The sequence below is a fragment of the Enhydra lutris genome, unplaced genomic scaffold (genome assembly GCF_002288905.1).
Source record: "Enhydra lutris kenyoni isolate GAN:26980312 unplaced genomic scaffold, ASM228890v2 scaffoldscaffold76, whole genome shotgun sequence".
NCBI lineage: Eukaryota > Metazoa > Chordata > Mammalia > Carnivora > Mustelidae > Enhydra > Enhydra lutris.
In genome coordinates, this window is record NW_019154160.1 from 4,989,915 (window position 1) to 5,131,911 (window position 141,997).

Sequence of the window (141,997 nt, forward strand, 5' to 3'; positions counted from 1 at the left end):
CAAAGGCAAGGGGGGGTTGCTGTAGGGACATTCCTGGGCATCTCTTCCTGTCATGACTTCTAGTTCCTAACAGGCTTGTGGTTTATACTGACATCTGCTTCCTAACACACAAGTCTCCTGCTCCTGCCAAAATGCTCCATGACCAAAGCAGGCCCCTGGGCCAGGGAGGGACGGCGTGGGCAGGCCGGATTCCAGAGCCCAGGGACCAGCTCACGGGACACACATAGTTCGCCCCATGACAGCCCAGGACAGCTTCCTACTGTCGCCTACTGGGAGCTGGGAGCCTGGGTTTGGTTTTGTTTTTTTGTTTTTTCCTAAGAGAAAAAAAAAATTTAATTTAAAAAGACCCAAAGTAATGTTTGTCAAAAAAAAATAACCCATCCTGGTTTCCAGATACCAAGGGCACAGAAAGTAGGTTCCAACACCAAGCAGTGGCTTACAAGCTGAAGCCAACGGAGGGGCCCCCTGGCACCCCAGCCTCCTGGGGCCCAGTGGCAGGGAAGCCCCCAGTGGCCCCCGTAGCACCTGCTCACTGGTGGGGCTCCGGGGTGGGGGAGGCGCTGGAGGCCACCTTCTCCCCGCCCCAAAGGGCCCCGTCCCTCTTCCTTATGGCCGTGAACTAACTGCTTTGTGGGGAATTTACAAGATGAGGACGACCTACAGAAACCATAGGGAACTGACCGTACATTCTTTCTTTTATATATATTTATACTTACTGTCCCACCGTAGAAAGTTCCTATTCAAATAGAGCAAGTACATCGTGTGGAAGAGGGGGGTCTGTGCTGGGAAGACAGCGGGAACAGAGGAGCGGGGACAGGGATGTACGACGTAATCCTGCAAAATGACTCGGGTCACCATTGCAGAAACCAGACATGATTTCGATGGGATCAAAAATGGAGATTTCCAGAGTGTTCCTCACGGTGACACAGCAGCGATGCCCCTTCTGCTCTCCCTGCCCCGCGCTGGGGCCCACGCCTCGGCCGTCCCTGGGGGGTGGCTGTGGGCGGGGGGAGGGGGTGGCCTCGGAAAGGGGGCCCAGCCGCCTCCCGTGGGACGAGGAGAGCGGGTCTCTTTCCCAGCCTCTTCGGCATCCACCCAGGCCCCGTGCCTCGCACACGTTCTCTGACGTTCCGACCATGATGGAATACTGAGGTATATAGTTTCGCAGAAAGTTCAAGAAACATAATCGAAAACGGGATCTCCAAACTCAGCCGGCCGGTGTGGGGGCCCGGTGGGGGCCGCCTGGCGGGCTCTCCTACTGCTGCAGGTTGAGCGTGAACTTCCACTGCTGAGACAGGGCGGGGCCGCACACCTCCACGCTCAGGCCCCCGCTCTTGGCCGCGCGGCTGTCCAGGCACAGGTTGCTGCCCACGTGCCGCAGCTTGGAGTTGGCCTCGATCTGCTCCCATTTCTGCAGGAGACAGGAGAGGGCCTTACGGTCACAGCGCACACAAGACGGTAGGGGACAGACCCACGGGCAGGGTCTCCTAGCTATACGAAAAGCAAAAACGCCAAGCCTTTTTTTCTTTTTTGGTGGTGGTGGGGGGATCTCGAATCATAATGGAGGAGTTAGTCGCTGCGCCAGGACCAAGCAGCCTCAGGGCCAGCTGAGCATCCAGGAAAGAAACCTATGCTCTCTGCCGGGCTTGCAACTCCAAACCTCCGTTCTGGGCCTGCTAGGGCCCGCGTGTCCTGCCCCACCCCTCATCCAAGCTCCAGCACTCTGGGCACCTGCCCATCCTCGGTCATTAACCCGAGAACGCGAGCTAGAGTGCCTCCTGGGGGGAATGTGCATTCATCCACAAGAAGGCCTCATCTGATGCTATTTTGCCTTCAGAGGAGCCCTAGGAAGCTCAAGGAGGACCCTGATCCCGCCCCTGGCTCCTGGAAGGCAGCTCTAGCCCTGCCTGGAGGCCGTTGCCTGGGACTTCCACGCTCCCACTTAGGGCTTCGGGCTCAATTAAACCAGGGGAATGGTGTCAGGCCAGCCGAGAGGGAAAGAGATGCCTGAGTGGACAGAAATACCGTGTTGAGGAACCCGTTTCTATACTGTCTGTTCTCTCTGTGAGTCTGTGAGCTCCTTGGTGGGTCTGAGAAACCTGTTCAGCCACTCGGGGGCCCCGGCACTCTGCACGGCAGGGACCAAGCAATATTTGCTGAGTTCCAAATGCGACTCCTGTGAGCACAGGGCCTGACGTCTCCTTATTCGAATATGTACACCTTCCCCGCAACCAAGACCAAACCCAACAACCAACCCACCCTCAACCGACCAGCTAACCACACTCAATCAGTCAACGAGTAAATCGACCAACTCACCAATTCACCGACTGATCCGCCAACCAAACAAGAAAGAAAAGCCCACAGCCTTGCCTAAGGGAAGTCTGAGGCCCCCCACCCTGCTGTTTACCCCATGTAAAAGTCTGTTTGTTCTTTAAAAGAAAAAAAAATGATCACAGTTTTTTCTCTCCAAAGCTCTCCCTTCATTAATAGAGTCTGTGATTCTAATTAATTTTTTACACTGTGCGCACTCAAGCTCCTTTCCGTAAGTATTTCTGCAAATCCTTTTGACACCACGGAATTGAATTCGCCTCCTCCTGCCTCCCCTTCCCCTGATTCGGCAAAGGCACACACAACACAAACACACAGACGTGCCTGGAAACCAAACAGTCCAGCTGGCAAGAAGGTGCGGCTTCGAGATAAAATTAGCTGAGGGGCCTCCTCTCAGAGGGCAAGTGGGTGGGGGGAAGGAGGCAGGGCAGGCAGAGAGGAACCTGGCACCCCGAGAACCGGCCTTCTGCGCGAGGAGAACAGGACGCTGGGATGTTCTCACGAGGGCCCCGTGATACTCACTCAGGCTGCCGTGAACCCAGAGCTTCTGCCAACAGTGAAATTCAGTGCCATCAGCTGAGCACGGGGAGGCCACGGCTGCCTGCCCATCATCCCTCCTTTCTGGCTCCCTGGCTGTCAGTCAGTCCTCACCGGGCTTCCGCGTTGTCAGGTAAAGTGTGTCTGCGGCGGAGACAGCCCTGTGCTGCTCTGAGTGGCCAGGAATCAGGCTTGACAAAGAATGTGGAATGAATGGAATCTGATTCCCTTCTCTGGAGGGGCTCTGCCTGTCAGGTGCCAAAGCCTCAGCTAAATGGAAGGTCTTTAAAAAAAAAATAATCAAACTCCAGCTCTGTCTCTAATCAGGGGTCGGATTTTTGGGCCCTCCAGGCCCTGCTGGAACAGGGCCACAGGGCTCCGCACCCGGTGAGGTCTCGGGGTCAGAAGAGCTGCCTGCAGGACATTCCCTTCTCCTGGTGTGAGCCTCTCCGCGGCGCCCTATGCTTCCCAAGAACCAGGATCGCACCAGGAACATCTGTCTGCTCTGGAAATAAGGTGAGCTCCTACTGAACTCCTGTAGGGGTTCAAGCATCCATCAGAAGCCAGGCTGGGGTTCCACAGAGCCGGGGACAGACCCCGGATGGACAGATGCAAGTATTTCCCTGACAGCTGGGATCGAAGCCAGGGACCTGGTCCCGGCCTTCGTCCTCCCAGGTGACACGGGAGAGGAGATGCTGACTCCGTGGGTCTCCACCTCTCCTTCAGTAAAATGTCTCGGACAAGAAGCCCACTCAGGCTCCGAGCTGTGGTTGGCTCTGTGCCTCCATTTCTCTACATCCATCTATTTCATTAAAAGGGACCATACGGAGACAAGCCAGTGCTCCCCACGATGGCATAAATACGCAGACACTCAGGAAAGAGAGTGTGTGTATGTGTATGAGGTCTCACCCACTTGAACTTCCTCGTTTAGCATTTTTGCAAATTTAAAAAGCAGAAATATTTAATGAATAAGAACAGGCAATTTTTCTTTGAAATACCCGGTAGAGTGGAAAGAACGAGAATGTCATCAGAAGCAAGCAACATCCGACTGGTGGCTTACGAGAGAGAGGTGTGATGCTAGGTCTTTCCTTTGGGGCCGTGGGTTCATTAGCACACGGAGTGAAACAGAATGAAAACACCTCCCTTTGGTGACATGGTGATGAACCTTGCTTTCTTTTCTAGTACTTACTTGTAGGTCAGTGCTGTGCTAACTTCTCGGCGGTTCTGCGTCTGGGCTGAGGTCCCCACCTGCCGTAGTCCCTCCCACCCCCCCAAAGCCCACGCACTTGCGTGGCTCCTTGTGCTTCTGCTTCTGTGGAGAAGCCACGAGCCGGCGGAGCCTCCCTGCTCCCGGGCCTGAAGTCTGCGCCTCCGCTCCCCAGGGGTGTGAGGAGGCAGAACTTGGTGGGCTTCCCGTGGTCATGGCCAGCGCTCAGACCATCACACGCACTGCCACCCGCCTCTCTCCCGTGTTCGCCAGCACCACCAGACACACACTCTCAGGACACGCACGTACGAGGGGCTGCTACAAAGAAGGACTGGAAAAGGGACCAGCGGCTCCGCTTACCTGCACGGCGCAGGGAGGAGGAACTGACCTGGAGGCGCTGGGGCCCCTACCTAGTGAAGGTGCTTCCAGACCCTCGTAGGAGCCGAACATACAAATGTGGCCCCTTCCCCTCCAGTTTTGCTGGAGGGTGAGGCACAGACAGAGGCAGATCAATCAAGAAGCTGTGGAAGGGGGTGGCCAGCTGGACCTCCGACTCCTTGATTTCGGCTTGGGTCATGATCTTGGGGTCATGGGATTGAGCCCCGTGTCGGGCTGCACGCTGGGCAGGGAGTCTGTTTGCCAGTCTCCGTCTGCCTCTGCCCCTCCCCCTGCTCTCTTTCTCTCTCTAACAAAAGTGAATGAATGTTTGAAGAAAATAAGTTATGGGAAGACATACCCCGGGATGTGGGCACTCACGGTGGAGCCGCCCACGGGGCGCCGAGGACAGAGGACAGGAGGCACGCTGCCCCGGCCGGTGCGCACGGGAGGCCAGGCGGCCTTCCGAGCATGCACAGCCCGCACGCAGCACGAGCATCCCGACCCCACGTTTGCCAGGCACGGGGTTCACGGACACCTGCCGCCAGCCAGGAGCTCCCCAGCTTGGTGGGAGACGGCGGCCGGCCGGAGCCGAGGTCCGACAGGGCAGCCCGACGGGACAAAGGAGCGGGGTGGTCGAGGCCACAGGGGGCGCGGGAAGGCTGGGCTGAGGGGCAGGGGCGCCCTACCTGTCTGGTGTCGTTCTCTCGACAGCCCTGCAGCTTGACGACAGAGCCCGGCGCCCGGTCCACCACCGTCAGGCACAAGTCCATGTGTTTCACCGACTTCTCCTTCGTCAAGGCCCATTCCTGGAACACAGAGCCGGGGGTCAGGGCCGTGGCGTGACGGGGCTCGAGAGGGACAGGGTTGTGTCGCCGAGCAGAGACCCCGAGCCCCCCAGCCGACTCCGGGCTGACACGTGACTTCTTGCCGAAGGGCAGATCTCCACCTGGAGGTGCCAGGGCGGCGGAGGGGGGGCGCGGGAAGGGGGCCGCCCAGGGCTGCGCCAAGTTCACCGACTGACGTGGCAAAAGCGCTCTGAGAACACGAGTCACTGAGATACGGTATGAACGGTTTCAGCCTGGGGCGCGCATCTGAGCGCCACACCCAGGGCTCTACCACGAACCAGGAGCTGGGGACACAGTGGCCCGCGCGTGGATCCCCCAAGGCGGACGGGTCAGGGTCGACGTTTCCGCCTGCGTCATTTTGGACTCTGCCCCCGTGCAGTGCAGCTTGGAAACAGCCTTTATGAATGTGGATTGTAATGTGTGATGATGGAAATTACACATGGAGCGTGTAGCGAAATATGCAGCGTGCGGCCTCGCTGCGCAGTGAGCTGGTTTGCTGACACCCCCCAAGGCCTGAGCTCCCTAGGGACGGATCTGGGTATTTACACACACACCCCTCGTGCTAACACCAGGCATCTACTGTGTGCTGGGCACCGTTATGCCCCACGAGAAGCTGATATTACCCCGTCTTAGAGATGGAAAACTGAGCCAGAGAGTGCTAAAATAACTTGCTTATGATTTTTACAACACACACACACACACACACACACACACACACACATACTAGGGGCTGAGAGCACAACCATTTATAAGACACTCTAAAAGGACAGGACAGGGGAAAATGGAGAAGATGGGTGAGGGAGCACGAGGCCCCAGGCAGAAGGTTCTCGGAGGGGCCACGGGTGGGACGGGAGGAGACAGCTTCCAACCTTCACTCTAGGACCTGACCCTTTCAAAGGGGTCAATTCCCAAGTGAGCCTTCAGGATCCAGAAGCAGCCAGGCAACTTCCAACCCAGAATTCCACCGGGACACACTCCCTACCAGCGTATGCCTTTCTGCTCTCCGCCCAGGAAAGCTGCCATGACTCAGCCATCCTTCCCGTGACGGTCCATGGCGCCCCAAGATGCCTCAGGTGCCCTCCCAGGGCCTGGCCCATGGCCGTGAACAGACAGGCAAGGCCCCGACCTTCCGGGGCTGGCTCTCCAGCGGGGAGAATGGCTCACCCAAGGATAAATGTACTGTGTAACTTGAGACGCTATTAAATGCGATGAAGAAATTATTTTTCTTTCTTTTTTCTATTCCCAGGGGACAGAGGTAAGGGAGGGAATAAATTACCTTTTAAAGAAGCCTCACCGTTCAGTACCTCGGTCACCTTGGAACAGATGGTCTGCCCGAGACAGGCTGCCCGTCTGGGCTCCTGAGAAGCCCCCTGGGCTGCTGGCAGCTTCCTCCTCTCCTAGCAGGGAGGCAGACGGGGACTGGGCCCCCTCCTTTTCTTTGGCTTCAGTGTTCTCACCTTTTAATGAGTGTTTCCCAAAGTGTGCTCTGGGAGGGATTCTGTGAGAAGTCTGTTTCAGGTCAAGTAAGTTTGGGGAACGGTGAGTTTGGGCCACGTGTCTTTCTGCAAAGTCACACACGGGCTCTCTGAGGCCCTGGAAGGCTGAGCACGGAAGAACCTGCTTGCACCGTTTTCCTCAGCATCTCCCAGACTCGAGAGCATGAAGCCCTGTCCCCACCTGTCCCCGTCGGCCCCTGGCAGTGAGCTCCGCAGAGCATTCTCTGGGAAGGGCCCCACGCCGCCCTTGAGGGTCGATTCCAACCTACCGTAAGGCCGTCCCCCCCACGGCCAGTGCCTCCGAGGTACCAACGGGCACTCAAGTGTCACCTGTATCCCAGGGTGGCATTCGAAGCCCCCCCAGGAAGGAGCGCGCGAGCCCCGCCTTTCATTCACTAAGATACGCATCGTGCCTCCAGCAGGGCTCGCGTGAAGTACCGGTACCGGCACCAACCCGCCCCCACTCGTGGGTAAGCTTCTAGATGCTTCTTGGAAGCAGGTGTCGAAAAGACACTGGAAGGGTTGCAGATACTCAGGGAAAGCTCACGTACAAATGTTTCTACAACCTTCTTGCTATTGTGCGTTTAATTATTTTACAGCAGACTACACTGAATTCCAGGAAAACTAATTCAGCTGTGCAAACAACAGAGCTGGCTGCCACTTTGTTCTTCTGTTGCATTTCAATGATCTGAATTTGTAAAATAAAGTTCATAAATATTTAAGAATTGCTTTTTTGAGCTGCCACTCTTAAAAAAGCACGGCCATTAATTTCCCCATTTCCTGGGTGTCTGCTGAGGATCCGCCAGAAACCAGATAAGAAGGACGGTGTCTACAGTTAGGAAACGCCACTTAGCCTCTCATTTCTCACCCAGGTGGCACAGCACTCAAAAAAGCATCGCTTTCCATCGGTACAGACGGGAATTACTCACGGGAGGGTTACGCGTCGGCACACCTGTGAGCAGCAAGCCTGAGCCCAGGCTTCCTGCCGCCTGTGACCCATGCTGTCCGATGTGGTGGCCACTGCCCACCTTGGCTGAGCCAAATGGCTGAACACCTGACCTCCTCAGTCACACCGGCTACATTCTGAGTGCTCTGCGGCCACACGGGGTCCATGAGAACCGCACTGGGTGGTGCAGACGGAGGACATTCTCAGCAGACAGAGCAAGGCTGGTGGAGCTGGCCTAGGCCACTCTCTGGGCCTCAGGCCGGTCTGCGGAGGAAGGTGGGCCCCAGGTGTGGGTGAAGCCTGTCGCCCACCGGTGTGCCCCCCCTGCCCCGCTAGAAAACCCTCATGGTGTAGTGGCTCGTTCAGAATCACCCGCCTTGAGATTTCACAAACCCCAATGCTCTGGGACTCCAGGCCAATGAAATCAGGCTCTCTGGACAGGGGACCTCACATCAGAATTTCCAGAAAGCTCTTGGGGTGATTCCAGCAAAAAACCACGGGAGGCGGGCTCAGAGATGGTAGAAACCTGCTCCCTGGACAGGCAAGACCAGGTGCTCCTGTCCTGGACCCCTGAGCGCCCCGCAGCTGGCCCAGGAGGGACTCCGCAGACATCCCTGGCAGGGAGGGAAAGCTCCGGCCCAGTGTGGGAGCAGCAACCGTCTCACAAGAGTGAAAGGGAAAAAAGAGGGAACCGAGTGCTCTGCACAGGCCATGCTGTCTGCCCTTCCCGACAGCCCCAGGCACAGCACTGTGACAACCCAAGTCTGGGTGTGGCCATGGCCCAGCACAGTCGCCTGCGCACACAGGCGGGAGCAGCAGCCTCTAGGTGGCCTCCTGCATCGTCCCAATCTCCTCCTCCCCCACAAATGGCTTCCTGAGGGCAGCGCATCATCCATGAGCTCCCGTGCCTATGAACAAGGGGGCTCTAACCAGGACAGCTGTGAGAGGAAAAGGGGGAGCTATGCAAAACTGCGCGGGGGACGGGCATGAGGGAGCAATGCGCCCGGCAGGTCGGTCAGCCTCCCCATGGGCTTGCAGAGAGGGGCTCGTGGGCTCAGAGACCAGCTGGCAGACAGGATCTGGGGATCCAGAGGCACGGCCACCAGCCATCATAGGTGGGGGTGACCACGCTGACCATGGCAGTTTTTGTTACCAGCCGCGGGGTAAAAGGTACCATCCATCCCCGAGGCCATGCCACGTGGGCAAGAGCCACGCACGGCACCCAGGACCGAAGCTGGCGCCTGAGCCCGGGGAGGGCAGGGAGGGGGCAGCAGGAAATCCCTCACTATCGGCCGCCGTACATACCTTCCAAATGCACGGAGTTGGCACTGGTCAGAGCTGCTATAATATAAGGGCGGACCCCGTAACGGTCACTGAATCATCAGAATGTTGCACACGTGACCGAGGGGAAACCCCGGTGACTAAACGGGGGAAGGGTGAGGCCAGCCTGGGATGGGACCAAGTGTAACAATTCAGACGGCAGGTAACGCGGGGCCGCGCCGCCTCTGAATCCTAACACGCAGACCGGTGCATTAGCCAAATTCTGAATTTCGGCCACGAGGACCAGAAGCACCCCGGGGCTTAGCAGGCCCAGGAGCACGGCCCTGCTTCCGGAGACTCATTGGATCCACTGTGTTTCCGGCCGCCCAAAGCTTCCCTTTTTGGAAGGCAGCACTTCAGTATTTTCATTCCGGCTTGGCCAGAGACAGATAAAACCCCGCGTCTCCCGGCGCCCTCAGCCTCCCCCCTCATACCGAAGCCCCAGACCTCCTCGCGCTGCGTCCCTGCACGGCTTCCGGCAGGCAGACCTGCGCCATGTGCCACCGCCGTGTCCATCAGTGGGACCCGGAGCCACGTGGTCCCCAGCAGAAAGCGGAACCACGGTGAGTTTCAGACCAAAGGCCTGACAAGGACATGCAGAGACACTCTTGGCAGGCACGGCATCCTCTGTCCCTCCTGTCCCCACCCAACAAACTTGGCCTGACTTGGGTCTTCCCTCCTACTCTCCGTCTTCCTCCCTCCTTAGACCTTTTCCTTCTAGCCGACTCCTAACACCTCCTAACGTTTTGAAATACTCAAAATCCACAAACCAGGCTGCACCCCGAGGCTGGCTGGGGGCTTACTCCAAGCTCACAGCCTGTCCCCGGGGAGCACTTGCAGGACCGAGAGGCCGGGCTCTGAGGACAGAGGTGAGACCCTGGGAGCCCGGGAGCAGCACGTCTGCGCTGGGCCAGCCCTGGCCGCTGCCTGAAGCCGCCTCTCCCTCCCTTGTCTAACTGAGGATGTCCAGACTGGTCCAAACAACTGTTAAAGATGACATCACCAAGTGAAGAGAGGGGACGAAACATCTAGGGGTCGCAGTCCACCCAGATACTCCCTGGGGGGATTCGGAACAACCAACTTTATGTAAAAGCAGGTGCCCTCTCTTAAAGAGAGTTCTATTTAAAGGAGGTTCTGTGGGCGCCTGGGTGGCTCAGTCGGTTAAGCCTCTGCTTTCGGCTCAGGTCATGATCTCAGGGTCCTGGGATCGAGCTCCACGTTGGGCTCTCTGCTCAGCAGGGAGCCTGCTTCCCCCTCTGTCTCTGCCTGCCTCTCTGCCTACTTGTGATCTCTGTCAAAAAAAATAAATAAAATCTTTAAAAAAAAAATAAAGGAGGTTCTGTGATCAGTAAATCTGGGATACATTTAGTTAACCCCCCCACCCCGCAATGGCCCCATTTAAACTGTAGGTCCTCGGAGAGCTTGGCACGTTTTCAAGGAGATAAGAATACCTAGCATGACCCAGACTCTTCTGGGCACAAAGCCCACATTTTACCAAATACCTATCATTTTTTTATGGGAAAATTGCTATTCTAGAACATTGTCTTCTGGCACATATAGGCCATGGTTAGGCCCAACAGGCCTTCACTTCTCTGTCTTGTTTTCAGTGAGGACAGAAGGTGTGGGGCTTTATGCATCCAGGACAAGTTGTGTGTGTGCGTCAGACTGAAGCTAGTAATTGTTAATATTCTCTATCTAAGCCCGTGTTATCTAACAGGCAGGGGCCGATAATGACTTTGGCAGCAGCCGCAGGGTCCGAGCCTATTAAAACTGGGACCCGAGCAGGTGTTTATGAGCTGGTCGGAGACCAGACACAGATGGAGACACAGAACAGGTGCTTTGGGGACAAGCACATGCCACAGGGATGACAGAGGTGGTGGGAAGATGAGGAGGAGAAGGAAGGCCACCAGCCTTGCAGGCCTGCCTTGATGAGAGATGCTGGATATCGGTGGTAACCACAGTGTCCCTTGCTGTGGTGGCAGAGGCTGGCCCGAGGCTGATGGCAGGCTCCACGCATCTGTCAAGATCTGGGGCATCCCACCTCGAGCCTATGGCTGCCTGCCTGCGGGTGACCAGCAGGGCCACATGCTACCTCAGACACCTTGGGTCACAGGAGAAAGGCAGCAGCAAGGACTTGCAAGCTCAGGGCCCCTTCCCTGCAGGGACTCCAGCCCACCCCCCACACATACCTGGTTCCCCCCTGCATTGTGACACTCATAGACTCCAACGACACCATCAGCAAAATGTCCCAAAGTGTCTAGGCAGTTGGTTCCCTGCTGCAAGGCCCCAAAAGCTATATCCTGGTGGTCAGGGACCCTGGAAAGCAAGAGGAGAACCATCTGCTTAATTCCACAGGCCCCCCGGCTCCCACCGTCCACCCCCTTACTCAGTGAGTCCATCTCCGGCAGCAGGAACCCTGAGAGGAGAGGAACCCCTCCCATAGGCGGGCTGTGTCAGCCGGGCAGCATTTCTCGAATGCCCTGGATTTCTAACCGGAGTGAAGACTTCAAGCTGGAGAAGCATTCTTTCCGTACCAGGAAAACGTTTCTGGAAAGGAAAAGCTCTACTCCTCACTGTTAGCCTGTTGGAATTTCTTCAGAAAAGTAATTCACGAGGTGAGACCCCACGGCCTTGGGCTTTCCGGCAGACTTGGGAACTGACCTTTACCTGGCGGAGGGGAGAAGCCGCGTGGCTGTGTCCGGCAGCCTGCCACCAACAGAAACGGCACGTGTGGGCAGGGGCCACATGCCTCAGGATTCCACCCGGGTCTGTGCTCAGCCTGGGCCCCACACCCGCTGTGCCATCTCTCGCTGTCCCCCCAAACCTCGGACCCTACTGCACAGCACCTGTGAAGCAGATCTGTTCCAAGTATCATGTAACACATTTCACTGCAAGCGCATGGAGCCCAGGGCCTGGGACACAGGGTTGGGGGGCGCCCAGCGAGCGGCAGTGCGCACTACAGACGCACACGAATGTCAGGTCAGTGTCTCCGCTGCCGGGCGTGGGTTGGGGGGTCAGCTTCCCCCGCCAGTGTGGGACTCAGCGTTCTGGACAAGTGGCACAGGCCCCCTGGCACCCCATAGCAGGGGTGTCCATAAGGCGAAGCTGCACCTACTGTCACTCTGGCTGGCAGCACTACCCACCACATCACAGACGACCGTGATGGCAAAAGCACAGTGGTCCCCACGACGGGGCTGCAGGCCACTGTGGGAAGTGCTGCGCGGGCTGGGCGAGAGACAACGAGCAGCGGCTGCCCGCGGGTGACCAAGCCTGCTCTCGGGCCCCAGAGCAAGCCCCCTGTCACAGACGGGGCCCAAGGGAGGAGGAGGCCTGCTGTCCCCTCTGCTGGGGGACAGCTGGATGGCTGTGAAGAGAGGCCGGGAGGCACAGCCGCGTTAGGGAACGCTCAAACAAACCTCGGGGACAAGGGCTCTGAGGGAGCTGTTAGCCTGAAGGATAACGGTGGTGACTCCGGCTGCCGCTGCGTGGGAGCCACGCCCTTGCTGGGAAAGGAGGAATGTGCCACGTTAAAGCAAAACCCGTCTGGCAATCCCTTTACGAGGATGACATTCTGATGGGTCCTGAAACCTGCAGACCTACAGGCCTCTGAGGAGGGTCTCAAGGGCTCCCCGAGGGATCAGAGTGGCCATTAGCACAAGAGGAGGCCGTGGGTGTAGACAGAAGCCGCAGAAGAGCACTTCTGCCACCAGGAAGCCTCCTGGAGGGAAGTGGGGCCCGGCGTTAGTGCCCGACGCAGCCTGGAGGCGGGGGTCTGGGCTCCGGGCTCTGCTGGGTGCCGCCCTCTGTTCACGGGCCCACAGGATGGGCCCTGGCATCTGGGCAGCAGGAGCGAAGCGGGGAGGGCGGGGAGCGGATTCATTCTCTGTTCTCTGTGCGTGTCAGCACTGCCCTCGGCTCCAGCGCAGGGAGGCCGGGCAGAGGCACCTGCTGCGCAGGGAGGGCCCGGAGCCGGGGGAGGCTGGGCACTGCCCTTTGGGCCACTTACAGAGAGGGTGAGACAACAGCCCTTGTCCTCTCGCCAATAGGGCGTGAGCTAAACGAGGTGCCACCTGGGACTGTTTCCGCCTCTGTGGAGAACGGGAAGGTCACCCAGCAGGAGGCCGCCATTCGGGGAGCACTTCTCAGGGGTGCTTAGGGACAGCTGCGGGGTGAGGACACACAGCTCTTGCTGGAAGCCCCAGCTCCCGGCCTCTCTCCTGCCTCTCCGACATCCATGGCTCCTAAGCCCTTGTGGAGCAAGGCCCTGATCCCTAACAGCTTACCTTAGCTCTGGGTAGACGTTTTCCAGGTACCACTTGAAAGGCTTGCAGCTAAGTTTCTTTCTGAGCTCCAGTCGGCTCTGAATACTGGAAAAGAGGGAAACAAGATTCCTTCACCAATTTCGAGAATGGACAAGCTCCTTACATCATATCTGGAAAGCTGCTGATGGGAAGAGGACGGAGGCAGGCAGTGGAGCTTGGACTGTCCACGCTCCTGTCCCCGCGGCACTGGCCCACCTCCCACATGCCTCCTGCCTTGGGCCCTCGCCTGGCCTTGAGCAGAGGCTCCTGCTCTGATGCCTGGGCGACGGTTCTCGCCTCTGGCAGCAGAACGGTTCGTGGGGTGCGGGCTGAGAATAGGCTCCCCCACCCCCCGCCAGGATCCTGAGCAAAGTGGCATGAGAGGGCTCAAGTGACACTTACTTTCCATAAGGAACATTTCTGGCGGAAGGCACTGCTGCGTAATAGAAATTTTTGTATTCATCCATCCAGACCTCTGCTGCCCGGCGGGTGTTACTAGAAACAAAATAAGGATTCTTGAGCTGGGATTTGCCTTCTTTCTGTCAGCGTCACTCTGTGTGCACCTGTCTGCTTCGAGGGCTACTTGGGAAGGGCCCCCGAGGCGGGCGGGCAGTGGTGGCAGGGACGCAGAGAGCAGGCTGTCCCCGCTCGGCACCCAGGCCCAGACTGGTGGGTAGCGGGCACGCAGCGGGTGCTTACTGAGCAAACGGAACTCGCCTTCTCGTCTTTCACAGAAACAGATTGTCAAAGAGCAAAAGGCAGAGTGAGACCTGCAGCACAGGCAGGTCCTGGGAGGAAAAGACTCGGGCTGGACCAGCAAGAAGGACACAGGGCGTCACCATGGGAACCTGCATCATGTACGCATGGGCGGCTGGCATGGGGGAGGACAGCCAAGGAATTCTTGGCCTCTGGGGCCCTCCTCATCATGGCTGCAACGTGACTAGACAGCTCTGGGGAAAAGGTAAAAATAGGTAAGTACTATTAAAAAGACTCTTCCCCCTGCAGACTTGAGTTGAAACAGTGTTCGGTTTGGACAAGGACTGGTGATGGGAAGGGGAAAAAAGCTTGAAGCCCCACATCCGAGGCTCCTGCCAACTACACCGTGCTGGAGGGACCGAGATGGAACAGGCTTTTCTGCCAGGCAAGAGAACCATGTGCTTAAATCTCAGAACCGTACCTACTTATAGCTCAAAACCATGACGATCAATTAAGGCCACTGGAACAAGCTATGTTTGCATATAGGGCCGGTGTGCAAGGCTCCCACGAGTGTGGGCGTCAGATCTGACCGGCCCGCACTCCCCTCAGGGCACGTATGAAGCAGCGTCATACAGTGAGCCTCTCTGCTCCCAGGTCCCGGACTCGGTTCCCAAGCAGACTCACGCTTCCTTAAGGTCCCATATAGAAGACATTATGTTCTTCCAAAAGAAATATATTAGGGAGGCAATGTTTACCTTTGAAAAGAATTCCTTTCCTCTACCAGAAAGGTCTCTTAAACGGCGAGCCTTTCAAAATGATCTGAGCTACAGTCACTAAAATAACTTCCACTCGGGGCATCGACTCTCACACAGCGTGAGGTATAGCCCTTTCTCCTCTTCGCGCGGGAGATGAACTGTTGAGAACGCCACTTACGAGACAGGCAGGACAACACAAAGGAACGCACCCCCTCCTCTGATCCGGCACTTCCCACTTCTAGAAACGCACCTCCAGGAGAGTATACAGCTGAAGATAGGCTCACTTCAGCATTGTTTATAAAGGCAAGAAAAGAAAATTTAGAGACCCAAGACCATCGCCAGGAACATGATCAAAGGAATGGATGACCGGAGCCGCTGGAAACCGGCGGACATTCTACGGGTGGCTGTGGAACGAGGTCCCTGACCCGCTGTGGGGTGACAGCCCAGGGCACTGGAGGTCTGTGAGGGCAGGGGGAGAAGAGAAGAGAGGGGAGGGGAGAGGAGGGGAGGGGAGAGGAGGGGAGAGGAGAGAGGGGTCCACCATGATAAGACGGCTCCCTTTGGTAATGAGATGGGAGATCTTTTCCACTCTTGCTCTGTAAGAAATACACACGTACAGCACGTGTGTTTAAAGAGTCGATGTGCCTGGGATGCTGGGGCATACGTGTTATTTCTCAGCCGAGCCAATCAATACTCTTACCGGGATTCTGGGGGCTTACGGAGTGGCCCATGCCTCACCTCACGCCCCATCCCTAACCCGCGGTGTGACTTCATTGCTCTGGGACCTGGACTGCTCATGGGTAAGATGAAAGAACTGCATCCACGCATCTCCGAGGTCCCTTTTAGCCCTGATGGCTTCAGTGGCTTTTGTGAATTCTGCTTACACAGTGGTTCTTAATCTCCTAAGTCATTGAGTAATTAAGTCATTTCTTAATTCCTAAATGTGAAGCACCATCTTTCTGTCCAGTTACTAGAGAAAGACCCGTACGTAGCCTCAATGAGTCAGCTCCGTGCCCTGCTCGGTGCTGGGTTCAGTTCATTCATTCAAACGTTTCTTCGGTACCTACGAGATGCCCGACAGTCCTCTTGGTGTGTGGCGACAGGGGCCCCCAGAAGGGTCCACTTTGATGTGTCCTGGTTCCCCTCACTTGTGCTTTCCTCCGCCCACCCCCATACTCAGTGCAAAGCAGCTCCTCCAGGAAGCGGGCAGCAGAGAGAAGGTGTGGCTCGCACGGGCCAGCTCTACGGCTTGGTGGTGGTAGCCAAAGAAAGTCTGGTAAGAAACTAACTCGAAACACTGGTCTCCTCTGTTTAATATCAATCATATTAATAGAGTGTGGCCATTAACTCTAACCCTAAAACCAAACGTATTTGGTTAACCCTAAAACCAACCGCACCGCCGTGTTACCCTTCTGACGGGGACCTTCCCTCGCCCCGCGGGGCTCTACTGAGCACATGCGTTCAAGCTCGCACACAGCGCCCTCCAGTCTCTTAAGGGGCTTGTGGGACGCTAACTGGAAATGCGGCGAGAAACACGCCAGTGGGATCACTCTCATCCGGTCTTACGGGATGTGACCACTATCACCGGGGACTGGAAGTAGGAATCTGCAGGTGTGTCATATCACCTTACCCCGCTGAGTGTGGGTGCCCACATGCGCAGCTGGGATGGTAAAACAGCGCCTGTAAGACCCCACTGGGGCTACCTGCTCCATTCATTCATTCATCACTTATTCACTGACTAACCCACACAAACGAGATCAGCCTCCATGCCCTGTTCTGGTGCCCATTTCTATCTGTACCTAACGGACAAGTTCCAGTGACCTTGGCACTCGCTGCTCCTGCAGGTCTGGACTAGAGAGTTCAACGTGTGGGGATGACTTGGAATCTGGAGCCCGACTGCCCACGTGACCACGCGGCTCTGGCACTTTACGCCTGTGTGAACTTGGACTGCGGGACTGAATCTCCCTGTGCCTCAGTTTCCTTTATGGCACTTAGTTCACAAGGTTTTATGAGAATGATGTGAGCTAATATCTGCTCGGTACTCAGAACAGCCAGACGCACACAACATACTATATGAATATTAGCTATTTCTGAAGCCCAATTTTTAAATGGTGAAATACTTCAACCTTAATGCCACAGATCAGAGGACATCAGAGAGAACTTGGAACTGGAGGGAGACCTCAGAAATAATATGATTCTACCTCCTTATCTTTTAGCAGAGTCCTTGGAGGCAGAGAGCCGTGGAGCCTCATGGAAGGCCAGCAGATCTCTGCTGCCCCAAATACAGAAAGGCTGGGTCTGTCTTCTCTCCAGGCCTCTAGTGTACGGACAGGCTCCTGGGCCACAAAACACAGTGAGGACACTTCCTATCTAAGGAAGAGTGCTTTTTAAAAAAGAAGTGAATAAAGCAACGTTCTGTGCGCGTTAACACATTCTTTTCTAAAAGCCCGCCATGTGTTAGTAGTGACCAATGGGATTTGGGTATTTGATGTGTCTACACAGGAGGTTTTGCAGGAATCTTGCATTGTCCTTGGGAAAAAAAAACTAATCATAGTTTGATTTTGTAGAGCTCACTGGATAAGAACATACTTTTGTTTCTAATAAGGAACAGTAACGAAGTCAGACAATATTTGAGAAAGGACAGAATTTGCAAGAAGATGATTTGGTCAGAGGTAACTTCTGTTCGGCATCATTAAAGTCTCGAGAACGCGGAACCTCCGCGCTGAAACTACCTGCGCTGTGGTACGTGTGTACTGTGCGATCTGTACCTGGAATCTAAGTTTTAAAATATGACACAACAGATAAGCTCGTCGTTCTCCCCAACTCACTTCCACCCTCTCTCAAGTGCTCCTAGTTTGTGGGAGCAGCAGGTCAGCAAAGTCCTAGGACCGAAGGTCATGGACTCGCTCTTAATTCCTGGCTCTTGGTCTCCGGCCACTGCCAGGCCACGGTCATTGCTGCCTGCTGGAAGGTGGCTGGGACCTGGCTCCCCCTTTACCCCCACCCTGGGTCCAGGCCACCTCTCCTTGGCCTGGGCCACCGCAACAGCTCTTAGAAGAGCAGGGGAGGGGAGGGACACTCACACCAGCATTTCCTCCTGGTGTCACCTCGCTCGTTAAAGCTTAAAACAGAGAACTCAGGTACCTGCTCAAAGGTCAGGTGCCTCCAGTAGCTTCCCCTGGCCTCAGAACAACATCCGGTTTCCCACGACCCACACGGCAGCTTGACTGCTTTTCCCTCCTTCTCTCGGCTCTAGTCCCGCTGGGGTCCTCCCGCTCTGAAGTCCCGTTGACCTCAGTGCCATGGGACCTGCTCATCCTGCAGGGGCTGAACGGAGTGCCACCTCCTCAGAGGGTCCCCTGGCTGCGGGCCCCCCTGCAAACCTGTCCCTGTCCCTCTCATGCTCAGTCACAGGACATCTTACCTGGTTCACGGCATGTATCAGAGGTTACAATCATCTTATTCAGCTACTCATACCCCGGGCTGACCGCTCCCACCTCCAGAGGCCAGGTGGGCTGGCTTATACGCTGTTCTATCTTGAGCATGAAGAGAATTCCCTAGAAAAAGCCGTGGGCCCACGACTGGTAATTCGCGTTTTCTTCAGAAAGCTCTTTGCTTGGCAGCTTCGTGCTTGCCGAGACGTATCTAGAATCTATCGTAAATCCGATCTCCATGCTGTGTAGATTTTCTGGCTTGAATTCAGTACGGCTTAACCTACACACTGTTCACATGTTATTCCTTGGACGGCAATACATACAAAAAAAATAAGCTCGTCTTCTCCACGATCATGTTTCCTCATACGCTCTTGGGGGTGCACTGCTGTGTGAGCTTTCCCATGTGTACAGATCGGAGCGGTGACTGCCCATCGGGACACGGCCCGGCACCCGCAGCCCGGACAGCCCCCCTGCAGTCACGCCCCAGCCCAGCCCCGATCACCCTAAGTCACTGCGGCTGTGTCTCTCTGAGACTGTCCTAGGGTGCGACTTCTCAGCACACTGCCCTCGGGAGACATGCACGTTGCTGTGCGTACCGGTGACCCTGGTCAGTGGCGTGTGGCATCCCGGTGGAGGACACCTGTCTCTGTGCAGCCCAAGGTTAAGTGTCTGGGAGGTGGTCACCGATGGCCTGGTCACGACACTTACCGGGCGAAGACTGTGCCGCTGCCACCTGGGAAAGTGTAGGGGTGCTGCTTTCGGAACACGTGTCCCACGCGACTACAGGGGACGATCTCCAGGCTGCCACCGCACTGCCACACACGGAACGAAATCTCTGAGAGGAGGAATGAGACAGGGTGACTGACAGAACCCCGGGCTGCTGTCACCCCAGATGGGGCACCGACGCCCACCCGCCCGCCACCGTCCCATCGAAGGGCTCTCATGCCCTCAATGGCTGAAGGAGATGGGAATAAGGGAGCTGACTCCCTCCAGAACACACTCTGGAACTTTCTATGGTGCAGACATCTGACACACCCCAGGCTCCCGGCTCTGTGTCATACTCCGGAAAGTAGGTGCAGCGGATCTGGGAATCAGCTTGGCTCTAGGGAGCATCTCACAAAGTACATGTCTGTCAGGTCATTAAGTCGTGGACCTTAAACGTACACAACTTCAAACGGTCAACTCAACGGAGTTGGAGAGACAAAAAAGAGCGAATGAACGCTCACACTCGGTTCACCAGGAGGGGGGTCTCCACAACGGTGTTGTTTGACAGAAATGTGAAATGATGTAGACAAAAAGGAGAGAAATATACAAATTACCTATGCTGGGGCACGCGCAATCGTAGATTTTAGGACAGATCTGAATTATGGAAGTCAATGAGATCGATGTTACCAAATCCCATGTTTCCACTAAACGATTCTATTCCAAGTTCAAAAGAGAGTGAGCACGTGGAAACGGTTTTTCAGATTCACATGAGTCACCTTGAGAAAAATGTGAATCTTTGGTCTATTCTGATTATAAAGGACCCTGGCCACAGACCACACATGTCCGTATAGAATCGCAGTATCGAACAACAAAATGCTCGCACTGAATCCTTCACTAGCTGGTTTGTGGCCACGGAGTTTGACATCGGCACTTGCTTCGCATCAACGCTGTTAGAAAAGCCATTGCTGAAGGTGTATAAACATCGAAAGGCATGAAATGGCCACACCGTAAAGCTTTGATTGTAACTGCAGTGGGCCACCGTACACGCCATCTTCCTCTAAACTTCCTCTCCGTGCACTGAGAGCCACCACACACCTGGGCTTTCTCTACCTGGGAGAAAAAAACGCTTCCCTTAAGCGTCACAATTTATGCTTATCCATAACTGTGCATTATTAGCAGGCTTCCAGTCACCTGTGGAGTTCACAGGTGCCTCCTGGACTACAGCAGTGACCAAAGACGCTTGAGTTAGTCACAGATCCCTCAAAGCTGGCCACGGAGTTCCCCAGCCAGTCAGTAGTGGTTCGCCTGCCTGGACACAAAAGCCACCCGCAGGAGTACGGAGACGCCCAGGGCTGGCGATGCTCAGGCCGACACCAACACACTCACCGCCCTGAGCATCTGTCCTCAGGCAAAGCTCGGCACGCAGCTGGCGTCTGGAACAGCCCAGCATCTGCTGACCAGGCACCTGTTCTAATCACCAGCCATCCGACTGGCCGTAGCCGACGTCGTGGTTGGTATAAACGGGCACTTCCTTGACATCAAGAACACAGTGAGGAGGCCAGACGGAATCCACAGAACCAGCAGTCACTACTGCAAGTATGGAGGGGTCAGGGGTCAGGGGACTACAGCAGACCCCGAGTGAGGCGCTTGGGAAATCCTCTAGGCCAGACCTCGTCTGCGGCAGCAGGTGCCCAGACTGTGCAGCTGAAGTTGAGGAAACACCCTGGTGGCTGGAAACGAGTGACCCAGGCCGCTGTTCCGGGCCTTCTGGAACCAATCCCCTTGCAGCCTTAGGAACCGCAGGGGCATGGCCACCCCAGCATCTGCAATGAAGGGCTTCTGACTTTTCTTTCTTCGTGTCCAACAACAGTTTGAATAAGAAGTTCTCTGTATTTCAGGACATGAAATTAAACATACGTTTGTCTAATCGGAACATTCAAAATCGGGGTGGGGGGAGGAAGGTCCCGTGGCTGCTGTAGGGGGAAGCCCTGAAAGGAGGGGGGTCCACTCAGGGATCCGGGGGGGATGGATTTTGAAGACCACGCATGATGACTACGTTCAGCTCTGATTTCACTTGAACTTGGGGTCACTACAACGTAGGGAATGGCTCCTCAAGAGAACTTGGTAGATTCTGAATTAGGTATCTTGGCCTTTGCTAATGACCAGCTCTGGGATCTTAGGCAAGACCTCGGTCCTTCAAGAAAGCATGAAAGGAAGTGTACGGGTTCTCAGAAATCTCTATGCTGTGCACCCGACACTGCTGAAACTGTAATACTGTGTGTTAGCCATCCTCTAATCAAAAAAAAAAAAAAAAAAGAAAGAAAGAAAAAAAGAACCAAGAAAGCATTAGATGAGCGGGTATACCAGAAGCCGAAAGCAGCCTCTATCCCAAAGCTGTGGGGACACGCACAGAGGACAATCATGCCCAAGGAGCCTGAGCCCTGCGTCTCCCAGGGGCTCGGGATCCGATTTTTCATCTTTTTAACTGTTTACATGAGGCTGTCTGACCAGCTGGAAAAGCGGAAGCTGCAGTGCTTCCTTTTGGTGGGGCAGAGGGTGTGCTTGGAGGAGAAGGTTTTGGATGTCACTCCCGCATCCCTGCACTCCATCTCTCCTGACTCACGCCCGCGCAGGCCACGCAGGCTGGACACCGCCGGTGTATACCCGGAGCTCAGAGAATGAAGCCGGAGCGGTTTCAGAAAGAAAGACTCAGACGGGGACTCCTGTTGCCGAAACCCATGCGCCTGCTTGACCTCTGAAGACAGTGGGGAGCGGAGCGGCTTTATCGAGCCAAGCAAGGGGAGGGAAGGTACGAGATGGGGCCCAGGCAGGGGTGCTTCAGCCCCTCCCACCCCGCCCCACCCCACCCTGACCCCAGTCCCCTCAAGTCCTTCTGGGGAGCCTCTCTTATGGCACAGCTGCATGAATATAAAACCAAACCACCACCACCACCACCACCACCACCACCAAACAAACCAGGTCATTTAAGATGATTAAGATTAAGATGTCCCCTTTGATGCTTCAATCAACACTAATCACCGTGACACAAAGCTGGCCGTCACCTCATGTGCTGAATCCATGCTTTCGGCTAACAGCACACATTTTGGAAAACCACACAGCAGCTCACGAGATGGTCACCCAAGTGACGTGCTGTCCTACTGGGTGGTCCTGGCTGGCCGGGCCTCCGCAGGGGATGGGGAGATGTGTGTGGAGCAAGGGTGACTCAGAATTCTCCTCAGAAGGTTAATAATTCTTCCGAAGCCTTTCATGCTCAAACGACTTTAATACAAGTCCTCCCTGCCTGTCAACGTGTCGTTAAATAAAACAAAAGGAGTTTGACGCACGGTTCTTTGTCCCAGGGTGCTTACTGAGCCTAGAGAAGGTTTCGACATCAAACCACGGCAGACAAATTTTCCACAGCGGAGATGTTATCACCAACTTTAACATCATAAAACAGAGAAAAATAAGAGGCTAGTCTAGATTTTTCTTTTAAACAAAAAAAATCCAAGTTTCTGATACAGGTAGAATTACTAAAAATGACAGTGACATAATGTTTCCCTCCTTGTCCCTGCCCCACTCTCTCCCAGGGCACGCCCACCCAGCCACTGATGCTGGCGAGACTCAGCTCAGAACCCCGGCAGAAAACCCTAAACAAACAATAGAACAAAATAAGAAGAGTCTTTTTATCTTAACGCGATAAATAGGACGTGGCTAGTAATGTAGACCGAAGTCTACAAAATTTCATCGTCCCTAAACCTAAGGAAAACTGATGGGCATGGGTTATTAAAAATGAAAAAGAAAAAAAAATCAACCTATTTAGAACCACTCACAAAACAGTCAAGAAGGGCTTAAATGCCATGTCCTCTCGGTGCCACAGGCCTCCCAGCGTCACCGTGCAGTCTACCCCACGAGGCCGGCCCGGGCTGGCTTCCCACCCCGCGTGGCTCAACACAGAGCCCACGGCCTGCAATGCTTCCCCGTGTTTGGAAGCTCGCTGTCCGAACCTTCGGATCCAGAGGATGTTAACGAGTCTGCCCTTCCCTTCAAGGACAGTGCCCATCTTCTAGCATCCTGTGCTCTAATTGAGGGCGACAGCTTTAACGCCCAGCCCCAGACACCATAGTGGAAGGGATACTATTTATACTTGTTTGGGGGGCTGATACCGAGCAGGGAAAGGTGACTAAGGCCTTTACAGTTCTGTGTTTTTTTTTTTCCCAACTGGCTCCCTGCACACCGCCAGCTCTGGCCTAACAGCCTCTTCAAAGCTTCCACTTTTCATTTCGACGCTCTTGGTGGGCAGGAAAAGGCCCTGGTTTCCTCAGAACGGGAAAGCACTGACCCAGGCTCTCACGTACCCAGGTTCTCTCCTCCCCACACGTCCATCATCATGTCGTACTTCCCGAGCTCCTCAAAGTAGAGCTTGTCCATCACGAAGAGCCCGCCGGCAATCATAGGGGTTCTGAAAAGGCAGAGAGGGCGGAAGGGAAGAGGGGGACAGCCCAGAGGTCAAGGTTAGAGCTCCTGCATTTTAATGCCAAGGTCAGTTCTATAAGCTAATTTTTTAAAAACCACGGTGCAGCCCTGGCTCCCCGTTCAGAGCTCAGGATGCCCTCACTCTGCTTTTCCACTGCTGACTTCTAATGCCTCCCCGCTGCCCTGTTTGGACACTCCCACAGTGCAAGGGGCTGGACAGTGTCCCCTCCGGGAGAGTGACTGTTGGAGCTGGGGGCACCCCCTGACGAGTGGCCATAAGCAGGTACTTGGCTTTTCTGTGCCTCAGTTTCCTTAGAGGATTACCAAAAACAATACACATGAGCTCTCAGCACACTTGGGAAATGCTCGATGTCAGCCATCCTCCTCCTTATCCTGGAGCCCATTCCTCCTGTCAACTGGGACCCACCACCTTTGTGTCTCCTCAGCCTGGGAGGGAGTCACCTGAGCCCCTACTTCCATCCCCGTAAATGCCCTGAGATCTCAATGTCGAGTGCTGGTGGTCTAGAGCACACTGTGATGCTGGTGCTCGTGGCCAGTGTGCGTGGTCACTGCCGGAAGTCAGTGCCTGAGTCAGTGTTGGAAGTCAGTGGCAGAAGTCTGTGGCACTGCTGCCACTTAACTGTGTGTCTAGCCTGAAGAGACACCCCACATTCACGCCTAGCCACAGAGGGTTGACTCCTGACTCCCAGCCTGAATTCCTCAGCAGGACATGGCCTGAGGACCTGAAAGCCGGCTGTTAATGGCTCTAAGCTCTCTCCTCGATGGGCCAGCAGGCGAGCAGAGGTAGCCCAGGGAGGCAATGGACCAGTTAGGGCAAGAGGGGCGACTCACGCTCTCCTGGCCCTGCCCTTTTCCCTGGTCCCCAACTTCAACTTGAAGAGCCCATCCTGCTGGAAACCGCTCTACCGTACAAACATGAGGAAATGCCCAGAACTTGTAGATCCGCCTTGTATAGTTCATCTATGGGCTCCGTCTGAGGAAAACTCAAAGTACGTTAGTCTATGACCCAGTGGCAGAAACTCTTCCTGGAGCCAGGACAGGGGAAACGGTGTCGCCGGCGGGCAGGAAGATGAAGAGCCTAACCACGTCTCTAGGAAACCCGGGGCCAGAGCCAGGGCCTACCTGCAAGGGGCACCCCGAGGGATGCCTGGCACTTACTTTATGGGGGCGACAGGGTTCCCCTGCCGGGATCTCCTCTGCTCTGGGGTCATGTAATCCCATTTGAAGACCAAGTTCCAGTCAAAACCTGCCGGAAAAGAAACAAAACGTTAGGGTGCTGATGAGAACGGAGTGTGCTCCTGGCAGCTCTGTCCCTGACAGCTCAGATGTATTTGATACTTGGACTGGACTCACTGCAAACCACACACAGCAAAACAATCAAATAAAAGCACCAACGCTAAAGCAGCAGCAGAGGGGGGAACCAGCGGTGGGGGGGCGCACACCGACTCCTTCCCCGAAAAGCTCACCCCCAACGGAAAATGTGGGTCAGTCTTTTCTACAATAAAAGGCCTGAGAATCTCTCTGACAGGGAACAGAGAGCTGCTGAGGAGGGAGCAAACGGGCAGGACAGAGTTGAGTCTGCCGCCATGCCTCCCACCCTGTCCCGCGTGAAAGTACCCAGGGGAGGGACGAGAGCACAGGTTCCCTGGGCAGCCAACTCGGCCCCCTCAGGACCCTTGACTGCCACTTTGCCACAGGGGGCGAGGTGGCAGAGGGGACCCTTTTAGGTGAAAACGAGCCAAAGGAAGTGGCAAAGTGGGAAGCAGGCTGTGATCTCTAAGACGGCAGCTGCCCTCATTCACCCTTTGAATCCACAGGCCCCTCGGGGCGGCAGAGCCTAGGCCGGGTTCCTGGACGTGGTTCCCGACATCCGCGGGCCCCTGGCCCAGGCTGTCAGGTACGCCTTTATGCAGAAGGCACCCGCATCGAGCCAGTGCACCCCACCTGTTGATGCTCTCGGGACGCACGAGGAGACCACTCTTGGTAACAGATGGCTCACTGCATTTCCAAAGGTCTGACGGCCAAACCTAACTACTCCAGGGCTGTCTGACCTTGAGCTCTGTGCTGCCAGGCTTTCCGCTGGTCGGCAGGACTTGAGCAGTGCCTAAGTCTGGACTCCCGTTTGCTCCGAGGTCGACGCTCCTCTGCCCTGCCAGCCCCCGAACAGGGCAGGCTGGGAGGCGTGGGCTGGAAGGTCTCCTGGGCCCACACAGGATCCTTTACGGCCACCCAAGGGCATGGGACTAAAAAGGTCTCCCAGCTGTCACTGCCAGGCGCAGCAGGCTAACGAGGAGGCAGCGAGCCGCCGGGGGCCCGGGCGGCAGGGACAGCAGCACAGAGGGGAAACTGAGGCAGGCCCCACACAGGCTTTTCCTGAAGAGCTCGGCTCTCCCTGAGGCAGAAGGCCCGCTTCAACCAGGGAACAACAAGCGTCCTGCCTGTGTTATGAACGGACAATGCAAAGGCCTCAGTGGGCCTGCTGACATAATGTTATCTGCACTTTTGGAATGATCATTGTTATTCTATTAATTTGGTCCAAAGAGACAAACTTTATTAGGTTTTGAGGATCTGCTAAAAATATCATCCTTGATTCTTTTTCCTAAAGAGATTTGAGAAAATGCTCCTGGAGTAAATTTGTACCTCCTCTTCTTCACCCAGCAGGAGGACTGCACTGCCCCCCTCCTCCCCCTCCCCCCCCCCACCCCAGGGCATCTATGTCCCTGCACCGGCTCTCAAATAAGCAGCTGCTATGGGAAAAGAGAGCTGTCAAATCTCAGCTCTTGTAAATCCTCAGGGGAAGAAAACATTCTGAAACTGCTTTCTTGATAACTAGGGATCAGTCCTCTTTAAAACCCCAAAGCTTCTCACATTTGCGAGAATCTTTTCTGAATGTTATGGGTCCTGATGTAAGGCATGTCCCCCAACCACGACCACCCTGTTCTGCTGCCTCGGGATGGGGGAGCTGCTCACGTACGCTGACCTCACGCTGGCCACTCTCATCCCTCCACTACTCTCTGTGGCCGGCGCTCCTATCCCCCTACTGCTTGGATGGGCATGCTGAGGCCCGGAAGTGACCTGGCCAGCCCTCGGTGACATGGCAGGTGGGGTCAAAACCCCGGGTCTCCCTGTCTCAGCACTCTGTTTTCTGAGGTCATGCCTAGTTTTATAGTCTTATGGTCTTCTATTTTTGATGCTAGACTATCAATGGATCTTGTGTCTGTGTGTCTGTGCGACTACTGTCTGTCCTTCTGTGATCAGCTCAAAGTGTTAGAAGGTGGGAGAAGAAGCCCCTTGTTTCACATAAAGAAACCGGGGTGCTGGATGGCTAGGAAAGAAACCACGGATCTCAGGTATAAGGAATCAACAGTGAACAGAGTACACCAACAGAAGGCGAAGGCTTTGATATCTCTTTCAGCTGTCCTGAGCCATCTTTGCCGCCCTCTTGGCTCTCGGCCACGTTCTGAGAGGCATGGCTGCCCACCAGTGGGGTTTCAGAGCACAGAGCCTTCACCGCTGGGCCCCCGTCAGCCCCCCAGCCCCAAGGACACAAGGACAACTCGTAAGAGCCAGACACCACGGGACCAGTTCCTTCGAGGGGGCCGGTGTGGTCCCCGCGTGCCTCTCAGCACCACAAAGCGCGGCATGAGCTCAGGGCTTCTCCAGGCTGCTCCCTTCGCGGGTCTGTCCCACCAAAGCTGCTTTGATATTTACACTAAGACCTCACATGCCTTGTTCATGCCCTGCCTTCAAAAGCACATGATGGGGTTTTCCAGAAGCTGCAGAACGTGTGGTGTCGGTTCTCTGCTGGACATGAGGACATGCACTTGCAGCGTCTTGTGTTTTAACAATTTCTTGGCTTTACTACCTAATACAGCAAGTGCTGACATGTACTGCCCACGTGAGCAGACATTCTTTGGGGCCTCTGGTGGTTTTTGAGAAGGTGGAGCGTGTGAGACAAGCTACTCACGGGGCCTGGGTTGGGGGGCGTAAAGGAGCACATCGGGAGGCTGTGGGGACCGACAGGAAGCCGATGTGGCCCTCGAAGCAGGATGTGGGGGGTCGGCAGGGTGGGGAGGAGGCGTCCACAGCCAGCCAGGCGCAGCGGTGACGAACTGGTGGGGGCGGTCGGCGGGAGCCGGTGATGACCCGGCTGACCCGGCTTTGCCACTAGGGAGACGCAGGCTGTCAGGGGCGCCGGGGTCAGAGAGGAGGCAAAGGCGAGCCCAGCCCTTCCCCTCTGCAAACCCTGAGCGCTGTGACGCTCAGCACAGACCACCTGTCAGCTCGGGCGACCTCGTCCCAGCGTCCGACTTGGGAAGACTGAATCTTCTCGGATTAAAAATGACACCCACACTGTGTACTAAGCCACACATGTCATCACAGCCACAGAAGGTCAAAGAGTTGAGAGGAGAACAGGAAGCGCAGGAAGTTCTTTAAGGGAAAGAAGGCCATTTTTCTCTCTTTATGAAAGTCTACTTGTCGGGCATGGAGACTGCCTGTGCTCGCGGCACGCGCGCTGGAGGTGAGCACGCAGACATCCCTGTCACCTGTGACCCTGAGCGGGAGCAGTCATCAGCCGTCGCGCGGATAGCCAGCGCAAGGCAGGCTGGACCGGGAGTGGCACCTACCGCCTTTCAAGTCAGCAGACGCCCCCACGTACTGAAAGTTGTCCATATTAATGACATCGATGATAGGGGACACTACCCGCGTCCTGTCCTGAAAAGCAAATCAACAAAAGAGGGGGAGTCAGTATCACACACTAAACAAAGCATCCCGCCCCAGCAGGGGCAGGCATCGGCGTCCGGCAGTATCAGGGACACCTGCCACCCCTCCCGCCACCTGCCACTCCAGGCCGGCGGAGGCGCTGGGGCTCCCCATCCCACGTGCCCCACCCTCCGCCATCACAGACGGGGTCTGTTCTGGGCCAAGCGAGGTCAACAGGGAGCAGCAGAGAGAATCGCTCCCTGCTGGCAGACAGCTGTGGCCACGGGACACCTCTGGCCTTTGCTGCCTGAGCTGATGGCCAGGACTGGCCCCGTGTGTCCCCCGCATTCTCCTCTGCTTCCCCAAGCACCCAAACTTCCAAGCACGGGGCTACTCTCCTTCCGACAGAATCTAAGCTCAGCTGTCCTTAAGCATCCTATTCTGTGAGCTGCGGTCAACGCTGGGAAAGGACTCACGGCGGAGGAAGCCACGCAACGATGCTGGGAACCTGTCTGTATGCGTGTGGTGGGAAGCGCATGGATGTGGCTACGGCCGAAGGTAACCCAAGGAACTCAAGAATCCCAGATTCGAAGCACATCTCACCTGTGAGTCCACCCAACAAAACATATTCCCCCCTTAGATGGAGGCATTTCTTTCTGCCACAGTCATTACTCTGGTGGTCTGGGAACATACAGCCTTTCAACTCTCCTGCCCTGTTTAAAATCAGATGCTTGGGGCGCCTGGGTGGCTCAGTGGGTTCAAGCCTCTGCCTTCGGCTCAGGTCATGATCCCAGGATCCGGAGATCGAGCCCCGCGTCGGGCTCTCTGCTCGGCAGGGAGCCTGCTTCCCCCTCTCTCTCTGCCTGCCTCTCTGCCTGCTTGTGATCTCTGTTTAACTTGTGATCTCTGTTTGTGAAATAAATAAATAAAATCTTAAAAAAAAATCAGATAATTAGATGCTTGATGCTGGTGAGAGGCACTGCCCCACGTGGCTGGTTAACAAAAGAGCAAATGCTTTCCTCGGGCCACTTACAGAACCCGTGTTCACCATAAAAAAGACTGCGAGAAACAAACAAGTAACAGAATCCGCAGAGCTAGCAACAGAACACGTCAGAGGAAGATGTAAGACGAGTGTCAGGTTTCAGCAACCCCAGGTGCAAGTTTACGGGGTAGAAACCCCCGTGCGGGCCCTGAGCTCGGACAGTCCGATCTTTCTCGCTCGGCTCCGCCTGGGCCTAGGGACGGGAGTCGAAGAACACACTGTGCTTGGCTTTTACATCCATTTCTTTTGTTTTGACTTCTTTTAATAGGACGGGACTTAGTGAGCTTTATAATTTTCCACTCTTTCCATCCTTACTTGGGGAGAGGGTACTGGAAAGGCTTGCGGCGGCCCCCACCGTGGAGGCATGGGGTCTCCGCACACGCTAGCATCTTGGCTGTGGCTTCCCAGTGTCCTCTGCCACCTGGGGGAACAGCCTGGTGCTGTGAAGACTGACCTGGGAGAGGGTGGGTGGGGGGCTACAGGAGAGTGGGGTTTCCAGGGGGTTCCTCCTACAGCTAGGTGGGTGTGACGTGCCAGAGGGCTCAGTGAGGGATGGGCTAGGACCGGCTCTGCCTTCTTGGCTCTGCCTCCTGTAAGAATTTTGGATGTGTTATTCAAGTTCCCTGGACCCTCAGTCCCTCTTGTGTCAAATGGGGGTAACGGCCGGATCCCAGGTAAGAGGTAACGTGTCTAACGTGTGGTTAGTAAAGAGGTCTGAATATCACACTGTCACTATGAGTGTACAGAGCCACACTACTGCCACATCGTAATTACTAGTAGCTGGTGGCTAGTTAGTATCTCATGACTTACCATCCGTCGGCTATGTCCTCGTCACGCTTGACTTGCAAAAGGCATGACTTGTGCATTTCCTATTTCTCTAGTACTTTCATTAAGTTTGCTTCATCACCCCAAAGAAACACTTTCTCAGTCGGGAGGAAAGGAAGTTAACAGAACAAGTAAAAGGCAAGAGACATGGCAATGGGCCAAAAGGAATGCCACTGGCGATGTTTCTGGAGACAGAGGTTCACAGAGCAAGCCACGGGTCACCCTGACAGCCTCAAAGGGTCAACGGGGTGGTCGTGGGCCCCCGTCCCGCCACAAGCCCGCAGGCTGGGTTTCTCAGCAAGCAGCAGGCGGGAGACGCGTACCCTGGCCCTCAGCTCTCAGGCAGCCAACGCCCGGCTTGCACTTGCTGGAGGCCCGGCGCTGGTCTGAGCTCCGAGGGTTGGCTACAAAGCAGCAGGCCGGGGAGGAAGGTCCTCCGAAGGGAAAGAAAAGGCCTGCGTCAGACGAATCAGACTCTGCTGATCCTTGCCTCCCGTCTGCCAGTTGCTGTCCTCCCCAGCCACAGATTTGCATGGTGAGTAAAACGCTCTTTGAGCAGATGCCCAAGCGCGGACATTCCCCCTCTCTGGCAACAAGGCAAACCGCAGCGCAAGCCCCGCGCCTCACCTCGGCCACCCTCTCCAGGAGGGGCTCCAGCCAGTGCTCGTTGCACTCGCAGTGGCTGTCCAGGAACGTCAGCACCTTGGCCTGGGCCGCGTCGGCCCCCCGGACCCGCGAGCGCATCAGGCCTGCGGAAGGGATTTCAAAAGCGCGTCAGGGTATCTGAGAAAAAGGCCGCGGCGTCCTCCAGCCCCCGGCCAGGAAACCCAACGTGGGATTTGCGGGCCCCTGTGAACCGGGGTGGGAGGATCAATACCAGGACAGAACTGCCAGCACTTCCCCCTCCGAAGTGAACTGGGTGGCCGGGAAGAAGACCTTCTCAGAACGCCTGCCCTCGGAGACAGGCCTTTACGCAACTGAGCTGTCTTCCATCGAGCCACTTGGGTGTGGGACTTTTACAACTACTTTCCTGTGACACAGCCACAGAGTTTTATAATTCACTGGGCCATGGACGGTGTTACTCAGACACTTCCAGGGGCTGAAGGGGCCGATGTTGGTGGCAGTAACGCAGTGAGAACAGCGCTGCAAATATCTTTGTCTTCCTAAGACTTCGCGCAGCCCAGCAACACCCGGGACGAACCCTGGTGACTGGCTTTTACACAAAATTGGTTCCGTATCAGTCAAATTAATACCACTTACATACTTGTGACCTGTGCCTAACGCAGGGTTTTTACGATCATGCGAAGTCTTAGCCCAAGTGCTGTCTGCGTCACCGGGAGGGGCGGTCATCATCAGTGGCTTTTGCCATGGATGCCGGGCCCCAGATGGCCCCCCTGCCTTGCCTGTGGTTCCGCGTGGATAACACAGTGTCAGTTATCCATGGTCAACCGTAGTCCGGAAGCAGATGACCCTCCTTCTGAAGTCTTCTTAGAAGGCCAGCTGTAGCCCAACACTATGTCACTAGGTCTCTGTCACTCACGTCACTTCACCTCATCACATGGGCATTTTATCATCCCGTCAGCACGAGAAGGGTGAGTGCTGTAGGATCAGGTATTTTGAGAAGGACCACATTCACCTAACTTTTCTGTAGTATACCGCTATGACTGTCTTATTTTACCATTATTGTTGTTCGTCTCTTACGGTGCCTGATGTAGAACTTAAACCTCATTGGGGGTAGGTACGCATAGGAAGAAACAGTCTAAAGAGGGTCCCATAGGATCTGTGGTTTCTGGCATCCCCTGGGGGTGGGCCAGTGTTTTCAGTTGCTTCATACATTGTAGTCAAAATGGGTTTTCCATGGTTCTTACAGAGCTGCGAGCCACGGGAGGGAAAAGAGACGAAGGCTTCTCGCACTGGAAAGGGCCAGAGAGCAGGCAGAAGCAGTCAGACTGGACGGGGCTCAACCCTTAGAAGGAGAGAATCACGCGGAGTGGAGGGCCCGTGCCGGTGGCGTTTCCCGCAAGGTTACTCCATGACCCACCGCAACACCACCTTTTCGGGTTGTGGTGTCAGAGGACAGAGTCCGGGGTCTCCAGAGTGGCCGGAAACGGAAGGAGGAGACCCCGGAAAGAAGTGCAGCCCCCGGGCTGGTGAGCACCTCCCCACAAATCCTCGGTTGACCGCCCGATCCTCAGGCACAGGGGAGACCCCAAGCAGTGGCTGAAAGGGAACCGTTGGAGGGCAGGGAGGAGATTTCAGTGGTGACTACCCCAGGGACGCAGACTTTGGCACAGGAGTCCTGCCAAGGTCGTCTCTGAAGTTCCTCAGCTGATTCTAATAAACAGCGAGACGAAGAGTCACTACAACCCTCGGCACTGAATAAAGCTAAGCCGTTCCTTCGCTGCCATAGTATTTTATGCGACCAATTTTCTCTCTCATCCAGCAGCAGTACCGTAGGCACCTGTCTGTACGTTCAAATATATGGGATACACACGCACGCACACACGAGCAGCCAAGCACACGTAGACATTAGTGTGTGTGCGTGTTCTCGCTCACCGTCGCACACTCACTTGTTTCGAACAGTGTCCCACCCTCTGCTTCCCCGGTGGCCCCTCCTCACCCTGTTCTGAAACAAAGTGTCAATGCGGGCTCTCACCCACGTGAAGATGCTGAGTTAAAGCACCGAGAAGGACCCATTTCGGAGGCTAACAGCTCGCCCTGACGAGGCCAGCGGTGTCGGTCAGGGATAAAATGCCCACACGAGAAATACTTTCTCTCTTTTCCACCTCTTCTTCTTCTTTTCTCCCCGTGCTACCAGACACTTCAGGCTTAAATTCAAAAAAGTTACGACGCGGTTTGTCTGAAAGCACACGTAAGGCAAGACTTTCAGTCTGATCTCAAGGTTTTGGCTTATTCTAAGCTTTGGGAGACGGATGGGGAGTCCGGCAAACGGAGCCGGCTTCAGAGCAAGCTGGTCCCTTGTTTACGTAACCTGAACATCTGGACTGATGACCTTAGTTGGTTAAAATATGGTGCTGATGGCGTGGTCCTAACAGGCTCAGTCGCTTTAACGTGGATGAAATTCGGGCTAAGACGTACTGACTGCTGGACTATCCAGGGGACCAGAAGAAAGACTGCATATCGATCAGGGATCGCAAGCACCACCACTGCAGAATCAACAGAGTCCTTCTCAAATAACCAGAATGGCACGTTTTGAAGCATCTGTCTCCGGACTACGGTGGAGTCTAGAATCCAGCCGCCGTGCCCTCCGACAGCACGGATGTACGGGATGGTCATTACACTGCGATTTTAGTCTCCTTTCCAGACACTTCCAAGTAATACTTCCCCTTTGGAGTCTCTCTTATAACTGCCAATAAAGTCGACTGATGAGCCCGACTCTGGCAGATAAGACTGACAGCAGGCTTTGAAGCTGGCATTTGCAAAATCCAGTAAGCATGTAATTGCAGCGCTATCTTCCTCCTTAGGATGCCTCACCTTCAGCGGGCTGTCAAACTCCAATCCCTTATTTTATTAGATGCCTGGAGCATGGAGTCCTTAAACTTCTCATTGTTAAATCTTTGTTTTTCTTCTCAACTCTACTACTCCAGGAACTGATAAGCCTTCCTCGATGGTAAAAGGAAGAGAGGAGCCAATTTCCCAAATACATAAATAAAAATGTAATTTGAACTCCTGCCCTAGTAAACAAACAATTTCAATTAAGCTTTGAACATCCTCCCTAGGCTTTGCCGGGAGAGGCTCCCAAGAGGCGCTGGTTGAGAGAGACAGACAACAAGACTGGAAAGTTAATTGTTCTTCGAGCTGAAATATTTCTTTAAGTCATTGCCGGGTTCGGGAAAAGTCAGAATTCAACAGTCTTGGTATGGAATTAAGAAAAGAGTCTTACCTTCTCGCCGATCATTTCTGAGAACCCGTACCTTCTCAATTTTCCCCAAGAGGGCCCCGTCTTCAGCTAGGGAAAGAAAGAAGTGGAACATTTGGTACCCCATTTACAAGGGCTTTGCACTCAAGTATCGTGAATCTCGGTCATCTGTGGGCAGAGAATCTCCTGGGGCATCAAAGAGGCACCCCTTCTTTTGCGGGCCCTGATCTCTGGCCGTCTCGGGAAACGCGTCACTAGCAGCCACGCTAAGGGAAGCTGGCGTCCGGGAAACCGGCCGGGCGTGGGGGAGGAAGCCGACTTGGTACTTACGGTCATTGCTGTAGTCATCCACCAAGATGATCTCTTTTATGAGGTGGGGTGGGCTTTTCTTAAGCACACTGAGGAAACAAAGATAAAGATTGGAGGCCTTTAAGGGGTATCATTTGGGCTGGGGAATTCTCACATGCTGGTCCCAGACCTTGGCTGGAGAAGCCACTGGCCACTGCTTGTGCTGCGGTCAGGTGACCTGCCTGTCTCCCCCCATCCCCCAACCCCAGACAGCTCTGGCCCGGACGTGGGGCCGTGTCCAGCACCTCTCCCGGGGAACGCCTCCCATACGGAGCAGCAGGCAGGCAATGGTGGGGGTGGGGGGGGGTCTCCTGCCCTCACCTGACCACGGTCCTCAGCAAGGCCGACCTGGCTTCATTGTGGAAGGTGATCACCACGCTGGTGGCTGGCAGGTCCACCCGCCACTGCTTCCGCTGACACCTGAGGGAAGAGCAAAGACCATTCTCTGAACGAAGAACAGGGCCCGGCCTTGGGAAGGTTCTGGGGAGCACAGGCAGCCCAACTGGCCACGGCGGACATATTTGGATGAACTGGTGATCCGTAGGAGGGACCGGCCTGTTCTGAGAGGAAGTGACAATGGACATAAGGAAACAGGAAAACACAACCGGAGTTACATTTTAAAAGATGATTTTGGCAGAAAGTAACATATTGAGAACATCTTTTAACGCTGAAAAAAAAAAAAAAAGCGTGTTTTAAAACAGTGAAGTCCCATTTATTCTCACATACAGATACACCTCAGAGATGTGCTTTTCACAACCCACAGTGGGTATTTCTGAGGGCTGGAACCAACTGCGGGTCGATGTTCTTTTCTCGTCTCTTCAGCAGCACGCAGGGCTTCTGGGGTTCTTGGCAAAGCTGTGTGTGGAACCTGCCTCTGTCCCGCTGACCGTTCTCCTCCCACCCCTCTACCAAGGCAGCAGGGACACACGTCTGTCACCCTGCCAGGCTGGGGCAGGGTGAGGGCGCGGGGGCTCCTGAGCCCGCCCGCTCTCACCCTTCATTTAGGGAGCTGAAGGAACCCCGGGACTGCCTCTGTACAAAGCTGATCTGGGGGGGCTGGGGAGAAACTACGGGCAGACCAACGCAAGGCACCTGTCCAGTCTGTTCTCCACAAACAGACACAGGACTGAGAGGGCATGGAATGGCACTTTTGAAAAACAGGACTCTGCTAGCCGGAGGCTGAAGACGCTAGAGTATCCCACACCAGAGGCAGAATGACCCAGGAAGGGGGCTCCATCTCAGCAGAGACCTTCCTAGGGGACCCTCTGAAGCGGGATCCATGGACCATGAGAACATGCCAGCGGGGAGGGGATGGTGCCGGACACGGAGTGGTAACTCTGCAGCGGGCTCACTGCCTGTCAGGACCACTGGGCAGCCATCAACTTGGGGTTTCAGTGCATTTGGAGAGTTTCCAAAATGGTGGCACCAAGGATACCCGCTTGGAAAAAAGGCTGGGGAGACCGTCAAGCATCTTTGCCCCGAGGGAAACCGTTCTCAGTGTTTTCATAGTCAGGGTGGGAAGAGTGAGAGATTTTTGCTGTGAGCCTGCAGCAGGGCGGGAACTGTCTGTGGCGCCCACAAGGAGGTCCGGCCATGCTGGCCTCTGGCACCTCCAGGCGGTCCTGCCCTCACGCAGGGAAGCTCGCTGCCACCGGCACCGAGGCCGCTGGAAGCCTTCCATGGTGCCAAGACACTTTGAAAACCTTGTTTTACCTGTTAGCTCTTAACGCAGCTTACCACTGCTGTGAGGGATCCGCTTCCAGAATTAAAGGCATCTATCTTCAATGGCAAATCGGTGGGAAAAGTGCAAAGATTTCTTTAAAAAGTCACCTTTGGGGCTCAGCCACAGCTAAAAGCATTTACGCAGTTAGGGACTAAAGTGGCCGCGCGAGCAGCTCACGGACAATGGCCAGCAGTTCCACACAAATGAGGACATCTGAGAGGAAAATGAGACACTCGTTTTCCCTCCTGACTGGGAAAATGACTTCAGAGGAGCACATTCTCAAAAGAAGCAAGAAAAGCCGGGCAATTAAGAAGCAATTAGGTCAGAATCACAAGATGGACCTCTTTTGTTTATTCTGGTTATCTGGATAGCCCGACTGTCATTAATCATGAAAAAACCGCATCATCTACCTGTCACTGCTGTCAGGGGGACAAAAACGCATTCTGGAATTGATATGGTACCTCATTATGGCTCCCGGCAGCCGCGTCTTTAATGACAAGGAGACAGATAGGCTAGTTTTGCTGTCACTCCTTTTCTTTCCATTTTCAGAATTAGCCAATTGTTGGATTAAGGGAGGGTGTGCAAGGTTCAGCTGTGAACACATTCCTGACAGCGGTCCTTCCCCCAACGCAATCTGTCATGCATGAGAAGAGTGATGCCCTCCGCGGCGAGGGGCCACGCAGTCCAGTGGGCAGCGCTGAGCGGCGCAGGCCAGGTGCACCCCGGCTCCCGAGCTCCCGGAGCACAGGCCTCCGGGGCCATGGGGGGACTAAACCAGGGAAGCACCTTTCCTCCTCGAGGCATCGTCCACTCCATGATCCAATCATGCCCTACCCTCTCGGCTTCCTCTTCTCCATGGGAAGCCTCGTGCTCTGCGAGCGCTGGGAAGTCTCAGGGGGGCCCTGGGAACGTTTTTTCCAGATCACAAAGGGCTGCTGCTTCCACATCGTTTGATGAAAACTCCCCTGCATATTCATGAGGCACCAAGTTCCGCCAGGACTTGGCAGCCAGGAGGCATCCGTTTTTTAAGGCAAAAGGGATAACGAGCAGTGACTGAGAAGTATCTTACACCCCATGAGCTGCGAGGGTATGCGTGTACGGACGCGTATGGATTCAGATCCGAACTCCTCACGCGGAGCCAAGAGAAGGGGGAGGGGGGAGCGCAGAATTTCTTTAAAAAGAAACGGAATAAATCTTGCCTTTAAAGACTCCCACCCGTGCCAAGCCGTCTTCACGACTGCAGAGCGAGTGAAACAAGGCCCCATACAGCAGCTCCTCAGGGGACTCGGCTGCCGGGGACGTTCACGCTGGAGCTCTCCCAGGGAGCGGGGGACGGACCGCAGCTCCCTGCAAGCCCGGGGTGGGACGGGTTTGCCGCCGACGGGAGCTGGAAGCTTCGGGTGCCCGGGGACACACGACAGGGCCCTGGGTCACATGCTGGGGATGCAAGGTCGCCTGAGTGTCCACGGGTCTGGTACTAGAGTGGTCATTTGGGTGACTTCCTAGCCGGTAAAATGCAGACTTTAAAAACTGGACACAGAGGTTTTCTTTTTTAGGTCTTTAGCTTTAAAATTTCTCTGTGACCACACAGCTCTCAATATCCGAACTCTTTCTTGAGGGGCTGGAGATTGAGAAAATGTCCGATCTCCATGCCCACGTGCTCCTGAGCCCTTCTGAAGAATGAATTTGTCTCCGGGGCAGACTTGTTCTGACGTGGGGGTTATATCTGGGATTGAACACAAAGGAGATCAAAGAACCCCGGGCATTGCTTCAAATGCACCCCCAAATGCACCGGGAAGCTAGGGGCTCTGTTTAGGAATGCAGGAGTTGAATCATGTGTGTTTTCTACTCTCCTGCCCCCCAGCATGCCACCGCTCACCACCATCTCGGCCGGCCCGGTATTTCCGCAAAGGGCCTGTGGTAGCCTTGGTTACCGACTGTGTCACCTGTGGAGATGACTCTCATAATCTTGCACGGTTATCGGAAAAATAAAATAAAACATATGAAAAAGAAGGCCACTGTAATTCTAACTCAGGGGTGTAAGACACATCTGGTGGTTGTGCACAGTCGGTGCTTGCCATCAGCACGTGCCAGCTGGCACGGAGTCTTCTCTGGGGACTTGCCGCTGAGGCCGGTGTGACAGGCATGAGACAGACTAACGCACGGGGCGATCTGGGGGAGGACAGCATGGTCACTCAGGGGAAGAAGGGTTCCTAGGGCTGCAGGAAAAGCTCAGCGGATGGAAGGGAAGGGGCAGAGAAGGAGGCTTCAATAAACGAAAGAGAGTTCCAGGACATCTACAAGGTACAGAGCAAGGCCGCACTTAGTGAGACGGGCATGGCGGCCAAACAGAGGGTGACAGGAGAGAAGAAACGCCGAGTTAACATGCTCTGTCTCCCTGATATGTCTGTCCAACTCAGATTTTGTAAGGAAAATACCGAGCAAGTTGGCTGAATAGCAATTAATTTAGTAATTAAATTAGTAATTAAGCATGACTCTATGTTAGCCTAAAGACTGGTTTCTAGGATGGAAGAGACACACCTTAAAAGATAAAAAAGCAACGTTTCCAACCATGTCAAGCCCATGTAGGCATTGTCTGGTCTCCTGGTGCTCAGAGTTGCCCAGCCCCTCTGCAAAGCCCGCGGGGCACTTCCGGCCAGTCCCAAAAAGGGGATTTATAGACCCCACGACCCTGAACATAACACGTAGCCTGGATTCTGATTACAAGCTGGAGTCCGGAGCCGGAGGAAACCTGCTGGCCACGGAAAACTTGGATGTTTGTTTCTGCAGCGGACACTTCTCACCGTGCACCCACAACCCACCCCCAGCTGCGTCTCTGCTTCCCGTGGACCGGCTCAGGGAGGAAACACCACCACCAGGCTCAGGCAAGGCCGTGGGATTTCAGAGTTCTGGGTGCTGTCCTACGTGTTTCTCTTTATAAATTATTAAGTTGGTGTTCTGGGTTCACTCAGTCTACGAATTCAGTTGGAGTCTGCCCCTGAGAGACAAATCTAGCTTTGGTTTGCCGACAATAAAACAAAGGAAAGCGAATAAACAAGCAAAAAGCGAAAGTTTCTGGGTTTACAAAGCTAAGGGTCAAGTCTTGGACCACGATACATTCACCACGGTGACGAGGCCCCCACGGCTTCCTGGGAAGCGAGGCAGCTGGCCTGCTTCGGCCCAGACAACCTCTGCACCATCACCACCGGTGTGCGTATGCGTGAGGACGATTTCAGACACGCAGCCTAGAGAGCATCACACGAGCAGCCGCGCACCTTCCGCTCACCGTTCTCTGATCTTAATATTGTACGGGGCGCCGGGGTGGCTCAGTCTGAGCATCCGACTCCTGATTTCAGCTTAGGTCATGATCTCAGGGTCATGAGGTCGAGCCTGCATCAGGCTCCACACTCAGCACGGAGTCTGCTTGAGATTTCTCCCACTGTTCCCCCTCCCCGCCACAATGAATCAATAAGTCTTAAAAAAAAAAAAAACAACAAACCTATTCCTCAACACTGGCACATGACAGGTAGCAGTTCAGTCCTTTGTGTCCTCCCTGCTTCAAACCCCCTTTTCGCCAGGGGTAACCACCATCCTGAATTTGGTACTGCCATTATCCCTACGTTATGTTTTCAATTGTCTACGCACGCCCATATTCATAAATAATACATAGTCTTATTTTGTGTATATTTGAAGTTTATACGGGTGACACTGCCCGGTGTCTTCCTTTTTGCACCTTTTGGGAACACACCTGTTTCGATCTGCGTCACTCCATTGACCGCACGGTCCCCGCTGGCGAGATTCCCACAGCAGGCACGCAGCATGGCCCGGCCCTGCTCAGTGGCTTGCCAGCGTCTCTCCATTGGGGATGTTGCGGCAGCGGACATTGTCTCTTCCCGTGCGTGAGAAAGCTTCTCCGCACTGTCTACCACAGGAGGGACTGCTGTCATAGATGGTGTCCTTCGTCAGCTGAGCATGAGAGAGCCAGACCACGCTCTCACATGACTCTTAGCGGCTTCACTCCTTCCCTCAAGGACCAGTTCATCTTGCTCCACGGTCTCACCGCCCCCTGGTATGGACGGCGTTCTTTAATCTTGTCAGGTCAATTGGTATGAAATGAGCTGCTCAGGACTCCGATTCTCATTTCTCCATCACTAGAGGCCTCCCATCCTTCCATATGCGTAGAGGCCAGCGGGAGGGTTTCTTCTGTTAACTGCCTGCTCGTAGTTTTGGTCTAACTTCTGGATTTAGGGTTTCACCTCGCTATTACTTGATGACAGCTATTTGTACATTCTGGACATCATCCTTGTCTACCGGATGCACTGTAACAGTCTTTTCCGAGCCCGTGGCAGATCCTTTGGTTTTGTTCGTGACGTCTTCTGTCAAACATATGTTTTAAGTTGGCTTTTCAAACTGCGGCCCTGGGGAAATGTTCTCAGGGCCCGAGGTCGCCGATGTACGTGCGTTGATGTTCTTCCAGATGTTTTAACTCTTACAAATACTTTCCACATTTACATTCTCCGCCTACTCACATGTGCTCCCTTGAGCGGTAGGACGAAGGCATCTCATCTTTCCTACACGGGTGATCTGTTGTCTCGGCACTACTTAATAGCTCATTACTTCCTCCCGGAATCATAATGTCACTGCTTGTCACACGGCATTTTTTACGTGCAGGCTTCTATTTCTGGTTCTACTTCTGCTCTGCTCCTACTCAAGCAACCCTGCATTCACACCACGCTGCCTTATCGGGAAGTAAGTCTTCACGTCTGACAAGGGAGGCTGCCCACAACGACGTGTCGTTCTTCAAGACTTTTATTGGCTCTTTGGGGCCGTGGTCCTTTCCTTTTGAATTTAAAGGTCAGTTCTTGAGGTTTCCTGAGAAAAGCACCATATGACATTGTACTCAATTCCCACGTTAATTTGAAGAGAATTCATGTCTTTGTAATAGCAAGTGGAAGTTTTTTGGGGACCTTCAATTACGTTGTTTTGGCTTGCTTTTGTTTTGTTTTGTTTTAAGCAATGTCTACCAGTGTAGACATTGTAGCCCCAGGGCAGGGCTCGAACTCAGGATCCCGAGATTAGGAGTCAGCCAGGCACCCCCTTCTTCAGCAGTGTTTTGTACTTTTCTAATTTTCTCCAGCAAAGTTTGCATTGCCTTTATTCCTAACTCCATTCTAAAGGCTGGGGTCTGCCATCCTGTTTCCTACCGGCCAGCGCTGCTGCTCGTCTCTGCAGGCGGACGCCGGGCTCAGCGACCTCACTGCGCTCCCTTCTTCGTTCTGACAGTTTGTAGGTTCTCTCGGGTTTTCCACAGATCAATTCATCCGTATTTTGTCCTTTTCTTTCCATTTCTTACCTGCATCACATTTCCTGTCTTAATAAGGCACAGATGATGGCCTGTGGCATGATATGCGACTTCAAAAAAAAGGAGTAGGGAACATGCCTGCCTCCATCCCATCTTCAATGTCCATGTGAGTAACGTTCGTCATTAAGCATAATGTTACTGAGGCTGTTTTATCGATACTTTTAATCAGGTTAAGGAAATTCCCTCGTAAGTGCTAAATTTTACTGATTTTTTTTCTCCTTCCATCTATTAAGGTGGACATATAGCTTTTCTTCTTTATTTTTATAAAATATTTTATTTATTTGAGACAGAGAGAGAGAACGTATGCATGTGTGCAAGTAGGGGGAGGGGCAGAGGGAGAGAGAGACAGAGAATCCCAAGCAGGCTCCATGCTGAGCAGGGAGTCCAGGGGGCGGCTGGATCTCTTGACACTGAGATCATGACCTGACCTGAAACCGAGAGTCAGACACTCAGCCAATGGAGTCACCCAGGCGCCCCTAGCTTTTCTTCTTTAATCCACTGAGAAGGGAAATTGTATTAAAACAGTTTCCAGGGGCGCCTGGGTGGCTCAGTGGGTTAAGCCTCTGCCTTCGGCTCAGGTCATGGTCTCAGGGTCCTCAGCCCCTGCATCGGGCTCTCTGCTCAGCAGAGAGCAGCCTGCTTCCCTTCCTCTCTCTCTCTGCCTGCCTCTCTGCCTACTTGTGATCTCTGTCAAATAAATAAATAAAATTTAAAAAACAAAGAAAAAAAAACAGTTTCCACTGCTCGTACTTGTAGTCCTAAAATAAACTCTATGATTTTTTTTTTTTTTTTTTAAGTAGAGCTGTATTAGATTTGTGAGTATTTGGTTGATATCTTTTGAATCTACAACCATAACCATGATTGGTCTCCGAGTTTCTGTTCTTATGCTTTCCTTTTCCAATTGCACAGCAAGGTACTCCCGACCTCGTGAAACAAATGGGGTAGATTTCCCTCTTTTCCTGTTCTTTAAACCAGCCTGTGTTTTACACAGGGGAGGCAAACTTTTTATTGCTGAAACGTTCTTTCGTGGCTTGTATTTATTCCTACTTTTTATTTCTTGAGTGATTCTGGTAATTTTCAATTTCCACGTTCCTAAAAAAAAATATCCATTCCACATAATTCTGTCGCATCTATTTGCATAAAAGTGTACTTACAATTTTCTTATGGTCTTTCCGAGCTCTACTGGATCTGGAGTAATGTCTGTGGTTTTTTCCCTAATACTATTTAATCATGGTTTTTATTTCGGTTAATCAGTATTCTTGGAGATCTCTATTTTTTGAAGATCAAGCTTTATATAATCCTCTCTACTTTGTGTTTTTCTAGCTCATTAGATGTTTCTTTTCCCTGCATTATGTCCTTCCTTCTGCTGTTGAGGTTTTTCCCGGTTGTGTTTTCCCTCCTTTTTTGAGTCGCAGAGTGGGCCTAGGTTCCCCTATGGAGCAAACGTGCGGCTTCGAATCCAATCAGCTTCTCCAGACGCAGAAACAGAGGCAGTTCTGTCCTCAACCAAGAGGAGGGCGGGGTGAGGTGGGGAGAAGTGGCCTGAGGTACTACGGCTTGCTTTTTAACTCTAGGAAAGAGGGACGTGGTGTGTCTCCATCCTCTGTCAAAGCACACACCACGGGCCCCGGGGAGACTGAACCGCGGGGGGAGGAGCCCCAGGGTGGCGCAGACCACCGTGTCCCACACAGCGAGCCCCTGACGGTGTACCAGCCTCAACGCACACCTGCCGGCTGGGTGAGACCAACCGGGAGACCAAGGCCGGATGTTTCAAAAACCTTGAAATAGATTCAAGTGGTTTTTTCACTTCCCAGCCCCTTTGCTCGCTGCCTGTGTTTGGAGATGTGTGAGCAGGAGATGGTAACACATGGGACACTGGGACGAAGGCGCTGACCAGCAGGTGACCCCAGAGAGGCCCCGGATGCACGCTGGCCCCCTTGCGCTCACCCACAGATGTGCTTGCGTGGTTTCCATTTCAATGGGGATAAAAACGGCGTGTCTGTTGTTTGCTTGTGTTCCGGAGGCCTGACACAGCGGTCCTCCCAGGAGCTGCCATTTCCCACCAAGCGGTCTAGCCGGGGCACCGCCAGGCCGCAGGCAGACCGGGCGCGGCACATACACACCCGCCGGGCACGTACGCTTCACTCGACATGCCAGTGTCCTCGGGCTCCTGATCCCCACGGAGTCTGGAGAGTCAGTGTCAGACTCTCCGAAGAGCAGGTGAACGTGCCTTGGCCCCGGCCCCTGGAGTAGGTCCGGGTGATGCCTGAGGACCTGATTTCAGAAGCTCCCCTTTCCCCCAGGTGAAGCTGATGTGAGGTGGTTCTTAGGCCTCATTTTAAGAAGCTTTGCAGAAGACTGAGAGACGTCAGTCCTCTACTAGGGAGGTGTATCAGACTCATCCCAGGAGCTCTGGAATTAAACACTGGATTCTGATAAGCACAGAGCATAGAGGTTAAAAAACTACTTCTCTAGAAGGTCCTGGTTTCCCGTTCCCTGTCACATCTCAAGCTGAGTTGAGTCCCAGTGTCTATCATGTAAGGACCCAGTCTGGGCTGTGTTGCTCATTCTCTCCCATGGCCGTGAAGCCCGACATGTCTAGTCAAGTCTAAGGCCTTTAGAATAAGGCCCCAACACAGCTAGGGTCCTGTGGAAGAAGACCCAGCCTGCCTGTGAGGCCTAGACTCAAGAGGTGGGACGTGTCTGAAACAGGCTGGCCCCTACCTTCAGGGCGTGAGAAGCCTGTCCAGGCCAGCCTGGGTGGGATCCCTCCCACACCCTGGGCACTTCCTCTCCTGGCACCCGCTGATAATCAGCCTCCCACGGCCAAGTTTTGCTGCAGAGTGCTAGGAAGCTGGACAGACCCTGGCGTAGAAGGGGTGTTGGAAATGGAAGTAAAAATTGAAAGGGAAGAAGAAAAAGAAGAAGAAAGCTAACTCACTGTCATATAGCATTTATTTAATTAAAACATGCTCTGACTAATCCTCCAAACTGTGATCATGGCACCATATTCCACCTAATCAACTAATTTCTGATCAGTCCTAATAGCTAGACAGCTTCAGGTACAGGGGTCTCTTAAGACGGAAGAGAACCAAATCCTAAGACATTTAAAAACCTCTACAGGACCCATCTGAAATTGAGCTTCTTAAAAATCTAGTTGGCAGGCGATGGGAATAAGCCCCATTAATCACCGCGGGTTTGTCTCACTTTGAACTTATTAGTCCAGGTCCTTGTACCCCGAACTGCATACGAAACAGGAGCCCGTCCTCAAACAACATATTTGTCCTCGCTGTGGCATGAGACACTCAAGCCGGGCTTATTTACCAGGCTCGCTGGGAAGTCCTCTGACGGCCCTGGAAAGCCAGCAGTTCCAGAGGCGAAAGCAGACAGACACACAGGCCCCAGGCAGCAGGCAATGCATGAACACACATTCTTCGCTCACTGAACACCCCCCACTCGGCGCTAGCCAGAGAGGGCCACCTGGGACCCATGATGTCCTCCCCCCAGGGAGCGAAAGCGTGAGGTTTCCACGCGCTGCCAGCAGCAAGCACCATGTGATGGGCGTAAAAATGTTCTTTCATTCAAAACCCATCATCTGCCCTTTATTGCCTCCAGCTTTATAGGCATGAAATTTCAACCAAGAACTCTCTCAGGAGTCAAGAGCTATTGCGAGTCGTGAAAATTACAGCCTGGATGAAGCCGTCTGAGCCTCCTGAAGTGGCTAAGGACACTTCTGCCATCTGCCCCAGCTCGCCATTCGCCTGGAGGCTATGCGGAGACGGAGAGCGCAGGACTTCACACTTTGTTCCTCTGGAGGCCAGGGAAGAAGCTGTCCTCTCTGGAGGGAAGCCCACGCTGCGTATCAGACAAGAAGAACCACGTGTTCCATTTCTCGCTCCTTGCCTGTTCCCCCTGAGAACCAGCCACCAACTGTCCCACCCAGCCATACCAACTCTGCTTCCAAGTTGCCGAGGACTGAGTTTTGGTTCTCACGTCTCTGTGCAGAGACGGGCTTTTCTTTTATCTGCTCCCTGCTGTCTTGAAGTGACTAAACTTGAAGAGCGTCTCTTTTAGGGATTATTCAGGCAGTGGGCTTTGTTCCCTGCCCGGGATCTTTGTCTTGCAGCGGTAGCCTCAAAATAATGGAGCCTGGGTCGCCACTGAGCAGCAGGTCGGATTTTCTGAACTTGGTAGAAGAAAGCTATGTGCCGTCAAGGATGACGCTTGAAGGACCACTCTTTTGAAAGATACAGTTAATGGCTCTGTGTTGTTGACTGTTGGACACAGATCAACTTTTCCTGTAATGATACAATGACTGATAACTGCAGATTGTGGCAGATCCATTCCCTTACATGGCTGATGGCACACAGTCCGTGATGTCCCTGGGCAAGAGTAATAGGGACGCCTTTGCCTCAGGTCATGATCCCGGGGTCCTGGGTTCGAGCCTCACGTCATCAGGCTCCCTGCTCAGTGGGGAGCCTGCTTCTCCCTCTGTGCCTCCCCCCTGCTCATGTGCATGCATGCTCTCTCTCAAATAAATAAAATCTTAAAAAAAAAAAAGATGTTAAGTATGTAACCTCGAAGTAGAAGATTCACTAATTTAATTTGCCCCTGTGGCCTCAGCCTATCAGTATTCCAAATAGAGAACCAAACACCCCGTGTTTGTGTCGGTATGGTGTGTACACATTTTTCCAACCAATGTCAGGGTAATTTGTTTGGTTCCCGAATCCCTACTCATGTCAAATATAACAGCAATTTCTGCAATTTTTAGAAAACACATCAACTTCTAGTTAGCAACAGAATGGCATGTTATGGTAAAGAGTGATAAGGTTGTCTGATGTTTCTGGACACTGACAGCTACTATGTTTTACGCTCAGTCCTCTGGACTCTACAATTCTGTGGGATGCCACTAGGCACACCTGAAGGAGGCACACTCTTCTCGGTATTGCAAAAAATCACCCTCTCTTGCTCCTTTCTGACAGATCTCATTTTGGGTGCAGTGCCTGGTGTCTGAGGTGAGTCCTCACCGCCCTAAGACAAACTCATTTTCCCACCCTTGGTCATCATGGTCACAGAGAGCCACGACTTTGTTCTGGCCCAGGGATTATCAGAGAAAGTCTGCTGGGCAGAGGTCCAGAAAAGCAATAAGCCACTGAAGAAAAGAGCACTTCTGACCCCTTTAAAGTCTTCAAGGTCATTGTGATGCATGGAGTTATGGCAGCCTTTTTACCACCAGAAGGTTAAAAAAAAAAAAAAGTGCTTGCTGACTACAGTGGCAAAGACATCAGTTCCCAGCCAGCTGAAGCAGCCTTGGGGGTTGCCTCCAGACTTCCTATTAAATAATTTAATAAAATGTCTTTTTTGCTTAAAGTATCCTAACAGACACAACACAGTAAGTGAACCTGATCAGAATACTAAACAGAAAACCATGAAACAACATAGAAGAGTTTCAAAAAAAATTGCCACAAGAATTCTGGGCATTGTGAATTTACCATTTGTGTACCTAGGGAGTGGAAAGTAATTCTCAGGCTGAGTAAGCTCACACAGCATTTCAGTTATCTAAGCTGCCTGAAAATACATTTGAAGTTCTACTCTAAAACAAATAAATAAATAAACCCCCGAAAAACCAAAAACAAAACAAGACTCAACTTACAGCATAATATGGTAGGACGTGTGAAAATTACTTCAGCAGGACAGTCTAACAGGCTTGGGTAATATATGGTGATGCAAATGAAACACTGCTTAAAAAAATCATTATATAAAATATAATTAAATGATTATATAAAATAATCTTGACAATAATCTGTGTCGAATTCCAGGTAAATCAACAAAACCAGAAAGTGAGTGGGAGAGAGTAAAAGCATATTAATTTGTCACCTGGAGATACATACGGTTTTATTCTTGCCATAAAACCAACACTCCTTTAACTTCAGTGTCTTTATTGAAGTCTTATCAACAGGAAAAGGTACAACTAGTTGACTCCCGTGTAGGAAACAAACTTTCTTAGCCATGGGAGGGGAAAACAACCAACAAAACAGAACCAGCAAAGTAAAACACAACATGTTTTCCAGGTGAGAGAGGAAAGAAAATGGTGAGAAAAACAGGCATGAAAAAAAAAAACCAGCATGACATAAAACATCAGAGAACAGATCTACCATGAACATGGCACAGTGTTCGATTACACTTCGGACAATCAAGTTAGCCTGAAAATAAAAATACAGCGCTGGCTGCGCACTTAAAAAAGACAAACCTTAATCAAAATGACAGCAACGACGCAAAAAGAAAACCAACAGAAGACAATATATCAAGAATAAGCAAAAGTAGGAACAAGCAGGATATTAACATCATAAACAGTAAAATGCCCGGCAAAACAGAAAAACATCAGATGCAATGCCAGAGGGTAATTTTATGTTAATAAAGGTATAATCCATTGAAAATGTATCATTTCTAAGTCCCAAATCACAGCAGTCTAATACATCAAGCAAATATTCTTAGAAATAAACAGAAACCCATCAAACTGTAGTAGGAGTTTCAAATTCTTCTATTGAGTGGATGGTAACAGGGATCAGGAGGTTTCCAGTGCAATTAATCCAGTTGGTTTAAGAGGTGAATTTTGAACTTTGAAACAATGATAGATACTACCGGCCTTAAAAAAAATAAAAATCAGATGTTTATAGAAATGAGAAGGAAAGACTGTAGCCTCTGGAGTCAGACCTCATCTCCGATGGCCGAGGTATGCAACCTGGGGATTCTGTTTCATCAAGTATAAAACCCCATACCAGCAGGAGCACCTACTGCAGAGCTGTTACAGGAATGACATGAGCAACGCCTGTGAAGGGCTGAGCATAGTGTCACTCGACTGCGTGAGCTACCGCGGCCATCCCTGATCTCACACCACAAATAAAGCCCTCCGTGTCCTCCAAGTCAAATCACCATATTGCAATGTCTGACTACTCCACAATGAAGTGGAAGAAAAGAAAAGAAAAGAAAGAAGTTTAAGTTTAAACAGGTAAAAAAGAAAAAAAAATCAATTTCTTATAATTTTGAAACTCTCTCTGAAATAAGCATAGTATTAAAGAATCATCCAAAAGTAGAATTCCAGATGAGTAAGAAATAAAAGGTCGTTTAAAAGGAGGCATAAACAACAAAAATTGTAATGCTACATTTCATAATAGGGAAAATTCAGCCAAAGCGGCTGTCGGAAACAAATGTAACAGACATAAAGTAAACATCCAGTTCTAATGGGGAGGGGGGAGGGCAGAGGAAAGCAGAGGGAAGAAAATATAAAATAACAAAGGCTGACATGAATGTGCTAGAAACAGATAAATCTTAGAATGTACGCGTAATCCCAGCTCTTGGTTCCTAAGGATCGAAGCAAGAAAGGGTAAAAGACAAAGAAGAAGAGAAAGTGGGGAAAAAAAACCCCAGAGAGACAAACCCCTGGCATTTCTAAACAGAAAAGAGATTTAAGTGCATGTGCACACCACACACGCCAATAAATTTGAAAACTGAGCGAAACCTATGATCTTCTGGGAAGATACAAATTATCAAAATTAATTCAAATACAACATAGACAAACCCACCATATGTCGACACCCATGAGAGAATTTTTAAAAGTTACCAAAGGGCTGCTTCGAGTAAAACAAAAATGGTTCTAGGTTCAGATGACTTTTATAGGTGAACTTCAGGAAATAATTCCTTTGTAAATAAGTTTTTCTTAAGCATCTTTTTAAAAGATGACTGTTCTAACATTCATTTTACAAAGTTAGCAGGAACATGAAGCCAAAGCCAGATGAAGGGAAAGGAGGCAGGGAGAGAGGGAAACCACAGATCATTTCAATTAGGAATCTTAATCCAAAACCCAAAATGAAAAGTCGCCAAACTCAGCAATATAGGGAATACGTTCTGGTAGGTTCTCAGAACCAAGTAGTACAGTGACATTTAAAACAGGACTTCCTTTCAAATGAGTGGGCACAAAAAGGTTATTCAAAAATACTCACCCCAACACTGTTACCATTAAAACCGAAAAGAAACAATCCTTACTTCCGTCACCAGAGAACTAGCTAACTAAACATAAAATGGAATATATAAAGCCATTAAAAATGAAAGCTCTATTTAAAATGTTTCCTATGGATCAATGAGTGAAAAAAAAGGGAAATGCCAAACAGCAAATATAGTAACGTATTTTTATATAATTACATGCATCTAACTATCGGAGGATAATATAAAAGACAGATCAGGGAGGGCATTCACAAGAATGCTAATGCTTATCCCTGCCTACTGAGATTTTTAGATCAGGTGAAATTCCTTTTAACTTTCTGGTATGATTTCCTTTGGGGGGGCAGTAATATACGCAAATGTGTATCTACTTTTTAAAAGCTAATGTCAAAAGGAAAGGAAATGGTTAAGGAAATTCAGAGTCCTTTGAGGAGGTCTGATACAAGCTGTCCTCTGCAAGAGCCTTCTGGGTGGCTCACTACTGTTTAGATGAAACAGGGGCAGATTTGCTGAAGATACAGTCTGCCAACCGTGGGAGGGGTGTCACCGCCACCCCCAGCAGCCACCCTGTCATCTGTGTCTCACCCTGAGCTCCTCGGGGCTGGGACTGCTTATATCCCAGCAGAGACAAGTCCTAGTGCCCTCTGCCCTTCGGGAGGCTGTGACAAAAGTGCTGAGATGGGACACCACCGTGCACTGCTGGACCCTCTTTACAAATGGGGTTCTAGAGTCAACAGGGCCAATGGAGCCATTTTTTAACAGGAGCCACCAAATGAGATCTAGATCTGCTCCCCAGGCAAGCGGCGGAGGGGAAGGGAGTTACAAAGTGTATCAGCAGCTGCACTCAGTGCTGACCTCCAGGGTAACTCCAGAAGCCTTCCAGGAGGTCAAGCTGCTTGAAGACTGTTCCTGGGGTCTCTACTCCCCTCTCCAACCTCTCCTCCACCATCTAATACACCTGAGGGCGAATACGTCTGCTAACCTGGTTGTCTTCATCTCAACACTGTGTAATGCAGCAGAGGGCAGGCTCTGGTCCCTCCAGGTCTAGGTGCTGGTCATCATGTGGCAACAGAAGGACACTTACTTTGTACTCTTCTTTATTGACCTACGAGTCCATAATTCCTGATCTACACTCCCCAAATTTGAAACTCTTAAAAAAAATAACAAAAAACCCAACTCATATCCTATTTGGGGGCAAAACCTGAGCCCACCTGAATTCATCTGGCAAGTAAAGCATGACCTGGACTGAGATCTACCAGCTTTGTTCATCTCGCTTCATGTGACTGCTCATTAAGTTTTCCCGCAAAAATATTAGCATTTAATTACGAGGTATTGCCCCAGAATTAAGGATATTATGTAATAAATCTATGTACTATCTATCTGGAGTGAAAAAAAAAATCGGAATTCCTCGGGAGTTTAAGTGAGGGACTGGGGAGCTGTCTAAGCACAGATAGTCTCTATCCCCAAGAAGCTTACTAAATACCGGGCGAAGAATGTATGAGCTCTGAAACGAGGGAGCCCCTCTAGCACACAAGGGGAATGGGCTGCAGGGGATGTCAGCTGGGGGCAGGGAGTCCCTGGCATGGGCCTGGTCGGAGGTGGTCTTTTGGAAGAAGCAAGGTGAGCTGTGTCTTGAAGGATGAGCAGAGGGAGGAGGCAGAGCCAGGCCAGGGGGCGGGGGTCAGAAGGGAATTATGCTTGTTAGGGTCTTCTGTGACTTCTTGCATGGGAAGGAGCAGGCAGGAGTGGTGCCTGGGGAGGCGGGTCCAGACAATGCCCAGAGTCACGAGTCACCGGAGGGAGGTGCTTGCAGCAGGTCTGAGGGGAGGAGTCAGGGACTAGGCAGAGGGTGGCAAGAAGAGGAAGGAGTTCATTTGAAAGGGAGGCCAGAGGAAGAGAAAGGCACTCCAAGCCATGTGGGCTGTTCACAGTCCCAGGGATCTGTCCATGTCAGACAGCCTGAACCACACAGGCAGGGCTCTGTTTTCCTTCCAGCTCAGAGCAACAACTGGGAACTTCTCTGGGGTTAAAACGTAGTACTTGCATATGAGTACCAAGAGGAAGAACCATGTTGGCCTTTGCACTTAACAGGAGAGAATATAAAAATTATCAACTATAAAAAGGTGTTGGTTTCAAGGGTCACAGTGTAAGTACTGGAGGAAATTCAATAATCACCATAAGGGAGAAAAATTCCATGGAGAACAAACCTATTAACACGGAAGCCATTTTTGTGATCAGAAGTATCTCTGGGCTTAGTGACACATGTTCAGGGATGGATAGCAGAATAGCTTTAAATACCACAGAGAACTGTTTCAAAATCCCAAAGGCTTGTGCCCTGAATTCCAGATTGTCACATATCTCCACTGCTCACTTGACCCTTCCACTTGGATTGAAGGGTCCCCCCAGTCCTTGCTCCCTGACCACAGTAGACGTTCATGTAGCGTCTACTGTGTGCTGAGGAACTTACAAGGGTTAACTCCTTCACCCTTCACCACGGTCCCATGAAATGTCCACCACCATAGTCCCAATTTACACCTGATGGAAGTGGCCCAAGGTGCTCAGGGATGCGCCAAGGGAATGCGAGGATTCGAACTCGGGCAGTCTGGTGGAGGCACCCCCGCCCCCAGCACTCCCACTCCTCCTCGCAGTAAAGGGCCTTCTTCAGGCAGCTCAGACAAGGACCCTGGCCTCAACCTTCGCACTCTGCAGGCTACCGTTCAGCCTCCTTCTTGTCCCTACCTTCAAAATGCATCCATTATCCAACCACTTCTCACCAGCTCCTCTGCTAACCCCCTGCTCCGAGCCACTGTCAGGGTCACTTCCATGGGTTTCCTGGATTCTGTCTTTGCATCTTCCACTCCACCCCCAATAAGCCTGGTCTTAACACGGCCACCTTTAAAGGAAGGATCCTTTACACACCTAATTCAGATGATGTAACTCTGCTCTAAACCCTGCAGTGGCTCCCATCTCTCTCAGGGGAAAACCCAGGGTCCTTATAATAAGTCTCCAGGCTTCCCAGATGCCCTGACTCCTGCCACATCTCCTACTCCCCCTGCACAGCCACGCCGGCTTCCTGGCCGCCCTGATGTGCCTGGCGCACTCCTTCTTCAAAGAACTTTCCCTTGCCATGTCCCCTGAAGGGAACCCTTTCCCCACTATCCAGAGGACGCTGCCTTGTCCTTCCCTCAGATCTTTGCCTAAATGCCTTCCTGTCAGTGAGAACCTTCCCCAATAACCTATTTATATTTTTCCCATTTTACAGAGACATAATCTGTGCACGGCACAATGACTCGACTTAATATTGTGAAGTCATTACAACAGTTAGCTTAGCTGACATCCATCATCTCATATAGATACAAAGGAAGGAAAGAAGGAAGACATTTAGTTTTCCTTGTGATGATGACTCTTAGGACCTACTCCCTTAGCACATTTCAAACATAGCATACTGACTAAATTAATAAATTTATTTAATTAAATACTGACTAAATGATTTAATAAAATTTTTAAATAAATAAAAATAAAATAAAAATATATAAAAATAAAATAAATGAAATAAAAATATAAAAATATAATTATTTTTTAATAATTAGTTATTTAATAAAATACTGACTAAATTAATAAATAAACACAGTGCTGACTAAATTCATTAGGCTGTCTATTCCATCCCTAGTACTTATTTCTAACTGGGTGTTCTATCTTTTGATCATCTGCCTTCAATTTTCCCCCCACCCCTACCTCTGGTAATCACAAATCTAATCTTTTTTCTTTTTCTATCTATTTGTTTTTCTTATTCCTTTCCTTTTTTTCTTTTTTTTGATTCCACCTACATGTGATATCAGATAATATTTGCCTTTCTCTGTCTGACTTATGTCACTTAGCATAATGCCCTCAAGGTCCATCCATGTTGTCACAAATGACAGGATTTCCTTCTTTTTTATGGCTGAGTAATATTCGTGTATGTGTGTGTGTGTGTGTGTGTGTGTGTGTGTGTGAGAGAGAGAGAGAGAGAGAGAGAGAGAGAGAGATTTTATCTGTTCATCCATCGATGTACACTTAACACTGCTCCAGGTATTGGCTTTATAAATAATGTTGCTAGAAACATAGGGGTGTATGGGTGTAGCTATCTCTGAGACAGTGATTTCGTTTCCTTTAGATAAATATCCAGAAAGAGAATTATTGGATCATAGGGTGGCTCTATTTAAAAAAAATTTTTTTTTTTTATAGATTTATTAGCGAGAGGGAGACAGAACACGAGCAGTGGGGAGGGGCAGAGGGAGAAGCGGACTCCCCACTGAGCAGGGAGCCTGATGCGGGGCTTGATCCCAGGACTCTGGGATCGTGACCTGAGCCAAAGGCAGAGGCTTAGCCGACCAAGCCACCCAGGTGCCCCTTTATTTTTTGTTTCTGAGGAACCTCCATACCGTCCTCTATAGTGGCTGCATCAATTTATATTCTTATCAACAGTGCACAAGAGTTCCTTTTTCTCCACATCCTGCCCAACATTTCTTATTTCTTGTCTTTGCGTGACAGTTCTTTTAACAGGTATGAGATGATACTTCATTGTGGTTTTGATTTGCATTTCCCTGTTGATTAGGAACGCTGAGCACCTTTTCATGCACCTGTTAGCTATTCATGTATCTTCTTTGGAAAAATGTTTATTCAAGTCCTTTGCCCATTTTTAATTAAATTATATATTAAATTATATATATTAATTATTAAATATTTTGTTATTAAGTTGTATGAGCTCTTTATATATTTTTTTATATTAACCCCTTATCAGATATAGGATTTGCAAACATTTTCTCTCATTCTGTTGGTGCCTTTTCATTTTGTTGGCTGTTTCTTTTGCTGTGGCTAAGCACTCAATGGACCTTTGACCTTGACTATCACACTGTCTGACCCCACCCTTCTTTTATTTCTCTGTATTGCCTTTAAAATGTTATTGACTTTAACACTTATTTTACTGTCTTCTAACCTCCCCCACCCCCATGCAATGTAAGCTCTAGGAAGGCAGCCATTTGAAAAAAAAAAAAAAAAATCAGTTTTGTTCAACGACGTTTCCCCAGCGACCAGAAAAATACCTGTGACACAGTAAGTCCTCAAATGCTTGCTAAATGAATGCATGAATGCAAGCGTCAAAAGAAATCAGTGCTGAATATAAAACTTCAAACCTGAGTGCAATTTTCCTATTGGGATATTTCCTTCTTTTAATAGACTCAAATTTCCAAAGATGTGGATTTTCTTTTTCTCTCATCACTGTCAGATGGAGGAAATCACAATGGATTCGGTATAGTTAAGATGCGTGTTATTTTAAAAGTCTGTACTTCTAATTTTACAGCTTGGGATGGAGATGTGGGTTCTCATAGGCTCCACCGCTAACACCTAATACTCCAGGACACATGTGAAGTGGTCAGTCACATCGCTGAGCAGGCAGGCATTGATGGGTTAAGGACACAGGTGCCATCGAGGGGTGACACTGCTTCTTTCCAGCTCATCAAAAAGACGCAAGCAATCTCTGAAATCGTATTGTTTCAGAAAAGTAAAATATACAGCCCAAGGGGCTGAGAAGGCTGAAACACAGTTTATCCTGTTTTGACTATTTCCTAAAATATATAAAATCCTCCTACTAAAAAAGAAAAGAAAAATTTTTACCAGTTACATGGTGATGGTGAAGCAACACGTTCAAGTGAGTGGCCAACAGACAAGGGTTGGCTCAGACCCAAAGATTCATCTCATTTACCAACAACTCGCTGATGACCCCCATTTTTCTTGCTCTAATTTCTTTCTGAAATAGGCAGAATCCCCGTTTCAAAGTTATTTCCTCGGCCGTTCTTGGTCAACAGCGACGCTCTCCAATGTCGTGTTTGCACGAGAAGACCCACTTACCCCTCAGCACAATGGAGGCATTCATACAGAGAAGGCTGAAAGTCTGCCCTCAATGGCACACACATATCAAGAGTCAAGCTTAACAGAACAACAATTCAGTCCTTGCTCAAAGCAGACTTCTCATATACACAAGCTGCTGGTCACGTAAAATAACAATACAATAATAGCCTGTATCTGTGTAGCTGTTTGCAGCTTATGAAGTCTTTCACAGATGTGCGAGCCTAATAGCAACGGGTAAGATGGAGAGGGCATGCATTATCGAGGTTTTTCAGATAAGAAACCCAGAGGTTACAGAGACTATTCTGACCTTAGTCGGGGAGTTAAGTGACAGAGCCGTTAACCACTCAAGTCCGCAGCTATTTCTACTTGTTCTCATTTGTGATTGGCAATGCTGTTCAGGACAAAATTTATGAACTGTCAAGATTCAGACTGAGTTTGGATTCTAAATAGGACACTCAGGTTTTGTTTTTTTTTTTTTTTTCCTGTTTTCAGTGATTGTAAAGTTCTTTGGTATAGACCAATCTACCCGCTAAAAGGAACTAGAAATTGTGGATGAAACACGTCAAAAAATCTCTCTGAAGGCTGGAGAGTTCATGAGGCAGCTGGGTGTTACAGGGGTAGGTTCCCAGAAAGAAGAGAGGCCCCCAGAGTAAGGCCAGGGTTCTCTGATCCTCTTCCCCTCAAGCAGTGTGAAGCCATGAGACTGGATAAGCTGAGCAGAAGTGAGGGCTTTGCAGGTGGGGACAGAAGCCAAGGTTCTGCAGGTGGCCTGGAGTTGCAGAGCCCAAAACTGGAGTTCAGGTCTTGCCAAGGAAAAGGGGCTGTAATAAACATCCTGGGCTTCCAGGTGGCATCCCAAAGGGCTACTTCCTAGTAGAAAAAGAGAACTGGAAACTCAGCAGAGGTCTATGAAAGGCTGAAACCCAGCTTTATGCCAGCTCAGTTTCAGACCTGACCCAGGTGATCTGCCCTATTTTAACTGTCTTCTAGGAGCAAAACTAACTCCTCTTTGGTGATGAAAACACCAGCTCGGGCCTTTAAATATTTCTATATTTGTTCTTACCCAACAAAAAACATTAGCTAAAATTAAGAAACCAGCAGATGGACTTAAAAGCAAAACAGATAGAGCAGAGGAAAGAATTAGTGAACCAGAAGGAAGGCCAATAGGACTATACTTAGATTAAAGCACAGGAATAAAAAAGAATAAATAATATGGAAAAGAGCACAAGAGGGGCAAGGACATTTAGAAATCTCTAACGAAGACATAATTAAGGCCCAGAGGGAGAGAGAGAAAACATGGAGCACAAGCAAAACTTATCAAAGACACGAAGCTACAGATTCAGGAAATCTACAAACCCAAACAGGTTCAATACAAAGGAAACACTTAGGCATATTTCAGTGAAATTTATGAAAACGAAAGACAAAGAGAAATCTCTTTAAGGCAGCTAGGGAAAAAGTTAAAATGCCTGCAAAAAAAAAAAAAGCACTACAGTAAGATCAACAGTTGATATTTTACCAGAAACAATGGAAGCCCGAAGACAACAGAAAGACCACAGAAAGGTGCCCAAAGTACTGTCAACCTAGAATTCTAAATTCAGTGAAAATACTTTTCAAAACTAAAAGTGAAATAAAGGTGCTTTCAGACACATAAAAGGATAGCATTCCTTGCCAGGAAAGTGGTACTAACAGAAGTTCTCAGGCAGATGAAAAACGGTCCTGGGGGAAAAATGAAAATTATAGGAGATGAGGAAAAATGGAAACACAAATATGCGAATAAACAGAAAGGATATTTACTGCATGAAAAAACAGAAGATGTCCTGTGGAGTTACACATAAAGAGAGAACGAAACCATATGATAAAAGAGACCATCAAGCAGGAGAGAGGAAAGCTAATGGGAGAAAGAGCTATAAGGCCCATGCACTGTTTGGGAAATAATACAATTATTCACTTACGTTAGATTCTCTTAAGTAAAGAATGCGACAAGCTAATAGAGAGGGAAATACTTACATCAAAAGAAGCAGAAAAGAGGAAGAAAAAGAACACAAAGCAGGTGGCCAGAAGAGGACACTGACAGAGGGATGCTAGCATTAAACCCAAATGTGTCAGAACTTGTACTAAATGTAAAAGGACTAAACAGTCTAAATAAAAGACAAGATTATTGAAGTGGATAAAAATCCAAAACCCAACTAGCTGCTACTTACAGAAGATACGCTTTAAATGTAAGACCAAAAAAGGCTGGACATGAAAGCACGGGAAAAAACAGACAACAGAAACCACTAAGCCAAAGAAAGATGGGGCAGTTCTACCAATACCAAGCACGACAAAAGCATTCCTAGTGGTAAAGAGGGCATTTCATGATGATACAAGGGCCGGGCTGCCCAGAGGATAACGGCCTCTCATAACGGGTCTAAAACCCAAAGAAAAGAGGGCAACGGAACACAACCTTCAGCTGGCTGGTTGCCCTTCCTGGACTGTGCGACTGTGTATCCGCCAGCCTCTCCCTCTGCACCGCTAACTCCTCGAGGGCCGGGAGGGAGGACCTTCCTGTTCATCACCGTAGTCCCAGGATGTTGGTGGAAAGGGAACCAAAGAATAAAGAAAACAAAATTACATGACTCATTTAGGACTGTGCCATCTCTAAAACCCAGAGTCATAGCCAGGGAAACTGAGCCATGTGCGTGCACAGCCACTCGGGGATTCAGCTTTCAAGATGTTGGTACCGATCTTTTAAGAGGAGACCTCCACCGGGGCTGTCAGAGCCACTAACAGAAGCAGACAATCTTCACTGTCTGTGCCTTATACTGTCTCCCAGTCTAGGGCATTCTTTATTTTAGATGCCGATAAGGCCTCAAATAGTCAGAAAAGGGGAACGCACAAAGGGGAAAAGAAGAGTAGCCTGTTGTTGGAGCTGGTTTTACAAAACACTACAAATAAAAAAGAAGCCAATAAACACAAGACAAAAGAAGCTGGTGAACAGAGGCAGGGCTGTGGTTGGAATTGTGCACACAAAGGGGCAAGTCAGGCCCCAGGATGAGGTGGCGGAGAGCCTTGCCACCGGCTGCCCCCGACTGTCCACCCACATCTCTCCGGTGGGAACGGACACGGGGCGTGTTCTTCCATTACGTTCCTATGGGGCGCCTGAGACTGGAGGGAGAGAAACAAAAACCTTGCTTCTCTTCAACTGAAGACTCCGGACTCCATCAGCAGGTGGCTGGCAGAGGGCCAGGCGTTTGGCTCTGAGTCTCCAGCTCTGACTGCTTTTTAGGTACATTTAAGTTTCAGGCTGGGATTCGTGCCCGAAAACCAGGAGCAGGAGAAAGGCACCCATGAAGACCGATGACAAGGTGGCCACGCTGGAGATGGAACTCTGGGTGGGCAGTCAGGTACCTGACACCTCGGTTCCTCCACCAACTGGCGTGTGCGGCCGCGGGCAAGGGGCCCAGCTTCTGAGGCACAGCTCGCCATCCACCCTGCGGAAATGTGGTCAATGTCACAGCCTCCGAACGGTAATGTGCCTGGACTTCCAGGGGCTCAGGGTTCTAGATACAGGTGGTGCCTCGGTGGGGCTGGGGTACCCCAAGTGTCTGCCACGCCCTAAGGGTACTCCTGCTGACAGCAGGACGAAGGGGTAAACCACCCCCAGCCAGCACGGGGTCAGCCACTCTGCCTGCTGGGTGAGGCCCCAGAGCTTTCAGGAGCCGGCTCTCTGGAGACTGGTGGATGACATCACCCACAGAACGATCTCCCTCCGTATTTGGCGGGAGTGCTAGCAGATTAAATACAGTCAGTGTGTGCATAACAGGCCGAGCACGGGCCATGACGGATAAAATGCCCAATAAATATTCTGCTATCGTGATTATCGAACAGACTTTAAAGGCTTGCTGGTGTGCTAAGCCAGCCTGCCTCAGCCCCACTGGCCACAAATGCCCCCAAGGCACTTGAACTTAGAGCACGCCAGGATGGCGGGACAGAGGTTGTGCAGCTGGATCTGCAAGGCAGGTGGCCAGACATTCAGGGGTCTGAGCCCTGCCGGGCTGTGGAGGAGGCAGCTACCACGTCGGGAGGTCAGCTGCGTGTGTTTGTAACACATTCGTTTGATAAGAAAAATGTGAAATGACAACGAAGCCCTGGGCCTGCCTAAGAACGCCCCCACCTTCAAGCACCCACTCACGAGGAGCTAGAGTCCCTGCAGAGACGCACTTCTCCTGTTTCCCTGGACCCTCTGCTCTCCTAAAAATCAAACCCTGAGTCCTATGACCATCGCCTGCAGCTGAGCATCCCTCTAAGCGGCTGAGTTTATGTAGAAAACTTTTTCTTGGCTTCCACTCTGTTTATTCTTACTGAGCCACAATGAGAAGTTCAGATCGTATCTTTCCCCACAACGCTTAATCCCGATCGGCTGCTCTTAAAACAGCTGACATCAATGCGGACGTTCTTGCCAGGATAAACAGCACAGCCCTTGACTTAAAGGCCTACCCTCTTGTTGAAATTTTTCAAAAAAATAAGTTAATTAAAAAATAATAGTAATAACTAAATAAAAGAAAGGAAGGAAGAATGGCCCCCCCCTCCAGAGTCCTGATCTTTGTGTTTGGGCAGCATCACGGCCAGACACTTAAAACACTGGTTCAAAACACAGCCCTTCGGTGATGATCTTGAAGGAAACCAAACCAAACCTTACAACTCTTAATTTATGGACTGAGTAAAAACAGTGTTTTCCCGATTTAGAGCCTGCCAGATGAATCCATTAGGCGGGCAGCTTGGACACACTTCTCTCTGAGAGAAGGGTCCTTTGTGGGATGCAGTTGAGACAGCCCGGTTCTCAGGAGCAGTGTTCCAGTGTTAGACTCAAAAATGTTTCAAAACCCTTCATTTTTAAACTTAGTGATCAAAGGAGAGGGCGGTGACACAGAGAGAAACTTTCTGATCGTTAAACTCTTGCAACCTGAGCAAAATTTGTTCTTTTTCCAAGAACCTCTCGTTTTTCGGCAACTTGAATAAATAAATGAGAAGGAATGGTGTTTGGCTGACAGGGAAAAGAAGAAAACAAGATAATAAGGTTTCTCCCCCTGAAGGTTTATTTGATTTTACTTCTATAAACAATTTTAAAGCAAACCAGCTCCAGCTTTCCCCAGCAGACAGAACGATATTCTATAAACTTCTTGGGTTGCACTTGATTTCCAGGCTGGACTTTGCCATCAGACACATCGCGAGGCAAACAAAACAACACACGCTCAAATGTAAACCAAAAACAAACACCACAAAACCCTTCTGCATTGGGTGCTGGCAAGGCTTTGTCATACCCTTACTCTAAAAAGGCAACAAGAGTACTTTTCCACTTCTCATGGCCCACAGGAAACAGTGAGCGGTCTACCATGTTGGACCATCCTCCAAGTGTTAGTGCCGGCTTCACATTTACAGCCAAAATGTCCATGGTGGACCAGAGCTTGGTCTTTGGGTCTCTCCTTATTTCTGTCTGTGTTCTCTGGACATGACGTCCAACGCATGGTTTTAAACACCATCTGCACACAGACCATTCCCAAATTCACACTGCCACCAAGGCCTTTCTCCTGCACACCAGACACACATCCATCTAGAAGTGTGTCTGGAATGGAACACGTGCACACGTTAGTTCCGGGTGCACCCCCCACAGCGGCTCCACTCAGCTTCCCCCATCTCACGTAAAGGCATCCCGTCTTTTCCTTCGTTCTAGCATAAAACTTGGCGCGCCACCCCTCGTCCAATCCATTAGCGTGTCCCGCTGGCTCCCCCTTCAGTGCACATGTATCGGGATCTTTCCCAGGCTGCTCCAGCATCATCTTTTGCTGGGCCAGTAACAATAGGTTCCCAGAGGCAGGAGAGGGAAGAAACCAACGGTCCGAAAGAGCACTTTCAAAATTCCCATCAGTTTTTTAAAATTTACTTTTGGTCTTGATAGCTTATTTGAGATTTCAAGTAACATTAAATGAGGTAGAGAAGCTTTTTTTTTTTTTTTTTTTTTTGGATTGGAGAAACTGTATTTCAAGGACAGCATGGGCTTCTACTTTCTAATTTCTAAGGGTTTCCTGTATGTCAGATCTAGGATTTCACTCCCGGCAGCTTTTCGAGGCTTCCTGCTTCTCTGTATTTTTTTTGGCGCAGAATTTTTTTTATACACATAAAAATGTAATTAAGACATACCCAAATGTGTGGAGTTTTGTTTTGTTTTTGTTTTTGCAAGGCTCTGAGCCCCTGACCCCTTGTATCTGTCCCACACGACAGACAACAAGGATGCTAACTGCAGTGCTTTCCAGGCCAGGAGGAACATAAACATGGTGGAATTATTTGGGGTTCATCTGATTTCCACTGTTTAAAACTCTCCCTTTCACTCTCCTTTATTCTTTTATGACTGTTAATATCACTAATGACTCAGTGGGCGCTCGCCATATGTCAGGCTCTGTGCTGAGTAACACACTGGCTCAACACATACGCGCCGAGCTTACTGGGTGCAGAGAGTCATCCCGTCCGGGCACGCTCTCACTATTCTGAGGAGCAGAGACAGAGGAAGGCATAAATAAGTCAAACGCATGGTGTGTAGGGGGTGATATGAGCTATGGAGAAAATCAAGGGCGTGGGGGATTAGGAATGCTGGTGTGCGGCCAGGAGGCTGCACTCTTAGGGGAGGCCGTCAAGGTCAAGGGCCTCCTTGCTGACGTGGCCCCCGAAAAAAATCTTGTGGGAGGAGGAACCAGCCCTTGTGAACATTCTGTTTAATCCTTACGGAAACCAGAGGTGACTGTGTGACATCATCGTACAAATGATAAAGGCCACAGAATTAAGAACCGGAGAGTCTGGGATTGTGACCAAGATCTGTGGGACTCCAGACACCTTGGTCATAATGAACCATGCCCGTTGCTTTCAGATTTATCCCAAGTGAAGGCTGAATCCAAAGGTTTCCATAATCCCAGACCAAGGGGGATACCGCAGAGGCAGATAAACAAAAACGTGACATTTGTGCAGAAGGTCAAATGCCTTAATTGCTATTAGAGAAACAGCGGGGGGTGGGGGAGGGGAGTCACAGAGTAACTTGATCTCCTTAACTTGACATTTAATAGGAGCAGTTCTCCTCAAGCTCACACTTTGAGGACAGCGCGCTGGCTCAGTTCCAGGCATCCGCCGGACTTGGGCAGACTTTAATTTAGCTGAAGTCAAACAAACGGGGAAGGCATCCCAGCTGTTCCCTGAACACATGCAAACGAACGTCACACGGTAGCTGGAACTCAAACTGGCCCCCCCAGCCCTCCCAACACATCCCACCGTGAGATGAAGTGTCAAATACCTGTTTGGACGAAGTCCTATCTCAAAAACTGTAAAGGAGGGACGTCTGTCTATATATGGTCTGGGGGACTGTTAGGGGCTCGCACTGGAGGCAGAACCACTGCCCAGACCCTGACGAGCCGTCAAGAGAGACACCACCTTCTCGCGGCTCTAAAGAAAAGACTACAGAAGAAGAGCCCCAGAGAAAAACACTCATACCCAAGCAGAGCAGTGACACACGTACCACCTTGTCGAGACGGGGCTCCAAACAGTGGAGTCCAGCCACCAGGGGAGGTTTCCAAGCTCGAGTCCGCTCGATCTCTAACCACTCTCTTGGGTTTAGGCCCAGCCCCTCTTAAAAAGCCACATTGCCCCTTTCTGGCCTTAAGTTAGCTGCTCCTAGTCACTGGGCAAGTTCTGACACAGCTGGAGCCTCCCTGTTCTCTGTGCCATGAGGACCACCTTTGTGTCCCACGCCACGAGGCTGGTGGGTGGCATGAGGGTGTCCCAAGGAGCGTCTGACACAGGCCAGTTAGCCTGGAGATGGTTAGTGGTGGGGACCCAGGCACCCAGGACCTCTCCCGACACAGGCAGGCATGTCCATGCCCCAGGGTGGCACACAGAGCTTTGGGACTTTTAGGGTCCCACAGCCTCCATGTGGCTTCCCCAGGGTCCTTGGATCCCAGGTCAGCAAGCCCTATTTTAGAGAGGGTGCTAACTTAAGTGCTGACTTGAACCAGGGCTGCAGGGTCAGGACTGCCCGGAGAAAGGACGGTTGGATCACAGTAGACATTAAACAGTATTTTGGACTGGATCTAGAAAAATGGTAAGATTTTAACATTACGTATCACATACATTTACACATCGGTCATGCGTTTCCTACATTCAATCTATCACACACACACACCGCACCCTTATTACTTCCGCAGTCCACCTGGCAGTTAACTGTGCCTACACAGTTAGGTCACGTTCCCCTGAAAGGAGGAGAGCAAAAAAAAAAAAAAAAAAAATACTTTCCACATATGCTATGGACTTAGAAAACAAGGGCAAACTGTAAGATGTGTCCATGGGTGATGTCATTGACTTTCGTCTCTCATCAGCACACCCTCCTCTCAATCCCCAGGCGCTCACCCAGAGCGACAGGATTCCTGGCTGGCTCCCTGCAAGCCTAGGGTGGGCTATCACAGCCTCTTCCCTGTCCTTCTTTCCAGAGGCCTCCAGCTCAGGACCTGTCCCTCCTTGGGGTCTTTCCTGGCCTTCCTACCTCCTAGGGGGCCCAAATGCACTGATTTGCAACACACTGTCCAAGCCTCAGGGGGCTGTACCCCCCTGCTTCCTGGTGCATCGGTCATCTCCCACACCCCGCACCCCCCAACCAGGACAGGACAAGACTTTTCTGGCTGGAGTCCCAGGACCCAGACACAGAGTCCGAGTCACAACAGATGTACATCCATGACGTGCCATCCCTGACAGAGGGAGGACTCCCCAAGTCACTCAGTGAGCAGCCCCCAGGAAAACAGCTGCCCTCCGATGCGGCTGCCTATTCTCTAACTATCTGGAACAAGATGATTCCCCAGCGAAGCCCGTGTGAACAGCCTCCCAATCAGAGCTTCCTACCAGCAAGGCTGGGAGGTCAGAGCAAGGGCCAGGGATATCACTTTGCTGGTAAGTGGTGATGAACACACGTTAGGATGCCTGGAGACCTCGTCGGCGAAGCCTGATGAACCCTGGGGTGCCCTCCCCCCGCAACTCCCAGATCTCCGAAGAATCAAGAGAAGGATGCAGACGAGAGCTCCTGGTGTGGTCAGAGGTCACCCTGTGCCTCCTGTCTCACTCTCACACCTACCCTGCTGGGCTGTTTCTTTCCCTTTTCTAGTCTCTACAGCATTTCCGACTTAACACTGTCCTAATAAGCAAGAATTCAGATTTTCTTCCTGCCGACGAAGTTGCTGAATGATGGAAAATGATGCTTGTGTGTGCACAGATTTTAGAAAAGACAAGTGATGAGTGGACATGACAGCAGGAACACAACTTTCCCCTGCTGACTCCCACGCTCTGGCCAGTAACCCACAGCCTCCAGATGCTGCCTCGGGCCATCCAAAAGCCTAGAATCTGATCCCAAATGGGCCTGTCACTTCCCGCGGGTGAAGTCCCATGGCCGTATGCCCCAGAACTTTTCCAGCTTCACCACCCGTAGAAGGCACAACACACGGTCAGCTGCCCAGAGGAACGGGAAAATGTGAATGGCCCAGTGAAAGCTACTTACTGGGCTGTGGGAAGAAAGCAAGTGAGGCCCCCAGCCCACTCCCAGCTCCGTACTTACTGGTCATGTCTGGTGTCAGGTATGGCTCTGTCCATCCGCAGCTTATCACTTTCCACCTGGTTGAATTTGTTGCGGGCGTAGGGGTCCTGCCCAGAGCGGACCATCGTCCCTCCAACGTAAGCTTCCTGGTTGAAGTCCCGCCACCGCACTTTTCCTGCAAGGAGCAGAGCAGAGGGTGTGGGACCAGGGGAAATGAGCCCGGGGGGGCCCGCACGCACCATGGGAACAGTGCAGCCTTAGGAATTAGTGCCTAGGGCTTCCTCTCCTGGCAATCGTCATCAGCAAACGAGCTGAAAACAGCCCAAGCGAGCACCGCCATGTCTGTCCACTGGACAGTGTGCAACCTGGAAGTCAGAGACGTGGACCTCAGGTGTGGTCTCGCGAACAAGAGTCTGTGCCAACCAAAGCCTGAGTAAGCACGGTGTTGCGCACACTTTGTGACAGAGGAGATTTATATCTGCTTGTCCCACCTTTCCAGGGATTACGGTAATGCCCCAACGTACCTCACATACGGTGAAAGAGATAATGTCCAAATTAACTAATTAATTTATTTTGGGAGAGAGAGACACACAGAGTGCGTGCACATGAGTCGCAACGGCAGGGGCAGAGGGAGACTCTCAAGCCGACTCTGTGCTCAGTGTGGAGCCCAACGCGGGGCTCGATCTCACGGCCCTGAGATCGGGACCTGAGCTGAAACCAAGACTGGATGCTTTCACGGATGGGACCACCCTGGTGTCCCAAAGAAATAAACATTTAAACCAAGAATGACGCCCCCGAGCACAGGCTGTCCGAACACCCCTCGGTGAGATGCCTTGAGGGATTCTTCTTGCAGCTGTTGCCATGTCTGACCCAGCCAGGGGGACACAGAGCCATTCCTACACCACCCAGCACACGCGTCGAGAGGGAATGAGGCGTGGTGGCCCGTCCGCATGTGCAGTGCCCGGCCCACGGCCAGATATGCAGCCGCCGCCCCACAAGGCCAAGCACGGGTTCTCCAGGAACATGACAGTGGAGCGGGGCGCTTTGACTGGGATCTGGTATAGGGACCATGTTGGCGGTAGCCTGGGATCTAGGAGCAGGAGCGCTGCGGGGCGGGGTGGGCCTGGGCAAGCCTGGGCGCAATGAGGGCAGAACCTGGAGAAGCAGGCGACGGCCTCCGCACTCTGAGGGAAAGAGGCGGAAGGAAAGACAGACTCAAAGCAAAGATAAAATTCAGGACCCAATGTCCACTATGGCTTCAGACGGCCGCTGCTGCAGGCTGCCTTCAGGATTGTGGTCAAGTGTTTTATTCTTTGAAATACTTTCCTAAAGATAAGTACGTTTAAAACAATGAAAAAAGGTTCTTCAGGAGGACTTAATGGCCTATTATGTGCAGCAAACTCAAAAAAAATAAATAAAAGAAAGAAATGAAAAGAAAACTATGACAACAACCCTGCCTCATGAAGCTCACGACATTCCAGGTGGTCACAGAAGCTGTGAAGAAAAGGCACGAAGGGGCCGACTGTTCTGGGGCTGCTATTTCATATGGGGTGTCTCATGGGGCTCTCTCATACGGTGACTCTGAGCAGACACCCAGACAAAGGGGGGGACTGTGCCACACAGCCCTCTGGGAAGAGCACAGTAAAAGGCTCAGGGAACTGCAGTGCAAAGGCCCAGGGGCGGCAGTGAGCTCACCTATCCTGGACCAGCCAGGACGCCGGTTTAACAGAGTGAGGTGCTGGTCAGAGAGGTGACAGCAGGCCTGCTGACAGTGACCCGGGACAGACCCCTGGGTGCAGGCGATCGTCCTTCTGCCCCACGACAAGCGTTGGTGGGGCTGGTTAGGTAAGATCGACAATACCTGCACACATGCTTTTCCAACACGATCTCTCCACGCACAGTCAAAAGGACGACGGGTTCCTTTCTCTGTGTCAGTGATGAGGAAACTGAGATTCACTTACAGATCTGTTCAAGGCCACAGAATAAATTTCCCATCCAAAAGCTCATCTGCTTCTTGTTCCAACTGTCCTGCGAGGTCAAAACCCCCATCTCATCGCAGCTGGTTGCCGTGGAAATGATGGCTGGGGTCACAGAGGTCCAATCTCTCAAATGGAAAAGCAGTTTCATGACTCACGAGCGTTCTGGCTACGGCAAGGCCACGCCCCTGATAAATGTCTGGTCGCGGGAGCCAGCCAGAGCGGCAGCATTTTCTCCCACCTAAAATAAAATGTTTCCCAAACATTTTCTTGGGGAAACATGTTTTGCACACTAAGGCAACCCTAGAAATACTTACCGGTCCTCCTCTCTCCCCACCTTTCTGCCTTCTGCCTCATAGACTCTTGGGGACAGAGGAGGAAAAAACCCCGACCTGTGCTCAGACTAACTGAAATCAGAGCCTCAGCTAGAATCCATACCTGTGACACATACTGTGGAACCTCAGTGAGTTGGTTCCCACCAATGCTTACTGGCCTGAATACCCTTTACTGCGACAACGAGTTTGCACGATGGAACCGGGAACTGTGGGGCCCCCCACCCACAGCCAGAGAAGAGACCGTCACCCAAGAGATGTTCCGTCGCTAATGGTTACGCTCTACGTGAGCCTCACCGGCAGCACTGGGGACAGTAAGCAGGAGGTCCGCTCACTCTCGGTCGGGGTGGGTCTGTGTGCGGAAAGAGCAGTGGCCAAGGGCCAAGGCCTCTGAGGAGCTCCTGGGGCTTCGATCCCATCTGCACATCTTGGGCTATGAGACCCCCGCCCACTTTCTGGAAAAGACTCGAGTACAGCAGAGGGTTTTATGGGATGCCAGATGTCAGTCACTGGGGCGGGGACGTGGCCCGAGGCCACTGGTTTGTACTAGGGTGTGGACTATATGCTAGGCCTGGCAGTGGCTCCTGAATGAACAAAACTAGACCTGTTCCGTGGAGGTCATGTTCTAGAAGATGGAGGGAGACAGACCATACAATGACCATCCTGATTAATGTGTCGTTAAAAACTAGGCCACGTGCTCTGAAGGCAGGAAATGTAGTTCTGTGGTGGCATCTAACAGAGGAAACTGATGCAGACGGGGGAGGGAGGGCAGGGAAGGCTTCCCCGGGGAAGGACCGTCTGAGCTGAGCGCTGAACAATGAGTAGGAGTGACAGACACATACCCTCCGGAGATGGCAGGAACCACTCAGAGGCAGCCCACCGTGACTGCTGCCCACTCAGGAACATCTTCAACAGGACTCCTGGGGGCTCTGCCTTGCCTTGTGACAATTTTCCCACAGCATCAGACCATTTTACTGGAGAAAGACTATAACTGGTTTCTCTTCCATGAAAGTTTAGCAGGATGTTGAAACCCAGCAGGGACATGTTTGACTAAAGGACACGCGTTTTCTCTCCTGTCCCAGACGTCATGACATGCATGTACGCACACAACCGAAATGACGGTTTCACCCTTCCTGCGTGTGAAGAGATCCAGTCTATTTTTCTTATGTGAGTGTGACAGATCCTCTAATAAAGGGTCACAACCCGTAATTTGAAAAACGCAGGGCTGAAGAGCCATTATAGAAAGGAGATATTTCTGTGTTATACAGAATTCCTTGGGCTAGAGCCGCCCGAAGAGGGAAAGGCAAGAAAGAGAGCGAGCGGGGTTTCCAGAGGGGACATATGCTCCAGTCCAGCCCCAGGCAGCAAGGGAAACCCCCGGATGCAGAGAGCACAGAACAGGAGGGGCATAAGTTACAGGCTGGAGTGAAATAACCAAAAAAATAGAACATCCCGACTTTTAAAAAATGCCATCCATACGTCGTCTTGTACTTCCACTGCCTCTTTAAAATTTGTAGAAAGCACTTTGCAAATTAAGAGCTTTCGAAAACAGACACACAGAAGCAAGTCTAGAGACCATGCACTTGGGCCAGCCAGAAGCAGTGAGCAGGAAATACCTCGGAGATAGAGAACTTTACAGGACAAGCCAGAGACCGGCTTCATCCCCAAAGACAATGATGGGAAAACAGCTGGCAGTTAAAGAACACGACAGCAGAAAGTGGGCATGACCCCGAGAAGGCCCGTGAAAACTGCTCTTTTATTAAATGAGGTCATGAAAATATTGAGGAAGAAACTGGTGATTTCCAGAAGATAGACTTTTCTGAGAAGGAGGGACTGAGTGGCCTTGGGAGTGCCGAAACCTAAGACTGAGACTCTTCCTGATGGTGGCTGTGCAGACAGGACGAGGCACCTGTCGGGGCCCTCACCCCTCACTGCAGCCCCCCTTCCGCCTGCGAGAGGAGAGGAGGGGGGCCATGGGTAAGTTAACCTATGTCTGCGACTCCTAGGAAACACTTGGAAAAAATAATAAGCCCAGGGTCAGTCTCTGCTTGCCTCAAGCAGGGGGACGGTGTGATACCATCACACTCCCAAGCGGGGGCAGGGGAGAGCGGAGGGGAGGTTTGCTCAGAAGCACGGGCACCACTGTTGGCAAGAGGAAGGGTCAGGACGGAGCCCAGGCTGGAATACGGGAGTTCGAGGGGCCTGTTCTCAGATGGTGTAAGTTTCACTGTGGGTTATGATCAGCGAGGCCCCTCAGTTTCTTACTTAAATTGGTTTCGAATTTCTCAGGTGAGGCAGATCCCCCAGGAGTGTGGGGGTAGGAAGCACAGCGCCCAGCAGCCTGACCTTCAGGCCAGGGGGTGCCTCCCTCCACCCTTCCGCCCTGTCCCCGCCCCACCCTGAGGGCCGGCAGGTGCCAGCCGCAGACACAGATGCCCTCCTTCTGCTCAGAAGGGGGTGGGGACAGAGGGCCACCGTGCAGCCGTGTGTATGTGGACAGGGTGGGAACGGGTTTCTGGCCCCATCTCTGCGTTCTCACGTCCCGGTGAGCCCCGGAACCCACCCTGTCGCATCTGACAGCTGGAAGACTCTCTTTTAGGGGCCGCTCAGCATCTTGTTCCCACTCACACGTGCAGTCCTGGGGGACTGCTCACTGCCTACGACAGTAGGGTCAACTTACTGTAAGGAAGTTGTTCATGTTGGAGGAGACATTCTCTGCCTTCTGTCTTCCCCAAGTTGTGTGGCAGAGGCAGCCAGGGAGAAGATGCCAGTCCTGAGCAAGCACGCAAGAAGGAACGCGGCCTCTGGTCCGGAACTACACACGTGGACGAGATGAGTCTGTGACCCAGGGTCAGAAAGAGCCCTGGAGAAGGGGCATTTGGGCTGTGTCCTGAGGCATGACCAGGAGCCTGCTAGGCCCTAGGAGGGCTATACTGGAAGCTGCAGTGGGATGGCGGGAAGGGGGTGTGGAGACAGAGGAGAAGGCCAGCCTGTGCCCAGCACCGAGTCTCAGCCTCGGCTCAAGCGCTCACACTGCATTCTTCGTGCTCCGGGAGCACAGAAGCTTTGAGCAGTTGAGTGCTGACCAAATCTGCACTCCAGGAAGTGACTGTGGCTGTGGGGAGAAGACGGATGCTCAGAGGGAGAGCCTCCAAAGTAAGGGGGTAGATGATCCCCCAAACACCTGCCCCCTCCGCTCCCTGCTCAGGAAGACCCTGCCCACACCTGAGGATGAGTCCCAGGTCCCCAGAAGCACATCTTTTCTGATCTAAGCCTACTGCTCGTGGCCCTGAACCTGTGAGGAATCTCTGCTGTCCTCCGGCGTGCGTGGCCCTGCTCTATCCCCTGAGCCTGTCCCGTCTTCTCGACAAGGAACCACAGCAGAACCCAGGGCCCCAGTGTGGCTTCGCTTGTTTATGGCTGAGATCTCATTCCCAATCTTGCCAGCCTCGTTCCTCTGCCTTCTACAATCTACCCATGAGCCCTTAGTAAACCAAGCCCTCCACCCATCTGTGCAGAGCCCGGGATGTGCGTACGGACAAATGAGACCTCATAACACTGCAAGGCGGGGCTGCTTTTCAATGTAGCCACCTCCTCCAGGAGGCCCTCCCGGTGTCCCCCACTATGGCCTCTCGCTACAGCATTCCTCTTCCCTCTTCCTCAATCACAGCTCCTACCCTCTGATAACTGAACTCAAAATTCTGCCGAGGAAGGAGCTAAGTTCCCCCTTGAAAAACAGAGACGACCGCGTGTGCCCTGCCGAAGTGCCGAGCGCGTTCAGCAGATGCCCCTGAGACCTCACAGTGCATGTCTCTATGTCCGTCTGCACCTGGGGACACACTCACTAAAGCCCCTTCACCCAGCTTTGCCTGCAATTTCCCTCCTTGCCATGTTGGATGTACCCTTCTTGGTGTGGACATCAGTGCCTAGATGGAGACGATGGAAACCAAGAAAGGGACAAGCGCTGCGTTCTCCCCATGGCGCCCTAGCTCTGAGCACAGGGCCAGGGCTGGTCTCCCTCTGCGGGCCCTCCCCCAGGCCCTGCGCAGGCCCAGGTACAACCCCGTGCTCCTTGCACACGCATATACGATGCCTGCCCGCAGCTCTCTTTGCTGTCTGGTCTGTTTGCTTGTTTGCTTGCTCTTTTTGCTTCTAGCCGGGGCCCAGCCTTGAACCTGCCACACGGTGTATGTTTAATAATGCAAAGAAGTGACGCACAAGTGCAGCCGTTTGCAACCGCGGCAGTGCCCGCAGCCTCGGCTCGCTCTGTGACCGCTCGCACAGTCCGCGGCAGTGCTAGACTCTGGGCCTCCTCTCCTGCCTGAGCTGGTCTCTGCTGGGAGCGGAGGCCAGCCCAGGGGAGGAAGCAGCACTGCTCCGCACCCAGAACCCTCGGATCATCACTCTGAGGCCTCCTGGGCAGGGGGGCGGTCCCCTTCTAGCCTTGCAACCACACGAACCAATGTCCAGAGGTAAGAGAGGGTGGGGCCCAGGGCAACCACCTCAGGGGAGAAGAGCCCGGAGCAGAAGGGACGGACCAGACCCCCACCTGGGCCTCATGAGTCTCCACTTGCAGCCCCAGCAGGAAAGGGTCCTAAGCCTGGTAGTGAGAAGACAACTTCCTGCCACTCATCTCTGCCGATTCAGGCCGCAGACGTCCCCCTGCCCACCCCACAGCCATTACCACCTGCTCCCCAGTCACACCGACCTCAGGCCCAACAATTTCTTCTTGTTTTCTTTTCCCGCCTTTGACTGACGTGGTTCCATGCTTCCTCTGCCGCACCTGCTTCCTTCACAGACCAAGCTCTGCAGTGTGATGCTTCTTGAAGCCAGACCGTCTTCTCTCCCCGTCATCCACCCCAGCAGGCTCCCAAGCTACTTCTAACCTTTCCAGATCCTGTTCTTCCTGGGGGAGCATCCGCAGTCCCCGTCCCCCTGCCACCACCTGCCCTAATCTCATCCACACTGCACAATGGCACGGCGGCCCTCGGGCGCAGAGACCAGCTGGTGATCATAAGCACACGTGGTCCACAGGGCCCAGATGGAGGCCGCGGGCAGCACAGGTGCCGAAGCCCACGGGAGGCCCTGCTCTGTGGCCTGAGGTTGGGGACCCGTTCCAGCTACCGCGGGGGTCCTAAGTGCCCCCCGGGGTGGCATTTCCACAGCCAAGCTCATTCTAGTCTCCTAATCACCAACCCTAAAACTGATCTTTTGGAAAAGGCCTTTCCTAACCAGGGACCTGCTTACATTTGGGTGACTCGTTCAGTTAAATTTGATCTAAAAGACTGCCACATTTCCAAAGGACACCATTTCTTCCTTAAAAATCTCCTCTCACTAAGCCTCATCTTTAAGGCAACAATGATGTCAATCTATGAAAAGGAACCTTCAAAGGGTTAATATCACAAAACATATGAAAACCCGAGTGCTCAGGGACACACCCACGTGGTCCCTATGTCAGCGGCCTCAGGTGGGAACGGTCCCTGGGCAGATCAGGACTTGGCTGCCATGTGTCCCCGAGGACAGCCTGGTCGTCCACACCCACAGGTGTACGAGAGGAAGGAAAGTGCCTGGGCCGGCGTGGGTCCCACCAGGCCGGCAGATTTGGGGGGTGGGGAGCCCAGGGGGCAGGAAGCTTCTGGATTCTGCACTTGCTGCTGCTCTATCATGGCTGTGCTGTGTTGTAGTCCTTCGTCCCAATCCTCCCCGGGAAGGACGGCTTAAACAAACTGAAAGCTAGTCTGCGTAAAACAGAGCAGCCCCTTCCGGGAAAGCAGCCAAGAAGGGAAATAGAATGTATTTTAAATCAAAGGACAAAGCTCTCAGATTTATTTTAACCTCCTGGTTGATCTCAAATGGAATGTAATTTTACTATGCTTAAGAGAAAAAAAAAATCCCTAATATTTTCCTCTAGAAGGTCATAATGCTGCAACATGAAAGGGGAGACTGGGGCAAGGCTGGGACCACAAACAAATATATCCAGTTAGTGACAAAGACATGTAAATAATACTTTATTATTTCTTGTCACTGGATAGCTGGTAGGACAGGAAGTTTCGCTCACCCATGAGAAGCTGTCTCCTGGAATAAGAAATCCTACACAACTCATTTTTAAGGACGAAAAAAGAGGAAATTGGAAGAAGAGATTAGAAGTCCTTTAATCATTTAATGAAAATAAAAGAAAAAAGTCGGATGTTAGAGGGTACGTACCCTTAATTTATTTAAAATGACTGGTGCCATCAAAGTAGCTACAAAAATGCTGTGAGACAGTTCTGCTTTGCGTTAAGAGGCCTAGGCCTGGCTGCAAACCACGGAATCTCTATCTCTTTTCCAAATTTTAAAGGGAAACTCTTCATTTTTCCCCTAAGTGACAGTGTCTAATTATAATGACTCTAGTTTGTTGCACGTGGTCTCTACTGATCACCTATTTTATCCCAAATGTTAGGAGAAGTATCAAAGTGAAGAGAATTGAAACTGACACATGGGAGGTACAGGCAGAGAAAAAGGGAGCCTATTAACCAGGACCACAGGACAGACACCTCACCCAAACCCAAGCCACACTGTACAATCACCCTGGAAAATATATATTATTATTACTGTGCCCATTTTACAGATCGGGGAATGGAAATTTAGAGGTTAACATGAAACATGATGGTACCACAGTGCAAACCCAGCTCTCTCTCTTCCCAATGCCGTGCTCCGTCCACTGTGGCCAACGACTCACTTTAAAGGCATTTAAGGGAAGCACCAAAGGCACCCCAGGGTCTGTGCAGGTCCCACTTCTGCTGGCAAGCACCCTCTCGCCTCCCCAGCACCCTGGTGGCTGGTGGGATGGAGTCTCTGAGTTGAAGCCGTGTGCCTGTCTCTCGAACGCAGACATCCCCTGTGATCGGAGGCAGAAGGAACCAGGGATGCTGTTTCTCTGCAAGTGTGGGAAGATCTCTTCACCACAGCCCCTAGCCTCCAGCCACCGCTCAGGAGTTTCCAGTGATGGAGAAGTCATTGTTTCAAGAGAGCCTGTTTCACCAGACAGCTGGAATTGCTGGCACCAGCTTCCTTATACAATAACAAAAACTGCCTGCCTGTGACTTCCACTCTCCCGAGTCTCCAACAGAGAGGAAAAAAAATGAGACTTCAGCCTCTTTTCTGTGGCCGCCTTCCAAATATTTGGACATCACGATTCCATTTCCCCCTTCTAAGGCCTTCTGTAAAAACATGCCGTTATTTTAAGTGCTCCTCATCAGATGTGTTTCCGGCCCCCTCACATCTGAGTCACATCATCCGGACCTACTCTAGCTTATGAGCATCTTGGAAAACCCTGCGCCCGGAGCGGAGGAGCTCACCCTGCGCCCGGAGCGGAGGAGCTCACCCTGCGCCCGGAGCGGAGGAGCAGAGGGAGAAGCAGGCTCCCCGCTGAGCAAGGAGCCCAATGTGGGACTCGATCCCAGGACGCTGGGATCATGACCTGAGCCGAAGGCAGCCGCTTAACCAACGGAGCCACCCAGGCGTCCCCAAACCGAAGGTTTTAATACATCTTATGATTCAAGCTGTGTTGACCCACAAAAAGGGAGAAAACAGAGGAGCCTCTGGGCTGTTTCCCACAGTAGCTGCGCCATTTCGCATTCTCACGCACGGTGTACAAAGTTCCAACTTCCCCACACGCTCCACGACACTTGCTGTCTTTTCTTGTTTCGACAACAGCCATCCTAACAGGTGGGAAATGACATCCCGTCGTGGTTCTGAGTTGCATTTCCCCGATGATGAGGGCTCTCGGCACGTTTTCATATACGTGTTGGTGATTTGCATGTCTTCTTTGGAGAAATTAAAACGAGAACGACCAAGTGATCCAGCCATCACTTCTGGGTGTTTATCCAAAGACTCGAATCAGGGTCTTCCAGGATTCGTGCCGCACCCCCCCCGCCCCCGCCATGTTCATTGCCGCGTTTGTCACGGAGCCAGGATGGGGCACAAAGCAAGGGTCTGCCAGCAGACGGGTGGATAAAGAAAATGTGGGTCACACAGAAGTTGGACTATTATTCGATCTTTAAAGAGAAGAAAACTCTGCCCCGTATGGCAATGTGGAGGAACCCTGAGAATGTCATGCTGAACCTTGAGAACATTATTAGGAGTGAAATAAGGCGGACACAGAAGAAGCAAATACGTCAGGGTCCCAGTCCTACAGGTACACCTCGGAGATCTGGAAGGCTCTCTTCCGGGACCGCCGCCATGGAGCGAGCATCACAAGTGAGTCCACTTGTGTTCTGGCATCCCACCCAGTGTAGATACGAGTGATGTTTCCAGCACACTGGAGTCTCTTTCGTGTGCAACGGTATTATCTAAAAACACAACATGCGACCTTAATTTAAAAATATTTCATTGCTAAAAATGCCTTCATCTGAACTTTCTGCGAGGTGTAATCCTTTTGCTGCTGGAGGGTCCTGCCTCGATGTTTTTGTTTGTTTTTAAAGATTTTACTTATGAGAGACGGAGAGAGTACAAGCTGGGGGGGAGGGGCGGAAGGCGAGGGAGAAGCGGGCTCTCCGTGGAGCCCAGAGCCCCAGGCAGGACTCGATCCCAGGACCCTGGGATCATGACCTGAGCCCAAGGTAGACACCACGGACTGAGCCACCCAGGAGCACCTTGACTCGAGGCTGACTGATCAGGGCGGTGGCCACTCAAGGCTGGGGTGGCCGTGGCCATTTCTTAAGACAACAATGAACTTTGTCGCATCAACAGACCCGTCCTTTCAAGGATGATTTCTCCGTGGCACGCGATGCTGTTTGATAGCACTTTGCCCACAGCAGAACTTCTTCGAGAAGTGGAGTCCGTCATCTCCAGCCCTGATGCTGCTTTTTCAGCTCAGCGTCTGCGATATTCTAAATCCTTTGTTTGCTTTCCAGCAAACTCCACAGCGTCTTCCCCAGGACGAGGTTCCATCTCGAGAAACCGCATTCTTTGCTTTCTTTGCTCATCCGTAAGAGGCAGCTCCTTGTCTGGAACAGTCGCTCACACCTTACAAAGCCCGTCCTTTGTCTTCAGAGCATCTCTGATGGGACAGAAAAGCCTCAGCCCTCGGAGGGTGACAGATAAACTGTCTTCCGTTCATGGTTTAACGTGAAATAGTTAATTGCTATCATTCACCCGAATTCATTCAGCCAGTCCTTCCAGAAGAATCTTGCATAAATCAGGGAGGCGGGCTTTCCCTCTTTCCTGGTTGTCAGCTCGGGAGGGAAGACCCGTGAGGCCCAGTCCCTGCCTCCCCGGCAGCCACAGCTTATAGACAGGACGGTTCTGTGCAGAGCCCTGGGAAGCCGGTGCACAGAATTCTTCAGATTTACAGACAGTCTGTCATCTGTGAGGGGTGAGGTCCCTGCCCTCGGCAGCCCTTCCCGGGTCCCAGTCTGTCACCGTCCCGTTGCCAGCACCCTCTCGTGGGCCCACCTGCGTGGGTGGTGACGGTGGCAGCCCTCCCAGGGGTCACCTCCCTTTCAGTCACGCCTATTGAGACACAAGTGTCTCGGGGCACTCGGGTGGCTCTGTGGGTTAAGCCTCCAGACTCTGGATATCAGCTCAGGTTGTGATCTCAGGGTCGTGAGACTGAGCCCCTGGTCTGCTCTGGGCTCAGAGGGGTGTCGGCTTGAGGTTCCCTCTCCCTCTGCCCCTTCCCCTGCTCACATGCTCTAAATAAATGAATAAATAAATAAATAAATAAAATCTTACGAAATAAAGACACTGTTAAATAAAGACACTGTTAAGACAGCGTCTTAACAGAAGGAGGCGTAGAAAGAACAAAGACCCTCCAAGGCGGCTGTCCTCTGAACCTGGGACCGTGTCACCACCTGTCGCAAACGGGAATTTAAGTAGCAGACGGCATCAAGGTGGCTCCCGGCTGAGTGGGGGTTCAGGGGTGGGATCAGGGGCTGGATTACTCCGGTTATCCAGGGGAGCTGGCGGCGTCACAGGGGTTTTTGTAAGTGAGTCCCTTTCCCACGTGTGTTCACCAGGGAGGGGGGAGGGTGAGAGAGGCAGGGCTGCGGCCGCTAAACGTGGAAGGGGCTGTGAGTGGAGGGGCAGGAACAAGTTCTAGAAGCTGGGAAAGCCTCAGCTATGAAATCCTCCCCTAGAGCCTCCAGAAAGGGGCACAGCCCTGCGGGTACCTTGGTTTTAGCCCCGCCAGCCCCGTGCCAGGCTTCCCACCCACAGACTGTAAGACACCGCCTGCCTACTGTCCCAGCCGTGGGTTTGAGGCCATGTGTCGCAGCGACAGGAAACCACTGGGGCGGGGACTTGAGGCCCTGGAGAGATTTCAGGGCAGCTGGGACCTTTGGGACAGGGCTGACAGGTACCTGGCGCCTGACGTCTGTGGGCCTGGCCCTGCAGGAGGGCGGAAGGAGCGGGTTTTAATGGAAAGAGGAAGAACTCAGGGACAGGTCATGCACGAGCATCTCCGGGTCCCCTCCCAAGGCACTGAGGTCTGCGTGCAGACCGCCTTCTGGGCTTCCGAGGAGAGGAAATTCACTCTAGTTCCTCCCTGGGGCTGCCAGGAGGGCATCAGCTCAACTGAGGTTTTAGAAGAACCTGGCAAATGGCAAACCCACGTGATCAGGGACCTGGTCTCCAGGGAAGCCGCTGCGTGGGCGCCTCAGAATTTCTCTGTCTCCTAAAGCAAAGCGGGAGGTAGCGCCAGCTGGTCCGTGGTGGCCGGGGGGTCCGGAAGGGCCATTGCCGGGATAGGACCTCATTTGCGGAATGGAGACACGGAGGACGGTCTGGAAGGACAGAGAAAGCAGGATTTCCCTCCAGGGGACCCTCTTGGGCCCGGCAGTGGGCTGTAAGCAGGGTGGGCCCCTCCGGCCCTCTTCCTGCCTCTCACCCGTTCCCCTCAGGCTGAGCCTGTCCCGGGGAGCTGGAGGCGGCCCTGGGCCCATGGCACAGGCCACGGATGGGCAGGAGGAAGGAGACCCTCGTGTGGTGGGAAGTGTCCCCATGGGGACTTCTGGATCCTGGTCCAGGCCCCGTTTATCTGCTGCGACCTCGAGCCTGGGATTCCTCATCGGTTACAGGAAGAAGACGGTCCAGCTCAAGCAGGACTCTAAGGGTCTCGTCTTAAAGCCCAACGGCCAGCGGTTTCCAGGTGCGACTGAGCGGTTCGTCCGCGCCATCAAGGGCGGTAAACAGAGTCTTCGAACGTGCTCTGTACAGTCCCGCGTTCATGTCCTGGCGCTGTCGTAACAAATGACCAACATCCTGGTGGCTTCAAACAAGAGAAATGTGTTCCCTCACCATCCCGGAGGCCAGCAGTCCGGAGCCAGGGCGTCGGCAGGGCCCTGCTCCCTCCGGGGGCTCTGGGGAGGGTCCACTCCTTGTGTCTTGTGACTTGCGGTGGCCGCTGGCGCTCCTTGGCTGGTGGTCACGTCACTCCGGCTTCTGACTCCGTCTCCTCGAGGCTTCTCTTCCGTGTGTGTCAAATTTCCCTTTCATAAGGACCCTGGTGACCGGATGGAGGCTCCCCTTGGACCATCTCGGATCATCTCTCCACGTCAAGATTCTTGAGAGAATCCCAACTGCAAAGACCCTGTTCCCTGCGTACAGGCTCCGGGCACTAGGACTTGGTGTCTGTGGACGGCCGTTATTCAGCCTCCCGTGGGCCACCCCCTGATGGCCGCAGATCCCTGTCTAGTGCACGTGCAAAGTACTCTCGCCCGACCCTGAAAGGCTCAGCCCATTACAGCTTCAGATCAGGTTGAGGAATCTCGTTTCCAACTCACCAAAAGTCCCAAATCCCATCATCGAAACTGGCTACGGGCGAGACTCTGGACGTGCCCCATCCCGGGGGAAGACTCCTGTCTATCTATGAAACTGGAAAAGAAGTTATCCGTTCCCAAAACACAAACCGTGGGCAGGCACAGAATAACAGTTATAAGATTCTCATCCTGAAAGGGGGCACAGTGACAGGGAAAAGGGATCCCGAGTCCCCAGCGGTTTGGAAACCCCGCAGGGCGGATTCCGTTAGGCCTGAAGGCCTGGGAGAAACTTCTGTGGCTTGAGGCTAAGCCTGTGGGCCGAGGGCTCAGGTACCAGGGATTGGGCCCTAATACCTGTGGGTGGCCGTTTTTGATACTTACTCTGTGTCCCAAAGTGCATTTTTCATTCCGAGTATAATACCTACAGCATAACTGTATCTTCGGGGCCGGCTAGTTGCCTCATGCTTGCCACTCAGGCCCCCCGGCCCTTCCTGAACTAACCTTCCCAGGCCCTTCTTTCTTCCTGGCCTGTGGGTCCACTGTGGCCGATGGCTGGCGTGACGGGGTCGTGCCGAGGACAGGCAGCGCCGGTTTTGAATGGATTCACATTCCCCCCGGAGGGGCTACTCACGGCTGGCGCATTCCTCGCCCGCATCCCCTCAGCACACGGTCGTCCCGGCCACTCTCCGGGCATCTCGCTGGCCGCCGAGGAGCAGGACCGGATGGAGGGCACCAGGCTCTCCTGAAAATAGCTTTACCTGTTTGCTCAGGGCAACACAAGAGGCCAGTCTGTGGGAGGCTTTCTGGAAGGGCCAAGCAAGATGCACGGGCAGGGACGTCGTTCACGTAGACATTTGTGGCGTTTCCCTGCGGGAAACCCCGCTCTTTGGAGGGCACAGGGCGACAGAAGAGATCAGACCTGGTGATGCAACAGGGCAGGGAGCCCCTCTCGGCTGGCGATCTGGGAAGTGGCCTCGTGGTGGGAACGTTCCCGGGAGTAACGGGACCTCCCTCGGAGTCGCAGATCGGTCTCCTTCCTCCAGTGGCTGCAGTGACCAGGGTGTCCCCAGGCTGAGGAAGTGAGGAGGGCCGTGGTCTGTGGGAGCACGGAGGAGGGCTCTGGCCTAGGGCGACTCCCCCCATCCCAGCTCTCTGTGGACGTCCTTCAGGGTGCCTCGCGCAGCTCGCTGGACCCCCAGCCTCCTCTGGGTGCTCGTCATGTCCTGTCCCAGTCTCAGAACTGTTCCGCGCCCTCGGAGTCCACAAGGAGCTCGGAGCCCACCACCCTGGCTGGCGGCATGGTGATTGGTCCAACCTTGCGCGCTGGGAGAATCCACGTGTTTTCCTAGCAGGAAAATGCCTTAGTACAAAGTGTCTTAGGGAAAAGCATTTAGGAGCATATGGGAACGGCGGGGCGGAGGGGGTGGTCTTCATTTCCACAATGACAGTGGGACACAACAGAGAGAGCCCTGGGGAGCGCCTGGGGCCGGGGGGAGGGACTCCGTCGGTTAAGCCTCAGATTCTGGATTTCAGCTCAGGTCATGATCTCAGGGCCGTGAGATCAAGCCCCGCATTGGGCAGAGTCTGCTGAAGATTCTCTCTCTCTCTCCCTCCCACTGCCTCTCTTCCCACTTTGTCCCTAACCCCTCTCTAAAAAGAAGAGAAAAGAACGGAAAACAACAAAAAAGAGCGAGCCCGGAGCCAAGCTCGAGGAGCTGCAGGCTTGTCGGTAGGGATGCCCACTGCCCCGTGTGCCCCGTCTTCCTGCAGACAGTGGACCTGGCTTTCTTGAGGTCCTATCCTCTCTCCCCTGGAAGACACTGGCCTCCGTGGGACAAATGACTGTCATGAGAACACTGCAGGTAGTGTGACAGAGGGACGGGTGGTGCTAGTTTGGAGAAGGGGTCTTCTCTGTTCCGTCCCCCAGGCAACCTCTCAGCGCGGGCTCCGGGCCCCAGCCACCCGCAGGCAGGCTGTGTCCCCGACCCACCCACGGGCCAGAGACCGTCCCTGCCCGAATGGGCTTCTGAATGTGGAGCAGCCTCCCCCGAGTTGGGTTTTCTGTCTCTTGGGCTAACGTGGCTGAAAGACCAGGACAGCAGTGAAAGAGAAAGGAGAGAAAACTGAGTGATCCCTGAGTGAGCGAGAGAGACCGCTGCGGCTGATGGAATTCGGGTCAGGTACGTGAGACGGGAGCTGCCGGCCTGAGCAGCTCTCTCCCCACAGCTGTCATTATGGGAAGAGACTTCTGATGGACAGCAGTGTTTATTACTCTGGCGACTGCTCCACGCCCCGCCTTGGCGGGAGCCACGGGTCCCCTCTGGAGCACTGCTGTCCCCAGCAGTGGGAGGACACAGTGGTGGTCCCTGGAGGGAGCAGTCTGCTCACTGGGTGTGGCAAGGACTCGGAAACCCGCTTCCTCCCCTTCCCCTCCCTGCTCCTTGCAGCCAAGAGTGTAGGTGGAAAGGCTGGGGCTTTACTGTAGTAAGGAAGGGACAGACTGGGGAGCTCCTGCGTTGGTGGGGGGTGCAGCAAAATTTGCCTGGGGAGCAAATGTGCCCAAACTGGACCCCTATTTCTTCTAGAAAACTGACCCAAAGCCCATCTACTTCCTTCAGGAGCGGATATGAGCAACCCGATTAAACTCCTAATATAGATCAAAAGGGAGAGTTTGTGCTAAAACGCTTTCTGGGTTTTATTTCCTTCCCCTTCCAGGGAGGTAGTGGAAGTTAGGCCAGTCTAAGTCATTTTCTTGGTCTCCACATCCCTGATCCAAGAGGAAAAGAACAGTTGTGTTACAGCCGGCTCTGTTGTAATACAAACCTTTCCCGAAGTTGAGAAAGCAGCCAGCCCGCCTCAGCCCGCAGCTCGGAGGCCGGACGGGATTCAATTTTCTGGGTAGGCACTCGGCCCAGGACCTGACTCTTGACTCCCATGAAGCTCTCGCTGTCCGTACTTGAGTGCGTGATGCCACTGATTCTTTTTATCCTCTGCTTTGATCGTCAAGGTAAGTTCTGTCGCTCACAGGCTTCGGAACCCAAGGATTCCAAATTGAAATCGCGAAGTGACGATCTGTGATATTAAATCCTTCGAGCTCCAGACGGCGGGGAAAATGGCTTTCTGACGAAGCAGGTCAGAGTACAAGCAAAGTCGAGATCCCCACTACCGTGCCTGCACAGCTCCATTCATATCATGTCCCCATTTTGCCGGTGACAAAACAGAGCACAGAGAGGTTTAGAGCACTTAACCCGGGAGCATACGATTCCAAGTTCAAGCTCACGGACACTGGCCACCTCATGGCTTCTCAGCGCTGCCCTGGGACTGGGTAGCAGATGTTTCAATTAAAAAGTGTGGGATTCTAACCACGTGCTTTGCTCCCTCAAGTGCAGTCTCTGGACCAGAAGCCTCAGTGTCACTGGGGACCTCCCTAGAGACATAAATTCTCAGGCCCCGCCCAGGATCTCCCGAATCAGAAGCTCTGGAGGTAGAAGCAGGAATCTGTTTCCATGAACTGCGGCCCCCCAACCCCGCCCCGGTGATCCTGAAGCTCCAAGTTGGAGAAGCCGGGGTCCGGGTCCCGGCCTGGCTTGGGGAGCCCTGCAGACACACAGCCCCTTGGCTCCGTCGCACTTGGGTTGGGGTGGGTCACCGCTTTGGGTTTTTCTGTTTTTCAGCTCCCCAAGGAATTGCAATAGGCCACCGGGTGTGAGACTCCCAGCGTTCTACGGAGAGTGGGTTTGGTTCTGCTGACCGCGGGTCGTGCGTATGGCTTAACGAAGCCCCACTTTGTGCACCGGGTGACAAGGCGGACGTGACCGCTGAATGAGATCGTTCCTAGAGCAGCGAGCACGGTTTCTGGCCAACTGCGGGCTCTCAGTAAAGGCAAGCTCTCACCGGACAAGCCGGCAGCCTTGTCTCGCCCCCCAGCTGCTGCCCGGGCACGGCATAGGAGTGCTGGAAGGAGGTCTGGGATGCTGGGAAGCTTGCCCTCTGATGGGACCTCTGAGGCCCTGTCCTGGGAAGGCTACCCTGGGGATGTGCTCCCGTGTACTCTCTCCGTGCCCATCTGGTTTGGGGCTGGCAGGAGGCTGGGCCCAGCTGTGCGTGGGGACCTGGGGGTTCCTGAGGGCATCTGAGCCTTCATATGAATTCACAGGGCCGCAGCTATCACGACGTACCCCACACTGAACAGAAACTGATTTTCTCACAATTCTAGAAGCTAGAAGTCTGAGATCGCCGGGTTCCAAGGGATCAAGGTGTTAGTTTCTTCTGAGGCCTCTGGTTGGCTAGCAGATGGCCATCACCTTCCCTGTGTGTGTGTGTCCCCTGATCTCTTCCTACAAGGACTCCAGTCTTATTGGATCAGGGCCCTCCCCAGCGACCGTTCACTTTGGGGAGGGATAGAACACTTTGCTTTATGACCCCCCAAATTATGTCCTTCTTATATGCAAAATACATTCACCCCATCCCAACAACCCCACAGATCTGGATCCATTCCAGCATAACCATAAGGTCCCAAAGCTCATCTAAACATAAAGCAGGTACAGGGGAGACTAGAGGTAAGATTGTTCTAGACCGTCTCAAACCAGACAACAAGCTGAAAGAGGACTTTCATTTTGGCCTCCATCTGTACTAGGTAAACTCTTCCCAGCTTATCTCTTAATGCAGGCAAGCATCCCGGGCCTGGAAAGGAAACCAGCCCCGGAACCAGTAAGACCCCGAGTGACTGATTGCCAGACGGCGACGCACCTGACCTTCACAGCCAGCTGCGTGGACCCACCGACCTCTGTCTTGCCTTCTCCTGACAGAAACCCAGAAGTGTTTACAGCGCTTCAGAGACGGTCTTTGAGATGCTAGCCTTGCCCGTGTCGGCCTCCCTGGAATCAATTCCTTCCTTGTCTCACCCCCTTTGGATTTCTTGTGTCTCTGCCTTCGGCTTTGGTCAGCGGTGAGCGGCTGCACCTGGTCTGTTGGGACCCTCAGGCCAGGCGCTCTTGCGCTTAGCGATCGACTTCCAAAATGTAATGATGGGTCAGGCAGAGGCTCAACATCCCCAATCCCAAGGGCAGAAATTGGGAAGAAGAAAGGGGTGAGCGTTCCATGCAAGTCCGAAACCTACCAGGGCCAATTCTGTTTGATTTTAAGGCTCCAGAATAATCTTCTTTGGCCCCGACTCTCAGCTCTGACCCACCTGGAATGGGGGCAGAGCCAGCTCTGTCCCTTGGGGCCTGTGCCCTAGGTCAGTGAGGCAGGGGCAGCCCTGGGACCTCTGGACTGCCTTCACGGTCATTCTTGTCTGCTTGAAGGAGAAGGTGGCCAGTCCTGCAGGATCCCAGCAGCCCACCGGCCGTCCTTTGTTTTGTCCTCTCTCCTGTCCCCTTGGGCTAAGCTGGCATTTCTGCTGCTATAAAATTCTTACAACACTTGTGATGTCTGATGGGCCCCAGCCGTCAGACGGGAGGCTCTTCCTGGATCCTCCCTGGATAAGCCCGTTTCTATTCCTGGCTGCCGTGGCCACGGCGGAGCGGATCCTTAAGTGACACCCATAATCTCTTTCTCATTTTTCGAAGTGTAGACAGGCTGAGAATTTTCCAACTCTTCAAGTTCTGATTTCTTTTTCAGCTTGTCTCTTTTCTCTGCCATTTGACTACAAACCGCAAGGGGCAACCAGGCCGTCCCTCCGACCATTTGCTCGGAAGCTAGCGGCGCACCAAGCTGGTCACTCACGCGTTCTGCTGTCCACAGGACGCTAGAACACACTCCAGCCAAGTTCACGGCCGCTTCTTGACGAGGACCGCCTTCCTCCCACTTCCAGTCACTGGTCCCACACGCCCATCTGTGAACAGGTCGGGAGCTCCCCGGTGCCCAGATTCGGGTGCTCTCGTGTTTGTGATGCCGCGCGCATCTCTCCTCTTCTCTCGAGGAGCCCTCCAAAGACTTGTGTTTCGTGTCTGTGTTTCCACCAACAGTTTCTTCAAGGCCATTGAGGCTCTTTCTAACATTCTCCTCGAGTCTCTTCCAGCTTCTACACAGTATCTCCTTCTGAAGCCACTTCCATACTTTTTTAGGTATTGTTACATAACCACCCATGTCCCGGGCACCAGAATCTGCGTTATTTTGCTGGGTCAGCCAAGGAAAGTACCACAGACGGTGGCTTCTCAGCAGAAATATATTTCCTCATAATTCTGAAGGCTCAGGGCCAGAGGTCAGGGTGCGGGCAGGGCTGGCTCCGTTAGAGGTCTCGCTCCTGGCGTGTAGACGGCCGTCTTCTCCCTGTGTCTTCGTGCGACCTTCCTTATGTGTCAGTGTCCTCATGTCCTCTTCTTATAAGCACACGAGTCACAGTGGATTAGAGCGCCCCCCCCCATGAGCCCGTTTTAACTTTTCTCCAAATACAGTGACATCCTGCGGGACTGGGGGTCAGGACCTCAGCATGCATTTTTCGGGGGTCGGGGGCATAACGGAGGCTCCACAATGAGCCTTAAACACTTATCACCTCTTAAGAGCTGGTCCACACGGCGTAGTGACGTCACTCTGTGGCTGTGTCCTGCCCACCCCTCCCCGCTGGCCCTTTGATGTCGTCCGTCCGCTACTGGAGAGACGAGGGCCACGCTCTCACCCCGCCTCGCTCTTGGCATGTGGCTGTGGGGAGGGGAACACTTAGAACTGAGAGACCTGGGGCACCTGGGTGGCTCCGTGGGTTAAGCGTCCTGACTCTTGATTTCGGCTCAGGTCATGATCTCGGGGTTGTGTGATTGAGCCCCAGTTCAGGCTCCACGCTCAGCAGGGAGTCTGCTTGAGGTTCTCTCTCCCTCTCCCTTTGCCTCTCACCTCTGTTCCCTACCTCTCCCCTCATCCCTTCTCCTCCTTCCTGTGCACATGTGCGTGGGCTTGTGTTCTCGCTCTCAAATAAATAAGTAAAACCTTTAACAAAAAATCGAAAGGCACTTAGCTGTCCGTCTTGAGGCCTGTGGTGCCACTTTTGGGCCGTGTGACGGCGGGCCTCACACCTCTCACTTTCTTTCCCACACAGTAACCTTTCACGGAGAACTCAGTCTCTAACCCGGATGGCCTTGGTTCCCCAGTTCGGGGCACCCTTCGCTCTGGGGCCCACACGTGCCCACAAGCCTGCAGGGGAAACCAGGGTGGCCCGTGGCAGCCCTGGCCTGGGAGGGAGGTGCCCCTCCCATCTCACCGCTCCCTGATGACCGTCCTGTGAGGTGAGCCAACTGTGCCCATTTCACAGACCCGGTTAAATGTGGAAATACCACATTTATCCGTGGAAGCGTCATGTCTCAACGCTCTGGGCCTCACCTTTCGCTCACGAGAAGTCCCCTGAGCCTCCTGGAATCGTTCCTCCGCCAGGCCTCGGGGGAACATCGACAGCCTTTCCCGCCGGCACCAGTCGCCTGCTCCCGAGCCCCCTCCGTTCACTACCCGCCCCTGCTGCAGCCGTGCACCTGGGCTCCGGGCTCCCCCTAACCACCCTCTGAGCCCTGGCCCTGCCCTTCGCAGCTCCAGCACCCCGCGGGGCGAGGCGAGGACGGACAGGGCGTGATCAGTGCTTCACCCTGGGCTGCACGAGCGAACTGCACAAATGGCTTGGCTTCTGGAGCCTCAGTTTCCCCGCGGTGAAATGGGCAACAATTGCTCTGTGGCTGTAAAGGCTAGAGGTGACTTGGAGGGCGGCACATTTATTCCAGGGTCCGGCGAGTCACACCCCTGGTATCTCGTGCTTCCTGCCTTCTCGCTGCTCCTCCAGCCTTCCTCCCTGTCCTTGCACTGCTATCCCGCGCGGCAGCCAACAGTGGTGTTGGAGGGAGGCTACCCTCTGCCCCTTCCCCGCCCCTCTCCCCGCAGGCCGGTGGGGGACGGGCCCCGCGGAGGCAGGTGGGCGGCGCGCTCTCCGCACGTCCGGATCCGCGCTCCACGTGAGGTGGACTTGGACGTGACCGGTTCCTGGACTGCGGCAGTCGGGGAACAGCGCTCTCTTATCAGGGGCACTTTGACCAAATCCTCATTCCTGCTCCTCGCTCACTGGACAGTCTTCTGCTCCCTGAATTTCCCATGCGGCTCCAACAGGGACAGAGGTTGGTCAGAAAAATCCCAGCCCCTTATCGCCCGTGTGTCAGAGGTTGAACCGGGGCTTGGACATTCTGAGGACCAGCAGCCCCTCCTGGGTCCCTCGCCCACCCGCTGCCCAAGGCACTGACGAGGGACTAGGAGTCTCAGAGCGCTCGGCTCGCCCAAGTCTGTGCTCACGGGGCGCCTCTTCCCACTTGGCCTTTGGAATCAGGGCGGGAACCCAGGTCTGGGTCAACGTCCGGCCCTCCCCCACCCCCGCTTCGCTCTGCCGCCCAGGCCACTTCCAGCTGATGTCGCAGCAAGGAGACAGAGTCCCTCCAGCTGAGGGAGGGTCCCAGATCACAGACGTCTCTCACTGACGTCATCCACACTGAGGTGCTTAGAATTCAGGGGGTCCAGAAGCTCTGATGCAAAAAAAATGACGTCTTTATTTCCACGAACCTCCATATGATTACAAAACTGGGAACTCTGTCACCAGTTTAGATTAAAAAAAAAAGAAAAATCACAGGTATTTTCATATTACATTAATTATGGCAGATTTTTCAAAATGCTGTTCATGCTCATCCCAAATTTGAAATTACGGTAGCTATTAGATGTGAGGCCTTGTTATTTAATGCACCGAGAAGCACGTTATAAAAATATTTTGATAATTGTGTCTCAGTCTAATTAGTCGTCTCTGTAATCCCAGGCCATGTGTTTCATTCATTTGAAAACCTCAGAAGAAACCCCCCGTTGCCAGCAGACATCAGGAGACCCGGAAGCCACCGCTCAGCGAGAATACAGGAATCCCGCCACCACGGGGCTGCCCGGGCCCATCCAGCTGCTTCCAGAATTCTTTCAGGGATGGCAAATGTGGCGGGTGCGGGGGTGGCCCAGTGGGTAGCTAGTCCCTCCCTGTCCTAGCCAGCAGGACCCACGTCCGTGATCGAGGACGAGGCCCCAGGAGAGGACAGGTGCTAGATGGCTTAGCACCCGAGTGCCTGCTTCTGGGCTGTGGGGCCTGAGAGGTCTGGGGGGGCAGGGGTGCTCCCTGGGAAAGAGGTGTCTTCTCTGAGGAGAGGAAGGAAAGAAGGAAAAGAGGAGGGAGAAGGGAAGGCAGGGCAAGGAAGACAGGAGGGAAGGAGGGAGAGAGGGTGAGGAGGAAAGGAAGGAAGGAAGGGGAGAACGCCAGGACAAAGAGCCTGCGCACGAGGAGTGGAAGCAGGGCTGGTCAGGCAGAAAACCGTTCGTTTTGTTCCTGACAACGGCGAGCCCCGGGGTTGACCTGGAACCCTGTCACCTTCGGATTCCTTGTTATACAAGACAGTAAATGTCTCTTTTAATTTAAACTGCACGTAATTGAGATTTCTCACGCTTGACTCCAAGTGCTCCAGCAGACTCTTCTCCAGTTCCAGAGCAACAGGACAGCTCATTTCTGGAAGTGCGTCAGTGAGCCCGCGTCGGCCACGCCAAGGTTCTCACGTGTCAGGCCCCGGCGGGGGGAACCCCTCCCCCAGACGGTTGTCCACGCAGCACTAAGGAGGCCTGCGCCTTTCTGGGACAGTCTTGAACTGCATTCAAGGTCTGGTTCAGAGTCTGGCTCCCCCGCGGGTGTAACCTGGGGGGAGGCCTACGTGGTCTACTTTGCAGCCCTGTCCCACGGCGGGTCCCCAGGGGCTCAGGAGGGGCTGCTGAGCCATCGGTCATCACGGCTTTGGGACCCTCCGGTCCCACAGTTTTTTGGAAACGATGTGTATCATTTGCAGCACCCATAATACAGAATATCAAAATACCGACACGTTGTATTTTTGGTAAATTGCTTAGGAATAACAGTAAATTAGTCTAAGAAGAGAATTTTCTTATTTTCTTTGAGGTAGGTCCACAGGCAGAGGAGAGCATGAGAAGAGATTTTATTTTTCTGGCTTAATATTTTTTAAAAGTGTGGAGTGGCCTGCAGAATCAAACAGCTGGGTCAGGTTACACACTTTATTATTAAAAAAGTTGCAAATCGGATCCTGTTCACTCCAGGCCAGAGCTCACAGAGCAGCCCCCCCCAACCCCCATCAGCGGAAATTCCTTCCAGAGCATTCGGGAGCCCACACCTGACTCAACTACCCAGTCATGTTTCTGCAAAGACCCCACTCGGAGCCTGCAGAGCCCCCGTCCCCTTGCTTGGAGTCGAATATTTCCTCCCCTGCTGGGTCTTCAGGACGGTCAGGACCACACAGAGTTTCTCAATAAATAGTGAATGAATAAACTTTTTCCTGATGCCAAAGCAGGAACCACACAGACACACACACGCGCACACACGCACGGACACACACACTCCTAAAGCACTCTGAGGGACATTGCACAAGAGCTTTCTTGGTTTCTCAGATGTCAGGAGAACCAAGTTTTAATTAATTAATTTATTTTTAAAGATTTTATTTATTAATTTGACAGGCACAGCGAGCAAGGGAACACAAGCAGGGGGAGTGAGAGAGAAAAGCAGACTCCCGGCTGAGCAGAGAGCCCGATACGGGACTTGATCCCAGGTCCCTGAGATCACGACCTGAGCGGAAGGCAGAGACTTAACCCACTGAGCCACCCAGGCACCCCAAGGGTAGGCATTTTAAAAGGACCTCAGCCAGCCTCAGATGGCACTAAGCGGCCCATAGCTGGTAAACAAGTATGGATTTTAAATACCATAAAAGCGCTGAAAATATTTGCCCCCTCCCTCCAGCCCAGTTGGGCGAGCAGACCCCAGGCTGACTCCAGGTGAGCACTCAGGAGTGGATGACCTTGAGCAGGTGAGCCCCTGACCTTGAGGAGGTTAAGGGCTTCAGGCAGCAGCCTCTGGGGCCAGCTGTGGAAGGCAGCCTGTCGCACTGTCGCACAGGTTACTGCGAGCAGACGCGGGGAACGCATTCCAGGGCTTGGCTCCGTGCCTGGCACATCACGAATACTCCACAGACGGGAACAGTATTACAAGTAAGAATAAACACCACGAGGGCCCAGCAGTAAACAGCGAATGCTTTTTAAAAGTGTGATAAGAAATGGTCATGGAGGGGAACCTGGGTGGCTCAGTCGGTTAAGCGTCTGCCTTTGGTTCAGGTTGTGATCCCAGGGTCCTGGGATCGAGCCGCACATCGGGCTCCCTGCTCAGTGGGAAGCCTGCCCCTGCTTGTGTCCCAGTGCTCACTCTCTCTCTGTCAAAAAAAACCCCCCAAAACCCAAAATCTTAAAAAAAAAAAGAAATGGTCATGGAGTCGGGGGCCCCAGAGAAGACAGACCGTCTCCCCACCACCCCCAGATGCTAGTCACCCTCCCTCCCCCAGTAATGCACCAAGAATGACTGCAGCCGTTGCCAGAGAGTGTTATCTATAAAGTATCTTCTCTTTATTTAAGTTAAACAATTTTCAAGGATGGTTTCCATCTATAAAATGGACAAAGTACAAGCTCTGTACAGCAGTTCTTTTTAAAAATCAACTGGAAAAAAAATTACCAAACTATATTTTGAATTTGCAAAACATACTCACAGAGACCATCATTTTAGCTTTGATGAAGACGTAAGAAAGACCACCACAGAGAGGACAACTAGCTTCGCCACACTTTGCTCAAAGGGCTCTTAGGAGAGAGGATCTGTACTTGTAAAAACCGGAGTGGGAGGGTGGGATCGTCCTGTTGACTAAGAAATACGCAACCACAGGAAGTCACTTTGGCACACTGTTGTCTTGTAAACATAGCTCACTTCCAGGGAGCCCGCCCAGCCGCACCTCTGATCACAAGGCCCACGGGGTCCCAGGCTGCTGCGCCCACTCCCCCGCACCCCTAGCTCAGGGTCGAGGAGCGACCCCAGAAGGAGCCAGGTGGGCCTGTCCTGATGGTACAGGCGCCATGAGGGTTCTGGGTGGGGTGGGGGTGTGCGAGGAAAGGATGCATCAAGGACCCGACTCAAATTTGTTGCACATCAAAGCCAAATGTGTTTGCTAGCCATGGGGTATTTTTCTGGTGAACACGGGCAGTGGCTCACAGGGGACAGGGTCTGAGAGGAGGACCCAGGTGCCTGGGCTGAGTCTGTGTCCTGCCCCACCTGCACTCAACAGCCTTGCACGGGTACCCGGCCCTCTCTCCGAGGCCTCCCCGTAGTCAACACCGGCCTCTGAGACAAGGTGTGCAGCGGTAACCCAGCCACGGCCTCCCTGTCCACCGAGCGTATGTCCGCCTGCTGGGCAGAGGCCAAAAGGAGGGCAGGACAGTCCCCCAGCCACGCCTCCACGCCCGATCCCGGTGACCCAGAGCAAACACACATGGGCTTTTTTCAATGAAGGAAGAAAAAACGGTAGCGCTCCCTTTTGGATACGGGCAACAGGCAGGGAAGAGAGTGGCACTTTGCAGACTATCAACCCAGCAGAATCTTCTGGGGCCACTTCTCACTCTGTGACCTCCTGGGCCCTCCCCTCGGGGCTCAAGGAGGTGCATTTCTGACACACGTCCCACCACACGGGGTGGCCAGCCTCTCTGAGACCGGGCACGCATGTGGAAAGGGAGAAGGAAGGAGGGCTGGGCCCCTCCGTAGGAGGCCTGGACTGCCCTGTCACCATGGGGCCACCGCAAAGGCAAGGGGGGGTTGCTGTAGGGACATTCCTGGGCATCTCTTCCTGTCATGACTTCTAGTTCCTAACAGGCTTGTGGTTTATACTGACATCTGCTTCCTAACACACAAGTCTCCTGCTCCTGCCAAAATGCTCCATGACCAAAGCAGGCCCCTGGGCCAGGGAGGGACGGCGTGGGCAGGCCGGATTCCAGAGCCCAGGGACCAGCTCACGGGACACACATAGTTCGCCCCATGACAGCCCAGGACAGCTTCCTAATGTCGCCTACTGGGAGCTGGGAGCCTGGGTTTGGTTTTGTTTTTTTGTTTTTTCCTAAGAGAAAAAAAAAATTTAATTTAAAAAGACCCAAAGTAATGTTTGTCAAAAAAAAATAACCCATCCTGGTTTCCAGATACCAAGGGCACAGAAAGTAGGTTCCAACACCAAGCAGTGGCTTACAAGCTGAAGCCAACGGAGGGGCCCCCTGGCACCCCAGCCTCCTGGGGCCCAGTGGCAGGGAAGCCCCCAGTGGCCCCCGTAGCACCTGCTCACTGGTGGGGCTCCGGGGTGGGGGAGGCGCTGGAGGCCACCTTCTCCCCGCCCCAAAGGGCCCCGTCCCTCTTCCTTATGGCCGTGAACTAACTGCTTTGTGGGGAATTTACAAGATGAGGACGACCTACAGAAACCATAGGGAACTGACCGTACATTCTTTCTTTTATATATATTTATACTTACTGTCCCACCGTAGAAAGTTCCTATTCAAATAGAGCAAGTACATCGTGTGGAAGAGGGGGGTCTGTGCTGGGAAGACAGCGGGAACAGAGGAGCGGGGACAGGGATGTACGACGTAATCCTGCAAAATGACTCGGGTCACCATTGCAGAAACCAGACATGATTTCGATGGGATCAAAAATGGAGATTTCCAGAGTGTTCCTCACGGTGACACAGCAGCGATGCCCCTTCTGCTCTCCCTGCCCCGCGCTGGGGCCCACGCCTCGGCCGTCCCTGGGGGGTGGCTGTGGGCGGGGGGAGGGGGTGGCCTCGGAAAGGGGGCCCAGCCGCCTCCCGTGGGACGAGGAGAGCGGGTCTCTTTCCCAGCCTCTTCGGCATCCACCCAGGCCCCGTGCCTCGCACACGTTCTCTGACGTTCCGACCATGATGGAATACTGAGGTATATAGTTTCGCAGAAAGTTCAAGAAACATAATCGAAAACGGGATCTCCAAACTCAGCCGGCCGGTGTGGGGGCCCGGTGGGGGCCGCCTGGCGGGCTCTCCTACTGCTGCAGGTTGAGCGTGAACTTCCACTGCTGAGACAGGGCGGGGCCGCACACCTCCACGCTCAGGCCCCCGCTCTTGGCCGCGCGGCTGTCCAGGCACAGGTTGCTGCCCACGTGCCGCAGCTTGGAGTTGGCCTCGATCTGCTCCCATTTCTGCAGGAGACAGGAGAGGGCCTTACGGTCACAGCGCACACAAGACGGTAGGGGACAGACCCACGGGCAGGGTCTCCTAGCTATACGAAAAGCAAAAACGCCAAGCCTTTTTTTCTTTTTTGGTGGTGGTGGGGGGATCTCGAATCATAATGGAGGAGTTAGTCGCTGCGCCAGGACCAAGCAGCCTCAGGGCCAGCTGAGCATCCAGGAAAGAAACCTATGCTCTCTGCCGGGCTTGCAACTCCAAACCTCCGTTCTGGGCCTGCTAGGGCCCGCGTGTCCTGCCCCACCCCTCATCCAAGCTCCAGCACTCTGGGCACCTGCCCATCCTCGGTCATTAACCCGAGAACGCGAGCTAGAGTGCCTCCTGGGGGGAATGTGCATTCATCCACAAGAAGGCCTCATCTGATGCTATTTTGCCTTCAGAGGAGCCCTAGGAAGCTCAAGGAGGACCCTGATCCCGCCCCTGGCTCCTGGAAGGCAGCTCTAGCCCTGCCTGGAGGCCGTTGCCTGGGACTTCCACGCTCCCACTTAGGGCTTCGGGCTCAATTAAACCAGGGGAATGGTGTCAGGCCAGCCGAGAGGGAAAGAGATGCCTGAGTGGACAGAAATACCGTGTTGAGGAACCCGTTTCTATACTGTCTGTTCTCTCTGTGAGTCTGTGAGCTCCTTGGTGGGTCTGAGAAACCTGTTCAGCCACTCGGGGGCCCCGGCACTCTGCACGGCAGGGACCAAGCAATATTTGCTGAGTTCCAAATGCGACTCCTGTGAGCACAGGGCCTGACGTCTCCTTATTCGAATATGTACACCTTCCCCGCAACCAAGACCAAACCCAACAACCAACCCACCCTCAACCGACCAGCTAACCACACTCAATCAGTCAACGAGTAAATCGACCAACTCACCAATTCACCGACTGATCCGCCAACCAAACAAGAAAGAAAAGCCCACAGCCTTGCCTAAGGGAAGTCTGAGGCCCCCCACCCTGCTGTTTACCCCATGTAAAAGTCTGTTTGTTCTTTAAAAGAAAAAAAAATGATCACAGTTTTTTCTCTCCAAAGCTCTCCCTTCATTAATAGAGTCTGTGATTCTAATTAATTTTTTACACTGTGCGCACTCAAGCTCCTTTCCGTAAGTATTTCTGCAAATCCTTTTGACACCACGGAATTGAATTCGCCTCCTCCTGCCTCCCCTTCCCCTGATTCGGCAAAGGCACACACAACACAAACACACAGACGTGCCTGGAAACCAAACAGTCCAGCTGGCAAGAAGGTGCGGCTTCGAGATAAAATTAGCTGAGGGGCCTCCTCTCAGAGGGCAAGTGGGTGGGGGGAAGGAGGCAGGGCAGGCAGAGAGGAACCTGGCACCCCGAGAACCGGCCTTCTGCGCGAGGAGAACAGGACGCTGGGATGTTCTCACGAGGGCCCCGTGATACTCACTCAGGCTGCCGTGAACCCAGAGCTTCTGCCAACAGTGAAATTCAGTGCCATCAGCTGAGCACGGGGAGGCCACGGCTGCCTGCCCATCATCCCTCCTTTCTGGCTCCCTGGCTGTCAGTCAGTCCTCACCGGGCTTCCGCGTTGTCAGGTAAAGTGTGTCTGCGGCGGAGACAGCCCTGTGCTGCTCTGAGTGGCCAGGAATCAGGCTTGACAAAGAATGTGGAATGAATGGAATCTGATTCCCTTCTCTGGAGGGGCTCTGCCTGTCAGGTGCCAAAGCCTCAGCTAAATGGAAGGTCTTTAAAAAAAAAATAATCAAACTCCAGCTCTGTCTCTAATCAGGGGTCGGATTTTTGGGCCCTCCAGGCCCTGCTGGAACAGGGCCACAGGGCTCCGCACCCGGTGAGGTCTCGGGGTCAGAAGAGCTGCCTGCAGGACATTCCCTTCTCCTGGTGTGAGCCTCTCCGCGGCGCCCTATGCTTCCCAAGAACCAGGATCGCACCAGGAACATCTGTCTGCTCTGGAAATAAGGTGAGCTCCTACTGAACTCCTGTAGGGGTTCAAGCATCCATCAGAAGCCAGGCTGGGGTTCCACAGAGCCGGGGACAGACCCCGGATGGACAGATGCAAGTATTTCCCTGACAGCTGGGATCGAAGCCAGGGACCTGGTCCCGGCCTTCGTCCTCCCAGGTGACACGGGAGAGGAGATGCTGACTCCGTGGGTCTCCACCTCTCCTTCAGTAAAATGTCTCGGACAAGAAGCCCACTCAGGCTCCGAGCTGTGGTTGGCTCTGTGCCTCCATTTCTCTACATCCATCTATTTCATTAAAAGGGACCATACGGAGACAAGCCAGTGCTCCCCACGATGGCATAAATACGCAGACACTCAGGAAAGAGAGTGTGTGTATGTGTATGAGGTCTCACCCACTTGAACTTCCTCGTTTAGCATTTTTGCAAATTTAAAAAGCAGAAATATTTAATGAATAAGAACAGGCAATTTTTCTTTGAAATACCCGGTAGAGTGGAAAGAACGAGAATGTCATCAGAAGCAAGCAACATCCGACTGGTGGCTTACGAGAGAGAGGTGTGATGCTAGGTCTTTCCTTTGGGGCCGTGGGTTCATTAGCACACGGAGTGAAACAGAATGAAAACACCTCCCTTTGGTGACATGGTGATGAACCTTGCTTTCTTTTCTAGTACTTACTTGTAGGTCAGTGCTGTGCTAACTTCTCGGCGGTTCTGCGTCTGGGCTGAGGTCCCCACCTGCCGTAGTCCCTCCCACCCCCCCAAAGCCCACGCACTTGCGTGGCTCCTTGTGCTTCTGCTTCTGTGGAGAAGCCACGAGCCGGCGGAGCCTCCCTGCTCCCGGGCCTGAAGTCTGCGCCTCCGCTCCCCAGGGGTGTGAGGAGGCAGAACTTGGTGGGCTTCCCGTGGTCATGGCCAGCGCTCAGACCATCACACGCACTGCCACCCGCCTCTCTCCCGTGTTCGCCAGCACCACCAGACACACACTCTCAGGACACGCACGTACGAGGGGCTGCTACAAAGAAGGACTGGAAAAGGGACCAGCGGCTCCGCTTACCTGCACGGCGCAGGGAGGAGGAACTGACCTGGAGGCGCTGGGGCCCCTACCTAGTGAAGGTGCTTCCAGACCCTCGTAGGAGCCGAACATACAAATGTGGCCCCTTCCCCTCCAGTTTTGCTGGAGGGTGAGGCACAGACAGAGGCAGATCAATCAAGAAGCTGTGGAAGGGGGTGGCCAGCTGGACCTCCGACTCCTTGATTTCGGCTTGGGTCATGATCTTGGGGTCATGGGATTGAGCCCCGTGTCGGGCTGCACGCTGGGCAGGGAGTCTGTTTGCCAGTCTCCGTCTGCCTCTGCCCCTCCCCCTGCTCTCTTTCTCTCTCTAACAAAAGTGAATGAATGTTTGAAGAAAATAAGTTATGGGAAGACATACCCCGGGATGTGGGCACTCACGGTGGAGCCGCCCACGGGGCGCCGAGGACAGAGGACAGGAGGCACGCTGCCCCGGCCGGTGCGCACGGGAGGCCAGGCGGCCTTCCGAGCATGCACAGCCCGCACGCAGCACGAGCATCCCGACCCCACGTTTGCCAGGCACGGGGTTCACGGACACCTGCCGCCAGCCAGGAGCTCCCCAGCTTGGTGGGAGACGGCGGCCGGCCGGAGCCGAGGTCCGACAGGGCAGCCCGACGGGACAAAGGAGCGGGGTGGTCGAGGCCACAGGGGGCGCGGGAAGGCTGGGCTGAGGGGCAGGGGCGCCCTACCTGTCTGGTGTCGTTCTCTCGACAGCCCTGCAGCTTGACGACAGAGCCCGGCGCCCGGTCCACCACCGTCAGGCACAAGTCCATGTGTTTCACCGACTTCTCCTTCGTCAAGGCCCATTCCTGGAACACAGAGCCGGGGGTCAGGGCCGTGGCGTGACGGGGCTCGAGAGGGACAGGGTTGTGTCGCCGAGCAGAGACCCCGAGCCCCCCAGCCGACTCCGGGCTGACACGTGACTTCTTGCCGAAGGGCAGATCTCCACCTGGAGGTGCCAGGGCGGCGGAGGGGGGGCGCGGGAAGGGGGCCGCCCAGGGCTGCGCCAAGTTCACCGACTGACGTGGCAAAAGCGCTCTGAGAACACGAGTCACTGAGATACGGTATGAACGGTTTCAGCCTGGGGCGCGCATCTGAGCGCCACACCCAGGGCTCTACCACGAACCAGGAGCTGGGGACACAGTGGCCCGCGCGTGGATCCCCCAAGGCGGACGGGTCAGGGTCGACGTTTCCGCCTGCGTCATTTTGGACTCTGCCCCCGTGCAGTGCAGCTTGGAAACAGCCTTTATGAATGTGGATTGTAATGTGTGATGATGGAAATTACACATGGAGCGTGTAGCGAAATATGCAGCGTGCGGCCTCGCTGCGCAGTGAGCTGGTTTGCTGACACCCCCCAAGGCCTGAGCTCCCTAGGGACGGATCTGGGTATTTACACACACACCCCTCGTGCTAACACCAGGCATCTACTGTGTGCTGGGCACCGTTATGCCCCACGAGAAGCTGATATTACCCCGTCTTAGAGATGGAAAACTGAGCCAGAGAGTGCTAAAATAACTTGCTTATGATTTTTACAACACACACACACACACACACACACACACACACACATACTAGGGGCTGAGAGCACAACCATTTATAAGACACTCTAAAAGGACAGGACAGGGGAAAATGGAGAAGATGGGTGAGGGAGCACGAGGCCCCAGGCAGAAGGTTCTCGGAGGGGCCACGGGTGGGACGGGAGGAGACAGCTTCCAACCTTCACTCTAGGACCTGACCCTTTCAAAGGGGTCAATTCCCAAGTGAGCCTTCAGGATCCAGAAGCAGCCAGGCAACTTCCAACCCAGAATTCCACCGGGACACACTCCCTACCAGCGTATGCCTTTCTGCTCTCCGCCCAGGAAAGCTGCCATGACTCAGCCATCCTTCCCGTGACGGTCCATGGCGCCCCAAGATGCCTCAGGTGCCCTCCCAGGGCCTGGCCCATGGCCGTGAACAGACAGGCAAGGCCCCGACCTTCCGGGGCTGGCTCTCCAGCGGGGAGAATGGCTCACCCAAGGATAAATGTACTGTGTAACTTGAGACGCTATTAAATGCGATGAAGAAATTATTTTTCTTTCTTTTTTCTATTCCCAGGGGACAGAGGTAAGGGAGGGAATAAATTACCTTTTAAAGAAGCCTCACCGTTCAGTACCTCGGTCACCTTGGAACAGATGGTCTGCCCGAGACAGGCTGCCCGTCTGGGCTCCTGAGAAGCCCCCTGGGCTGCTGGCAGCTTCCTCCTCTCCTAGCAGGGAGGCAGACGGGGACTGGGCCCCCTCCTTTTCTTTGGCTTCAGTGTTCTCACCTTTTAATGAGTGTTTCCCAAAGTGTGCTCTGGGAGGGATTCTGTGAGAAGTCTGTTTCAGGTCAAGTAAGTTTGGGGAACGGTGAGTTTGGGCCACGTGTCTTTCTGCAAAGTCACACACGGGCTCTCTGAGGCCCTGGAAGGCTGAGCACGGAAGAACCTGCTTGCACCGTTTTCCTCAGCATCTCCCAGACTCGAGAGCATGAAGCCCTGTCCCCACCTGTCCCCGTCGGCCCCTGGCAGTGAGCTCCGCAGAGCATTCTCTGGGAAGGGCCCCACGCCGCCCTTGAGGGTCGATTCCAACCTACCGTAAGGCCGTCCCCCCCACGGCCAGTGCCTCCGAGGTACCAACGGGCACTCAAGTGTCACCTGTATCCCAGGGTGGCATTCGAAGCCCCCCCAGGAAGGAGCGCGCGAGCCCCGCCTTTCATTCACTAAGATACGCATCGTGCCTCCAGCAGGGCTCGCGTGAAGTACCGGTACCGGCACCAACCCGCCCCCACTCGTGGGTAAGCTTCTAGATGCTTCTTGGAAGCAGGTGTCGAAAAGACACTGGAAGGGTTGCAGATACTCAGGGAAAGCTCACGTACAAATGTTTCTACAACCTTCTTGCTATTGTGCGTTTAATTATTTTACAGCAGACTACACTGAATTCCAGGAAAACTAATTCAGCTGTGCAAACAACAGAGCTGGCTGCCACTTTGTTCTTCTGTTGCATTTCAATGATCTGAATTTGTAAAATAAAGTTCATAAATATTTAAGAATTGCTTTTTTGAGCTGCCACTCTTAAAAAAGCACGGCCATTAATTTCCCCATTTCCTGGGTGTCTGCTGAGGATCCGCCAGAAACCAGATAAGAAGGACGGTGTCTACAGTTAGGAAACGCCACTTAGCCTCTCATTTCTCACCCAGGTGGCACAGCACTCAAAAAAGCATCGCTTTCCATCGGTACAGACGGGAATTACTCACGGGAGGGTTACGCGTCGGCACACCTGTGAGCAGCAAGCCTGAGCCCAGGCTTCCTGCCGCCTGTGACCCATGCTGTCCGATGTGGTGGCCACTGCCCACCTTGGCTGAGCCAAATGGCTGAACACCTGACCTCCTCAGTCACACCGGCTACATTCTGAGTGCTCTGCGGCCACACGGGGTCCATGAGAACCGCACTGGGTGGTGCAGACGGAGGACATTCTCAGCAGACAGAGCAAGGCTGGTGGAGCTGGCCTAGGCCACTCTCTGGGCCTCAGGCCGGTCTGCGGAGGAAGGTGGGCCCCAGGTGTGGGTGAAGCCTGTCGCCCACCGGTGTGCCCCCCCTGCCCCGCTAGAAAACCCTCATGGTGTAGTGGCTCGTTCAGAATCACCCGCCTTGAGATTTCACAAACCCCAATGCTCTGGGACTCCAGGCCAATGAAATCAGGCTCTCTGGACAGGGGACCTCACATCAGAATTTCCAGAAAGCTCTTGGGGTGATTCCAGCAAAAAACCACGGGAGGCGGGCTCAGAGATGGTAGAAACCTGCTCCCTGGACAGGCAAGACCAGGTGCTCCTGTCCTGGACCCCTGAGCGCCCCGCAGCTGGCCCAGGAGGGACTCCGCAGACATCCCTGGCAGGGAGGGAAAGCTCCGGCCCAGTGTGGGAGCAGCAACCGTCTCACAAGAGTGAAAGGGAAAAAAGAGGGAACCGAGTGCTCTGCACAGGCCATGCTGTCTGCCCTTCCCGACAGCCCCAGGCACAGCACTGTGACAACCCAAGTCTGGGTGTGGCCATGGCCCAGCACAGTCGCCTGCGCACACAGGCGGGAGCAGCAGCCTCTAGGTGGCCTCCTGCATCGTCCCAATCTCCTCCTCCCCCACAAATGGCTTCCTGAGGGCAGCGCATCATCCATGAGCTCCCGTGCCTATGAACAAGGGGGCTCTAACCAGGACAGCTGTGAGAGGAAAAGGGGGAGCTATGCAAAACTGCGCGGGGGACGGGCATGAGGGAGCAATGCGCCCGGCAGGTCGGTCAGCCTCCCCATGGGCTTGCAGAGAGGGGCTCGTGGGCTCAGAGACCAGCTGGCAGACAGGATCTGGGGATCCAGAGGCACGGCCACCAGCCATCATAGGTGGGGGTGACCACGCTGACCATGGCAGTTTTTGTTACCAGCCGCGGGGTAAAAGGTACCATCCATCCCCGAGGCCATGCCACGTGGGCAAGAGCCACGCACGGCACCCAGGACCGAAGCTGGCGCCTGAGCCCGGGGAGGGCAGGGAGGGGGCAGCAGGAAATCCCTCACTATCGGCCGCCGTACATACCTTCCAAATGCACGGAGTTGGCACTGGTCAGAGCTGCTATAATATAAGGGCGGACCCCGTAACGGTCACTGAATCATCAGAATGTTGCACACGTGACCGAGGGGAAACCCCGGTGACTAAACGGGGGAAGGGTGAGGCCAGCCTGGGATGGGACCAAGTGTAACAATTCAGACGGCAGGTAACGCGGGGCCGCGCCGCCTCTGAATCCTAACACGCAGACCGGTGCATTAGCCAAATTCTGAATTTCGGCCACGAGGACCAGAAGCACCCCGGGGCTTAGCAGGCCCAGGAGCACGGCCCTGCTTCCGGAGACTCATTGGATCCACTGTGTTTCCGGCCGCCCAAAGCTTCCCTTTTTGGAAGGCAGCACTTCAGTATTTTCATTCCGGCTTGGCCAGAGACAGATAAAACCCCGCGTCTCCCGGCGCCCTCAGCCTCCCCCCTCATACCGAAGCCCCAGACCTCCTCGCGCTGCGTCCCTGCACGGCTTCCGGCAGGCAGACCTGCGCCATGTGCCACCGCCGTGTCCATCAGTGGGACCCGGAGCCACGTGGTCCCCAGCAGAAAGCGGAACCACGGTGAGTTTCAGACCAAAGGCCTGACAAGGACATGCAGAGACACTCTTGGCAGGCACGGCATCCTCTGTCCCTCCTGTCCCCACCCAACAAACTTGGCCTGACTTGGGTCTTCCCTCCTACTCTCCGTCTTCCTCCCTCCTTAGACCTTTTCCTTCTAGCCGACTCCTAACACCTCCTAACGTTTTGAAATACTCAAAATCCACAAACCAGGCTGCACCCCGAGGCTGGCTGGGGGCTTACTCCAAGCTCACAGCCTGTCCCCGGGGAGCACTTGCAGGACCGAGAGGCCGGGCTCTGAGGACAGAGGTGAGACCCTGGGAGCCCGGGAGCAGCACGTCTGCGCTGGGCCAGCCCTGGCCGCTGCCTGAAGCCGCCTCTCCCTCCCTTGTCTAACTGAGGATGTCCAGACTGGTCCAAACAACTGTTAAAGATGACATCACCAAGTGAAGAGAGGGGACGAAACATCTAGGGGTCGCAGTCCACCCAGATACTCCCTGGGGGGATTCGGAACAACCAACTTTATGTAAAAGCAGGTGCCCTCTCTTAAAGAGAGTTCTATTTAAAGGAGGTTCTGTGGGCGCCTGGGTGGCTCAGTCGGTTAAGCCTCTGCTTTCGGCTCAGGTCATGATCTCAGGGTCCTGGGATCGAGCTCCACGTTGGGCTCTCTGCTCAGCAGGGAGCCTGCTTCCCCCTCTGTCTCTGCCTGCCTCTCTGCCTACTTGTGATCTCTGTCAAAAAAAATAAATAAAATCTTTAAAAAAAAAATAAAGGAGGTTCTGTGATCAGTAAATCTGGGATACATTTAGTTAACCCCCCCACCCCGCAATGGCCCCATTTAAACTGTAGGTCCTCGGAGAGCTTGGCACGTTTTCAAGGAGATAAGAATACCTAGCATGACCCAGACTCTTCTGGGCACAAAGCCCACATTTTACCAAATACCTATCATTTTTTTATGGGAAAATTGCTATTCTAGAACATTGTCTTCTGGCACATATAGGCCATGGTTAGGCCCAACAGGCCTTCACTTCTCTGTCTTGTTTTCAGTGAGGACAGAAGGTGTGGGGCTTTATGCATCCAGGACAAGTTGTGTGTGTGCGTCAGACTGAAGCTAGTAATTGTTAATATTCTCTATCTAAGCCCGTGTTATCTAACAGGCAGGGGCCGATAATGACTTTGGCAGCAGCCGCAGGGTCCGAGCCTATTAAAACTGGGACCCGAGCAGGTGTTTATGAGCTGGTCGGAGACCAGACACAGATGGAGACACAGAACAGGTGCTTTGGGGACAAGCACATGCCACAGGGATGACAGAGGTGGTGGGAAGATGAGGAGGAGAAGGAAGGCCACCAGCCTTGCAGGCCTGCCTTGATGAGAGATGCTGGATATCGGTGGTAACCACAGTGTCCCTTGCTGTGGTGGCAGAGGCTGGCCCGAGGCTGATGGCAGGCTCCACGCATCTGTCAAGATCTGGGGCATCCCACCTCGAGCCTATGGCTGCCTGCCTGCGGGTGACCAGCAGGGCCACATGCTACCTCAGACACCTTGGGTCACAGGAGAAAGGCAGCAGCAAGGACTTGCAAGCTCAGGGCCCCTTCCCTGCAGGGACTCCAGCCCACCCCCCACACATACCTGGTTCCCCCCTGCATTGTGACACTCATAGACTCCAACGACACCATCAGCAAAATGTCCCAAAGTGTCTAGGCAGTTGGTTCCCTGCTGCAAGGCCCCAAAAGCTATATCCTGGTGGTCAGGGACCCTGGAAAGCAAGAGGAGAACCATCTGCTTAATTCCACAGGCCCCCCGGCTCCCACCGTCCACCCCCTTACTCAGTGAGTCCATCTCCGGCAGCAGGAACCCTGAGAGGAGAGGAACCCCTCCCATAGGCGGGCTGTGTCAGCCGGGCAGCATTTCTCGAATGCCCTGGATTTCTAACCGGAGTGAAGACTTCAAGCTGGAGAAGCATTCTTTCCGTACCAGGAAAACGTTTCTGGAAAGGAAAAGCTCTACTCCTCACTGTTAGCCTGTTGGAATTTCTTCAGAAAAGTAATTCACGAGGTGAGACCCCACGGCCTTGGGCTTTCCGGCAGACTTGGGAACTGACCTTTACCTGGCGGAGGGGAGAAGCCGCGTGGCTGTGTCCGGCAGCCTGCCACCAACAGAAACGGCACGTGTGGGCAGGGGCCACATGCCTCAGGATTCCACCCGGGTCTGTGCTCAGCCTGGGCCCCACACCCGCTGTGCCATCTCTCGCTGTCCCCCCAAACCTCGGACCCTACTGCACAGCACCTGTGAAGCAGATCTGTTCCAAGTATCATGTAACACATTTCACTGCAAGCGCATGGAGCCCAGGGCCTGGGACACAGGGTTGGGGGGCGCCCAGCGAGCGGCAGTGCGCACTACAGACGCACACGAATGTCAGGTCAGTGTCTCCGCTGCCGGGCGTGGGTTGGGGGGTCAGCTTCCCCCGCCAGTGTGGGACTCAGCGTTCTGGACAAGTGGCACAGGCCCCCTGGCACCCCATAGCAGGGGTGTCCATAAGGCGAAGCTGCACCTACTGTCACTCTGGCTGGCAGCACTACCCACCACATCACAGACGACCGTGATGGCAAAAGCACAGTGGTCCCCACGACGGGGCTGCAGGCCACTGTGGGAAGTGCTGCGCGGGCTGGGCGAGAGACAACGAGCAGCGGCTGCCCGCGGGTGACCAAGCCTGCTCTCGGGCCCCAGAGCAAGCCCCCTGTCACAGACGGGGCCCAAGGGAGGAGGAGGCCTGCTGTCCCCTCTGCTGGGGGACAGCTGGATGGCTGTGAAGAGAGGCCGGGAGGCACAGCCGCGTTAGGGAACGCTCAAACAAACCTCGGGGACAAGGGCTCTGAGGGAGCTGTTAGCCTGAAGGATAACGGTGGTGACTCCGGCTGCCGCTGCGTGGGAGCCACGCCCTTGCTGGGAAAGGAGGAATGTGCCACGTTAAAGCAAAACCCGTCTGGCAATCCCTTTACGAGGATGACATTCTGATGGGTCCTGAAACCTGCAGACCTACAGGCCTCTGAGGAGGGTCTCAAGGGCTCCCCGAGGGATCAGAGTGGCCATTAGCACAAGAGGAGGCCGTGGGTGTAGACAGAAGCCGCAGAAGAGCACTTCTGCCACCAGGAAGCCTCCTGGAGGGAAGTGGGGCCCGGCGTTAGTGCCCGACGCAGCCTGGAGGCGGGGGTCTGGGCTCCGGGCTCTGCTGGGTGCCGCCCTCTGTTCACGGGCCCACAGGATGGGCCCTGGCATCTGGGCAGCAGGAGCGAAGCGGGGAGGGCGGGGAGCGGATTCATTCTCTGTTCTCTGTGCGTGTCAGCACTGCCCTCGGCTCCAGCGCAGGGAGGCCGGGCAGAGGCACCTGCTGCGCAGGGAGGGCCCGGAGCCGGGGGAGGCTGGGCACTGCCCTTTGGGCCACTTACAGAGAGGGTGAGACAACAGCCCTTGTCCTCTCGCCAATAGGGCGTGAGCTAAACGAGGTGCCACCTGGGACTGTTTCCGCCTCTGTGGAGAACGGGAAGGTCACCCAGCAGGAGGCCGCCATTCGGGGAGCACTTCTCAGGGGTGCTTAGGGACAGCTGCGGGGTGAGGACACACAGCTCTTGCTGGAAGCCCCAGCTCCCGGCCTCTCTCCTGCCTCTCCGACATCCATGGCTCCTAAGCCCTTGTGGAGCAAGGCCCTGATCCCTAACAGCTTACCTTAGCTCTGGGTAGACGTTTTCCAGGTACCACTTGAAAGGCTTGCAGCTAAGTTTCTTTCTGAGCTCCAGTCGGCTCTGAATACTGGAAAAGAGGGAAACAAGATTCCTTCACCAATTTCGAGAATGGACAAGCTCCTTACATCATATCTGGAAAGCTGCTGATGGGAAGAGGACGGAGGCAGGCAGTGGAGCTTGGACTGTCCACGCTCCTGTCCCCGCGGCACTGGCCCACCTCCCACATGCCTCCTGCCTTGGGCCCTCGCCTGGCCTTGAGCAGAGGCTCCTGCTCTGATGCCTGGGCGACGGTTCTCGCCTCTGGCAGCAGAACGGTTCGTGGGGTGCGGGCTGAGAATAGGCTCCCCCACCCCCCGCCAGGATCCTGAGCAAAGTGGCATGAGAGGGCTCAAGTGACACTTACTTTCCATAAGGAACATTTCTGGCGGAAGGCACTGCTGCGTAATAGAAATTTTTGTATTCATCCATCCAGACCTCTGCTGCCCGGCGGGTGTTACTAGAAACAAAATAAGGATTCTTGAGCTGGGATTTGCCTTCTTTCTGTCAGCGTCACTCTGTGTGCACCTGTCTGCTTCGAGGGCTACTTGGGAAGGGCCCCCGAGGCGGGCGGGCAGTGGTGGCAGGGACGCAGAGAGCAGGCTGTCCCCGCTCGGCACCCAGGCCCAGACTGGTGGGTAGCGGGCACGCAGCGGGTGCTTACTGAGCAAACGGAACTCGCCTTCTCGTCTTTCACAGAAACAGATTGTCAAAGAGCAAAAGGCAGAGTGAGACCTGCAGCACAGGCAGGTCCTGGGAGGAAAAGACTCGGGCTGGACCAGCAAGAAGGACACAGGGCGTCACCATGGGAACCTGCATCATGTACGCATGGGCGGCTGGCATGGGGGAGGACAGCCAAGGAATTCTTGGCCTCTGGGGCCCTCCTCATCATGGCTGCAACGTGACTAGACAGCTCTGGGGAAAAGGTAAAAATAGGTAAGTACTATTAAAAAGACTCTTCCCCCTGCAGACTTGAGTTGAAACAGTGTTCGGTTTGGACAAGGACTGGTGATGGGAAGGGGAAAAAAGCTTGAAGCCCCACATCCGAGGCTCCTGCCAACTACACCGTGCTGGAGGGACCGAGATGGAACAGGCTTTTCTGCCAGGCAAGAGAACCATGTGCTTAAATCTCAGAACCGTACCTACTTATAGCTCAAAACCATGACGATCAATTAAGGCCACTGGAACAAGCTATGTTTGCATATAGGGCCGGTGTGCAAGGCTCCCACGAGTGTGGGCGTCAGATCTGACCGGCCCGCACTCCCCTCAGGGCACGTATGAAGCAGCGTCATACAGTGAGCCTCTCTGCTCCCAGGTCCCGGACTCGGTTCCCAAGCAGACTCACGCTTCCTTAAGGTCCCATATAGAAGACATTATGTTCTTCCAAAAGAAATATATTAGGGAGGCAATGTTTACCTTTGAAAAGAATTCCTTTCCTCTACCAGAAAGGTCTCTTAAACGGCGAGCCTTTCAAAATGATCTGAGCTACAGTCACTAAAATAACTTCCACTCGGGGCATCGACTCTCACACAGCGTGAGGTATAGCCCTTTCTCCTCTTCGCGCGGGAGATGAACTGTTGAGAACGCCACTTACGAGACAGGCAGGACAACACAAAGGAACGCACCCCCTCCTCTGATCCGGCACTTCCCACTTCTAGAAACGCACCTCCAGGAGAGTATACAGCTGAAGATAGGCTCACTTCAGCATTGTTTATAAAGGCAAGAAAAGAAAATTTAGAGACCCAAGACCATCGCCAGGAACATGATCAAAGGAATGGATGACCGGAGCCGCTGGAAACCGGCGGACATTCTACGGGTGGCTGTGGAACGAGGTCCCTGACCCGCTGTGGGGTGACAGCCCAGGGCACTGGAGGTCTGTGAGGGCAGGGGGAGAAGAGAAGAGAGGGGAGGGGAGAGGAGGGGAGGGGAGAGGAGGGGAGAGGAGAGAGGGGTCCACCATGATAAGACGGCTCCCTTTGGTAATGAGATGGGAGATCTTTTCCACTCTTGCTCTGTAAGAAATACACACGTACAGCACGTGTGTTTAAAGAGTCGATGTGCCTGGGATGCTGGGGCATACGTGTTATTTCTCAGCCGAGCCAATCAATACTCTTACCGGGATTCTGGGGGCTTACGGAGTGGCCCATGCCTCACCTCACGCCCCATCCCTAACCCGCGGTGTGACTTCATTGCTCTGGGACCTGGACTGCTCATGGGTAAGATGAAAGAACTGCATCCACGCATCTCCGAGGTCCCTTTTAGCCCTGATGGCTTCAGTGGCTTTTGTGAATTCTGCTTACACAGTGGTTCTTAATCTCCTAAGTCATTGAGTAATTAAGTCATTTCTTAATTCCTAAATGTGAAGCACCATCTTTCTGTCCAGTTACTAGAGAAAGACCCGTACGTAGCCTCAATGAGTCAGCTCCGTGCCCTGCTCGGTGCTGGGTTCAGTTCATTCATTCAAACGTTTCTTCGGTACCTACGAGATGCCCGACAGTCCTCTTGGTGTGTGGCGACAGGGGCCCCCAGAAGGGTCCACTTTGATGTGTCCTGGTTCCCCTCACTTGTGCTTTCCTCCGCCCACCCCCATACTCAGTGCAAAGCAGCTCCTCCAGGAAGCGGGCAGCAGAGAGAAGGTGTGGCTCGCACGGGCCAGCTCTACGGCTTGGTGGTGGTAGCCAAAGAAAGTCTGGTAAGAAACTAACTCGAAACACTGGTCTCCTCTGTTTAATATCAATCATATTAATAGAGTGTGGCCATTAACTCTAACCCTAAAACCAAACGTATTTGGTTAACCCTAAAACCAACCGCACCGCCGTGTTACCCTTCTGACGGGGACCTTCCCTCGCCCCGCGGGGCTCTACTGAGCACATGCGTTCAAGCTCGCACACAGCGCCCTCCAGTCTCTTAAGGGGCTTGTGGGACGCTAACTGGAAATGCGGCGAGAAACACGCCAGTGGGATCACTCTCATCCGGTCTTACGGGATGTGACCACTATCACCGGGGACTGGAAGTAGGAATCTGCAGGTGTGTCATATCACCTTACCCCGCTGAGTGTGGGTGCCCACATGCGCAGCTGGGATGGTAAAACAGCGCCTGTAAGACCCCACTGGGGCTACCTGCTCCATTCATTCATTCATCACTTATTCACTGACTAACCCACACAAACGAGATCAGCCTCCATGCCCTGTTCTGGTGCCCATTTCTATCTGTACCTAACGGACAAGTTCCAGTGACCTTGGCACTCGCTGCTCCTGCAGGTCTGGACTAGAGAGTTCAACGTGTGGGGATGACTTGGAATCTGGAGCCCGACTGCCCACGTGACCACGCGGCTCTGGCACTTTACGCCTGTGTGAACTTGGACTGCGGGACTGAATCTCCCTGTGCCTCAGTTTCCTTTATGGCACTTAGTTCACAAGGTTTTATGAGAATGATGTGAGCTAATATCTGCTCGGTACTCAGAACAGCCAGACGCACACAACATACTATATGAATATTAGCTATTTCTGAAGCCCAATTTTTAAATGGTGAAATACTTCAACCTTAATGCCACAGATCAGAGGACATCAGAGAGAACTTGGAACTGGAGGGAGACCTCAGAAATAATATGATTCTACCTCCTTATCTTTTAGCAGAGTCCTTGGAGGCAGAGAGCCGTGGAGCCTCATGGAAGGCCAGCAGATCTCTGCTGCCCCAAATACAGAAAGGCTGGGTCTGTCTTCTCTCCAGGCCTCTAGTGTACGGACAGGCTCCTGGGCCACAAAACACAGTGAGGACACTTCCTATCTAAGGAAGAGTGCTTTTTAAAAAAGAAGTGAATAAAGCAACGTTCTGTGCGCGTTAACACATTCTTTTCTAAAAGCCCGCCATGTGTTAGTAGTGACCAATGGGATTTGGGTATTTGATGTGTCTACACAGGAGGTTTTGCAGGAATCTTGCATTGTCCTTGGGAAAAAAAAACTAATCATAGTTTGATTTTGTAGAGCTCACTGGATAAGAACATACTTTTGTTTCTAATAAGGAACAGTAACGAAGTCAGACAATATTTGAGAAAGGACAGAATTTGCAAGAAGATGATTTGGTCAGAGGTAACTTCTGTTCGGCATCATTAAAGTCTCGAGAACGCGGAACCTCCGCGCTGAAACTACCTGCGCTGTGGTACGTGTGTACTGTGCGATCTGTACCTGGAATCTAAGTTTTAAAATATGACACAACAGATAAGCTCGTCGTTCTCCCCAACTCACTTCCACCCTCTCTCAAGTGCTCCTAGTTTGTGGGAGCAGCAGGTCAGCAAAGTCCTAGGACCGAAGGTCATGGACTCGCTCTTAATTCCTGGCTCTTGGTCTCCGGCCACTGCCAGGCCACGGTCATTGCTGCCTGCTGGAAGGTGGCTGGGACCTGGCTCCCCCTTTACCCCCACCCTGGGTCCAGGCCACCTCTCCTTGGCCTGGGCCACCGCAACAGCTCTTAGAAGAGCAGGGGAGGGGAGGGACACTCACACCAGCATTTCCTCCTGGTGTCACCTCGCTCGTTAAAGCTTAAAACAGAGAACTCAGGTACCTGCTCAAAGGTCAGGTGCCTCCAGTAGCTTCCCCTGGCCTCAGAACAACATCCGGTTTCCCACGACCCACACGGCAGCTTGACTGCTTTTCCCTCCTTCTCTCGGCTCTAGTCCCGCTGGGGTCCTCCCGCTCTGAAGTCCCGTTGACCTCAGTGCCATGGGACCTGCTCATCCTGCAGGGGCTGAACGGAGTGCCACCTCCTCAGAGGGTCCCCTGGCTGCGGGCCCCCCTGCAAACCTGTCCCTGTCCCTCTCATGCTCAGTCACAGGACATCTTACCTGGTTCACGGCATGTATCAGAGGTTACAATCATCTTATTCAGCTACTCATACCCCGGGCTGACCGCTCCCACCTCCAGAGGCCAGGTGGGCTGGCTTATACGCTGTTCTATCTTGAGCATGAAGAGAATTCCCTAGAAAAAGCCGTGGGCCCACGACTGGTAATTCGCGTTTTCTTCAGAAAGCTCTTTGCTTGGCAGCTTCGTGCTTGCCGAGACGTATCTAGAATCTATCGTAAATCCGATCTCCATGCTGTGTAGATTTTCTGGCTTGAATTCAGTACGGCTTAACCTACACACTGTTCACATGTTATTCCTTGGACGGCAATACATACAAAAAAAATAAGCTCGTCTTCTCCACGATCATGTTTCCTCATACGCTCTTGGGGGTGCACTGCTGTGTGAGCTTTCCCATGTGTACAGATCGGAGCGGTGACTGCCCATCGGGACACGGCCCGGCACCCGCAGCCCGGACAGCCCCCCTGCAGTCACGCCCCAGCCCAGCCCCGATCACCCTAAGTCACTGCGGCTGTGTCTCTCTGAGACTGTCCTAGGGTGCGACTTCTCAGCACACTGCCCTCGGGAGACATGCACGTTGCTGTGCGTACCGGTGACCCTGGTCAGTGGCGTGTGGCATCCCGGTGGAGGACACCTGTCTCTGTGCAGCCCAAGGTTAAGTGTCTGGGAGGTGGTCACCGATGGCCTGGTCACGACACTTACCGGGCGAAGACTGTGCCGCTGCCACCTGGGAAAGTGTAGGGGTGCTGCTTTCGGAACACGTGTCCCACGCGACTACAGGGGACGATCTCCAGGCTGCCACCGCACTGCCACACACGGAACGAAATCTCTGAGAGGAGGAATGAGACAGGGTGACTGACAGAACCCCGGGCTGCTGTCACCCCAGATGGGGCACCGACGCCCACCCGCCCGCCACTGTCCCATCGAAGGGCTCTCATGCCCTCAATGGCTGAAGGAGATGGGAATAAGGGAGCTGACTCCCTCCAGAACACACTCTGGAACTTTCTATGGTGCAGACATCTGACACACCCCAGGCTCCCGGCTCTGTGTCATACTCCGGAAAGTAGGTGCAGCGGATCTGGGAATCAGCTTGGCTCTAGGGAGCATCTCACAAAGTACATGTCTGTCAGGTCATTAAGTCGTGGACCTTAAACGTACACAACTTCAAACGGTCAACTCAACGGAGTTGGAGAGACAAAAAAGAGCGAATGAACGCTCACACTCGGTTCACCAGGAGGGGGGTCTCCACAACGGTGTTGTTTGACAGAAATGTGAAATGATGTAGACAAAAAGGAGAGAAATATACAAATTACCTATGCTGGGGCACGCGCAATCGTAGATTTTAGGACAGATCTGAATTATGGAAGTCAATGAGATCGATGTTACCAAATCCCATGTTTCCACTAAACGATTCTATTCCAAGTTCAAAAGAGAGTGAGCACGTGGAAACGGTTTTTCAGATTCACATGAGTCACCTTGAGAAAAATGTGAATCTTTGGTCTATTCTGATTATAAAGGACCCTGGCCACAGACCACACATGTCCGTATAGAATCGCAGTATCGAACAACAAAATGCTCGCACTGAATCCTTCACTAGCTGGTTTGTGGCCACGGAGTTTGACATCGGCACTTGCTTCGCATCAACGCTGTTAGAAAAGCCATTGCTGAAGGTGTATAAACATCGAAAGGCATGAAATGGCCACACCGTAAAGCTTTGATTGTAACTGCAGTGGGCCACCGTACACGCCATCTTCCTCTAAACTTCCTCTCCGTGCACTGAGAGCCACCACACACCTGGGCTTTCTCTACCTGGGAGAAAAAAACGCTTCCCTTAAGCGTCACAATTTATGCTTATCCATAACTGTGCATTATTAGCAGGCTTCCAGTCACCTGTGGAGTTCACAGGTGCCTCCTGGACTACAGCAGTGACCAAAGACGCTTGAGTTAGTCACAGATCCCTCAAAGCTGGCCACGGAGTTCCCCAGCCAGTCAGTAGTGGTTCGCCTGCCTGGACACAAAAGCCACCCGCAGGAGTACGGAGACGCCCAGGGCTGGCGATGCTCAGGCCGACACCAACACACTCACCGCCCTGAGCATCTGTCCTCAGGCAAAGCTCGGCACGCAGCTGGCGTCTGGAACAGCCCAGCATCTGCTGACCAGGCACCTGTTCTAATCACCAGCCATCCGACTGGCCGTAGCCGACGTCGTGGTTGGTATAAACGGGCACTTCCTTGACATCAAGAACACAGTGAGGAGGCCAGACGGAATCCACAGAACCAGCAGTCACTACTGCAAGTATGGAGGGGTCAGGGGTCAGGGGACTACAGCAGACCCCGAGTGAGGCGCTTGGGAAATCCTCTAGGCCAGACCTCGTCTGCGGCAGCAGGTGCCCAGACTGTGCAGCTGAAGTTGAGGAAACACCCTGGTGGCTGGAAACGAGTGACCCAGGCCGCTGTTCCGGGCCTTCTGGAACCAATCCCCTTGCAGCCTTAGGAACCGCAGGGGCATGGCCACCCCAGCATCTGCAATGAAGGGCTTCTGACTTTTCTTTCTTCGTGTCCAACAACAGTTTGAATAAGAAGTTCTCTGTATTTCAGGACATGAAATTAAACATACGTTTGTCTAATCGGAACATTCAAAATCGGGGTGGGGGGAGGAAGGTCCCGTGGCTGCTGTAGGGGGAAGCCCTGAAAGGAGGGGGGTCCACTCAGGGATCCGGGGGGGATGGATTTTGAAGACCACGCATGATGACTACGTTCAGCTCTGATTTCACTTGAACTTGGGGTCACTACAACGTAGGGAATGGCTCCTCAAGAGAACTTGGTAGATTCTGAATTAGGTATCTTGGCCTTTGCTAATGACCAGCTCTGGGATCTTAGGCAAGACCTCGGTCCTTCAAGAAAGCATGAAAGGAAGTGTACGGGTTCTCAGAAATCTCTATGCTGTGCACCCGACACTGCTGAAACTGTAATACTGTGTGTTAGCCATCCTCTAATCAAAAAAAAAAAAAAAAAAGAAAGAAAGAAAAAAAGAACCAAGAAAGCATTAGATGAGCGGGTATACCAGAAGCCGAAAGCAGCCTCTATCCCAAAGCTGTGGGGACACGCACAGAGGACAATCATGCCCAAGGAGCCTGAGCCCTGCGTCTCCCAGGGGCTCGGGATCCGATTTTTCATCTTTTTAACTGTTTACATGAGGCTGTCTGACCAGCTGGAAAAGCGGAAGCTGCAGTGCTTCCTTTTGGTGGGGCAGAGGGTGTGCTTGGAGGAGAAGGTTTTGGATGTCACTCCCGCATCCCTGCACTCCATCTCTCCTGACTCACGCCCGCGCAGGCCACGCAGGCTGGACACCGCCGGTGTATACCCGGAGCTCAGAGAATGAAGCCGGAGCGGTTTCAGAAAGAAAGACTCAGACGGGGACTCCTGTTGCCGAAACCCATGCGCCTGCTTGACCTCTGAAGACAGTGGGGAGCGGAGCGGCTTTATCGAGCCAAGCAAGGGGAGGGAAGGTACGAGATGGGGCCCAGGCAGGGGTGCTTCAGCCCCTCCCACCCCGCCCCACCCCACCCTGACCCCAGTCCCCTCAAGTCCTTCTGGGGAGCCTCTCTTATGGCACAGCTGCATGAATATAAAACCAAACCACCACCACCACCACCACCACCACCACCAAACAAACCAGGTCATTTAAGATGATTAAGATTAAGATGTCCCCTTTGATGCTTCAATCAACACTAATCACCGTGACACAAAGCTGGCCGTCACCTCATGTGCTGAATCCATGCTTTCGGCTAACAGCACACATTTTGGAAAACCACACAGCAGCTCACGAGATGGTCACCCAAGTGACGTGCTGTCCTACTGGGTGGTCCTGGCTGGCCGGGCCTCCGCAGGGGATGGGGAGATGTGTGTGGAGCAAGGGTGACTCAGAATTCTCCTCAGAAGGTTAATAATTCTTCCGAAGCCTTTCATGCTCAAACGACTTTAATACAAGTCCTCCCTGCCTGTCAACGTGTCGTTAAATAAAACAAAAGGAGTTTGACGCACGGTTCTTTGTCCCAGGGTGCTTACTGAGCCTAGAGAAGGTTTCGACATCAAACCACGGCAGACAAATTTTCCACAGCGGAGATGTTATCACCAACTTTAACATCATAAAACAGAGAAAAATAAGAGGCTAGTCTAGATTTTTCTTTTAAACAAAAAAAATCCAAGTTTCTGATACAGGTAGAATTACTAAAAATGACAGTGACATAATGTTTCCCTCCTTGTCCCTGCCCCACTCTCTCCCAGGGCACGCCCACCCAGCCACTGATGCTGGCGAGACTCAGCTCAGAACCCCGGCAGAAAACCCTAAACAAACAATAGAACAAAATAAGAAGAGTCTTTTTATCTTAACGCGATAAATAGGACGTGGCTAGTAATGTAGACCGAAGTCTACAAAATTTCATCGTCCCTAAACCTAAGGAAAACTGATGGGCATGGGTTATTAAAAATGAAAAAGAAAAAAAAATCAACCTATTTAGAACCACTCACAAAACAGTCAAGAAGGGCTTAAATGCCATGTCCTCTCGGTGCCACAGGCCTCCCAGCGTCACCGTGCAGTCTACCCCACGAGGCCGGCCCGGGCTGGCTTCCCACCCCGCGTGGCTCAACACAGAGCCCACGGCCTGCAATGCTTCCCCGTGTTTGGAAGCTCGCTGTCCGAACCTTCGGATCCAGAGGATGTTAACGAGTCTGCCCTTCCCTTCAAGGACAGTGCCCATCTTCTAGCATCCTGTGCTCTAATTGAGGGCGACAGCTTTAACGCCCAGCCCCAGACACCATAGTGGAAGGGATACTATTTATACTTGTTTGGGGGGCTGATACCGAGCAGGGAAAGGTGACTAAGGCCTTTACAGTTCTGTGTTTTTTTTTTTCCCAACTGGCTCCCTGCACACCGCCAGCTCTGGCCTAACAGCCTCTTCAAAGCTTCCACTTTTCATTTCGACGCTCTTGGTGGGCAGGAAAAGGCCCTGGTTTCCTCAGAACGGGAAAGCACTGACCCAGGCTCTCACGTACCCAGGTTCTCTCCTCCCCACACGTCCATCATCATGTCGTACTTCCCGAGCTCCTCAAAGTAGAGCTTGTCCATCACGAAGAGCCCGCCGGCAATCATAGGGGTTCTGAAAAGGCAGAGAGGGCGGAAGGGAAGAGGGGGACAGCCCAGAGGTCAAGGTTAGAGCTCCTGCATTTTAATGCCAAGGTCAGTTCTATAAGCTAATTTTTTAAAAACCACGGTGCAGCCCTGGCTCCCCGTTCAGAGCTCAGGATGCCCTCACTCTGCTTTTCCACTGCTGACTTCTAATGCCTCCCCGCTGCCCTGTTTGGACACTCCCACAGTGCAAGGGGCTGGACAGTGTCCCCTCCGGGAGAGTGACTGTTGGAGCTGGGGGCACCCCCTGACGAGTGGCCATAAGCAGGTACTTGGCTTTTCTGTGCCTCAGTTTCCTTAGAGGATTACCAAAAACAATACACATGAGCTCTCAGCACACTTGGGAAATGCTCGATGTCAGCCATCCTCCTCCTTATCCTGGAGCCCATTCCTCCTGTCAACTGGGACCCACCACCTTTGTGTCTCCTCAGCCTGGGAGGGAGTCACCTGAGCCCCTACTTCCATCCCCGTAAATGCCCTGAGATCTCAATGTCGAGTGCTGGTGGTCTAGAGCACACTGTGATGCTGGTGCTCGTGGCCAGTGTGCGTGGTCACTGCCGGAAGTCAGTGCCTGAGTCAGTGTTGGAAGTCAGTGGCAGAAGTCTGTGGCACTGCTGCCACTTAACTGTGTGTCTAGCCTGAAGAGACACCCCACATTCACGCCTAGCCACAGAGGGTTGACTCCTGACTCCCAGCCTGAATTCCTCAGCAGGACATGGCCTGAGGACCTGAAAGCCGGCTGTTAATGGCTCTAAGCTCTCTCCTCGATGGGCCAGCAGGCGAGCAGAGGTAGCCCAGGGAGGCAATGGACCAGTTAGGGCAAGAGGGGCGACTCACGCTCTCCTGGCCCTGCCCTTTTCCCTGGTCCCCAACTTCAACTTGAAGAGCCCATCCTGCTGGAAACCGCTCTACCGTACAAACATGAGGAAATGCCCAGAACTTGTAGATCCGCCTTGTATAGTTCATCTATGGGCTCCGTCTGAGGAAAACTCAAAGTACGTTAGTCTATGACCCAGTGGCAGAAACTCTTCCTGGAGCCAGGACAGGGGAAACGGTGTCGCCGGCGGGCAGGAAGATGAAGAGCCTAACCACGTCTCTAGGAAACCCGGGGCCAGAGCCAGGGCCTACCTGCAAGGGGCACCCCGAGGGATGCCTGGCACTTACTTTATGGGGGCGACAGGGTTCCCCTGCCGGGATCTCCTCTGCTCTGGGGTCATGTAATCCCATTTGAAGACCAAGTTCCAGTCAAAACCTGCCGGAAAAGAAACAAAACGTTAGGGTGCTGATGAGAACGGAGTGTGCTCCTGGCAGCTCTGTCCCTGACAGCTCAGATGTATTTGATACTTGGACTGGACTCACTGCAAACCACACACAGCAAAACAATCAAATAAAAGCACCAACGCTAAAGCAGCAGCAGAGGGGGGAACCAGCGGTGGGGGGGCGCACACCGACTCCTTCCCCGAAAAGCTCACCCCCAACGGAAAATGTGGGTCAGTCTTTTCTACAATAAAAGGCCTGAGAATCTCTCTGACAGGGAACAGAGAGCTGCTGAGGAGGGAGCAAACGGGCAGGACAGAGTTGAGTCTGCCGCCATGCCTCCCACCCTGTCCCGCGTGAAAGTACCCAGGGGAGGGACGAGAGCACAGGTTCCCTGGGCAGCCAACTCGGCCCCCTCAGGACCCTTGACTGCCACTTTGCCACAGGGGGCGAGGTGGCAGAGGGGACCCTTTTAGGTGAAAACGAGCCAAAGGAAGTGGCAAAGTGGGAAGCAGGCTGTGATCTCTAAGACGGCAGCTGCCCTCATTCACCCTTTGAATCCACAGGCCCCTCGGGGCGGCAGAGCCTAGGCCGGGTTCCTGGACGTGGTTCCCGACATCCGCGGGCCCCTGGCCCAGGCTGTCAGGTACGCCTTTATGCAGAAGGCACCCGCATCGAGCCAGTGCACCCCACCTGTTGATGCTCTCGGGACGCACGAGGAGACCACTCTTGGTAACAGATGGCTCACTGCATTTCCAAAGGTCTGACGGCCAAACCTAACTACTCCAGGGCTGTCTGACCTTGAGCTCTGTGCTGCCAGGCTTTCCGCTGGTCGGCAGGACTTGAGCAGTGCCTAAGTCTGGACTCCCGTTTGCTCCGAGGTCGACGCTCCTCTGCCCTGCCAGCCCCCGAACAGGGCAGGCTGGGAGGCGTGGGCTGGAAGGTCTCCTGGGCCCACACAGGATCCTTTACGGCCACCCAAGGGCATGGGACTAAAAAGGTCTCCCAGCTGTCACTGCCAGGCGCAGCAGGCTAACGAGGAGGCAGCGAGCCGCCGGGGGCCCGGGCGGCAGGGACAGCAGCACAGAGGGGAAACTGAGGCAGGCCCCACACAGGCTTTTCCTGAAGAGCTCGGCTCTCCCTGAGGCAGAAGGCCCGCTTCAACCAGGGAACAACAAGCGTCCTGCCTGTGTTATGAACGGACAATGCAAAGGCCTCAGTGGGCCTGCTGACATAATGTTATCTGCACTTTTGGAATGATCATTGTTATTCTATTAATTTGGTCCAAAGAGACAAACTTTATTAGGTTTTGAGGATCTGCTAAAAATATCATCCTTGATTCTTTTTCCTAAAGAGATTTGAGAAAATGCTCCTGGAGTAAATTTGTACCTCCTCTTCTTCACCCAGCAGGAGGACTGCACTGCCCCCCTCCTCCCCCTCCCCCCCACCACCCCAGGGCATCTATGTCCCTGCACCGGCTCTCAAATAAGCAGCTGCTATGGGAAAAGAGAGCTGTCAAATCTCAGCTCTTGTAAATCCTCAGGGGAAGAAAACATTCTGAAACTGCTTTCTTGATAACTAGGGATCAGTCCTCTTTAAAACCCCAAAGCTTCTCACATTTGCGAGAATCTTTTCTGAATGTTATGGGTCCTGATGTAAGGCATGTCCCCCAACCACGACCACCCTGTTCTGCTGCCTCGGGATGGGGGAGCTGCTCACGTACGCTGACCTCACGCTGGCCACTCTCATCCCTCCACTACTCTCTGTGGCCGGCGCTCCTATCCCCCTACTGCTTGGATGGGCATGCTGAGGCCCGGAAGTGACCTGGCCAGCCCTCGGTGACATGGCAGGTGGGGTCAAAACCCCGGGTCTCCCTGTCTCAGCACTCTGTTTTCTGAGGTCATGCCTAGTTTTATAGTCTTATGGTCTTCTATTTTTGATGCTAGACTATCAATGGATCTTGTGTCTGTGTGTCTGTGCGACTACTGTCTGTCCTTCTGTGATCAGCTCAAAGTGTTAGAAGGTGGGAGAAGAAGCCCCTTGTTTCACATAAAGAAACCGGGGTGCTGGATGGCTAGGAAAGAAACCACGGATCTCAGGTATAAGGAATCAACAGTGAACAGAGTACACCAACAGAAGGCGAAGGCTTTGATATCTCTTTCAGCTGTCCTGAGCCATCTTTGCCGCCCTCTTGGCTCTCGGCCACGTTCTGAGAGGCATGGCTGCCCACCAGTGGGGTTTCAGAGCACAGAGCCTTCACCGCTGGGCCCCCGTCAGCCCCCCAGCCCCAAGGACACAAGGACAACTCGTAAGAGCCAGACACCACGGGACCAGTTCCTTCGAGGGGGCCGGTGTGGTCCCCGCGTGCCTCTCAGCACCACAAAGCGCGGCATGAGCTCAGGGCTTCTCCAGGCTGCTCCCTTCGCGGGTCTGTCCCACCAAAGCTGCTTTGATATTTACACTAAGACCTCACATGCCTTGTTCATGCCCTGCCTTCAAAAGCACATGATGGGGTTTTCCAGAAGCTGCAGAACGTGTGGTGTCGGTTCTCTGCTGGACATGAGGACATGCACTTGCAGCGTCTTGTGTTTTAACAATTTCTTGGCTTTACTACCTAATACAGCAAGTGCTGACATGTACTGCCCACGTGAGCAGACATTCTTTGGGGCCTCTGGTGGTTTTTGAGAAGGTGGAGCGTGTGAGACAAGCTACTCACGGGGCCTGGGTTGGGGGGCGTAAAGGAGCACATCGGGAGGCTGTGGGGACCGACAGGAAGCCGATGTGGCCCTCGAAGCAGGATGTGGGGGGTCGGCAGGGTGGGGAGGAGGCGTCCACAGCCAGCCAGGCGCAGCGGTGACGAACTGGTGGGGGCGGTCGGCGGGAGCCGGTGATGACCCGGCTGACCCGGCTTTGCCACTAGGGAGACGCAGGCTGTCAGGGGCGCCGGGGTCAGAGAGGAGGCAAAGGCGAGCCCAGCCCTTCCCCTCTGCAAACCCTGAGCGCTGTGACGCTCAGCACAGACCACCTGTCAGCTCGGGCGACCTCGTCCCAGCGTCCGACTTGGGAAGACTGAATCTTCTCGGATTAAAAATGACACCCACACTGTGTACTAAGCCACACATGTCATCACAGCCACAGAAGGTCAAAGAGTTGAGAGGAGAACAGGAAGCGCAGGAAGTTCTTTAAGGGAAAGAAGGCCATTTTTCTCTCTTTATGAAAGTCTACTTGTCGGGCATGGAGACTGCCTGTGCTCGCGGCACGCGCGCTGGAGGTGAGCACGCAGACATCCCTGTCACCTGTGACCCTGAGCGGGAGCAGTCATCAGCCGTCGCGCGGATAGCCAGCGCAAGGCAGGCTGGACCGGGAGTGGCACCTACCGCCTTTCAAGTCAGCAGACGCCCCCACGTACTGAAAGTTGTCCATATTAATGACATCGATGATAGGGGACACTACCCGCGTCCTGTCCTGAAAAGCAAATCAACAAAAGAGGGGGAGTCAGTATCACACACTAAACAAAGCATCCCGCCCCAGCAGGGGCAGGCATCGGCGTCCGGCAGTATCAGGGACACCTGCCACCCCTCCCGCCACCTGCCACTCCAGGCCGGCGGAGGCGCTGGGGCTCCCCATCCCACGTGCCCCACCCTCCGCCATCACAGACGGGGTCTGTTCTGGGCCAAGCGAGGTCAACAGGGAGCAGCAGAGAGAATCGCTCCCTGCTGGCAGACAGCTGTGGCCACGGGACACCTCTGGCCTTTGCTGCCTGAGCTGATGGCCAGGACTGGCCCCGTGTGTCCCCCGCATTCTCCTCTGCTTCCCCAAGCACCCAAACTTCCAAGCACGGGGCTACTCTCCTTCCGACAGAATCTAAGCTCAGCTGTCCTTAAGCATCCTATTCTGTGAGCTGCGGTCAACGCTGGGAAAGGACTCACGGCGGAGGAAGCCACGCAACGATGCTGGGAACCTGTCTGTATGCGTGTGGTGGGAAGCGCATGGATGTGGCTACGGCCGAAGGTAACCCAAGGAACTCAAGAATCCCAGATTCGAAGCACATCTCACCTGTGAGTCCACCCAACAAAACATATTCCCCCCTTAGATGGAGGCATTTCTTTCTGCCACAGTCATTACTCTGGTGGTCTGGGAACATACAGCCTTTCAACTCTCCTGCCCTGTTTAAAATCAGATGCTTGGGGCGCCTGGGTGGCTCAGTGGGTTCAAGCCTCTGCCTTCGGCTCAGGTCATGATCCCAGGATCCGGAGATCGAGCCCCGCGTCGGGCTCTCTGCTCGGCAGGGAGCCTGCTTCCCCCTCTCTCTCTGCCTGCCTCTCTGCCTGCTTGTGATCTCTGTTTAACTTGTGATCTCTGTTTGTGAAATAAATAAATAAAATCTTAAAAAAAAATCAGATAATTAGATGCTTGATGCTGGTGAGAGGCACTGCCCCACGTGGCTGGTTAACAAAAGAGCAAATGCTTTCCTCGGGCCACTTACAGAACCCGTGTTCACCATAAAAAAGACTGCGAGAAACAAACAAGTAACAGAATCCGCAGAGCTAGCAACAGAACACGTCAGAGGAAGATGTAAGACGAGTGTCAGGTTTCAGCAACCCCAGGTGCAAGTTTACGGGGTAGAAACCCCCGTGCGGGCCCTGAGCTCGGACAGTCCGATCTTTCTCGCTCGGCTCCGCCTGGGCCTAGGGACGGGAGTCGAAGAACACACTGTGCTTGGCTTTTACATCCATTTCTTTTGTTTTGACTTCTTTTAATAGGACGGGACTTAGTGAGCTTTATAATTTTCCACTCTTTCCATCCTTACTTGGGGAGAGGGTACTGGAAAGGCTTGCGGCGGCCCCCACCGTGGAGGCATGGGGTCTCCGCACACGCTAGCATCTTGGCTGTGGCTTCCCAGTGTCCTCTGCCACCTGGGGGAACAGCCTGGTGCTGTGAAGACTGACCTGGGAGAGGGTGGGTGGGGGGCTACAGGAGAGTGGGGTTTCCAGGGGGTTCCTCCTACAGCTAGGTGGGTGTGACGTGCCAGAGGGCTCAGTGAGGGATGGGCTAGGACCGGCTCTGCCTTCTTGGCTCTGCCTCCTGTAAGAATTTTGGATGTGTTATTCAAGTTCCCTGGACCCTCAGTCCCTCTTGTGTCAAATGGGGGTAACGGCCGGATCCCAGGTAAGAGGTAACGTGTCTAACGTGTGGTTAGTAAAGAGGTCTGAATATCACACTGTCACTATGAGTGTACAGAGCCACACTACTGCCACATCGTAATTACTAGTAGCTGGTGGCTAGTTAGTATCTCATGACTTACCATCCGTCGGCTATGTCCTCGTCACGCTTGACTTGCAAAAGGCATGACTTGTGCATTTCCTATTTCTCTAGTACTTTCATTAAGTTTGCTTCATCACCCCAAAGAAACACTTTCTCAGTCGGGAGGAAAGGAAGTTAACAGAACAAGTAAAAGGCAAGAGACATGGCAATGGGCCAAAAGGAATGCCACTGGCGATGTTTCTGGAGACAGAGGTTCACAGAGCAAGCCACGGGTCACCCTGACAGCCTCAAAGGGTCAACGGGGTGGTCGTGGGCCCCCGTCCCGCCACAAGCCCGCAGGCTGGGTTTCTCAGCAAGCAGCAGGCGGGAGACGCGTACCCTGGCCCTCAGCTCTCAGGCAGCCAACGCCCGGCTTGCACTTGCTGGAGGCCCGGCGCTGGTCTGAGCTCCGAGGGTTGGCTACAAAGCAGCAGGCCGGGGAGGAAGGTCCTCCGAAGGGAAAGAAAAGGCCTGCGTCAGACGAATCAGACTCTGCTGATCCTTGCCTCCCGTCTGCCAGTTGCTGTCCTCCCCAGCCACAGATTTGCATGGTGAGTAAAACGCTCTTTGAGCAGATGCCCAAGCGCGGACATTCCCCCTCTCTGGCAACAAGGCAAACCGCAGCGCAAGCCCCGCGCCTCACCTCGGCCACCCTCTCCAGGAGGGGCTCCAGCCAGTGCTCGTTGCACTCGCAGTGGCTGTCCAGGAACGTCAGCACCTTGGCCTGGGCCGCGTCGGCCCCCCGGACCCGCGAGCGCATCAGGCCTGCGGAAGGGATTTCAAAAGCGCGTCAGGGTATCTGAGAAAAAGGCCGCGGCGTCCTCCAGCCCCCGGCCAGGAAACCCAACGTGGGATTTGCGGGCCCCTGTGAACCGGGGTGGGAGGATCAATACCAGGACAGAACTGCCAGCACTTCCCCCTCCGAAGTGAACTGGGTGGCCGGGAAGAAGACCTTCTCAGAACGCCTGCCCTCGGAGACAGGCCTTTACGCAACTGAGCTGTCTTCCATCGAGCCACTTGGGTGTGGGACTTTTACAACTACTTTCCTGTGACACAGCCACAGAGTTTTATAATTCACTGGGCCATGGACGGTGTTACTCAGACACTTCCAGGGGCTGAAGGGGCCGATGTTGGTGGCAGTAACGCAGTGAGAACAGCGCTGCAAATATCTTTGTCTTCCTAAGACTTCGCGCAGCCCAGCAACACCCGGGACGAACCCTGGTGACTGGCTTTTACACAAAATTGGTTCCGTATCAGTCAAATTAATACCACTTACATACTTGTGACCTGTGCCTAACGCAGGGTTTTTACGATCATGCGAAGTCTTAGCCCAAGTGCTGTCTGCGTCACCGGGAGGGGCGGTCATCATCAGTGGCTTTTGCCATGGATGCCGGGCCCCAGATGGCCCCCCTGCCTTGCCTGTGGTTCCGCGTGGATAACACAGTGTCAGTTATCCATGGTCAACCGTAGTCCGGAAGCAGATGACCCTCCTTCTGAAGTCTTCTTAGAAGGCCAGCTGTAGCCCAACACTATGTCACTAGGTCTCTGTCACTCACGTCACTTCACCTCATCACATGGGCATTTTATCATCCCGTCAGCACGAGAAGGGTGAGTGCTGTAGGATCAGGTATTTTGAGAAGGACCACATTCACCTAACTTTTCTGTAGTATACCGCTATGACTGTCTTATTTTACCATTATTGTTGTTCGTCTCTTACGGTGCCTGATGTAGAACTTAAACCTCATTGGGGGTAGGTACGCATAGGAAGAAACAGTCTAAAGAGGGTCCCATAGGATCTGTGGTTTCTGGCATCCCCTGGGGGTGGGCCAGTGTTTTCAGTTGCTTCATACATTGTAGTCAAAATGGGTTTTCCATGGTTCTTACAGAGCTGCGAGCCACGGGAGGGAAAAGAGACGAAGGCTTCTCGCACTGGAAAGGGCCAGAGAGCAGGCAGAAGCAGTCAGACTGGACGGGGCTCAACCCTTAGAAGGAGAGAATCACGCGGAGTGGAGGGCCCGTGCCGGTGGCGTTTCCCGCAAGGTTACTCCATGACCCACCGCAACACCACCTTTTCGGGTTGTGGTGTCAGAGGACAGAGTCCGGGGTCTCCAGAGTGGCCGGAAACGGAAGGAGGAGACCCCGGAAAGAAGTGCAGCCCCCGGGCTGGTGAGCACCTCCCCACAAATCCTCGGTTGACCGCCCGATCCTCAGGCACAGGGGAGACCCCAAGCAGTGGCTGAAAGGGAACCGTTGGAGGGCAGGGAGGAGATTTCAGTGGTGACTACCCCAGGGACGCAGACTTTGGCACAGGAGTCCTGCCAAGGTCGTCTCTGAAGTTCCTCAGCTGATTCTAATAAACAGCGAGACGAAGAGTCACTACAACCCTCGGCACTGAATAAAGCTAAGCCGTTCCTTCGCTGCCATAGTATTTTATGCGACCAATTTTCTCTCTCATCCAGCAGCAGTACCGTAGGCACCTGTCTGTACGTTCAAATATATGGGATACACACGCACGCACACACGAGCAGCCAAGCACACGTAGACATTAGTGTGTGTGCGTGTTCTCGCTCACCGTCGCACACTCACTTGTTTCGAACAGTGTCCCACCCTCTGCTTCCCCGGTGGCCCCTCCTCACCCTGTTCTGAAACAAAGTGTCAATGCGGGCTCTCACCCACGTGAAGATGCTGAGTTAAAGCACCGAGAAGGACCCATTTCGGAGGCTAACAGCTCGCCCTGACGAGGCCAGCGGTGTCGGTCAGGGATAAAATGCCCACACGAGAAATACTTTCTCTCTTTTCCACCTCTTCTTCTTCTTTTCTCCCCGTGCTACCAGACACTTCAGGCTTAAATTCAAAAAAGTTACGACGCGGTTTGTCTGAAAGCACACGTAAGGCAAGACTTTCAGTCTGATCTCAAGGTTTTGGCTTATTCTAAGCTTTGGGAGACGGATGGGGAGTCCGGCAAACGGAGCCGGCTTCAGAGCAAGCTGGTCCCTTGTTTACGTAACCTGAACATCTGGACTGATGACCTTAGTTGGTTAAAATATGGTGCTGATGGCGTGGTCCTAACAGGCTCAGTCGCTTTAACGTGGATGAAATTCGGGCTAAGACGTACTGACTGCTGGACTATCCAGGGGACCAGAAGAAAGACTGCATATCGATCAGGGATCGCAAGCACCACCACTGCAGAATCAACAGAGTCCTTCTCAAATAACCAGAATGGCACGTTTTGAAGCATCTGTCTCCGGACTACGGTGGAGTCTAGAATCCAGCCGCCGTGCCCTCCGACAGCACGGATGTACGGGATGGTCATTACACTGCGATTTTAGTCTCCTTTCCAGACACTTCCAAGTAATACTTCCCCTTTGGAGTCTCTCTTATAACTGCCAATAAAGTCGACTGATGAGCCCGACTCTGGCAGATAAGACTGACAGCAGGCTTTGAAGCTGGCATTTGCAAAATCCAGTAAGCATGTAATTGCAGCGCTATCTTCCTCCTTAGGATGCCTCACCTTCAGCGGGCTGTCAAACTCCAATCCCTTATTTTATTAGATGCCTGGAGCATGGAGTCCTTAAACTTCTCATTGTTAAATCTTTGTTTTTCTTCTCAACTCTACTACTCCAGGAACTGATAAGCCTTCCTCGATGGTAAAAGGAAGAGAGGAGCCAATTTCCCAAATACATAAATAAAAATGTAATTTGAACTCCTGCCCTAGTAAACAAACAATTTCAATTAAGCTTTGAACATCCTCCCTAGGCTTTGCCGGGAGAGGCTCCCAAGAGGCGCTGGTTGAGAGAGACAGACAACAAGACTGGAAAGTTAATTGTTCTTCGAGCTGAAATATTTCTTTAAGTCATTGCCGGGTTCGGGAAAAGTCAGAATTCAACAGTCTTGGTATGGAATTAAGAAAAGAGTCTTACCTTCTCGCCGATCATTTCTGAGAACCCGTACCTTCTCAATTTTCCCCAAGAGGGCCCCGTCTTCAGCTAGGGAAAGAAAGAAGTGGAACATTTGGTACCCCATTTACAAGGGCTTTGCACTCAAGTATCGTGAATCTCGGTCATCTGTGGGCAGAGAATCTCCTGGGGCATCAAAGAGGCACCCCTTCTTTTGCGGGCCCTGATCTCTGGCCGTCTCGGGAAACGCGTCACTAGCAGCCACGCTAAGGGAAGCTGGCGTCCGGGAAACCGGCCGGGCGTGGGGGAGGAAGCCGACTTGGTACTTACGGTCATTGCTGTAGTCATCCACCAAGATGATCTCTTTTATGAGGTGGGGTGGGCTTTTCTTAAGCACACTGAGGAAACAAAGATAAAGATTGGAGGCCTTTAAGGGGTATCATTTGGGCTGGGGAATTCTCACATGCTGGTCCCAGACCTTGGCTGGAGAAGCCACTGGCCACTGCTTGTGCTGCGGTCAGGTGACCTGCCTGTCTCCCCCCATCCCCCAACCCCAGACAGCTCTGGCCCGGACGTGGGGCCGTGTCCAGCACCTCTCCCGGGGAACGCCTCCCATACGGAGCAGCAGGCAGGCAATGGTGGGGGTGGGGGGGGGGTCTCCTGCCCTCACCTGACCACGGTCCTCAGCAAGGCCGACCTGGCTTCATTGTGGAAGGTGATCACCACGCTGGTGGCTGGCAGGTCCACCCGCCACTGCTTCCGCTGACACCTGAGGGAAGAGCAAAGACCATTCTCTGAACGAAGAACAGGGCCCGGCCTTGGGAAGGTTCTGGGGAGCACAGGCAGCCCAACTGGCCACGGCGGACATATTTGGATGAACTGGTGATCCGTAGGAGGGACCGGCCTGTTCTGAGAGGAAGTGACAATGGACATAAGGAAACAGGAAAACACAACCGGAGTTACATTTTAAAAGATGATTTTGGCAGAAAGTAACATATTGAGAACATCTTTTAACGCTGAAAAAAAAAAAAAAAGCGTGTTTTAAAACAGTGAAGTCCCATTTATTCTCACATACAGATACACCTCAGAGATGTGCTTTTCACAACCCACAGTGGGTATTTCTGAGGGCTGGAACCAACTGCGGGTCGATGTTCTTTTCTCGTCTCTTCAGCAGCACGCAGGGCTTCTGGGGTTCTTGGCAAAGCTGTGTGTGGAACCTGCCTCTGTCCCGCTGACCGTTCTCCTCCCACCCCTCTACCAAGGCAGCAGGGACACACGTCTGTCACCCTGCCAGGCTGGGGCAGGGTGAGGGCGCGGGGGCTCCTGAGCCCGCCCGCTCTCACCCTTCATTTAGGGAGCTGAAGGAACCCCGGGACTGCCTCTGTACAAAGCTGATCTGGGGGGGCTGGGGAGAAACTACGGGCAGACCAACGCAAGGCACCTGTCCAGTCTGTTCTCCACAAACAGACACAGGACTGAGAGGGCATGGAATGGCACTTTTGAAAAACAGGACTCTGCTAGCCGGAGGCTGAAGACGCTAGAGTATCCCACACCAGAGGCAGAATGACCCAGGAAGGGGGCTCCATCTCAGCAGAGACCTTCCTAGGGGACCCTCTGAAGCGGGATCCATGGACCATGAGAACATGCCAGCGGGGAGGGGATGGTGCCGGACACGGAGTGGTAACTCTGCAGCGGGCTCACTGCCTGTCAGGACCACTGGGCAGCCATCAACTTGGGGTTTCAGTGCATTTGGAGAGTTTCCAAAATGGTGGCACCAAGGATACCCGCTTGGAAAAAAGGCTGGGGAGACCGTCAAGCATCTTTGCCCCGAGGGAAACCGTTCTCAGTGTTTTCATAGTCAGGGTGGGAAGAGTGAGAGATTTTTGCTGTGAGCCTGCAGCAGGGCGGGAACTGTCTGTGGCGCCCACAAGGAGGTCCGGCCATGCTGGCCTCTGGCACCTCCAGGCGGTCCTGCCCTCACGCAGGGAAGCTCGCTGCCACCGGCACCGAGGCCGCTGGAAGCCTTCCATGGTGCCAAGACACTTTGAAAACCTTGTTTTACCTGTTAGCTCTTAACGCAGCTTACCACTGCTGTGAGGGATCCGCTTCCAGAATTAAAGGCATCTATCTTCAATGGCAAATCGGTGGGAAAAGTGCAAAGATTTCTTTAAAAAGTCACCTTTGGGGCTCAGCCACAGCTAAAAGCATTTACGCAGTTAGGGACTAAAGTGGCCGCGCGAGCAGCTCACGGACAATGGCCAGCAGTTCCACACAAATGAGGACATCTGAGAGGAAAATGAGACACTCGTTTTCCCTCCTGACTGGGAAAATGACTTCAGAGGAGCACATTCTCAAAAGAAGCAAGAAAAGCCGGGCAATTAAGAAGCAATTAGGTCAGAATCACAAGATGGACCTCTTTTGTTTATTCTGGTTATCTGGATAGCCCGACTGTCATTAATCATGAAAAAACCGCATCATCTACCTGTCACTGCTGTCAGGGGGACAAAAACGCATTCTGGAATTGATATGGTACCTCATTATGGCTCCCGGCAGCCGCGTCTTTAATGACAAGGAGACAGATAGGCTAGTTTTGCTGTCACTCCTTTTCTTTCCATTTTCAGAATTAGCCAATTGTTGGATTAAGGGAGGGTGTGCAAGGTTCAGCTGTGAACACATTCCTGACAGCGGTCCTTCCCCCAACGCAATCTGTCATGCATGAGAAGAGTGATGCCCTCCGCGGCGAGGGGCCACGCAGTCCAGTGGGCAGCGCTGAGCGGCGCAGGCCAGGTGCACCCCGGCTCCCGAGCTCCCGGAGCACAGGCCTCCGGGGCCATGGGGGGACTAAACCAGGGAAGCACCTTTCCTCCTCGAGGCATCGTCCACTCCATGATCCAATCATGCCCTACCCTCTCGGCTTCCTCTTCTCCATGGGAAGCCTCGTGCTCTGCGAGCGCTGGGAAGTCTCAGGGGGGCCCTGGGAACGTTTTTTCCAGATCACAAAGGGCTGCTGCTTCCACATCGTTTGATGAAAACTCCCCTGCATATTCATGAGGCACCAAGTTCCGCCAGGACTTGGCAGCCAGGAGGCATCCGTTTTTTAAGGCAAAAGGGATAACGAGCAGTGACTGAGAAGTATCTTACACCCCATGAGCTGCGAGGGTATGCGTGTACGGACGCGTATGGATTCAGATCCGAACTCCTCACGCGGAGCCAAGAGAAGGGGGAGGGGGGAGCGCAGAATTTCTTTAAAAAGAAACGGAATAAATCTTGCCTTTAAAGACTCCCACCCGTGCCAAGCCGTCTTCACGACTGCAGAGCGAGTGAAACAAGGCCCCATACAGCAGCTCCTCAGGGGACTCGGCTGCCGGGGACGTTCACGCTGGAGCTCTCCCAGGGAGCGGGGGACGGACCGCAGCTCCCTGCAAGCCCGGGGTGGGACGGGTTTGCCGCCGACGGGAGCTGGAAGCTTCGGGTGCCCGGGGACACACGACAGGGCCCTGGGTCACATGCTGGGGATGCAAGGTCGCCTGAGTGTCCACGGGTCTGGTACTAGAGTGGTCATTTGGGTGACTTCCTAGCCGGTAAAATGCAGACTTTAAAAACTGGACACAGAGGTTTTCTTTTTTAGGTCTTTAGCTTTAAAATTTCTCTGTGACCACACAGCTCTCAATATCCGAACTCTTTCTTGAGGGGCTGGAGATTGAGAAAATGTCCGATCTCCATGCCCACGTGCTCCTGAGCCCTTCTGAAGAATGAATTTGTCTCCGGGGCAGACTTGTTCTGACGTGGGGGTTATATCTGGGATTGAACACAAAGGAGATCAAAGAACCCCGGGCATTGCTTCAAATGCACCCCCAAATGCACCGGGAAGCTAGGGGCTCTGTTTAGGAATGCAGGAGTTGAATCATGTGTGTTTTCTACTCTCCTGCCCCCCAGCATGCCACCGCTCACCACCATCTCGGCCGGCCCGGTATTTCCGCAAAGGGCCTGTGGTAGCCTTGGTTACCGACTGTGTCACCTGTGGAGATGACTCTCATAATCTTGCACGGTTATCGGAAAAATAAAATAAAACATATGAAAAAGAAGGCCACTGTAATTCTAACTCAGGGGTGTAAGACACATCTGGTGGTTGTGCACAGTCGGTGCTTGCCATCAGCACGTGCCAGCTGGCACGGAGTCTTCTCTGGGGACTTGCCGCTGAGGCCGGTGTGACAGGCATGAGACAGACTAACGCACGGGGCGATCTGGGGGAGGACAGCATGGTCACTCAGGGGAAGAAGGGTTCCTAGGGCTGCAGGAAAAGCTCAGCGGATGGAAGGGAAGGGGCAGAGAAGGAGGCTTCAATAAACGAAAGAGAGTTCCAGGACATCTACAAGGTACAGAGCAAGGCCGCACTTAGTGAGACGGGCATGGCGGCCAAACAGAGGGTGACAGGAGAGAAGAAACGCCGAGTTAACATGCTCTGTCTCCCTGATATGTCTGTCCAACTCAGATTTTGTAAGGAAAATACCGAGCAAGTTGGCTGAATAGCAATTAATTTAGTAATTAAATTAGTAATTAAGCATGACTCTATGTTAGCCTAAAGACTGGTTTCTAGGATGGAAGAGACACACCTTAAAAGATAAAAAAGCAACGTTTCCAACCATGTCAAGCCCATGTAGGCATTGTCTGGTCTCCTGGTGCTCAGAGTTGCCCAGCCCCTCTGCAAAGCCCGCGGGGCACTTCCGGCCAGTCCCAAAAAGGGGATTTATAGACCCCACGACCCTGAACATAACACGTAGCCTGGATTCTGATTACAAGCTGGAGTCCGGAGCCGGAGGAAACCTGCTGGCCACGGAAAACTTGGATGTTTGTTTCTGCAGCGGACACTTCTCACCGTGCACCCACAACCCACCCCCAGCTGCGTCTCTGCTTCCCGTGGACCGGCTCAGGGAGGAAACACCACCACCAGGCTCAGGCAAGGCCGTGGGATTTCAGAGTTCTGGGTGCTGTCCTACGTGTTTCTCTTTATAAATTATTAAGTTGGTGTTCTGGGTTCACTCAGTCTACGAATTCAGTTGGAGTCTGCCCCTGAGAGACAAATCTAGCTTTGGTTTGCCGACAATAAAACAAAGGAAAGCGAATAAACAAGCAAAAAGCGAAAGTTTCTGGGTTTACAAAGCTAAGGGTCAAGTCTTGGACCACGATACATTCACCACGGTGACGAGGCCCCCACGGCTTCCTGGGAAGCGAGGCAGCTGGCCTGCTTCGGCCCAGACAACCTCTGCACCATCACCACCGGTGTGCGTATGCGTGAGGACGATTTCAGACACGCAGCCTAGAGAGCATCACACGAGCAGCCGCGCACCTTCCGCTCACCGTTCTCTGATCTTAATATTGTACGGGGCGCCGGGGTGGCTCAGTCTGAGCATCCGACTCCTGATTTCAGCTTAGGTCATGATCTCAGGGTCATGAGGTCGAGCCTGCATCAGGCTCCACACTCAGCACGGAGTCTGCTTGAGATTTCTCCCACTGTTCCCCCTCCCCGCCACAATGAATCAATAAGTCTTAAAAAAAAAAAAAACAACAAACCTATTCCTCAACACTGGCACATGACAGGTAGCAGTTCAGTCCTTTGTGTCCTCCCTGCTTCAAACCCCCTTTTCGCCAGGGGTAACCACCATCCTGAATTTGGTACTGCCATTATCCCTACGTTATGTTTTCAATTGTCTACGCACGCCCATATTCATAAATAATACATAGTCTTATTTTGTGTATATTTGAAGTTTATACGGGTGACACTGCCCGGTGTCTTCCTTTTTGCACCTTTTGGGAACACACCTGTTTCGATCTGCGTCACTCCATTGACCGCACGGTCCCCGCTGGCGAGATTCCCACAGCAGGCACGCAGCATGGCCCGGCCCTGCTCAGTGGCTTGCCAGCGTCTCTCCATTGGGGATGTTGCGGCAGCGGACATTGTCTCTTCCCGTGCGTGAGAAAGCTTCTCCGCACTGTCTACCACAGGAGGGACTGCTGTCATAGATGGTGTCCTTCGTCAGCTGAGCATGAGAGAGCCAGACCACGCTCTCACATGACTCTTAGCGGCTTCACTCCTTCCCTCAAGGACCAGTTCATCTTGCTCCACGGTCTCACCGCCCCCTGGTATGGACGGCGTTCTTTAATCTTGTCAGGTCAATTGGTATGAAATGAGCTGCTCAGGACTCCGATTCTCATTTCTCCATCACTAGAGGCCTCCCATCCTTCCATATGCGTAGAGGCCAGCGGGAGGGTTTCTTCTGTTAACTGCCTGCTCGTAGTTTTGGTCTAACTTCTGGATTTAGGGTTTCACCTCGCTATTACTTGATGACAGCTATTTGTACATTCTGGACATCATCCTTGTCTACCGGATGCACTGTAACAGTCTTTTCCGAGCCCGTGGCAGATCCTTTGGTTTTGTTCGTGACGTCTTCTGTCAAACATATGTTTTAAGTTGGCTTTTCAAACTGCGGCCCTGGGGAAATGTTCTCAGGGCCCGAGGTCGCCGATGTACGTGCGTTGATGTTCTTCCAGATGTTTTAACTCTTACAAATACTTTCCACATTTACATTCTCCGCCTACTCACATGTGCTCCCTTGAGCGGTAGGACGAAGGCATCTCATCTTTCCTACACGGGTGATCTGTTGTCTCGGCACTACTTAATAGCTCATTACTTCCTCCCGGAATCATAATGTCACTGCTTGTCACACGGCATTTTTTACGTGCAGGCTTCTATTTCTGGTTCTACTTCTGCTCTGCTCCTACTCAAGCAACCCTGCATTCACACCACGCTGCCTTATCGGGAAGTAAGTCTTCACGTCTGACAAGGGAGGCTGCCCACAACGACGTGTCGTTCTTCAAGACTTTTATTGGCTCTTTGGGGCCGTGGTCCTTTCCTTTTGAATTTAAAGGTCAGTTCTTGAGGTTTCCTGAGAAAAGCACCATATGACATTGTACTCAATTCCCACGTTAATTTGAAGAGAATTCATGTCTTTGTAATAGCAAGTGGAAGTTTTTTGGGGACCTTCAATTACGTTGTTTTGGCTTGCTTTTGTTTTGTTTTGTTTTAAGCAATGTCTACCAGTGTAGACATTGTAGCCCCAGGGCAGGGCTCGAACTCAGGATCCCGAGATTAGGAGTCAGCCAGGCACCCCCTTCTTCAGCAGTGTTTTGTACTTTTCTAATTTTCTCCAGCAAAGTTTGCATTGCCTTTATTCCTAACTCCATTCTAAAGGCTGGGGTCTGCCATCCTGTTTCCTACCGGCCAGCGCTGCTGCTCGTCTCTGCAGGCGGACGCCGGGCTCAGCGACCTCACTGCGCTCCCTTCTTCGTTCTGACAGTTTGTAGGTTCTCTCGGGTTTTCCACAGATCAATTCATCCGTATTTTGTCCTTTTCTTTCCATTTCTTACCTGCATCACATTTCCTGTCTTAATAAGGCACAGATGATGGCCTGTGGCATGATATGCGACTTCAAAAAAAAGGAGTAGGGAACATGCCTGCCTCCATCCCATCTTCAATGTCCATGTGAGTAACGTTCGTCATTAAGCATAATGTTACTGAGGCTGTTTTATCGATACTTTTAATCAGGTTAAGGAAATTCCCTCGTAAGTGCTAAATTTTACTGATTTTTTTTCTCCTTCCATCTATTAAGGTGGACATATAGCTTTTCTTCTTTATTTTTATAAAATATTTTATTTATTTGAGACAGAGAGAGAGAACGTATGCATGTGTGCAAGTAGGGGGAGGGGCAGAGGGAGAGAGAGACAGAGAATCCCAAGCAGGCTCCATGCTGAGCAGGGAGTCCAGGGGGCGGCTGGATCTCTTGACACTGAGATCATGACCTGACCTGAAACCGAGAGTCAGACACTCAGCCAATGGAGTCACCCAGGCGCCCCTAGCTTTTCTTCTTTAATCCACTGAGAAGGGAAATTGTATTAAAACAGTTTCCAGGGGCGCCTGGGTGGCTCAGTGGGTTAAGCCTCTGCCTTCGGCTCAGGTCATGGTCTCAGGGTCCTCAGCCCCTGCATCGGGCTCTCTGCTCAGCAGAGAGCAGCCTGCTTCCCTTCCTCTCTCTCTCTGCCTGCCTCTCTGCCTACTTGTGATCTCTGTCAAATAAATAAATAAAATTTAAAAAACAAAGAAAAAAAAACAGTTTCCACTGCTCGTACTTGTAGTCCTAAAATAAACTCTATGATTTTTTTTTTTTTTTTTTAAGTAGAGCTGTATTAGATTTGTGAGTATTTGGTTGATATCTTTTGAATCTACAACCATAACCATGATTGGTCTCCGAGTTTCTGTTCTTATGCTTTCCTTTTCCAATTGCACAGCAAGGTACTCCCGACCTCGTGAAACAAATGGGGTAGATTTCCCTCTTTTCCTGTTCTTTAAACCAGCCTGTGTTTTACACAGGGGAGGCAAACTTTTTATTGCTGAAACGTTCTTTCGTGGCTTGTATTTATTCCTACTTTTTATTTCTTGAGTGATTCTGGTAATTTTCAATTTCCACGTTCCTAAAAAAAAATATCCATTCCACATAATTCTGTCGCATCTATTTGCATAAAAGTGTACTTACAATTTTCTTATGGTCTTTCCGAGCTCTACTGGATCTGGAGTAATGTCTGTGGTTTTTTCCCTAATACTATTTAATCATGGTTTTTATTTCGGTTAATCAGTATTCTTGGAGATCTCTATTTTTTGAAGATCAAGCTTTATATAATCCTCTCTACTTTGTGTTTTTCTAGCTCATTAGATGTTTCTTTTCCCTGCATTATGTCCTTCCTTCTGCTGTTGAGGTTTTTCCCGGTTGTGTTTTCCCTCCTTTTTTGAGTCGCAGAGTGGGCCTAGGTTCCCCTATGGAGCAAACGTGCGGCTTCGAATCCAATCAGCTTCTCCAGACGCAGAAACAGAGGCAGTTCTGTCCTCAACCAAGAGGAGGGCGGGGTGAGGTGGGGAGAAGTGGCCTGAGGTACTACGGCTTGCTTTTTAACTCTAGGAAAGAGGGACGTGGTGTGTCTCCATCCTCTGTCAAAGCACACACCACGGGCCCCGGGGAGACTGAACCGCGGGGGGAGGAGCCCCAGGGTGGCGCAGACCACCGTGTCCCACACAGCGAGCCCCTGACGGTGTACCAGCCTCAACGCACACCTGCCGGCTGGGTGAGACCAACCGGGAGACCAAGGCCGGATGTTTCAAAAACCTTGAAATAGATTCAAGTGGTTTTTTCACTTCCCAGCCCCTTTGCTCGCTGCCTGTGTTTGGAGATGTGTGAGCAGGAGATGGTAACACATGGGACACTGGGACGAAGGCGCTGACCAGCAGGTGACCCCAGAGAGGCCCCGGATGCACGCTGGCCCCCTTGCGCTCACCCACAGATGTGCTTGCGTGGTTTCCATTTCAATGGGGATAAAAACGGCGTGTCTGTTGTTTGCTTGTGTTCCGGAGGCCTGACACAGCGGTCCTCCCAGGAGCTGCCATTTCCCACCAAGCGGTCTAGCCGGGGCACCGCCAGGCCGCAGGCAGACCGGGCGCGGCACATACACACCCGCCGGGCACGTACGCTTCACTCGACATGCCAGTGTCCTCGGGCTCCTGATCCCCACGGAGTCTGGAGAGTCAGTGTCAGACTCTCCGAAGAGCAGGTGAACGTGCCTTGGCCCCGGCCCCTGGAGTAGGTCCGGGTGATGCCTGAGGACCTGATTTCAGAAGCTCCCCTTTCCCCCAGGTGAAGCTGATGTGAGGTGGTTCTTAGGCCTCATTTTAAGAAGCTTTGCAGAAGACTGAGAGACGTCAGTCCTCTACTAGGGAGGTGTATCAGACTCATCCCAGGAGCTCTGGAATTAAACACTGGATTCTGATAAGCACAGAGCATAGAGGTTAAAAAACTACTTCTCTAGAAGGTCCTGGTTTCCCGTTCCCTGTCACATCTCAAGCTGAGTTGAGTCCCAGTGTCTATCATGTAAGGACCCAGTCTGGGCTGTGTTGCTCATTCTCTCCCATGGCCGTGAAGCCCGACATGTCTAGTCAAGTCTAAGGCCTTTAGAATAAGGCCCCAACACAGCTAGGGTCCTGTGGAAGAAGACCCAGCCTGCCTGTGAGGCCTAGACTCAAGAGGTGGGACGTGTCTGAAACAGGCTGGCCCCTACCTTCAGGGCGTGAGAAGCCTGTCCAGGCCAGCCTGGGTGGGATCCCTCCCACACCCTGGGCACTTCCTCTCCTGGCACCCGCTGATAATCAGCCTCCCACGGCCAAGTTTTGCTGCAGAGTGCTAGGAAGCTGGACAGACCCTGGCGTAGAAGGGGTGTTGGAAATGGAAGTAAAAATTGAAAGGGAAGAAGAAAAAGAAGAAGAAAGCTAACTCACTGTCATATAGCATTTATTTAATTAAAACATGCTCTGACTAATCCTCCAAACTGTGATCATGGCACCATATTCCACCTAATCAACTAATTTCTGATCAGTCCTAATAGCTAGACAGCTTCAGGTACAGGGGTCTCTTAAGACGGAAGAGAACCAAATCCTAAGACATTTAAAAACCTCTACAGGACCCATCTGAAATTGAGCTTCTTAAAAATCTAGTTGGCAGGCGATGGGAATAAGCCCCATTAATCACCGCGGGTTTGTCTCACTTTGAACTTATTAGTCCAGGTCCTTGTACCCCGAACTGCATACGAAACAGGAGCCCGTCCTCAAACAACATATTTGTCCTCGCTGTGGCATGAGACACTCAAGCCGGGCTTATTTACCAGGCTCGCTGGGAAGTCCTCTGACGGCCCTGGAAAGCCAGCAGTTCCAGAGGCGAAAGCAGACAGACACACAGGCCCCAGGCAGCAGGCAATGCATGAACACACATTCTTCGCTCACTGAACACCCCCCACTCGGCGCTAGCCAGAGAGGGCCACCTGGGACCCATGATGTCCTCCCCCCAGGGAGCGAAAGCGTGAGGTTTCCACGCGCTGCCAGCAGCAAGCACCATGTGATGGGCGTAAAAATGTTCTTTCATTCAAAACCCATCATCTGCCCTTTATTGCCTCCAGCTTTATAGGCATGAAATTTCAACCAAGAACTCTCTCAGGAGTCAAGAGCTATTGCGAGTCGTGAAAATTACAGCCTGGATGAAGCCGTCTGAGCCTCCTGAAGTGGCTAAGGACACTTCTGCCATCTGCCCCAGCTCGCCATTCGCCTGGAGGCTATGCGGAGACGGAGAGCGCAGGACTTCACACTTTGTTCCTCTGGAGGCCAGGGAAGAAGCTGTCCTCTCTGGAGGGAAGCCCACGCTGCGTATCAGACAAGAAGAACCACGTGTTCCATTTCTCGCTCCTTGCCTGTTCCCCCTGAGAACCAGCCACCAACTGTCCCACCCAGCCATACCAACTCTGCTTCCAAGTTGCCGAGGACTGAGTTTTGGTTCTCACGTCTCTGTGCAGAGACGGGCTTTTCTTTTATCTGCTCCCTGCTGTCTTGAAGTGACTAAACTTGAAGAGCGTCTCTTTTAGGGATTATTCAGGCAGTGGGCTTTGTTCCCTGCCCGGGATCTTTGTCTTGCAGCGGTAGCCTCAAAATAATGGAGCCTGGGTCGCCACTGAGCAGCAGGTCGGATTTTCTGAACTTGGTAGAAGAAAGCTATGTGCCGTCAAGGATGACGCTTGAAGGACCACTCTTTTGAAAGATACAGTTAATGGCTCTGTGTTGTTGACTGTTGGACACAGATCAACTTTTCCTGTAATGATACAATGACTGATAACTGCAGATTGTGGCAGATCCATTCCCTTACATGGCTGATGGCACACAGTCCGTGATGTCCCTGGGCAAGAGTAATAGGGACGCCTTTGCCTCAGGTCATGATCCCGGGGTCCTGGGTTCGAGCCTCACGTCATCAGGCTCCCTGCTCAGTGGGGAGCCTGCTTCTCCCTCTGTGCCTCCCCCCTGCTCATGTGCATGCATGCTCTCTCTCAAATAAATAAAATCTTAAAAAAAAAAAAGATGTTAAGTATGTAACCTCGAAGTAGAAGATTCACTAATTTAATTTGCCCCTGTGGCCTCAGCCTATCAGTATTCCAAATAGAGAACCAAACACCCCGTGTTTGTGTCGGTATGGTGTGTACACATTTTTCCAACCAATGTCAGGGTAATTTGTTTGGTTCCCGAATCCCTACTCATGTCAAATATAACAGCAATTTCTGCAATTTTTAGAAAACACATCAACTTCTAGTTAGCAACAGAATGGCATGTTATGGTAAAGAGTGATAAGGTTGTCTGATGTTTCTGGACACTGACAGCTACTATGTTTTACGCTCAGTCCTCTGGACTCTACAATTCTGTGGGATGCCACTAGGCACACCTGAAGGAGGCACACTCTTCTCGGTATTGCAAAAAATCACCCTCTCTTGCTCCTTTCTGACAGATCTCATTTTGGGTGCAGTGCCTGGTGTCTGAGGTGAGTCCTCACCGCCCTAAGACAAACTCATTTTCCCACCCTTGGTCATCATGGTCACAGAGAGCCACGACTTTGTTCTGGCCCAGGGATTATCAGAGAAAGTCTGCTGGGCAGAGGTCCAGAAAAGCAATAAGCCACTGAAGAAAAGAGCACTTCTGACCCCTTTAAAGTCTTCAAGGTCATTGTGATGCATGGAGTTATGGCAGCCTTTTTACCACCAGAAGGTTAAAAAAAAAAAAAAGTGCTTGCTGACTACAGTGGCAAAGACATCAGTTCCCAGCCAGCTGAAGCAGCCTTGGGGGTTGCCTCCAGACTTCCTATTAAATAATTTAATAAAATGTCTTTTTTGCTTAAAGTATCCTAACAGACACAACACAGTAAGTGAACCTGATCAGAATACTAAACAGAAAACCATGAAACAACATAGAAGAGTTTCAAAAAAAATTGCCACAAGAATTCTGGGCATTGTGAATTTACCATTTGTGTACCTAGGGAGTGGAAAGTAATTCTCAGGCTGAGTAAGCTCACACAGCATTTCAGTTATCTAAGCTGCCTGAAAATACATTTGAAGTTCTACTCTAAAACAAATAAATAAATAAACCCCCGAAAAACCAAAAACAAAACAAGACTCAACTTACAGCATAATATGGTAGGACGTGTGAAAATTACTTCAGCAGGACAGTCTAACAGGCTTGGGTAATATATGGTGATGCAAATGAAACACTGCTTAAAAAAATCATTATATAAAATATAATTAAATGATTATATAAAATAATCTTGACAATAATCTGTGTCGAATTCCAGGTAAATCAACAAAACCAGAAAGTGAGTGGGAGAGAGTAAAAGCATATTAATTTGTCACCTGGAGATACATACGGTTTTATTCTTGCCATAAAACCAACACTCCTTTAACTTCAGTGTCTTTATTGAAGTCTTATCAACAGGAAAAGGTACAACTAGTTGACTCCCGTGTAGGAAACAAACTTTCTTAGCCATGGGAGGGGAAAACAACCAACAAAACAGAACCAGCAAAGTAAAACACAACATGTTTTCCAGGTGAGAGAGGAAAGAAAATGGTGAGAAAAACAGGCATGAAAAAAAAAAACCAGCATGACATAAAACATCAGAGAACAGATCTACCATGAACATGGCACAGTGTTCGATTACACTTCGGACAATCAAGTTAGCCTGAAAATAAAAATACAGCGCTGGCTGCGCACTTAAAAAAGACAAACCTTAATCAAAATGACAGCAACGACGCAAAAAGAAAACCAACAGAAGACAATATATCAAGAATAAGCAAAAGTAGGAACAAGCAGGATATTAACATCATAAACAGTAAAATGCCCGGCAAAACAGAAAAACATCAGATGCAATGCCAGAGGGTAATTTTATGTTAATAAAGGTATAATCCATTGAAAATGTATCATTTCTAAGTCCCAAATCACAGCAGTCTAATACATCAAGCAAATATTCTTAGAAATAAACAGAAACCCATCAAACTGTAGTAGGAGTTTCAAATTCTTCTATTGAGTGGATGGTAACAGGGATCAGGAGGTTTCCAGTGCAATTAATCCAGTTGGTTTAAGAGGTGAATTTTGAACTTTGAAACAATGATAGATACTACCGGCCTTAAAAAAAATAAAAATCAGATGTTTATAGAAATGAGAAGGAAAGACTGTAGCCTCTGGAGTCAGACCTCATCTCCGATGGCCGAGGTATGCAACCTGGGGATTCTGTTTCATCAAGTATAAAACCCCATACCAGCAGGAGCACCTACTGCAGAGCTGTTACAGGAATGACATGAGCAACGCCTGTGAAGGGCTGAGCATAGTGTCACTCGACTGCGTGAGCTACCGCGGCCATCCCTGATCTCACACCACAAATAAAGCCCTCCGTGTCCTCCAAGTCAAATCACCATATTGCAATGTCTGACTACTCCACAATGAAGTGGAAGAAAAGAAAAGAAAAGAAAGAAGTTTAAGTTTAAACAGGTAAAAAAGAAAAAAAAATCAATTTCTTATAATTTTGAAACTCTCTCTGAAATAAGCATAGTATTAAAGAATCATCCAAAAGTAGAATTCCAGATGAGTAAGAAATAAAAGGTCGTTTAAAAGGAGGCATAAACAACAAAAATTGTAATGCTACATTTCATAATAGGGAAAATTCAGCCAAAGCGGCTGTCGGAAACAAATGTAACAGACATAAAGTAAACATCCAGTTCTAATGGGGAGGGGGGAGGGCAGAGGAAAGCAGAGGGAAGAAAATATAAAATAACAAAGGCTGACATGAATGTGCTAGAAACAGATAAATCTTAGAATGTACGCGTAATCCCAGCTCTTGGTTCCTAAGGATCGAAGCAAGAAAGGGTAAAAGACAAAGAAGAAGAGAAAGTGGGGAAAAAAAACCCCAGAGAGACAAACCCCTGGCATTTCTAAACAGAAAAGAGATTTAAGTGCATGTGCACACCACACACGCCAATAAATTTGAAAACTGAGCGAAACCTATGATCTTCTGGGAAGATACAAATTATCAAAATTAATTCAAATACAACATAGACAAACCCACCATATGTCGACACCCATGAGAGAATTTTTAAAAGTTACCAAAGGGCTGCTTCGAGTAAAACAAAAATGGTTCTAGGTTCAGATGACTTTTATAGGTGAACTTCAGGAAATAATTCCTTTGTAAATAAGTTTTTCTTAAGCATCTTTTTAAAAGATGACTGTTCTAACATTCATTTTACAAAGTTAGCAGGAACATGAAGCCAAAGCCAGATGAAGGGAAAGGAGGCAGGGAGAGAGGGAAACCACAGATCATTTCAATTAGGAATCTTAATCCAAAACCCAAAATGAAAAGTCGCCAAACTCAGCAATATAGGGAATACGTTCTGGTAGGTTCTCAGAACCAAGTAGTACAGTGACATTTAAAACAGGACTTCCTTTCAAATGAGTGGGCACAAAAAGGTTATTCAAAAATACTCACCCCAACACTGTTACCATTAAAACCGAAAAGAAACAATCCTTACTTCCGTCACCAGAGAACTAGCTAACTAAACATAAAATGGAATATATAAAGCCATTAAAAATGAAAGCTCTATTTAAAATGTTTCCTATGGATCAATGAGTGAAAAAAAAGGGAAATGCCAAACAGCAAATATAGTAACGTATTTTTATATAATTACATGCATCTAACTATCGGAGGATAATATAAAAGACAGATCAGGGAGGGCATTCACAAGAATGCTAATGCTTATCCCTGCCTACTGAGATTTTTAGATCAGGTGAAATTCCTTTTAACTTTCTGGTATGATTTCCTTTGGGGGGGCAGTAATATACGCAAATGTGTATCTACTTTTTAAAAGCTAATGTCAAAAGGAAAGGAAATGGTTAAGGAAATTCAGAGTCCTTTGAGGAGGTCTGATACAAGCTGTCCTCTGCAAGAGCCTTCTGGGTGGCTCACTACTGTTTAGATGAAACAGGGGCAGATTTGCTGAAGATACAGTCTGCCAACCGTGGGAGGGGTGTCACCGCCACCCCCAGCAGCCACCCTGTCATCTGTGTCTCACCCTGAGCTCCTCGGGGCTGGGACTGCTTATATCCCAGCAGAGACAAGTCCTAGTGCCCTCTGCCCTTCGGGAGGCTGTGACAAAAGTGCTGAGATGGGACACCACCGTGCACTGCTGGACCCTCTTTACAAATGGGGTTCTAGAGTCAACAGGGCCAATGGAGCCATTTTTTAACAGGAGCCACCAAATGAGATCTAGATCTGCTCCCCAGGCAAGCGGCGGAGGGGAAGGGAGTTACAAAGTGTATCAGCAGCTGCACTCAGTGCTGACCTCCAGGGTAACTCCAGAAGCCTTCCAGGAGGTCAAGCTGCTTGAAGACTGTTCCTGGGGTCTCTACTCCCCTCTCCAACCTCTCCTCCACCATCTAATACACCTGAGGGCGAATACGTCTGCTAACCTGGTTGTCTTCATCTCAACACTGTGTAATGCAGCAGAGGGCAGGCTCTGGTCCCTCCAGGTCTAGGTGCTGGTCATCATGTGGCAACAGAAGGACACTTACTTTGTACTCTTCTTTATTGACCTACGAGTCCATAATTCCTGATCTACACTCCCCAAATTTGAAACTCTTAAAAAAAATAA

The 141,997-nt window shown here is 52.7% G+C and overlaps 2 protein-coding genes across 3 annotated transcripts in view; both read right to left on the reverse strand.

Moving 5' to 3' along the window:
* Positions 1 to 329: 329 nt before the first annotated feature.
* LOC111160477 (polypeptide N-acetylgalactosaminyltransferase 2-like) lies at positions 330 to 64,984 on the reverse strand. The gene is made up of 14 exons (XM_022523619.1): positions 64,827 to 64,984; positions 34,563 to 34,661; positions 34,224 to 34,291; positions 33,918 to 33,983; positions 30,641 to 30,762; positions 28,071 to 28,158; positions 24,601 to 24,688; positions 23,304 to 23,407; positions 18,952 to 19,078; positions 13,761 to 13,853; positions 13,341 to 13,424; positions 11,247 to 11,373; positions 5,137 to 5,256; positions 330 to 1,411 (listed from the first exon to the last, which is right to left on the reverse strand). The coding sequence occupies exons 1-14, from the start codon at positions 64,928 to 64,930 to the stop codon at positions 1,256 to 1,258; spliced, it is 1,446 nt and encodes a 481-aa protein (XP_022379327.1). The 5' UTR covers positions 64,931 to 64,984; the 3' UTR covers positions 330 to 1,255.
* Positions 64,985 to 91,831: 26,847 nt separating this feature from the next.
* Positions 91,832 to 141,997, reverse strand: part of LOC111160476 (polypeptide N-acetylgalactosaminyltransferase 2) — a 181,033-nt gene continuing 130,867 nt past the window's right edge. Inside the window, exons 4-16 of one of the 2 annotated variants that reach the window (XM_022523618.1) lie at positions 126,072 to 126,170; positions 125,732 to 125,799; positions 125,426 to 125,491; positions 122,149 to 122,270; positions 119,579 to 119,666; positions 116,109 to 116,196; positions 114,812 to 114,915; positions 110,460 to 110,586; positions 105,269 to 105,361; positions 104,849 to 104,932; positions 102,755 to 102,881; positions 96,645 to 96,764; positions 91,832 to 92,919 (exon numbers count right to left, since the gene is read on the reverse strand). In XM_022523618.1, the coding sequence (XP_022379326.1) occupies positions 92,764 to 92,919; positions 96,645 to 96,764; positions 102,755 to 102,881; positions 104,849 to 104,932; positions 105,269 to 105,361; positions 110,460 to 110,586; positions 114,812 to 114,915; positions 116,109 to 116,196; positions 119,579 to 119,666; positions 122,149 to 122,270; positions 125,426 to 125,491; positions 125,732 to 125,799; positions 126,072 to 126,170 (1,342 nt within the window). In that variant the 3' untranslated portion in view covers positions 91,832 to 92,763. The remainder of the gene's footprint in view (positions 92,920 to 96,644; positions 96,765 to 102,754; positions 102,882 to 104,848; positions 104,933 to 105,268; positions 105,362 to 110,459; positions 110,587 to 114,811; positions 114,916 to 116,108; positions 116,197 to 119,578; positions 119,667 to 122,148; positions 122,271 to 125,425; positions 125,492 to 125,731; positions 125,800 to 126,071; positions 126,171 to 141,997) is intronic. The other variant, XM_022523617.1, reaches the window with a different exon arrangement.

Coding starts and splice junctions, on each gene's coding strand:
- LOC111160477 (XM_022523619.1), bottom strand. CDS start 64,930: ATGGTCCGCTCTGGGCAGGACCCCTACGCCCGCAACAAATTCAACCAG. Junction 19,079..23,303: donor GTGGGGAGGAGAGAACCTGG/GTACGTGAGAGC, acceptor TCCTCCTCTCAG/AGATTTCGTTCCGTGTGTGG. Junction 5,257..11,246: donor ACAATGCAGGGGGGAACCAG/GTATGTGTGGGG, acceptor TCTGTGTTCCAG/GAATGGGCCTTGACGAAGGA.